The 144,179-nt window shown below is 45.9% G+C and overlaps 1 long non-coding RNA gene across 4 annotated transcripts; it reads left to right on the plus strand.

Annotated features, from left to right (window-relative positions):
* The first annotated feature begins 6,159 nt into the window (after positions 1-6,159).
* Positions 6,160-93,190, plus strand: LOC110347546 (uncharacterized). Of its 4 annotated transcripts, none has more exons than XR_015441631.1 (7): positions 6,160-6,980; positions 38,297-38,393; positions 40,501-40,692; positions 78,866-78,981; positions 80,914-88,165; positions 92,483-92,553; positions 92,700-93,190. It is a non-coding gene; the product is annotated as an uncharacterized LOC110347546 (long non-coding RNA). The 4 variants fall into 4 exon arrangements; XR_015441636.1 differs by having other exon boundaries at positions 6,160-6,931; XR_002392235.2 differs by lacking the exon at positions 6,160-6,980 and adding an exon at positions 21,650-21,890.
* Positions 93,191-144,179: the final 50,989 nt, after the last annotated feature.

Genomic DNA, 144,179 nt, shown 5'->3' on the forward strand with positions numbered 1-144,179 from the left:
GTATTTCAGGGTGAAATGCTAATTTTGTTGTTAGATTTGCTAAACTGGTGGTGGAAGTGTCCCACTGCCAATGAATTCACCTGTCAAGAGCTTGCCAGAGAGGTCCAGATTAGAGATACATGTTGAGAAAAATAGTCAGTGAGATCCAGGTGAGAATAGACAATGGAGTTCAAAGATTAACTCAAATGGACCTGCTGTTAGGCAGACAGCTGTTAGGCCACTGATGCCTTCTTTTGTAGGGTTGAATAAAACTGAGTGATACTGTTCACTTCAATCCTTTTGATTCTTTGGTGAGAGGGGTTTCTCTTATCTGTCTTTTCCTTTTAAATTGTGACTTTCTTAGTCTATCTTTTCATCTTTGATGCTCAGAGAACAAGCAAGATGATTTCCACAAAAGTGATGAACTTCTGAATGGCAGAGACTCTGCTTATTTACCTCTTTGTCTAGTGTCTAAAATGGTACCTGGACAATAGAAAGTGTTTGGTTAAAATATACTGAATTGAATTATTTAATTTGTATAATTATAGTTTAGAAAGTTCTCAAAGGTATATTATAATCCTTAATCTCACAATAATTCTGGGAACTGTTATCACACCCATTTACAAACAAGGAAACTGAACTGCATGTAACTTACTTGAAATCCTATAGTTAGTAAGAGGTGGTATCAGTCAGGAAAGGTTAGGTTATGCTCAGTAACAAATGAGCCTTAAAAAATCAGTAATTAACAACACAGAGTTTATTATGTAGGTCTTCTTGGAAACTCTCTAGAGAAAATGCCCTCCATCTAATGGCTCAGAGTTTTGGGATTTACCAGTCTTACATCAAGTGCTTTTGTTTTTGCTGCAGACAATCACAGAGAATCACATTTCTTCCATTCATGTTTCATTGGTCACAGATATATGGCCACAAGCACATGACTAAATTCAACTAAATTCAAGGGAGGAGGGAAGGGCCATCTCCCTTGGCCTCTGGAAGGAGAACCAGAATGATTGGTGAGTATTTCTGTTATCTATCATAAAAGCAGAGCCAAGTCTTGAACTTAGATTTCTGATTTCAAATGTAGGGTCTTTGCCTCATGTTTTATTTTTCTGTTAGCATATTAAAAGAGCTATCCACATTCATGCCAGTTTCCAGTGTTTAATTAATATCCTGAAAATAATCATGCTCTTCACCTTCTTATTTTACTTTTGCTACAGGATGAACCTCTGTATCATAACATTGGGTGTTAGAATAGGCTCAAAGGAACTCAAGATATCACTTTCTCAGGGATATCAAAGATAGGGTTTAAATATGCAGAGGACCCAGAAGTGCAAGATCTTTCTCTGCTAATTCAAATTCTCCTGTTCCTCTTGAGTTTTCAAGAACGAGAAGTATCCACACGGTGTGCCCTTGTCATCAGCTAGGATAGTACCTGCTATTTTCCAGTGGTTCTATCTAGCACAAGCTCTGTTAGAGTTACACACTAGGCTTCAGGCCTTGTGGGGTTTCCCACCTCTGTACCAGTCCAAATCTTGGATTGTATGTAATGTCCACTCTGACTGGGGGTAGGGACCATGACCAGTGTGCTATGATGAGAAAGACAATGTGACCAGGACTACTAGCCATGCAGACAGAGGAGACGTTGGGATTTACTGGGCTGGAGAGAGGCATGGACAATGGCATGCACACACAAGGGATCCCTCAACCACCAGATGTGATGCAATAGAAGTCTGAGCACATGGTCTACCAGCTCTTTCTCCTGGGGATGAGGATCTGTTCAGAGAGCTGCGAGTTGTATCTGTTATCCTCTTATATTTTACTTGCAAAAACATGGAGGGCCTTAGATATGTGGGGTTCATGACTAGTTAGAGTGTGAGCTGATTCCACTTTAGTGTAGATGAGTCTACCATTCGAATGACAGCACATCTAACATCTCTGCATTTTTTTACGTTTCAGGCCTAAATGCTGAGGTTATTTTGCTTAACCTTACAATGCTATGGATGGATGGTTTGGATATCTTCGTTTCACTGATAAAGAATGTGTGGTTCACAAGGGTAGATTTTTTGGTCTATTTTCCTCTGTTCCAGTTGCCTGGACCAGTGCTTGGTGTACTTTGGATCTTCAGTATACATTTGTTGAATAACAAAGCCCAAGGAGACTGTGCTAGTGAGCAGAGGAGCTAAGAGAGAAACCCAGGTGGTCTGACATCAAGGCTCTCCCTCTGAGCATTCATCATAGTGTGACCTCTTGCCTGTATTTGACACCTATTAACTATGGTGTATACGTTTGCTAATCACTGCACATTCATTTCTTGCCTCCCTCACTATGCTATGAACACCTTGGGAGACAGAAATAACGCCCGTTTCCTCCTGGCACTTCCTTTGCCCTTCAAAGCTGGGAAAGAGTAAGTTTGAATTACATGTTGATGGGTTGCTTGGCTGAAAAGTTGCTCTCACACCACAGACAAGGTGGGAGAAGGCAGCCACACGTTTTGGAAGCTGGTTTCATTTTCCCGGGGTGGGGGTGGGGCGGTGTTCCAACTCTCCACCTGCCTCCTCAGGAGACCAAGCCAGTGCAGTGTCACTGCTCCACTAGGGGGACCCAGATGCAAACAGAACACCTCTCCTGCCTCCTTCGTCCCTGGGATCCTTGCTGCAGTCCTCAGGAGGGCTGGGGAAGCTGCGCGAAGGACCACGTGTCCTAGTTCTGCTTTCTCCTCCCCAACTGCAGCTCTCACAATCAGGGCTTTTGGAGTGAATTCCCAAGACTGCTCAGTTCTTGGGATCCCTGCTGCTTCTGCCAGTGCCGACATATGGATTTGTCGTAGGAGCAGAAAAGAGAGATTTGGAAGAGCTGCCAGCATGGGCTGCTCCGGTTTCACGGGGAAGCCCTGCAATCAAGATCTAGTAAATAAAAGGCACTTTCTCTTCCCTTGCTCCCTCTTCCTTTCATAACTCACTGGGCCTTTCCAAACACTTGGTATTTCAGCGGGAGGCCATTTGAAGTTTGCTCTTTCCTTTCCACAGCAAAGGAACAGGATTCAGGAGTTGAGAGATGTGGTCCTTGTAAGGCCATCCCAACCTCACAGAGACAAGAACGATCTGTTTTGACAACTAACCTGACAGGGATGGATGTGTTTGTGCGATATCAAGCAGTTTCATTTCATTAGTTATGTTTTAGTGCAGCACTGCCGACCCCTTTTACTCTTTTTACACATCTTGCAAGCATGCTGCAGGCCTTTGGGAAAATTCTGATATATATTTTCTGTAATGCAATCTGATGTGGTTATTTCTTCTTTCTTATGATCTCTAATTAAATCATTTGATTTCATTTTTTATTGTAGAGTTTTATTTCTTCTAAGATCTCATCTTCCTTGAGGATGAAGGATAAGAGATATTCTCACTGAAACATATTTACTGCTTTGGAGTTTAGAGACGTTTTAAAAATACTACTAGTACAGACCCAAAATGCTCCTGCAGAGAGGTTCCACAGTCCCTTTGATTAGAGAGGCACAGGATTCTGACCAGCATCAAACCCAGTTGGCCCAAATCATGATCAGCTATGGGAATTTCTTTGGGATGAGCTCTGCCTACATGTTGGGGCCTGGTTTTCGATTTGAGGCTGTCATGGTAATTGTTGCTTAGAAGTGAATGAGCTTCTAGGGACAGTGTTTCCAAAACATATGATGTCAGGTCTCCATAGTGAAAAAAAGCCCACACTCCCTTGTTCAGCTCTAGGACGCACTGGTTGTGATGCCCTGAGTGACTCATTTGATGTTTGTGGAAAGCTCTGAGTCTTGGGGCAGGGAAGCATTTCACGCTCTAATAGTGATGTCTGCGAGTGTGGAGTGGAGGGTGTTGTGTACGCTGTGGGTCTGGCATCTTGGACGGAAATTTTCTATGCTTTTCTCCCAAACTACTATTCTTGCTTTGTCTCTCTTTTCTCCTCTGTGCTTTCTCTACCATTTGGTGCTATGTTTTTTTTGTTGTTGTTTGAGGAAATGAACTGAATTGCTTCTTCCAAGTGGAACTGCACACAGAAGCTAAATGTATGCAAGCTGCAAAAGCCGAGTTACTCAGATGATGTGATGGGAGGCCCTTTGGCGCTACCGTGGCCCCATGCTCTGCCTTGGAATCTGTGGGCCAATGCACCAGCCACGGCTGCTTCCAGCTCTTCCTGGGACAGGCTCCACCCTCTCCTGTGCACTGATTTGCTTCTTCCTGTCCCCTTCACCTGGATTGATGTCCTGTATATCCTCCAAGATCTCTGGGGTTCCTCCTCCCCGAACTCTCCCAACTGCCCTCCAGCTGATGCATTCTCACCGACAATCGTAGCATTCTTCTTTAGCTTTTCTCATGGCTCCTAGAGTTGCTCTTTTGAGTTCAGTTTGCCCAGATGTGCTAGAGATGCTTCTGGTCTGTTTGTGATGAGTAATCTGCGATCTACTCATTTAACTCTAGTGAAAATAGTAGCATTTTTCCACATGGATTTTTTTAGGTGTTGCAAACTCTTTGTAGTTGTCTACCTCTTACACGAACCTACTCATAACTTTTCTGGACATGTTTTTGTAAAATTGGGGCAGTAGTATTATTGCCCCTAGGGTTTCTGTAATGAGTGGATTCAATTTATGCAAAGTGCTTATTACGGTACTTGGCACAGAGTAATTTAGTTATTGGTATTATTGTAATTTTTATGGTCTTGGCACCATGAGGATAGCAACACTTCTCCATCTTGACTTCATGCCCAGGCTCCTGCCCAAGGGGAGGCCTGCATTTGCTTTTCACCAGGATGCACAAAGAACTGAACTTTTTGACTCTTGGCTTGGATGCTGGCTGTATGAAGTGAGAATTAGTCATGGTCTTGTTCACAATCTGAGAACAGTCACATTTCTTGCACCTGCATGGAGAAGCTTGAATTCAACCAGCATACTTCACACTTCCCAGCCCCAGCCTTACAAAGGCCACCTTTCCATAGCTCAGTGACTTCATTTTCGACCTGGTTGCCCCAGGGAGTAAGTGAGCTGAACTCTTCCAAAAGGCAGGAGAAAGCCGTGTCAGATGCAGCCTGGATTCTCCTGGGACACCCATCCTTGTGTGTTCCCAGTGTGTGACTTAAACCCAAGCAGCAAAGAGCATCCTTTGCTAGACAACAAGAATCATTTAGGAAATTGATCCTTGGAGGGGAAAGGTAGGGATGCCAGGGCCTTGGCTGGAATCGTTAAGTGAATTTACAACCTGCAAAAGAAGGGATAGATGGCTCTGGTGGTATCTCAGATGTGCAGGGTTTGGGGTGCGCTGTTTCTCCTCTGTCCTATCTCTTGACCTCTCCAGTTGTTGGACAACTTACATTCTGATACTTGCCATGTTCTCTTCTCTCTTTGGGCCTCTGCCTACAAAAGCTCGCCCCGTTCCTCCCAACTCCCACACTAGCTTTTTGGGCTTCTGGTTACACACCATGCCTTCCAGAAATCTCTCCTGACCTCAGACTCTCTTTTCTTTCAGTCTCCATCATGAGGCTTCTCAAATTGCATTATCATGTCCTGTTTCCTTGTATGTCTCTCACTGGGAAGTGGTCTTCCGGTCCCCAGAATCTGTGTTGTTTGTAGCCTGGGGCACCTGGTGGGGACCTGGCCAAAAGTTATGCAAATTAATGAATGAAAACAGCCAATGAATGAGTGAAAAGGGTAGTTATCTAGGTTTATAGAATTTTTAACAATCTTACCTAAGCATGAGAGGATGTGCGGTGACAGAGACTGGATTTTAAAGTGTTGTTTCAACATAGCACTTTCCAAAACAGTGGAATCATCTCCATGTTGGAACAGATGGGAGACATGTGACACGCAGGATGAGGCCCTACTGGCCACTGTCGCCTTCTGCCTGTGGGGTCCCTAGGTTCCTAAGAATTTGAAAGCTGCTGCCCCACAAAGATGGTACTGTTCTGAAAAAAGAAAACAACTGAGCAGAGACCACACAGTCCAGCCAGCCGCCGATTCCCTTGTCACCTGGAGCCAAGAGCACTATTACACATATACACTGGCCAGTTGCTCTAAGCGCTTTGTTTACATCATTTTCTTTTCATCCTCACAGTGATCTCATGGGGTGCGCCCCGTGCTTGCTCATTTCTCTTTTAGAGAGGACGAGACAGAAGCGTTGAGAGATTAAGTACCTTGCCTGGGCTCCCATGTCTCCTGAGCAGCTCAGCTGGGAGCTAAACCTCGGATCGTCCGCCTGTGGAAGCTGAGCCCTGAGCGGCCCGCTGCGGAACTGCCCGTCAGAACCGCTGGCCTCGTTGCGGGGGCCTGGGTGCCGAGTCCTCCCCAGGCCCCAGGAAGCTGGGATCTAATTGCCACGTTCTCACAGCAGCGCCAGCCCACGGGTTTGCACTCTTCCCACTGGGTTCTCCAACCCATCTGCTGCCAAGCAGGAAACAACTGGTGGACTCTGGATACCGTTTGTGGCAGGACAAGGCTTCTCCTCTCTTTCTCAAGAGAAGTACAGACTATTTAGGGGCAGCGACGCTAATTAGGCTTGGCTGCCTCAACAAGATAAAGTCACCCAGGCTACTTTGGGGAGCACAAGGTGAAGCGGCTTCTCCTGACCTGACTGCGCACCAAGGGGCAAGGCCTCCTTTCCTAAAAATGGTCTGTGAAATTCCCGGGACGAACCGGGAGGGAAATCTGGCACAAGGCCCAGACCGGGATAAAGACGTTTGAAATCCTTTCAGAAACCACAACTGAGAAGATTCTTCCATCTGCCCACGGCCGCTCTCGCGGTGCCCAGTGCGCAGGACAGACGCAGAAGGAGGCACAGGGCCGGAAGCGCCTCGGTCCGCGCGCAGGGTCGTCGGCGGCGGGCGGAAGCTGCTTCGGCGAAGGGGGCTGTTCTTTGTTCCATCTCCCTTCAGAGGCGACTCTGTGCACCGAGGAACCAGGCTGCTTCCGCCAGGCCAGGTGGTCAGTAGGGGAAGGGGCAACAGTCGTGGTGATTTTCTTCAGCGTTAAGGTAACGTTAGGTGAAGGCCTCAGGGCAGACGGCACAGTCGGGGCTGCTGTCCACAGAGATCACGTGACAGAGGGCGGGAAAGGGCTCCGCCTGGGCCCCGCCTCTTAAAGTCCCAGCGCCTCTTAACGTGTCACCTTGAGGACCAAGGTCCCAAGCCTGCACACTAACCGAACCTCAGCCCTGGGGTCTGTTCGGTCTCGCAGAGTGATAGGCGGGGTGAGGAGGCACTAGGACAGAGAGCCAGTGGCCTCGCCGTGGAAATGTGTTGTGAGCATGCAGTGGGGATCTGTTGTTGAAAGCCACTGATACTCTGGGGTCGTTTGTGGGTGTGCATGAGCTAGAGTACCCTCACTTCTGGGGACGCTATGTGTGATCTCTTCAATTCGTCTGTGTTTTCCACTTGAGCGTTTTCAGGAGTCAAAATGGAACTCAGCTGGATAATGACTGAGCCCGGTTTGCATGAGCTTAAAATCATTTCAAGGATTATCTCCTCAAAGTATGGGTTGGCAATATCAAAACCAAATCTATAAGTATTACCTGGGAGGAAGAAATTAATATTACCTCATGGCGTACTGTTGAACCAGGTATGGAGCCGGGTGATTGGCATATATCATTTCATTTAGTTTTAAGACTAGTTTATTACTATGTTTTTAGATGAGAACATGAAGACTACGAACACAGAGTTAGTGGATGTGAGAGGCAGAATTTAGAGTTCCAATTATGTATTTTAAAGTCTATGATGATTCTATCAGTTAGGATTTTTAACAACATGAAAGGAATGTATGGCAGTGGCATTGGGCAGAGGGGAATACCTGGAAAAGCAGGGTCATAAAAGGACAGAATTGGCGATGGTGCCAGATGTCTAGGGATAGGAATGTTACTGGCCTTTCTGGTCAGTTTCAAAGATCTGACTTCAGACATCTCAGGTTGCATCAGAGGCTCATTCCCAGAGGCTTGCATTTACAGTTCCACAAAACTACCCGCCACTGGGGATAGGGGTTCCTCAGACAGAAAGCAAAGGCTGCTGTCAAAAACCTGTGTGCATGTGTGTGTGTGATGGATGAACAATTATATGTCTTGGTTTGGCTGGAAAAAAATCCTAGGTTCTGCCTATTGTTTTGACATAATTATTATAAAAGCTACTTTCATTCTTAAAAATGTCGTGATTGGAGTATAAATCACACGGATCACTGTGTCACAGCCCATGCACAGAACCCTGTTTCTTATCTGGCTCCTTGAGTGAGGGAAATGGGGCATTTTATCACCTGGAAGGTGACAGCAGAGTTGTTTATCTGTAGGTTTGCTTTTGGTTCAGTTCCTGATAGTATGTTTCTAAATTTCTGAGTCATATTTTTATCTGATTAGCTGTTATCTAGTTTTACCAGGTAGAAGTTATATAGGTCCCTGTGATGGAGAAGATCACACTGTTTCTGTGGGACAGACGGATCCCTGATGAGGAGGATTGGGTATGATGGGCCTGGGATGTGTTCCAAGCTTTGTGTGAGGTTTTGATTGCTCAAGAATCTGTACCCCTTTGTGTATGTCAAGGTGCACATGACCTTGAGCTTCCTAAATATCTTTTCAGTCCCTCTAACTTTTCTGTCTTCGTTGCTAGTCCAAGCTGCAGCTGACACGGGGGCGGCTGCAGGTGCCCCGTTGGCACCTGGGTCTCCATGCTGTCCCTAGTCCAGCCTGCTCCACAGCGTAGCCAGGGTGCTCTCCCTGAGGTGAAGGCGTGGTTACGTCAGCCCGGCTCTGACGCTCCTTGTTGCCTCCACGTGCTCCGCACGATCTGGCCCAGCGTGGCTTTGCAGCTCCTCTCTCATACTGCCCACCTTGTGCCCTTCCCTCTGACTCTCTGGGAATCCTCTAGCTCCTATGAAGAAGATACTCCTACATGAGCGCGCTCTGCTTCCCGTTTTCCACCAGCTCCTGCTTATCCTTACCCCTTAGCATTTGTACGAATCAACTTGTTAACAGCTCATCTACATGGAGCACTTCTTTATAGGCCAGGTGCCTCGCCTGGGCTCCAGGTGGAACGCCTGAGGTGGTCCTTTCAGCAGTACTCCCTGAGGTAGGTGCTACTGTTATTAGCACTCCTGTTTTAAAGATGGAGCAGGGGTGGGCTACACAGATGACAAATGTCTTTCGAGGGTGCACAGCTAGTAAGAGGCAGAGCTATGGGAAAACGGGCACGGAGCCTTTTCCTTTAACCTCGACCTACATGGCTTTTCTAAGGAACATCTCCAGCAGCCTTTCATCTCCCTGGCCTCCCCAGTCTGTATTAGTGCCTCTTCTTGGAGCTTGCATAGCACAAAACTTTGTATAGCGTAACCCTCCCCACTCAGTGCTGTAATGGTCTGTTTACTTGCTTTCGTTTTCTTCTGGAGCACAAGACTCATGAGTTTTCAGTTTTTAACGCATGTAGGCACAGTTCTTATAATACAGTAGATGTTCGATGAATGCTGATTGAGTGGATGATTAGAACCAAAATGTTGGTATTTAGTTTTTGAGAAGGTATCAAGTGCTTTGCCCATCCTCTCTGAATACTTGGCTCCTCACCTGCCTCTAGGCTTTTGCTTGTGAAACTTCCTTCATGCACAGCCTGTCCTTTCGCCCCTCTGGTAATTCACATTGTTCTTGCTTCAGATGCCATTAGGGAACGAATCTTTGCTGACTTACCTTTTGGCTTGCCTTCTCCATGTCTCTTCAGCCGGAGACTCTGTACCCTGGATCCCATGGCATAAGTCGGTGCTGTCCCTCAAGATATATTTTCCTTCCATCTTTGAGAAGATGAAATAGTACCAATGAATAAAAACTCCTTTGCAATTGGGAAGGAGCCTTTTGATGAACTTCAGTTTTGGTCAAGGAGAGAAGGGTTGTAAGTAAATTCTGGAAGAGTGTTGAAAGGAAGAGGCATGCCTTTCTTCCTTTCCCACTGTGAAAGGTGTAGACTGGAGCTCTAGTGGAACTTCCTGTACCATGAGAACCGGAACCACACTTAAGAGATGGTGGTGAAGCAGGACTTAAAGAGAAACAAGTTTTTCCTAGCCTTGGGTGCTTCCCCCCCATCACCCCGCTCTGCAACTGTAACTCCTTTTCTGGTACAGATAAAAGTGGCAACTAGGTCCTGTAAACTAAGTTTATGTCATTTTGTTCTCACGGCTTCGCAAGGCTCTGTCTTCTTTCAAGGCTACGTTGAAAAACTATCTTCGTCCTGTTTCTGTAAACTTCTTGCTACGTCACTGGAAAGACCACTCCCTTTCCACTAAATGTATAAAAACGAAAACATTTCCTTGTCCAGCACTCAGCCTTTTGACCCGGAGTCCAACTGAGTCAAGGTGCACCTAACAAACCCTGATTCTCACTGGTCTCTCTTGTCTCTTTTATTCCACAGCAGAGGCACGGCACACTGCATGAAGCCTGAGTCTTAGACGACGTTGTGTTGCTTTTCAAAGCCATCTCTAGACTATCTTCTTTTATATCAGTGAGCAATGCTCACACTTACCTTTGGCTTCTCTGTTATATTTACCTAAATCCAATCCTGCCTGGTACTGGTCCAAGGGAGACTCCACACATGCCGAGCTGTCTTGAGAAACTGGCTGGTGACTCTAGACAGCAGGTGGCAGCTGCTATTTAAAAGATATTTAAAAGAGAATCTTCTATAGTAGGGGATTAAAAATATCAGAGTCTATACATGTGCCTTAAATTCTGGCTTAGAATTGTCTCACATCAAGGTATACCACCTTTCAGCACTGTTTTTCCCACTGGAGATGGCTGGTGGGTAGATGAGGTTGGACCATGAGTTTTAAGGGTCTGATATCAAAGGCCATGTCTCCAAGGCAAGAAGTGTTGAAGACAGAGAATGATACCAACCCCTCTCCCCTCAATTTTGGTGGGTAACCTCATATTTTTTCCAAGTTCCATGGGGCCTTTCCTCATCACTGCCAGAATATACTCTGGCCCTTGTTTTGACTTTGCATGCATGTGTGAGGGGACGCAGGACTCTGGGCTGTAGCATCAGTGCTGTTCGTGAGTGGCAGGTCTGAGCCTGCCGTTCCATCTTGAGGCGCCTCTTACATTGCAAAGTCTGACCTTGCCACCCTGGCCAACCTACTCTTCCAGCTCTGTCAAATCCAGTGACAATGTTTCAGTTCTAAAATTGCCTTCCTTCCTAAAGCTCCAGCTAGGCAGTGCTGCAGGACCATGGAGTCCTGCTCTCAGGACAAACCTCCTCTTGTCCATCACCACTTGCAAGTTGTTTGCTCTTTCAGATTTCCTTATTTGACCTGACTTCCTAGGAGGCTCCCACTGCCTTTTTGCGTACATCTGTAAGTCTGTGAGTGTTTGGAGGTGTGGAGAGAAGAGAGGAAGACAGTGATGTCATGGGTTAAATGTAATTGTCCCTGGACCAGATCCTTTCTTGAGATAGCCCTGTGTCTTGCACTCTGCTCTAGATTTCTCTGCCCTAGAAATTGTTTCATCCTTCCACCCCTGGGTTATTAGGCCTGCAGGGTACTAACCCCCATCGCCTCTGCATCCCCATCATTAGTGGCTCTGTAGAAGATGCTCCTTTCTTCTGAACTGAACAATGCCTTACAAGTTGCTTTTGGCATGGTCCTCTAGGCAACCTTTTCTGGTGAGTTGCAGTTGGCCTAAAGAGCACTCCTTGGCTCTGGTCCCCTGATGAAGTGTGGCTCTTCAGAGATAAGGCTTCGTGCCCAGTGCTGTGCTGAGCAGATGGTGCTCACCCAGGGAATGTGGGTGGAAACCAAAAGTGGAAGTGAATCGGTAGACTCCAGAGATGTTCCTAAATGGCATTCCTCGTCCATCCTAGGCTCCTGTGTTCTTTATAACTCAACTCCTTTTAGGATGCTGCTTCCCTCATGGAGAAATGAAACCCTGGCATGGGGGTGAGATGAATTGGTCTGCGGGTCATGTAAGTGAGAGTGATTTGAGAAGTGTAACATCCCTGTGGTGGAAGGAGCCCAGGAGCCAGAGTCACATTTTGGTTCAAAGCGCAGGTTCTGCCCTGTTCTTGGGCAGCTGCATGGAGCCATCTGCCTCCTTGTTTTTCTGGACAATAAAAACATGAAGATGAGTATGCCACTTAGCACCCACACCACAAGTGGCTGGACACATGGTAGAAGGAGCACAGCTCTAGGGCGGGGAACTGTAGCCTACAGCCCCGTTCTTCCTCTTTTACTCTAACTGAGATAGAAAAATGAGGCCCAACACACCTTTTTCCCCTTTGCCAGCCAGCGATCTTCCTGACACCATCACAACCCTCCCCTCGCTGCCCCGAAGTTGGTCTGGGAGGAGTAGCTCCAGTGTCTTCCTGCCTGTCTCATCTTGCAGTTCAGCAGCTGCTTCCTAGGTGGCTGATTGCTTCTGCAGGGGGCGGCTCAGTGTCAGGCACAATGAATGCCCTCCCCCTTCTTCGCACTGCTCAGGTGCTGCCGCCACTGGCTGTGAGGAGACACTGAAGGACCACACCTGACAGGGCAGAGACCAGGGATGAGCCCACCTGCCATTATTCCCAAAGTGCCCGAAGCCCGAAGGGCCACCATCAACATGGTTCTGCTTCTGGAATCTCGTTGAAAGTGGCAGCAGTCACAACTTCAGCTCCACCATCTCCTCTGTTGGCTGAGCTGTCATTGACACCTGAGGCTGTCCGCCTTGCCCCAAGCTGCTCCAGGAGGTATTGGCCTTGGCTGCAGCTGGCTTCAGATGCAGATCTAGGCCAGATGACCACGTCCTGCAGCTCCTCTGGATGACTCCACCCTGCAGATGACCCATCACCCTCTGTTGCTGCTCTGAAAGTCCCAACATAGATTCACAAGATGCAGGAGACTGCACATTTGCACCCTGGCCTCTCTCAGCAAACAGCATTCCCTCCCATGGCTTAGCACCCCTCTGTGCTGCAGCACAGACCCAAGTGAGCCCTTGCGTGGTGGCCCTCTGATCTACTCATGATTTTTTCCTGGACAGAGTGGGCTGAGCTGGTTGTACTGAGACAGACCTGGTAACACCAAGGCTTAACAGAGCTGAGCGTGCATGTCAGCCAGAGGGCTACCGAGGAGCTCCAGAGAGTGGTGGAGCAGTGAGGTGCCCAGGCCTGGCAGACTCGTGACCTATGAAAGAGGGCCGGAGTGGCTGGAAGCTCCCTGGAAAGCTCCGAAGCCACCAAGGTTATGAGCTGCAGGTGCTGAGGAGCTGACCAGGGCGGCTGAGAGCCTCCAGGACTTGCTAACACTTAAAGCTTAGAACCGTAGCACTGAGAGCTCTAACATGAAGGCCTGAAAGTCACTGCCACCTAAAGCCTGGAGCGACTAAGAGTGAGGCAGCTGTACTTTGCCAGTTTGTGACTTCCGTCTCAATTGAGCAAAAGAGCCCCTGGGCAGTTGGTGACAGCACATCTTAGGAAAGCATTTGAACGTCAAGCTTTCATTTCTTCATCTATTAAACTATTGACAATAACTTCTACTTCAGAGGGAATTATGTTAAGTGAGAGAAAACAAGTGAATGTGCTATAATAATTATGTACAATTACTCTTGTCACAAGAGTGCTAATAGCTCTCTTCCATACCCTGCCTTACAACTGTTCATGCCTGCACGAGGACCCCCACCCTCCTGATTTTCAATGATCAGTGTCCTCTTGTTAGACATCAATTATCTATCACTGCTCTCTTTTCCTCTTTGGGCACAGGCCAATGGGCCCTGCAATATTGCTAGTTGCCTTCTGATTCTTGTGTGCCAAGCCGTGAGTGTGTAGCTATGGAAGCAGCACATAGATGGGTACTAGCTTACGATGTGATGGACACAGTCTAGAGTGGTGCAGTTCATGGTGGCACAACTGTATGTGGTAGCCTTGGCCTCTGCCTGCCCTCCACAGGCCTCTAGATCTCTGTTCTCTAGAGTGTGTTATTTATGCAAAGGCCCAGCTTGGCTGCAGGGTTTATGGGGTTGCAAGCTATGTTGTGAGAGTTTTCTACACCTGAATGATCAGGGGACTCCAGTACCAAGGCCCTTGCAGAGAAAAGAACTAGGAATGAGGCTGAGTTCTAGAAGACTACAGTCCAGAAGCAAGCAGGTGAACTGAGGTAGATGTCTATGTGAAGGACTCCGAAGCAACTGTCAAAGTTGGGAGGGAGAATATGCAAGCCCAGGACAAGGGAAGAGAACAACAATAAGTGGATAGAATGCATAGGGAGAGTTAAGTGTCTGGACAAGGCATGTAGGCTTGAGAGTCAGTGTTCAGGCTGAGTGATAGTGGCCTTGAATCAGCCAAGTCCAAGGGCCAGGAATTTGGCTTGGCTCTGATACGGAGTAGATTTTGCCCTACCCAAATTCACATGTTTAACTCTTAGCTCCAGTGTGATTGTCTTTGGAGATAGGGATTTTAACCATCTTTGATTAAAATTAGCATTATGGTCACATCTAATTGAAAAAGGAGGTGAGAAAATTTGGAATTCCACCTGGGAGCATTTCTGCCCCAATAAAATTGGACTGTTGTTTCTAACAAGGAAGGAGAATATGTATGCTATAGACAAGTAGCAGCCTCTGCCACAGGGCTGTTTTGCATATCTTTCTGTTCAGCTGTTTTGTTGGAATTACCTTTCTTAAAAGCAACTGACAGATGCAGGTGATTTGCTGGGCATATGGTTACTGCTCAATAAATGCCAATGGGTTATTGAATTAGAATGCTTGTTAAACCATTGCACCAATTGCAGGGTAGGGGAAAATGTGGGCTTCTCTTTTTGAAGATGTGGTAGTCAGGGCCAGAACAAACATTCCCATTAACAACAGCCTGGCTTGCTGAGAGCCCAACTGCTCCCCAAACACAGCTGAATCAGAACTGCATCTCTCCTTTGCTGCCGCCTCCAGGTGATGGGAGTTCTCCATTAGCACATTGTATGAAGTGGTCACTGGTGCCACAGGAGGAAAAATTGTGACTCAGGAAATTTCTTCTTGGCCGGAAATATAGTAAGTCAAAGTAACAAGGCAATGATGTTCTGTTTTCAGCTTTATTCCACGGCATTACTTGCCAGTGATTGCTCAAGGAAATTTGGTCATGACATGCCATACCACTGCATATTGAATTTTGCAAAATTTTTAGGGTTACTTGATAAATTGAAAAGCCAGACCAGATGTGTTAGATCATTAGAAGTTCAGCTTTGATGATATATGGATTGAAGTGTCAATCACTGTAGTAGAAAAAACTACTCAACGTACACTGTGTGGTAAGTTCTTTTTGCTTTGGCACCTACAAAGAACAACTATTTGCTTTTGCTTGCCATTTAGTGAAGGAGATAGGATGTGGATGGGAGGATTACAGAGGGTAGAATGTGAGGAGATTAGCAGAGAAGCCTCTGGAAGCAAAGCAGAAAGGCTCAGGACGGCGCAGGGAGGTCTTTGAAGAAAGCTACATGGAGGGGTGGGGAGCTCTACCCAAAGGATGGGGAAGCTTTGGACCTTGGTGATTGGGCTGAGGGCGTGGAGGAACAGTCACTAGGCCGGGAACAGCATGAGGAAAGGCCTAGAGAGGAGGTGACCCAGGGCATCTTCAACAGGAGCCAAGGACAGCATTGTCTGCAGATTACAGACAGACTCTGGGAAGAGGCCCATAAGCAAAGAAGCCTGAGAAAATGCCAGCGATTCTAACCAAACATTAGCCCATCAGGGGCTCGGGAGACCCTTTCTCCAAAGGCAAACTGACATTTATTTAATTGTGTTAAACAAGCAAACACATTTATATGATCAGGAAAGACCTTTCTTTTACGTGGAACTGCTATTTCCTGAAAGCTTTCCTGTAATATTAGCTTGGAAAATATTTATATGTGTGGCATAAAGGTTTTAGGCTCTTTATAAATGTTACCTAACAATGATAATTATGCTAAACTTAATAAAATAATGAAATCTAATTTTGGCTGAAATATAAGGAACATAAATGCAGTTTTGTAAAATGATGTTGATATATATATAAAATTATAGATGAATAGACATATCTATCTATAGATCTGTACATATCTATATGTCTGTGTCTGAGTCCTGTCTAATTTCTATCTATATCTGTAATAACATAAGGAATTGGTTCACATGATCATGGAGGCTGAGAAGTCTCTTTATTTCTCTCTCTCTCTCTCTCTCTCTCTCTCTTCCTTCCTTTCTTTCTCTCTCTCTCATACTGGGGATTGAACTCAGGACCTTGTGCTTGCCAGGCAGGCAGTGGCACCACTGAGCTAAATCCCTAGTCCTGAGAAGTCTTTTCTTATGGCTTACATCAAGAATATCCCCAAAGGCCTCATGAGCACGCAGGTGGGCTTTGGAAGGGGACTGAGTCACCAGAGCGTTATGGCTGACTTGCTGTGAGGAGGCCCGGCCTGGTTGGAGGAGGCTGTCACTGGAGGGGTGACCTGGAGGGCTGTATCTCCCTCCACGGCTCCTTCCTTCTCGCTCTGTTTTTGGCCACTGTGAAGTTAGCAGCTTTTCCTCTGCTCTGCCCCTCCACTGTCCTAGTTCTGTGTTGGAGCTGGCCCATCGTAGGCTGCAGACTTGAGCTAAAACAAACTTCTCGTTCTTTAGGTTGTGGGTGCCAGGTATTGTTCTTTGGCAGTAAAAAAGTGAGCAAAACATCCCTTAATCTCCTGTTTGCAAACTGCAGATTCAAGGCTGTTGACGATATGGTTCAGTGGTATAGACTCCAAACTTGTGAAGGCCCAAGAACCAGGAGCAACAAAGGCCAGAGAAGACAGATGTCCCTGTTTATGCAGTGGGTCCAGAGTTCCCTTCCCTTTTCCTTCTGTTTGGGCTCTCAAAGGACTGGATGATGTCCGTATTGGGAAGGTCCATCTGCATCATTTCCTGTGATTGAAGATTCAATACTCTTGCCTTCATTTTGTTTGGAACTTTTAAGAGACAGACCTTAGGTTTTGGTTATGAATTCAAATGAATGTTTGCTTAAAGTGGACCATTCTGGTCAATACACAGGTTAACTCCATGAGCACAGCCTCAGTTTGATGAGCATGTGAAATTCAGACTGATCAAAATGGAGGTGTTGTTTTACATGGAACCACTTGCGTGGAGTAAGAGAAAGCCTTCCAATGTGCGAAGAAGATGCTCCTGGATCAGCTCCTACTCAGGGGTGTTCGAAGGTGTACAGTCCAGATAATGAGTGGTCCCACACACGCGCACATATATGTACACACCTGTGCAAGTGTGTGGGTACTGTATCTCTTGATTACATAGTTTACCGTGGTTCTTCTTGCTTAGGAGGCTTTTCTGGGCAGTTCCGCTAAGCAGGGACTCAGGAGTCCACCCACCTTGCAGGTCTGCCACATTGAACACAGAGCGTCAAGTGCTCTGTGTCATCAGCTGGCAGACAGAAGAGAGAGGGATGGGGAAGGTATATTGATTACGGTCATTTTGGCCTGGAAGGGCACATCAGCTTTCTCACCTTCCATTGGCCTCCAGATGCAGTCATGTGGCCTCCAGATGCAGTGTGGGAAAGCCTGTTCCAGTGTTGCCAGGAAGAAAAAATATATTTGCTGAGCGTGTGGCCTCCCTGCTTACTGCCGTGCTCCTCAGACTGCCCATGGCCCAGCGGCAGAAGGGTGCCAAGCCTCGCGTCTGCTCTTCGTCTGAAAGAAAGAAAACACAGTGGTCTGCGAAATTTGTGTTCCTTTATGCCCTAAAAATATTTTGAAAAATTATATACTCCTTACATATTTCTTAAATTGATATAAATTCTTCTTCATAAATTTAAATAGTTTTAAAGGATGGACGTTCTCACATATCATAAATATTGAACATTTTAATATAAAGTAATAGATTACGTTTTAAAATGAACCCAGGGGCTTATAGATGTCATAGGCATTTGACACCTACTATCATCTACTTAAAAAATTGCACGAATAGGAAATTCTATGCCACATCTTTTTCATATTAAATATCCTATACCCATTCTATTTCCATGATAGAGTTTTCTCTTATTGCAGTGTGCTTTTATGTTTGGCAGTCACTTATTGATCAACCTATGAAATATTTCTGCAAAAGAAAATAATGTTTAAAAATTGAATCCAACATTTTTTTCCTATGGCTCCAAGGCTCTGAGTTTTAAAACAAGTATCTTTTGATTGAGTTATCATTAAAATTGTTAGCTCACAGTTGATCAAAATAACATGTAGACAGTGTACATTTTAATAAATGATTGTTAGTCACGGAGGTAAAATGGTTTTAGAGAGGCTTCTCTGAGTGGTAAATACAGTGTGGGGCTCATCTCCTTACTCACGGAGCCTGTAGAGACAGCATTTTGAGTCACTCCTCTCTTTGTTGTGGAATATGTCTTTTTTCCCAGAATGGGTGAAGAATAGAGAAGGCAGTGAGGAAAGGGAATTGCCTTGCTGCTTGTAGGGTGTTTCCATACACAGATCAGTTTTGTAGGAGAGTGTGCCTTTCATAATTGTGCATCTGGAACCTGTCCCTGCTAAACTTCCTCTGGAGATCTTTATGCACATGTCCAGTTGGAAGACCACTAATGTATGGAGAAGAGAAACGACCCTTGTGTCAGGAGACTTCGTTGTGCTCAGCCTTCTAGGTCAGTTACTTCACATAAAGCACTCGGTGCCCTAACTCAAAGGGCTCTGGGGCCCTTCCGGCACCCACATTCAGATTCCCAGACATCCTCCTGGGGCATTTGTTACTGACTGCATCTGCCACATTATCTTTTCCAAGCCTCCAGGTCCTGAGCCATGTCATCTCAACATGTCAAGCAGATCTATGAAAGTAATCTTCAACCTTCAGGACAATTAGAAAGAAACACAGATAAAGGGAACAGAACTTTCGGCATTTCTTTTCTTCTTCCTTTTTGGTCTTGATTAGATATGTGGTTTCCATAGCTTGCGTGACTAATTTGTGCTTCAATGACTCCCTTATAACCTTCGCATGTAAAGATGGAAAAATTCCCCCAACATTTTCAGGAGACATTTATTACAGACCATTTTATATGTCTGGTCAGAAAGGGTAACTGACTTTTTTACAAGAACAGAATTTGGCAAAAAGCCTGGTCTACTTTAGTTCCCCTTTTGCCAAAAACCCCTCTGGAGCCAGCTTGACATCCCATATTACGTCAGCCTGAGCAATGGTGGGGGTGAGTGGCCCTTTCACACACAGGAAACAGAGCCTCACGGCAGACCCCCCTCTCTGCCTGAGTCGCAGAAATGCAAGGTTGGACTTAGTGGTTCTGTCTCCCTGGGAAGAGAAAGAGGGCACCACACAGAAGACTTGGTGGGCACTGAGAAGCCAGGCTGCACCACCTTAAGCAGCAGGATGGAGGCCTAGGACCACCGTAGGACCAAGGCTGCCACCTCTGTTTCACCCTGGCCAGCCAGCCTTGGCTGCTGCATCCTCTCCTCTCACCTCCAGGGTGGCCACTTGATCACTTTTGAAGACAGGCCCGCTCCACCTCCCGCAGCACACACTGACAGGAGACGGGCAGTCCATTAGCCACAGAGGGGCTTGAACAGGGCTGTGTCGGGTTCTCATTTCCGCTTTTGATTTACTGCTTTGGCTGCAGCTGTGAGGAGAATGCTTGGGTTATGCTGGGGTGATAAAGCTGTTATTCTGTGGGAGAATCCCAATGCATTCTCCATGTGTGTTGCCTGTGTTTGTGGTGAGCCTTGACAGCCAGTGCAGGGCTGCTGTTGCAGTCTTTGGTTGGAGGTGAGCAAACCAGGCTGTTACTGAAACATGGCCGCTAAGCCAGCTTGGTGGTGCAGAGTGTGCTCACCCATGCCTCTGCCATGGTGGGGCCTGGCCCAGCGCAGCCCTCGTCTGTAAGCCGAGGAGGATGCCTGCATCTGCCACACAGCACCCTAACCCTAACCCCACAAATATCATGGTCAGAGGGAGACACGACAAGCAGCTGGAGCTGCAGGACGCGACATTCCGGAGTTGGGTGGGCAGAGATCTGGGATCCTGACTAAGCACAGCCCCTGGTCCTCTCTGCCTTGATTCTAGCTCAGACATTCCAACTGATGGCCCCGAGGTGGGCTCAAAAACATTTTTGTTGAGTCTTCATGATTAGCTAAATCTGAGTAATGCCTGTTGATCTCTTGAGGTGTGGTGGTCAGGGTTCTCCAGAGAAACAGAGTGTAAGGGTCATGTGTGTGGAAAGAGAAAGAGAGGAGAGAGAGAGGTTTTAAGAAACTGGCTCATACAATTGTGAAAGCAGAAGTCACGGCCACCAGGCTTGAGATCCAGGGCAGCAGGGTGCAGTCGGAGTCTAAGGGCTGTCTGCTGCAGGCTGCCTTCTTGCTTGGTGATTAGACTTTGTTCAAATGTTGGATAAGGCCGCCCTTGCAATATGGGTGGAAATCGGCTTTATTCAAGGTCCACTGATTTAAATGTTCAGCTCATCCAGCAAACACACTCACAGCAACTTCAGAATAATGTTTGACCAGATATTGAGCACCACGACCCAGCCAACAGGACACAAGACTCTCATCACAGCAGCCGTGCAGGACCCTTGGCTGTGACCTGGGTCGTCTTGCACCCAGCCCGCACCACTTGTTTACTCATCTTCTGACTCCGGTACCCGTGTAAAGGTGTGGTCCTCACCCCAGCACCCTCCTCACCAGCATGCCTGAGATCTGTGTGGGAAAGCTTAGCTTGCTGGTCTGCATCCTGAGCTGGCTGGAGGCTCTGTGCCAGGTGCACTGGGTCTCTGGCTTGGGTGGCTATGCCGTCACTCAAATGAGCTGTGGGGGGAGCATGTTGAAATTGTAGCGACATGGCCTCAGGGAAGAGAGAAAGCCGGAGAGAACAGGTGGAGCTGGGAAACCTAACTGACAGGAGCACTGGGCCCTTGCAGCCGTCGGATCCAGCCGGCAGTGTCCCAAGGATAGGGCAAGTTCGTGTGTGTCCCAACGGGAAGGTCCACTGTGGAAGCGAGTTCCCTCGAAGTGGGAGGGCCCAGGAGAGTGGCAGCACCCATGGGCTGTGAGTGGCCGTCTTTAAAGCAGGCCTGAGCAGCAGGGAGGGCAGCCTGAGCTACTCGAGTCCATTCAGGAAGAAAGCTCAGGCTTAAAGAAGGGTCCAGCTCCAGCGGGAAATGGAGGCAGGACCTGGGCCATGGGGATGACTGCAGCATATGACCGGGCCGGGCTTACTGCTTGTGGTGAGTCCAAGGTCATCCGAGCACGAAGGGGCCAAGAGTGCCAGCGGCAAGGCCACTTCTGACTTGGTGTGGTGGCGCAGGCCTGGGATCCCAGCACTCCGCTGGCCTGCAAGTTCAAGCTACCGGGGCATCTAGCGAGACCTCGTTTCAAGTAGAAACGGCTGGGAGTGCAGCGCAGTGCACAGGCCGAGTTCAGTCCCCAGTTAGCCGACCCCGTGCATGCAGAGATCCACCTCAGACCTTGTCTGGGCCTGCCAGGCCTAGGCCGGCAGGGTGGGCTGAGGCCTGCTCCGACAGGCATCTGGACTGACGGCGCCTGCGCAGCAGTGCAAGCAGTGCAGCAGTGCCGCCGTTTCTCCGAGAGGTGGCGCTCGTGCTTTGTCTTTGGGTGGGCTCCTAGTTTACTTAGATGGAAAAAAAAAAGCATATGTAAATTCTGCTGTTTTAGTGCTCATAGAAACACGACTTGTCTTCCCTAGTTTAAAAAGCAGATTCCATGCACTCTCCTGTGCCCAGGATCACGTTTCTGAGAGCTCTCGCTGATGTTTCCTTCTGGAACGAGGCATAGAGGGAGGGCTGCGTGGGAATCTGCGGCCTGGACCCCAGGCCTGCCCAATGCCATCCACTCCCGCGCGAGGCGGGCTGAGGGGGCGTTAGTGGACGGAGGACAGAAGGGTTAACTGTCTGGAAGCTTACTGAGCAAAGGTTGGGAGATCAGTAAGTCATGAAGGAAGGTTAGTATTTGGGTAGAAAATACCTTTTCTGAATATTGTGAAGTCGGGGTATTGCAAACAACCCAGGTCTCCCAGAGTTGCTGAGGTCAGGCCTTTTCCGAAGAACTGTAGACTGGAAGACCTCACTGTGAGTCTGAAGTTAAAGAGAAAAGGACGAGGGGCAGGGACATACGTTTATAAAATCCGGGAAGCACCCCAACTTCTGGAGAGAGGAAGAATTAGGGAAATACTGAAGGCCTGTGATAATTAGGAATATGCACTTCTGAAGTTATTTCAGGCCACAGTTAATGTGAGGTAGTAGCACATTCTGAGAATCAGTTAATAATTAATCCACATTTATATCACATTTTATGGTTTAGAAGGCAGGATCACCATGTTGGAATTTGGGGTATTTCTCTGTAACAGCCAAGGAAGCAGGTTTAAAGGAGTTACATGAGATACACTGGATGATGTAAATAGTAAGTGACCAAATCCTATGGAAAAAGTGAGTCTGGAATAGTTGATCTTTTTAGCAACTTGTGGAACTTTAATCTTTGTCCAGTGAATGCTGATTGAGTGCCGGTCTCGTATGGGCTGATACTGGGTGTCTGGTGGCTTCTGATACAGTTCCTGACATTGGGCACTCACAGCCGGCTCAGTGAGTGGTTCCCAGTTGGGGCATTTGTTTCTCCCAGGGAACACTGACAGTGTGGGGAGGGTTTTCAGTTGCAGTGGCTGGGAGGTGAAGTCACTGGTAGCTCCTAGGTTGCTGCTGAATGTCCTACAGCTCACAGCACAGCCCCCACCACTGAGAACCAGCTGGCTGCCTCAGTGCATTTGGTCTGCTGTATGGAGGACAATAGACGGGCTGGCTTTCCAGAATATGTGGGTCACCAAGGCTGCTTCTTGGCTTGTGGAAGGCACGTTCTCCTCTGTCATCACATGGCAGAGACAGGGAGTGTTCTGGCCTCTCCATCTCCTTGTAAGGGAACTAATCTCGTCATGGGGTTCCACTTTCATGATCTTGTCTAAACTGAACTGCCCCTGAAATGCCCCGACTCCAAATACTATCCCAGTGGGGCAGGGCTGCCACATGTGAATCATGGAGAACATGAACATGAAGTTCATAGCACGAGCCCAACTGTCGGTAGTGTGGCGGTTGAGAAACTCTGGTCTAGCTCATCATTCATTCACTCATCGATTTATTTATACAGGTCTGGTAGAAGCTATGGGTTTCCTGGGGCCATGGGTTCAGTTGTGGTCCCCCAGACTTGTCAGTCCTGACCCTGACTACCTGAGAATGTGGCTCTCTTTGGAGACAGCACCTCACAAAAGATAATTCAGTTGAAATGAGGTCACTAGGGTAGGCCTTCATTAAGCAAGACTGGTGTCCTATGAGAAGAGAAAGTCTGGACACAGGAAAGAGGCACTAGGGATGAACACGCGCTGAGGGAAGAGAAGCCAAAGGCTGCGCCTGCAGAAGAAACCAAAACTGTGAGTACTTGGTCTCAGACTCAGCCCGGAACCGTGAAACACATATGTTTACTGCTCACGCCACTCAGTCTGCGCCTTGGCAGCCGAAGAAAACTAAAGCACGTGGCATTCAGCTTTCTCCTCTGTTGGAGAGGAGGTGGTAGTGGATTTCACGAACAGTCCTTTCCAGTGTGAGAAATAGACAAGCCCCTTGTGTACATGAGCTGCCTGTACCTCCTAAGGCACAGTTACTGGACACACCTCTTAATCAGAGAACAGGGACAGGACAGTCCTGAGGGGAAGTACAAGAGCCCCCAGAGGAGCCTGGAATTAGAAATGGACTTTCCATCACTTCCAAAGACCAGTCAGGCTGGGACAGTTTCCCATGTGCCCTTTTCCCATATAAAGACTTGAAACCCCAGAGGGGGCTGTGGAATCCCAGTAGTGTGCATGTCTCCACTGGGACAGGCAAACTCCTTGTCAGAGTTTCCAGAGAGGAAATGGAACTTCAGGAATTTTTCCTCTGGAAAGAGTTCAGTAGAGCCTGTGGCCCTATGGGGAGTTTCCAGCCCCTAGGTCTGGCTGGATCCCAGGCACAGGGGAATCCCGCTTTCTGGAAAGGAGGCTGGTTGGCCTGTCTTATCGGTCTCCAGGCACAGGATCTCAGGATGTGACAGCGCTAGGACTCAGCAGCAAGGGGCTGAAGCTTCTGTGATGTTCACAGGTGCACTACTTGCTGAAAATTGGCCTGGAAATTCTCCACTGCCCTATAAACAAGAGCATGTGAACAACAGTGGTCACTGTTTGAATTTTTCTTATGTTTCTTAACCTTTTTTTTCATAAATTGGGATATATCAGGACATATTGAAGGGCAGACTTGGTACTATGCTTCCCAGCTTTTCATAGTTAACCATCTGCCCAAATAGCAGAACTTCAACAAATGTCTACTCAGAAATTCACATTGCTTATAATTTTTTGAGAGGTGGACTGGATAGGAGATATAGATACTAAGCCACTGTTTGGGGTGTGTGTGTGTGTGTGTGTGTGTGTGTGTGTGTGTGTGTGTGTGTGTATGTGGTGAAAATTATAAAATGGCCTTCAGGGTGCTGCTCATTAAATGAGTGTTAACCAAAGAAGGAAGGGAGGGAGGGAGGGAGGGAGGGAGGAATGCATTCTAAGGGTCAGTGTAAAACCCTACTGGAATGTAACAAGGGCTTTTGTTTGTTCAGTGCTACATCCCCAACACCCAGAGTAGGGCTCAGAGTAGGCACTCAGCTAACATTTGCTGCATGAGTGACTGTTGGAAAATAAATAGATCTCTTTGAGTCCCCTTCATTCACTTGTGAAATGTGCACTGGGTCTTATGTTAGGCACTAGAAATGGCCAAGCTAATGCTCCCGCCCTCAAGGGCTAGTTTACTGAGTGGATCAGGCAAGGAAGCCTATGATTAAAATGCACCTGGAAGATTTCTGTGATGCATATGAGGGAAGGGAGTGATCAGAAGCCAGAGGCAGTGGCTGGAATTGGGCTGTTGCTCTTCCTTGGGAAGGAAAGAGGCTAGGAAATGGCAGAGATGAAGGCATATGGATATGGGGAGCCTAATTTGGTTTTGTGGGGTTGGATTGTGGACAGTTGTGTGTGTGTGGGCTGGGGAGTAGCAGGAAAAGAGTATAAAGAGGCAAATAGGAGCAAGAGTATGAAGAATCTTTAGCACGATGCTGAGGAGTGGGGACTCCAGTGTGAATGGGGGAACGAGCCACAGGCCATGGAGGTGTCAAGGTGAGATTCACATATTAGAAAGAGCTCTGTGTGCAGGTGGAGAATGGCTGGAAGGAGACTGAAACAAGAAGCGGTAATGACCATGGAGGATGCTGCCAGCAGTCCTCCAGTAAGAAATGACCAAGCTAAGACATGCAGATATTTAGGGAGCAGAAAAGGCAGCACATGGCAACCGATCATTTGTGAGGGTCAGAGAAGAAAGTCTGGGGAAACTCCCCGAATTCTGCACCTTAATGAATAGGGTATCAACAGCAAAGACAGGGAGGAAGTGGGGAAGAACCATGGCCAGCTGAATCTTCCTAAGGACTTGCGACCATTGTTAGTTAGCATCATTTCCTCCATCAGGGGACTCCCTGCCTCACCAGGTAAGCATCTTCCATGCTTTACAACCCAGATCAATGCTATCTTCCATGTGAAATCTTTGACTTCCTTGGAAAAGTTAGATTGTTTTTGTAACATTTCATTTGCTCTCCTGTTGTAACCTTGATCACACTGCCTTGTTCCTGATTGTAAATCTGCCTTACTTACTACCCAGTAGACATTGTTGGTGTCCTACGCCTTTTTGTATCTGTTTAGCATGTGCCTGGTACCTAGTAGGCACACAACGAAGTTTTACTGAATAGGCAATTTTAAAATGCATTCCTGTGAGACATCGGGAGGAGAGTAAGCGTGTGTTCCATGGCTCCTCCCCAATTTATAGGCCATTAACAGAGTTAGAGTGTCCTGGGTAGTGTGGTCTAGAAGCATCAGCCCTCCACTGACTGCAGAAAGGGGAAAATACTGAGAATCCACGACTATCTTTCATAATCTGAGCAAGGCATTCCAACAGGTCAGGAGGTTCTGGGCTCTGGCAGCAACTTTGTGCATCCAGAGTCTTAGAAATTACCAGCCCCCTGAGAACCGTTTTTGCAAAGACTGTGAGATTTTAAGTGATCTTACCTGATGTATCTCCCACTGCAAATGGGCTGAAGAAATGGATGGCAATGCTGGGTCAGATGAGGTCTGATTTGGCCTTACAGTCCGAATCAGGATTTCCTGAATCCTGCCATGTTCCAGGTTCTGTGCTAGGAATCTCAAATAAAAATCTCTCCTAGTATCAGAAACCCATTTTACAGATTAAAAAACTGAGCCTAAGAGATAAAACAAGTGGAATGATAAGCTCAAGGTTGTACAACTCATGTGGCACATTTGGGATTCAATCTCAGATTTTCTGACTCCAAGTCTGAAGTTTTTGGTTTTCTGGTCCACAAAATGGAGATAACATCTACCTTGATCATCTTCTAAGATTCGAAGATTACATGGGATTGTATAAATAAAGTTCTTATTAGATGGTATTAAAATCAGAGATGCCTGGCTAGAGTTTTCAGTGCCTTCAGCCAAAGGATTAAGAAGCATGGAGATTTCTGGCTTCCTCTGATGCTGGGAATGTGTTTACAGGGAGTGCAGTTACCAGCCAGTCTCCTGTTGGTCATCCAGATGGGGTCACGCCTGCCAAGATGTCAGCCATAGTCTGCCCAGTGTCGTCACTGCTGAAAATCTAATGGAGACAACAGCTACCACTTAGTGACTGTCCAGAGGCCTGCTGCCTTTCCTGTGTTATTTTCAATTCTGCCATACAATAGAATTTATTATTTTCTTCTTATGGGTGAGGTTCAGAGAGGTTAAGTGACTTGCCCTAGATGACACAGGCTCCAGGTCAGAGGCAGCTCTTGAGCCTAGCAGTATCTGATTCTAAACAGCAAGCTTACCTGTCTGTCACAGCTGACAGCAGTGGTTCTGGTGGTTTCTCTCTCTGACGTATTATCATGACGCGGGACCTCTAAAAACACGTTCTTCTCTAGGTTAAAGCCAGCTGTTCTGTACACATTGAAAAACAAGGTTTCAGCTTGCGTGGCTCAAGAGCTAAATTTCATCTGTGTGTGACTGCTGCACCTAAACTCTGAATGCTTGTTGAACAGGAGCATTTCATGATTTGGAAATTAAATTGATGGCAAGTCATCAATCAAACCAAGCTCAGGAAGCCAGACATTTAAAGCAGGAAAAACACAGCTGGGCCTCGGAGGGACAGCTGAGGACAAAGGCAGACTGACCGATGGCAGCCCGAAGGCCAAGCCGGCTGCTGCTGCATCTTGGATGGCCCTCAAGAGCTGGGAAAACTTTTCATGGTTTTAAAGGGCTAGGAAAAATTATTAAAAAATTAATGTGCAGTGTTTAGACCTGGTAACACCTTTGATTCCTTTCATAGTGTTTTCCAGCTCTGGGCTCAGGGCTGGAGCTCTCTCTCCAGTGAGGAAGGAAGGAAGCCACACTTCCCCTTCCCTTCCTGATCCAGAGCAGACTTCCTCTTCCCGTGGGGCCGGGCAGTCACTGGGCAGCGAGGCAGGGTGGGGCAGTGGGCTGGACACTCGGTGGGTCCTCGGATGCTGAGGGACATCCGTTTCAGAAGACGAGGGTTTGTTCTGAGAGGAAAGGGGGGTGTCTCAGAGGAAAGGGTCTTCAGTGAGCAGAGTGAGCCCCAGCTTCTGCTCTTGGGCCTGTACCCCATCTGTGTTCCTTTATCACACAGATACCAGGAGGAACATTTTGCTTTTGTTGGCGAAAGAAAGACTTTTTCTTTCTCATGGTCCAGAGAAATGAAGTGGGAAGTCTCAGAAAGCTCTGCTTTCTGCCTGGTGAAGGAAAGGGAGCCTATTGCTGGAGCAGGCTAGAAGCACGCAGGTGCTAACCGGGCCCCCTCCAGGCTGGGCTCCAGTGCGCTCTCCTGCAGCCTGGCTCCCAAGGCCCGGGGACCACAGTGGGGTCGGGGCAGAGCCGCCTTCCTCTCTCCAGTTAGCCCCTACCTCGTGATTGTGGACATGGTTGTGACTCCTGCCCCAGGCTGTCTGAGCACTGCGCCACCTGGCCTGTTAGCGGTGTCAGGTTGTATGCTGTAGAGGCACCTGGGAAAGTCGAGAGCATCTCAGTATTCACTGCTTGGTCGGCTGGCCCGACTCTCTCCCTGCAGGCCTTTTCTCCTGGCACCCTCCTTCCCTGGCCACTTCTGGCCTGCTGTCCCTTCTCTGGGGGCCTCCTGGGATTCACTCTCATTCTGGGGACCGAGGGAGGTGGGAGCCCTGTGGTGCTTTCCCTCTCTACTCCCCAGATGCAAGAGTTGTGTGAGCAGATTTGCTCTCTTTAAACACATCTGAGAGTAGGTGGACGCCATGTGGGTTCCAACCCGAGTCTGCATCATCCAAGTCACATGGCAGCAGGGCATGGGCTCTGGCTGTGCCTCCCATGGCAGCCCTGCCTGGGTTTAACAAGATTTGTGTGGAAATGGACCCTCGCTTCCTGTGGTGCTCCCCAAGTCTCAGGGCCCAGTTCTGGGGCCAAGATGGGAGCCCTGCACTCTGAAAAGGCCTGATGAGCCTGGGTCTCCTCTGAGCCAAGTGTGTACCCGGCCCCTGGCTCTCCCTTTCCTGGGGCCCCGGAACCTACACAGCAGCCATGGTCAACTCTCCCCCTCAGTTCTTCAGGCTCAGGCAGATGTGCAGCAGGGTGCAGCAGGGTGCAGCCTAGGCCCACCCGGGTCTGACACACACAGCAGGGGCTTGTGGCACACCATGCTCTGCGGGGCCCTCAGGATTTACTGGGTGGGGGCACTCACAAATGTCACATCGCTCAGCATTCCACAGAGTCGCTCAACTCAGTGCCATTTGACATCTACAGAAGAGATGAGGAAATGGAGGCCTGGGGAAATTACAGTTCCCTCAATATCATGTAGTGGAGTTGAGATTCTAATGCTGCTTTTTTTTTGTTTTTAGCTTGAAAATCTGTGCCTTTAGGTCATGCACACAGTCAGTGAGTTAGGAAAAGCAAACAGACTTAGGATTTGTTATAGCCCTTATTAGGTTGCACTGTAAGCAAGATTGTAATTTTTCTCGAGTCTGTTGCTCACTTGGTAGATGATAAGCAGAGGCTGGGTCTTATATACTTTGAGATCCTTGAGAACCAGATTGCCTAGTACACAGTAGGTGCTTAGTAGATACTTGTTGCTTAAAGTGTTGTTAAGGGTTTCTGTCACCAGGTGCATTCTGAACTTAATCATGGATGAGAAGTACTCCTGGAAGGAGGCAGAGGAATCTGAGCAGATGCAGTCAAAGGAAAGGCAGAAAACGGCTTTAGGAATGAAGTGAGGAATAGCAGGTTGGGGGTCTGGGATGTGCCCTGGTGTGCTTTGATATTCCGTAATCCAGGCTTTGATTCCCATGCAACGTGCTCAACTGCTGCCTTTTTGTAAAGATTGATGAGGGGGAGGGAAGTTTAAGTGAGTTTCTAATGAAATCCTAAGGAAGGGACAGACGTTAAGTCTACAGTTCCAGCTCCCTTTGTTGGACAAATTTCAGAAGACATTTCTGCAGCAGTCAGAGGTTGCTGAAGCGGAAACACGGCTGTGACCACAATGCCCCGCTGTGGAAGCCACGAGGCCTTGTGCTGGTGCACGGGATGGGGAGAGCAGGTTTGGGGCCTCCCTTTGGCTTCCTTCCAGAGCTGGTCAAGGTGGTCCCTGGGCACGGCATGCTCTGAGAGCAGCAGGAGTACCAGGTGTTGGCAGGGAGGGCATGCACTGACTCTGACCAGGAAGCATCTATGACTTGAGGGATGTGGTGGAGCTGTGAGGGACACAAACCTGGCTACCATGTTGGGAAAACCAAGCCCTGTGCTATTACAACATGACTAGTGGCTCGTCAGCCACAGAGAAAGTGAAGTGACAGGGGTAGGCATCATCGAATGGAGACAGGCACCTGGTGTTTGGCATCTGATGAAGATAGGAAGCCTGGGCCCGGCCTCTTCTCTCCCAGCCTCTCCACATAGAGCAGATGAACTAAGCCAATAACTGCCGGATTTAAGGTGAGAGTAGTGGTGTTTTATTGTTGAACAAGGTTCTATGCTAGGCCTTTCTGACTGCTGAGGTGCATTTTGTGGCTCCATAACATTGACATGAGTAGGCTTGTTCACCCTTAAAATTCCATCACTGTTAGGTTCATTTATCATTGTACATTACCAAGAAAATCTAATTGGGACACTTGTTTTATTCAGCATTACTTACTGCATTGCTGAGCTGCAGAGCATAATGGCAGGAAGACTTGGAGGAGAGTGCAATGACACCTGTGCTATTCATTAGCCACCTGACTTTGCACAGTAGTTACAGCCAGCACTCCATATCTATGTGTGCTATATCTGTAGATTTAACCCACATGGATTCAAAATAATTAGAAAAAAATTACATCTGTACTGAATATGTATAGGTTTTTTTTCTTATCATTATTACCTAAACAACACAGTAAAACAACTACCTACATACATTGTATTGGGAATTATGCGTAACCTAGAGGTGATTTAAAGTATAGATATGACACAATATATTCAACAAGTCTGCCAAGCATCTACTTTGTACTAGGCAATCTGTCTCTGAGGATTTAAAGCTGAGCAAGACCCAGCCTCATCCACAAGCTATATGTAAATTTTATGTCATTTTATAGAGGGACTTGAGGATATGAAGATTTTGCTGTCCTTGGGGGTCCTGGAAGCAATCCCCCTGCATCCTGAGGGACAGCTGTTGTGAGGGTTAATCCTGATTGTAAACTTGAATGGCTCGAGGACACCTGGGAGATGAGTGAAGCATACTATTGGGGGTGTCTTTGTGGGTCATGGTGGCATGGCTTTGGGAACTGTATCTTGTCCCTGGCCCCTTGTCTGGCTCTTCCCCTGCTCTCTGCTTCCTGTATGCCACAGGTGAGCAGGTTTCTCCTATTATGCCCCTTTCATCAAGATGTCCCTGACTTACAGTAGCATCTAAAAAAATGAACTATCTAGGAATCAGCCTAACAAAGGAAGCAAAAGACCTCTACGCTGAAAACTACAGCACTCTGAAGAAGGAGATCGAAAACGATATAAGAAAATGGAAAGCTATCCCTTGTTCCTGGGTAGGAAGAATCAATATAGTGAAAATGGCCATACTTCCAAAACTACTGTATAGATTTAATGCAATACCGATTGAAATTCCAAGAATATACTTCACAGAACTAGAGAAAACAATCCAAAAATTCATTTGGAAGCAGAAGAAACCTAGAATAGCAAAAACAATTCTGGGCAACAGAGACATGGCTGGGGGTATCACAATCCCCAACTTGAAACTATACTACAAAGCTACTGTGATAAAAACAGCATGGTACTGGCAAAGAAACAGACCCAAGGATCAGTGGAATAGATTAGAAGATGCAGAAACAACTCCAGACATACTCAGCCACCTCATCTTTGACATAGGAGCCAATCACCCTCATTGGCGAAAAGATAGCCTGTTCAATAAGTGGTGTTGGAAAAACTGGATTTCAACCTGCGAAAGATTAAAACTAGACCCATACCTATCACCATACACTAAACTAAGATCGAAGTGGATTAAAGAGCTAAATATTAAGACAGAAACACTAAACTTGCTGGAAGATAAGTTAGGTAAAACTCTCAATGACATTGGCATAGGAAAAGAGTTTATGAGCAGAACTTCAGTAGCGCGGGAACTAGCACAAAGAATCAACAACTGGGACTTCATCTTATTAAAAAGCTTCTGCACTGCAAGAGAAACTGCCAACAGAGCTAAGAGACAACCTACAATATGGGAAGAAATTTATAGCAGCTGTACCTCCGTCAAAGGTCTACTATCTAGAATATATAAAGAATTGAAAAAAATCAGACCCCCCAAATTCAAAGACCCAATTCAAAAATGGGCATTCAAAATGAACAGACATTTCTCAGACAAAGAAGTAAAAACAGCAAATAAATATATGGAAAAATGTTCAACATCACTGGTCATTCGAGAGATGCAGATGAAAACAACTCTGAGATTCCACCTCACCCCACAAAGAATGGCTGCTATCAAGAAATCAACCAATAACAGATGCTGGTGGGGGTGTGGGGAGAAAGGAACCCTTCTCCATTGTTGGTGGAAGTGCAGACTGGTGCAACCACTGTGGAAATCAGTATGGAGATACCTCAAAGAACTAGGGCTAGAGGTCCCATTTGACCCAGCTATTCCCCTGCTGGGGATCTTCCCAAAAGAACTAAAAGAATCATTCCACAGCAATGTCTGTGCACCTATGTTTATAGTGGCACAGTTTGTAATATCTAAGGATTGGAAACAGCCCAAGTGCCCATTAACTGGAAACTGGATAAAGAAGATGTGGTTTTTTAAATAAAATGCAGTACTACTCAGCCATAAAGAATGAGAAACTAGAGACATTTATAGCTAAATGGATGCATATGGAGGCCATCCTCTTAAGTGAAATAAATAGAACACACAAGTGTAAATACTGAATAGTTTCTCTAGTGTGAGAAACTGAAAGTGTAAATAAGGATGAAAATGATTAAAATGAATAATTGATAATTTGAAATAGGAAAAGGTCCAAAGGTGGAGGGGTGGTGGGAGGGGAAGGGGAAAGGGAAGAAGGGAAAGGAAAAATTATGAGAAAAGAAAAAAAAGGAAACAAAGTCTGTGTAAATAGGGAAGGATGGAAGGGGTGAATGGTGCATAGGGAATGGGGAAAAAAATAAGAACTAAGATACATCATGTTCAGGTACAAGCACCCAAAGATAAATGTAAATGTATTGTATACCTAAGATGTACCAATTAATGTGTATATATATATATATTATACATATTATATATTTTATATATATATATATATAAAGATGTCCGTGCCTTGGAACCAGCTAACCATGGACAGAAACCTCTGGCATCATAAGACAAAATATACTTTCCCCTTTAAATTGTGTGCACCCAGGATTTTGTCCTAGCAATGGAAAGGTGGCTAATACAACTGTATACAGTATTACATTGGACACTTCCTCTTTCATATTAAAAATGAGTGTTGGGGAATGTTGGGGAGTGTCTTGGTAGTTTGGTGTGCTATAACAGATTCCCAAATGGGCTGGTTTAAAACATTTATTTGTCACAGTTCTGGAGGCTGGGAAATCCAAGTGCAAGGTGCCAGTTCCCGGCACAGACAGTGTGTCCTCATGGCCAGAGAGAGCGAGCCCTCAGTGTCTCTTCTTAGAGGGACCTCATCCCATCATGGGCTCTGCTCTCATGATTTAACTAACCTAAGGGCCGCCACCGAATGCCACCACACTGGGGCTTAGGGCTTCTTTCCATGAGGGGAGGGACACAGGTCAATCTATAGCAGGGGAGCAATGGAGGAAAAGGTGAAAGGTTGTTGTATATTTGACTTTTTCTAAATTATGCTCACCTCTCGAATGGAGAGACTTTATTAACTTATATACTTAGAAACTGAGAGTATGAGTCTGCTCATGAGTTGGCTTTGTTAGAGAGAACACTAAGCCAGAGAGCACTTGTTTGCCATGGGAAATGAACATGACACATTTTACACTGTGGGCACATTGTTTCCCAGAGCGAGCATCTGAGGAACCTGTCTGCCTCCTGGCCTGGTTGTGATGAGACCATAGTCCCTCACCCGGCAGCAGCAGGCGCGAGAGTGCTTAGGCCTCAGACCACTCCCAGGCTGAGGCACAGAGGACAGTGTCGGGGAGTTGGCATCCTCGCACCCCTGGGGCCATGGAAATTAGTGTAGGCCTAGTGGAAAGGGGTCTGGCAGCAGGTACAGAGAGAGCCATCCAAGCACACAAAATGTCTGACTCAGTCCCATGCCTGGGAGTTCATCCCAAGCAAACAGTGCTGAAGAAGGAGAAAATTATTCATGAAGGTGTCTCCAGAGCATTTTTTTCCATCGTGAAAAATTGGAACTGTATAGAGCAGAGGCTGCCCAACCTTTCTGTAAAGGAGTAGATGATAAATATTTCAGGCTTTGAGAGTGTACAGTATCTGTATGATATTTAGCTTCATATCATGCAAGATGCCTTAGGTAGTATGTAAATGAATGGCCTTGGCTATTGGAAGAGCAAAAGTAAAGGAACTTTCCTCTGAGTTTCATTGGAAAGAACTGAAAATACACAGCTTAAATGGGAGAAAAAGCATACAAATTTATTAGCATAGAGAAGGGAAAAAAACCCCACAATACAGGAAAATTCACAGGAGTGTAAGTACCCACCAGCCCATCAAGATCTAGAAACTTCTATGCCCCTTTATCCAAAGGGAAACCAGAGAACAGCAAGCAACTTAGTGGGCTTGGAGAACATACAACAACCTGGAGCAGAGTCAACTTGGCCTGCAGAACACACAATAGGAAGTAAATGGTTCTCTGGGGAACAGAAATAGAGTACAGTGGTGTGTGACAAAAGTTTGTCCAGGTGTGCTGACAGAATTCAGTATTTTTTTCCTGCAATATTTGAATTAATGAAAATCAAGGAGGGGATCAGAGGAAATTTTGGGGGTGGGTGGGTCCAGACTTAGATAGATAAGGGAACTTTGCCGAAAGCCTCTCTGAGCTTATGGGGTGTAGAGGAGAAATAAGGCAAGGTTAAAGGACATTAATTCTGAGCTTGCTTTTAAAATCTTTTAATTTCCTCTAGCTCAAATTGCTCAGCATGCCAAAAAGTGCTATATTTTTGGTGTATTGTTCACTATGTTGCCAAATTAAGTTAGAATAAAACTTACTGTATGGAGGGCTGGGGATTTAGCTCAGTGGTTCTGGCACCTGCCTCACAAGTGCAAGGCCCCAAATTCAATCCCCAGTACCAAAAAAAAAAAAAAGAAACTTATCGTATGGAAACTTAAATATCATAATTTTTATATGTTATGGAAATATCTTTTTGGGCCTGGGATTTAGCTCAGTGGTTTTGCCGCCTGCTGAGCAAGCGCAAGGACCTGAGTTTGATCCCTGGCACCAAAAAAAAAAAAAGAAAAAAGAAAATATCTTTTTATTTTTTTCCTAACCACTAAAAATGTTAAAACTATTTTTAACTTTCAAGCCATATAAAAACAGGCAATGGGCCAGATTTGGTTTAGAAATTGTAATTTGCTGACCTTTGGTCTAAATACAGTGGCATCTCTGTTTATGAACTTAATTGGTTTTACCATTTGGGGGAAGATGGCTGTGGTTGTGTTTGTCACCTGATGCAGAGCTTGCAAACCAAAGCGAAATTTTGCCAAACGCTTTTGTTTGTGAACACAGCTATGTAATAGAATGTTAGCTAGCAAAATGATAATTAAAAGAACCAGGCATCGCTTCTTGGCCTTTTTGGCTAAGATCAAGTGTAAAAGAACCAGGTAATAATGTGAATTGTGCAGATAATATGTAAAAAACGCAAGGACTCAAACAGCAAATACTCCCTATAATGTGACACATAAAGGCAGCTGTGGTTAGGATGAAAAAAAATATGGGTTTTTAATCAACATTTCTTTAGGATTTGTATTGTTTATATTTCTTCTTTCTGGAAGTCCGATTGCACCCTTGTTGGGTGACCCCTTTGTATTCCCTACATCTCTTACTCCCTGGCCCACCTTCCCCAACTCTTTCTCTCCCTGTTCTGCATTCACAGCCTTTTCCTTACGTATGTATTTTCAGTTACCTACTGTACCCACTGCATTTTTTAAAGTGGAAGTGAAATTCACAAGATATAAAATTAGTCATTTTAAGGATAGCCATTCCGTGGTATTTAGATCATTCTTGATGTTGTGCAACCATTATCTAGTTCTGAAACATTTTCCTCACCCAAAGGAGACCAGTACCTTTCATGCAGTTGGTGCCCATTTCTCTTTCCCTCCAACCCCTTATCTCCATTCTGAGAATTTTGTGTAGATGAAATAATACACTGTGTGACTTTTGTGTTTAGCTTCTTTCACTCAGTGTATTCTCAAGGTTCGTTCATGCTGAAATGTGTTGGACATCATTCCTTTCTATGGAGATACATCACAATTTGTTTATTCAGCCAGCTATTGATGGCCTAACCAGAGAATCCTTTTTTCTTTGCTAAAAACGAATATTCATTATCTTTACACAGCCTCTGAGGCTCTAGCACCTATGAGCACCTTAGCTGGTGCTGGCTTAGGTAATCTGTGCTAGAGAATTGAGAGGATTATTGTTATTTCCATTTAAAGAAGAGAAAATGGAGGCTCAGAGAGACAAAGTAACACTCCCAAATTGTAGAGTTATATAACTGGTGGACCCATTGCTTGAACAAAATACCTGACACCCACAGTTTGAGGCAGGAGAGGTTTAATTTTGGTTTCAGAAGTGTCAGTTCATGGTCAGCTGGCTCTGAACAGAACATCATGGCAGAAGGGCAAAGCTGCTCAATGCATGGTGGCTGAGAAGCCGATCACAGAGGAAGAGTGTTAAAGGGGCAAGAGCCAGGCACCAGACTCAGCCCCCAATGCCATGCCTCCATGACATACTCAGACACACCCAGAAGCGTGCTTTACTAATCCACTAGGCGTCTCTGAGCCAGTTGTCTGTAATCATCATGGCAGCTGGTGGGGCCTGGCCACTGGGAAGCTGAATCTGTGCCTAATCCCAGGCCGTGGATACTTCTATGAAATCCCTATCATACTTGCTGGAATGGACCTTGAACTATGATGTTGTTTGCACAGCAGGACCAGAAAGAAGCCCTGTGGATAGGTGGGGGAAGAGTTTCCTCTCAGAGTCACAAGCTGTGTCCTTGGAGGCAGGCATGGCTGGGAGGGACAGGATTTCAGGCTGTTGGTTTGCCATCTGTTGGGAATCAATGCCCTTCTTACGACCCAAGTCCCAAAGTGTTGCAAGCAGGAGGGCTGATTAATTGTTTCCCTGGGGTCTCCCCAGCAGAGGGTAGAAGCTGACGCTCAGTGGGTGCAAAAGAGAGGCCAAAGCTTTCAACTAGCAGGGAATTTGTTTCCTGGTCTAACTGCAGCCACATGTGAAGGTATTGAAAACATATGTGCCTCTGATAAAAGATCACAGTTAGTAAGACTAGAAAGGAAGCAGCAGATCAGCACCCTGTTTCCCATCAAACCCCGTGCCCTTGGCTTTCAGATGCTTTATGTTACCAGAGAAGCTTAGCATCCCTCAGTCAGGGATAGGCTCAGGTTCCATTAGCACCGTTCACAATTTCTATCCCTTATCCCAGTGCCCACAGTAGTTCCCAAGCCTGGCAGCCCCTCAGTCACACTGAGTCAGAGCCTACAGGATTGGCCACCAGAAAGAGGCATTTTTAATACCCTCCTCTGGCTTATTCTTATTCAGCTGGCCTCGAATTCTCTGGGAACAGAGAGGAAAAGCTACAGTTTGGGGTGGCTGTACGTGGCTAAGTCTGTGCTGAATTGCTGTAGCAGAGGAGGAGCTTGCCATGAGTCGTGGATCTGTGTCAGGAAGGGGACCGGAAAGTGGACAGAGGTGGCAGGGCTGCATGGGAGAGAGGCGTTTGTAAGAGCAGAGGGTCATGATAGGGGCAATAAACACTGAGTGCAGTGAGCCTTTGGAATAATAAATTGCCAGTGGACGCCAGTCTCTGTGAATGGGAACATCATGCATGTAATCGCCCAAGCTAGAAACTTAGTGACACCTTCTTCGTTACACCTTCTTCATTTCTCGTTTCTCTTTGTATTCCAAGCCATGACCAAATCTTGTTCATGGACTGTGTCCCTCCAGCTGCATGCTTTACCAACAGCCAGGCCTTTGTCCCTCCTGGCTAACACGGCCTGGCCTGGGCTGGCCTGGCAATCAAAGTGGTGCCCAGCTGGATGCTCCTAGCTGCTTCTTCACTGGACTTTTGGGTGACAGATTCTGCTTTCTTTCGTCTCCTAGCATGCACTGGCAGTGTTATCCTTAAAGAAATTGTAATAATCTTACTTCTCTGTTTAAGGAAAGTCTATTTTTGTTTTTTATTGAAAACAAGATAAAACAGAAACTCAGGGTAGTTAACAAAGCTCTCCTCAGTGGGTTCTGAATTTCTTCTCTAAAATTCTCCATGGCAAATAAAAGACACACCAATTCTTTGTCACTGCTCCCAAGGGGGATGAAGACCTGTGTGAATTTCCTTTGTCCCTGGTGGGCTTTGTGACTGTTCATTTCTGATATAACACAGTGGAGGCGATACTTTGTCACTTTCTGGTACATCCTGTAATGTGCTTCCATTTCCTGTCCTTAGAATTTTTTTCAGAGAACTCAGATTATGTAAGAATTCCAGCTAGCCCAAGAAGATAGGCACAGCAGCTCTGTTGATATTTCCTTTCCATTTGTGTCTAGGCTTTTAAATCCAACGATGTCAAAATGTCAGTGACATGAGTGAAGCCGTTTTTAGTGTACAGAGAAGACCACCCACCTGCTGACTAAGAACCTCCAGGTGAGTCTGCTCAAATGCCTGAGCCATAAAATCATCAGATGTAGTAAATGATATTTGTTTCAAGCTTCTAAATTTTGGAGTAACTTGTTATGCAGCAATAGATAACTGGAACCACCTGCCATCAGTCTTTTCTAGCAGCCCACACCAGTTTCAGGGGATTGTCCTCAGTTCCCGGAACATAGGAACCCTTGTGCTTTCTCTGTCCTTTCTCACCCAGCAAACTCCTTCTCCTCCTTCAGGTATGCCTCAGGTGTTAGGCCTACCTTCCATCATCACTGAACAAATAAATGAGTGGAAGAAATGCTTCCTGATCCTTCCTATATTGCCATGGGTTTTGAGCAAGAACTTGCTTTAAAGCAGTGCAACACTGAGATTATTTAAGGATTCATCTTCTTTAGTAGTCTGATAATCCCCAGAGGGCGGCGCTGTCATGGCTGGCATATCCAGTGGGGAGCAGAATCTGGTTCATGGTGGGCATTATATTTTCCTTCACACCTTGTGTGTCCTAAAATAGAATCAAGCACCAAGGGTGTCTGGGAACTGAACTTGTCCTAGGTTGCCTGGCACAAGATGCTTGTGAGATTATTTAAATTTAGTCACTCCATAAGAAGAAAGCATCTGAAATCTTACAGCTCATATATAAAATACACTGGGTAGAGCTGTCCTTAAATTTCACCACAATCCTAAAATTTTCATAACCTTTTGAATATCGAATTGTGAAGTTAAAAGGAACTGTTGTAAACTATCAATAAAAACAAATATCTGCTTTTACATTTGATTTTTTTTTTGGTATTGAGGATCGAACTCATGACCTTGAGCTTTGAGGCAGGCATGGTGCCGCTGAGCTACATCCCTGGCCCTTTACATTTGCTTTTGTATAATAATTTGCACTGCCTTAAATGAGCGCCCCAATTTGTATGAACTTCAGGCCCACAAAGCCTGACTCGTGCTGAGGGAGAGCTGTTGCTTTTCGTGTGCAAGGTGTTGTAGGGGTCAGGAAGCGGCTGCGTAGGAGGTGCGTGGTGAATGGTGAGAAAGAAGGCTGTGGAGGTTCGGGCACGCACTGCAGGTCTCAGGAAGTGGACAGGAGATGGTGCTTCACCTGAGGGGAACTCACCTAACAGCCAGACATTCAAAGTACAGGGTTTCATGGCACCTAGAGCGCCGTTGTGCTCCCCCCACCGCTATCTAGTTCCCACATGTTTTTATCCCCCACAGGAGACTCCTGCCCAGTGAACACTCACTCTCTGTTCCTACTGCCCTCGCCCTTGGCAGCCATCCATCTGCATTGCAGATCTGCCTGTAATGGACATTTCGCAGGCCTGGAACCCTACAGTACATGAGCCCTTTCAGCGTGATGCTTTTGAGGTTCATACACATTGTGGCATGATTGGGACTTCAGTCCTTTTAAATGATACACTGGACGTACATGCGTGCACACACGTGTGTATGTGTGCGTGGGTGTGTGAATTTCAGTAGAGCTCAGGTGCGAACCGCTTTCCAGTTCAGCTTAGTTGGAAACATTAATCGAGTGTCTGTCACATGGCATGCACCACACCAGGCACTGTTCTGTTAATAACGATTGCGGTTACTGCACAGGAGGAAGGACTCTGAGACTCTCACATACACTGAGGATCCTGTGCCAGATTTCACAGACTGCAACCCTGTGAGCTCAGCCTCACAACCCACTCCAGATCTGAGTGTGATTTTGCCCTGGAAACTTTTGTCGTCCCTTCACAGTACCATGGGAGATGCAGAGATGGGTGTTGGTGAGGACCAGTGAGATTCACATCAGGATAGCTACTCAGGCTTACACTGACACGGCAGGAAGACAATGGAAAGGAGAATTGCACGGTAGCTCTGGGGTCCTCTTGGACATCTCGTTGGGCTGTCTCTCCATTGGAGAGCTGGAGAGCTCAGCTGGGTGACACACAACAGGACATCGGCCTGTTGTATGTTAGTCTTTATGATCTTGAAAGTGAGCTTAGGATTCATTAAAACAGTGAATGGATTCATTGATGTGCTGTGCGTTAAGCAATGACAGCTGTCTATTGATGGATTTGCTCTTGAACTTTCCTTTCATTTTCCTTTCCTTGAATATCACCAGGGGGAACCTTCAAAGGCTGGTGGGCCAAAGGCACTCAGTGTTCAGTGAGAACCATGACCTTCCAGTTCATCCTGCATCCCCCTCTGTCAACCGGGTCTGCCATCTCCATAGAAGTAACCAATCCGCTGAACTGTGGGCTCTGTTCTTGGAGCTCTTGCCGTCTGTGCCTCCCACCACCCCTGCCTTCTTCAGGTAAGCCTCACAGCTACTCCAAGGGGAAGGCAATATTAGCATTTCTATTCAAGAGAGGGAAGCAGACTCAGGAGACAGAGTGTTTCTGAGAGCTCACAATCAGTGGGTGTCAGACTGGAATTCAAGCCCAAGGTGGTTTCCCTGAAAGATATCTGAGCTAGAAAGCAGAGTCTGCCCCTGCTGCCTGGAACTGCCAAGGGTTAAAAGAAATATTCTTTCGATTTTAGAACTTCTCAGACCCAAAGTTGTGCTTGCATTCTATATGTGAAGGGAGTTTTAGTTCTTCCTTTTAAATTTTGGAGGTGTTTCTCCATCCAAGAAGCAATAAAGTTTGGGTTTAAATGTCGATTAATTCGTTGAGACAAGGAACTGTAACCTACAGCTGGAGAGTGGGGACGCTTGCCAGGAGAGGCATTCATCTTGGAAGTAATTGCATATTTGACTTGGCTTTGGCTTTCTGGAGTGAGATCTTTGGAAGACGACTTTTTAATTTTACATCACTTTCAGGCTAGTGCTGTAGACTAGGCCTTTGCATGTGCCATAGCGGGGGCATTTATCTCAATAGCAAATGGAGAGCTGATGAACCATAAATTCTCCCTCTCAGCACCCTGTGCTGGCTTTTCCTTTCTTGGAGCACCAGACGGGGCTTCCCCTCCCATGACCAGCCACTCAGAATGCATGCTCAGCCGTCAAGGGCCAGGAGGGGCTCTGGAAGCTCTGTGAGCCAGAATCTGGTCGCATGAGTGTGGCCCAGTGGGAAATGACAGTCTTTGGTGTCCCTGCATGCCCTTTTGTCATGAAGTGGAGGAATTCTGTGAAGGGAATTCTGCTGAGTCCCTCACTCTCCCAGGGCAGTGCCGTGTGCTGGACCTATGAAGCCCGAGGGGCATTCGGGTCCTTCTCAGGTGTGCACACTCTGGACCTGTCTCTTCCCAACAGCATGGGCCATGCTGTGCATACTTGATGACTGTCAAACCCACCTCCTCACGAGCTCCTGCAGTGCATATTCCCAGTCTGCTTTTGGATGTTCTGCATCCTAACACATACTCTCCCATTTGCTCTTCCATTATACCAGAATACACTCTGCCCGAACATTCTTCATTCAAATGAAAATCAATCAAGTTAAAACCAAGTATGCCAAAAAAGTCTCTAATTTGGATCCCGCTTAGGCCTTTGATTTTGATTTAGTGCAGCTCACACCTCATACTTGGGACAGTTTGAGTTGAAGACCATGCAAGTAATTTTCTCAAGTGTCTTACCTCAGGACCTTTGGACACACTGTTCCCCTGCCTAGAACTATTTCTCTATGCTCCTTTGCTTTGGCCAGTTACCACTGCTTAGGCTCGGGGTTTCCTCCATTGGCAGAACTGGTTTTGTACCCCAAGACTAGACTGGGGGTAGCACCATGAATCATTCTTGCCCACCAACACTTTCTGTTTTCTTGTTAGGCCTCTTTCACTAGATCGTGAGCTTTTGAAGAGTTCAGAATGCATGCCTTGCACCTAGAAGAGCTGCTCACTAGATATTTTCGAATGAACAAACAATGATGTAAAGTGATCACTATGTTTGTTTCTGTCACAGAGCTGCACTTCAATAAGATGGACTCTGAGATGATTCTGGGGTAGTAAAGGGCATTCCATTTTCTCCAGTGTGCATTCAGCTCCTTTCTCTGTGTCTAACTTCTCTGGAGAGACGATGCCTTCAGAGATGATGAAAAGACCAGTGCAGGACCCAGCGGTTCCAGAATGCACTGAGCTTCAAAAGGTCTGGCTTGATGAAACCGACCTCCCCAAGAACATTACTGTGGAGTCTGTGGTGGAGGCTGATCGCACAGTGAACAGCTTTTTGCGGCTGTGTACAATGCACACAGATGTTTCTGTTGTTTTTGCTTCCAGCCAGTGCTGCACTGGACACCAGGACTCTTGAGATGGAGCCTATGGGAGAACCAAATGTCTCTGCTGTTTTAGGTGTCAGCGCTGCTGTGAGACTCAGTTTCTTGGTGGTCTTTTCTGCTTTTCAAGTCTCATAACAGTATGTTTACTCGGAAAACCTGGACCAAGAGAAAACTCAAATTGCAAATGGGTTGGGGATTGAATACTTTATCTCCCCAGCCCAAGGCACGGGGAGGTTTGCATGATTGAGTGAGCCACTCTGTAGCACCTGTTGTCATAAAAGATGACAAGTCCAACCAGGGATGACAGGTTCAGTATGAATGTAGGGCTAGCATCACATTCCCAAAACAGTCAACATTATTCGATGTGGTTCTCTTCAGTTAGAGAGAAAACAAAAGACTCTATGTGTATTCACACCTGCCCGTATTAGGCACCAGAGCTACAGAGCGAGGCTAGATCATAAGGTTGGACTGGGTTTGGGATTAACAAAAACAAAGCAAAACCAGAGCACCAGACTTGGCTGGGTTTCTCTTACATCATGGTGCACCAGGCAGCAGACTGGTGGCTCAGAAGACGTCCTGAGGTCCGGAGTGTGTGGTGGTGTGAGAGGCTATGGCTGGCAGAGTGGGAGACCCAGTCGGGCCCCAGGATGCTGGACCTACTGCACTGCCTTCATCCTTTAAAGATGAGGAGGAGCCTGGGAAAATCCAGCCAGTGTCTCTGGACCCACTGCTCCAGATTTATAATCTGCTGTTCCTTCACAGTTGCATGGCTAGCAGGGTCTGCCTCTGTTTCTTGCTCTTGCTCTGCAGTCAGGCTTCTTTGAGTGTTCAGTACAGCAGGTCTGGCCTCAGATTCACTGCAAACACAGTCCTCAAATGTATGGGGGTGAGGGCAGGAGGGAGGGCCCATCACACAATGCACCAGACTACTCAGCATAAGGATCACGCCATTATAAAGCTGCCACGTTTAGCTTTCCCTTTTTAAGTAACTGGTGACAGAACATTTCCACACAATAAAGGCTTAAAAAGCCATAGAAAGTGTACTGGGCCAGATGGGTGAAGCTCAGGTAGCAGAGGTCACTGGGTGTGCAAAGTGTTATATTCCCCACATGACGAAGAAAGTGACCGAAGACCAGCCTGGGAAAGAGAGGATGCTGGGGAAGCTCATTTTGACTGCTGGTCTTTTAGGGCTCTGTGGTGCAGTGGCTAAGTGCAGGCTTCTAGGGGCTAGATGGAATCTGGCTTCATCACTCATTGGCTTTACATCCTTGGAAAATTTACTTAGCTCTGTGGGCCTCAGTCTCCTCATCTTTGAGGTAGTGTAGTAATAGCAGTACTTGCTTTTAAAGGGTCACGATGAGGTGATGTCAGAGCACTAGTCTTAAAGCCTGGTGTGGAGCAAATGGTCCCTGAGTACTGGACATAACTGCTGCTGTGTTATGGCACTACATACGGGGAGAGTCTTGCGGCCAGGGCAGGAGCACAGCACAGAGGTCTGACCTTCGGCACCCGTGCCTCTTCAAAGAGAGATCAGATGCCGGAAGGGAGAAAGGGTGCCTAAAACTTAGAAGAGTAAACTGAAGCAGCTCGCCGAAGAATCCACAGTTACTGTGATGGCTGAAGGACAGGCCTGATGACCATGGTCTTTTCAGAGGGACTTCATCATTCACTCAAAAAATCATCTTTTCCAAGACTTGAGGCATCTTAAAATAAAGGGCATTTGTACTAATAGGCTTATAAAATTGGAATCTGACATTAAGATAAAAGAAAATAGGAAGGACATAAGCTACAGGGCGAAATAGCTGTGATTGAGCACCAAGGTTATATCAGCAGAGTCTGAAGACAATGGAAGGCCTTACTTACTTTCAGTTGAGCTTAATGGATTGCAGGTGTGGCTGAGACGCAAAGAAGGTGGTTAGCAGAGAAGACTATGGTTTCTGTTTGGAAAGTGGTCGCAGGAGAGGTACAGGCCGTATTAGCAGACGGCGTGATGCTAGTGTGAGAGTGGCTTTAAATGTAATGCTCTTAGATAAGCTTTTGTAATTTTTAACAGCAGCAGTGAGGCCCCTTGCTCTGTCCTCTCCCCAGCCGTCCACATACTTCTCACTAAGGCCTAGGGGGAACTGGTTAGTTTGTCTGTCTGTCCATCTGTCTGTCTCTGGGTCCATCTAATCTGGTCTAATCTGATCTGATCTAATCTACAAGTTTTGGGTAAAACAAAGAAATACGTGGAAAGAATAGGCAGCCTACATGGCAAAACCAGCGTATGGCTCCTCTTTAGGCTTTCGGGAGGCAGGTGTTGTGGAGTCAGGATGAGCTCAGCTTAGAGTGAGCTGCTTTGCATTGAGGGGCAACTCTCCCGGTCTTTTCTTAGCTCTCTCTCATAATAAAGATGATTGACGCAAGTGTGATGACTGATGAGGTAAGTTTGTGCAGCAGTGAACACTTGCATGATGAGCCAATCCCCTTCAAGTTCTTCCCTGCAAACCCTGGCCAAGCACCCTGCCTAAGCACTGCTTGGGAACATCTGAAACTTACCTGCAGAGCCACCTTCCATCCTGGGTTGGATCTGATGGTTTCCTGGGCATCAGTGACTTTGTTTTCAGTCTGTTTCACTGTGAGGATGAACTAAAATCATGAGGTGACAATTTAGGTGAGACTGTGGCATGACATGAACATCCATCTTTACTTCCTAGGAGTTATAAGTGGACAAATGACATGGTCCAGTTTTATGCTGTTCAAAATTGGTGAGGAGAACGAAGTTATTGATGGACTACATCAATCAGCCGGTAGCAGACATGTTCTTGAGAGAAGTTTCCTGGAATGTCTCCCGTCCTCTGGATTTCTCCCTTTATCCTGCGATCCTTAGTCATGAGGTCATTCAGTGGACATTTTGGGGTGGCACTGAAGGAGCTGCATCATCCAGCCCATATCCTGTGGCCATGCTGGTTATTTTGTTTTTGTTCATTAAGTTTATTGGTACATTTTAGGTATGCTGTACAATGACATTCATCATTGGGATCTTGTACCTGTACATGATGTATCTTGATTCTTATTTTTCCCCTATTCCCCTGCCCTCCCTTCACCCCCTCCACCCTTCCCTGTTTGCAAAGACTTTGTTTCCATTTTTTCCATTTCTTATCATTTTTCCTTTCCCTTCTTTCCTTTCCCCTCCCCCTCCCATTTCCCCTGCTCATTTAGACCTTTACTTCCTATTACACAATATCAATTATACATTTTTAAAATTACAATATCAAGATCTAGAAGACATGGGCCGGGGATTTAGCTCAGTGGTTTCGCCGCCTGTTGCGCAAGCGCAAGGACCCAAGTTCAATCCCTGGTACCAAAAAAAAAAAAAAAAAAAAGATCTAGAAGACATTACCACAGATTTTACAGAATTTATAATGATATAGAAAGCATATTACAAAAATCTTTTTTGAAATAAATTTGACAACTTCTAAGAAGTACCTTGGAAGACAAATTAATGAAACTACTGTGGAGGAAATATAAAATTTGAACAGCACCTATTAAAGAGAGTATATTCCTAACTTGAAAACCTACCTATATGAAAATAGCAGGCTCATATACATTTTAACTGATAAATTATATCAAACATTTAAAGCAGAAAAAAGAAGGAACACTTCTCCTCTCATTTTAGGAACTCAACATTGTGCTAATACTAAAACTGGATAAAGATAATAGAAGGAAAAGTATGAACATAGAAATTTGTTTAACAAACCAACTCTTAGAAGTCAGATCTCGCAGTATGTAGGAAGTGGTTTTATTGTAGGGATGGCAGTGTCGGTTCAGCATTGGAAGATCCACCCCCAAAAGTCATCATTTTAACAGAGGAAAGGAAAAAGCCATATGATCCTGTCAGTAGTTGGAGAAAAAATATCGGACTAAATTCTACAGCTGTTCATGGTAAAAGCTATCAGGAGACTAGAAGTAGAATAGAACCTTCTCAACAGATTAAAGACATGTACTCCATACTTCCAGTGAGAATGCCTTATATGAATGGAGAAGATACAATGCTTTCTCCTTAAGGTGGGGAACAAGGGCAGATATGCCTACTCTTCGTCTGTCCATTAAACTTTTTTTTTTTTTTGGTACCAGAGATTGAACTCGGGTCCTTGCGCTTGTGCAGCAGGTGGTGAAACCACTTAGCTAAATCCCTGGCCCTGTCCATTAAACTTTGAAACCTAGGCCCAAACCAAAATAGTCTGGCAATAAAATGACACAATTAGGATAGGATTGGCAAGGTAGAAGTAAAATCTTTATATGTAGATGAAATGATCATCTACAGAGAAAATACTAAGAAATCTCCAGGAGCCCCTAGAACTTGTATTTGAATTTAGCAGGATCAGAAAACACAAAGTATATATAAAAATTCAGGTTTATGTATACTTACTATAAATGAAGAATTGGATATTGAAATTTAAAAAGTTATGTAGGAGTACAAAGGACCTAAAAAGTAAAAAAGAAAAAAAAAACAGTGTTGAAAGTCATTTAGTACATAATTTTAAGACTTCTTCTAAAGCTACGGTAATCAAGGCACTGTTGGTGTAAGGAAAGATATATAGATCAATGGAATAAAACAGAGAATCTACAAATAGAACTACACATATATGGTCCACTGAGTTTTGAAAGATTATTTAACAGTAACACATTATAGAACATAAACTCAATTCAAGAGCAGAGGAAAAGATAGTGTTTTCAGCAAATAGCACTAGAACACCTGGTATCTATATATAAAAAATTAACCTCAACTCTTTATTTCCATACATAAAAATAACTTGAAAGGATCTATGAACCTAAATATGAAAGACTAAAACTGTAAACTTTAAGAAGAAATTATAAGGGAAAATGTTTATGAATTTAGGGTAGGCAAGAATTTCCTAGGATATAAAAAACATGATGTATAAAAGAAAAAAATTGATAAATGAGATTCCATCAAAATTTAGAACTTTAAATGACATCGTTAAGAAAATGAAAAGTAGTCCTTAAACAGACCATATTTATAATGCATACAACCTATGACCAGTATAAAGAGCTCTTACAGCTCATTAATAGACAACCCAATTAAAAAGTAGACACAAGAAGATGATAAATAGCCAGTACAGCACAAGGAAAGGTGTGCAACACTAGAATCAGAAAAATACTAATCAGTACAATAACAAGATTGAATTATACACTCATTAGGGAGATGAAGTTAAAAAAGTTTTTTTTTTTTGGTACCAGGGATTGAACTCGGGTCCTTGCACTTGCGCAGCAGGCAGTGAAACCACTGAACTAAATCCCCAGTCCAAAGTTAAAAGTATTAAAAGAGCAAATGTCAGCTTAGGTGTGAACCAGTTAGAACTTTCTAATACTGCTAAGGTGAATGTAAAATGACAAAACCATTTTGGAAAACAATATAGAAATTTCTTGTATTACTGTTAAGAACCAACAGTCCTGTTCTTAAGTTTTGACTTGAGAGTAATGAAAACACATGTTCATAATAGATTTGTACATACAGGTTGACTATCCCTTATCTGAAATTCTTGGGACCAGAGTGTTTTAGATTTTCATTTGAAATCCACTTGACCTGCAAAGAGGATAGCTACTCCTGCTTTTTTTCAGGTTCTTGTCCCATGGAGTATTGTTTTCCACCCTTTAACTTTCAGTCTATGAGTTTCTTTTTGAATTAAATATGTTTCTGGTATGCAGCATATTGTTGGAACTTGCTCCTTGACCCATTCTGCCAGTCTATTTCTTTTGATTGGTGAATTGAGATCATTAACATTGATGGTTATAATTGATACATATTGACTTATCATTGTTATGACTTTTACTGTTTGTTGGATTCTCCTCCTTTGCGTTTAATTTCTTGGCGCACCCGACGATTCATTCTGCTGGGCTTCCTGGGGCTGTGATCCTCATTGTCTTTTCCCAGGATTTTGTCTAAAATTTTTTGGAGTGCTGAAGTTCCTAAGGTGCTCTTTGTCATGAAAGTACCTTATTTCTCCATCAATTTTGAAAGATAACTTTGCAGGGTACATCAATCTGGGTTGGAGGCTGTTTTCCTTCAGGGCTTGAAATACGCGTCACTCCAAGCTCTTCTTGCCTTGAGGGTTTGCACTGAGAAGTCTGCTGTGATTCTGATGGGCTTTCCTTTGTATGTGATTTGTTTCTTTTCTCTCATTGCTTGTAGAACTTTATTCTTCTGTTGGGTTTCTGGAATCCTAACTATTATATGTCTATGTGTAGAGTTTTTTTGATCAAGGCTAGCTGGAGTCCTATATGCCTCACTTGTCTGTATCTCAAGTTCTTTTTCCCTGCTTGGAAAGTTTTCTGCCATCACTTCTGTGAACAGTTTTTTTATGTTGTCTGCACTCTCTCCTTTTTCTTCATTGACTCCAATCAGTCTTATGTTATTCTTCTTTGCATCATCTAGCAACTGCTGCATTGATTTCATGTGGTTCCTTACAATTTTAAAGCAATTTTTCTTTTCCTCCTCACTAATTGCCATCTTATCTTCTATATCTGAAATTCTACCCTCACATTGGTTCATTCTGCTGCATAGACTGTCAGTGGAGTTTTTAATCTCCTGGAAATCTGTTTGCATCTGTTTTATGAATTCCATTTGTTTCCTATGTTGAGATTCCATCATGTTCCTCAGCTCCTCTATTTTTTTTTAATCTGTGTCCTCTCTAGATTTATTAATCGTGTCTTGCACTATGGGCACAATCTCTGTTGTTATCTGAGAAATTATTTCTGATTGTATTTTTTCCAGATCCTCTTTTGTTGCCAGTTCAGGGAGTCCAGGTGGTTGAGTATCACAATGTTCCATCTCATTTCCCTTTGGGGTTGTTTTAGGTGATCTGGAAGTCTGTTTTTGAAACTTGTTTATGTGTCTTCTCATTTCAGTGGGTTGGGGGGGTGGAGTGGGGAGGTGGGGGGTGGGGTGCTGCTGGCGCCCACGTGGCTCACCTCCTCTATGCTTGCGGGGGGGGGGGTGTTGGGGGGGTGCATGGTGGCCCAGAAGCCTCCTCTTTTGCACTGAGAGCAGCTCACCTCCTCTGTGCTCTCCAGTCCTAGTTCTTTGAGGTATCTCCGTATTGATTTCCACAGTGGTTGCACCAGTCTACACTCCCACCAGCAGTGGAGCAGGGTTCCTCTTTCCCCACAGCCCCGCCAGCATTTGGTATTGGTTGATTTCATGATAGCAGTCATTCTTTCTGGAGTGGGGTGGAATCTCAGCACTGTTTTCATTTGCATCTCTTGAATAACCAGTGATGTTGAACATGTCTTCATATGTTTATTTGCTGCTCTTACTTCAGATTGCTATATATGAACATTTTCCTAGAATTCAACTGGGTGCTTGTCTTTGTTCCTCTTTTCTCTGATGGAACTCTACCACAAGAAGTCCAGATACCTTTTAGGACTAGGTTTTTCCTGGAAGGTTTAGTTGAATTTGATTAAAACCCTGTTTTGATGGCTGCTAGCTTCTCTGAAGCCTTCTCTATAATTTCTGTGACTTTCTAGGTCTTTTTAAGAAATGGATCTTAGTTTCTTCCCCCTGACTTTAGAGTTCTACTTCTCTCCACACTGAACTTCTTCCTTTCATGTTGCTCTAAACTGGATGGAAGCTCTGGGCACCATCATTCTCCAGGAAAAGTACACTCATATGAAGAAGTCTCCACTTGGTTTTGAGAGGGATGATAAATTCTGTCCTGTTTGGATCAAGCTGTGTGTGGATTGTGTGTGTGTGTTAGAGGAGATGGCCACTACCTGCAGCATAGCCTTGACCACACGGATCATTTGGCTCCTTTCTGCCTGTCCATAGCGTTCCTCTCCTTCACCCCTCATTTCCTTTTCTACTCTGTAGCCTTCTGGGGGATACAAGTTAGGTAATATTAATCCAGCAGCAACAATCTTCAAATTAATAATGGCTCAAGCAGGATAGAAAGTATTTTGTTTTTTTGCCAATTTAAAGTCCAAGATGATGTTCCTATAAGCAGTTGTGTGCTCCTCCTGTTCAGTTGTGATTCATCCTTTCAAGCTTCTTTGCCTTCTAGGTTAGGCATTCTGAACATATGCCTTCCAAAGTCACCTCTTTATCTGTTGCTGGTGGAGGGGAAGTGACTCTGAAGATGTCATACATCAGTCTGCTCACTTCTGTTGGATGGAACCCAGAGACATAGCCACCCATGGGAGCTGGGAAATGCAGTCTGGTTGGCTTCCCTGGAATGAGAGTGCATAGGCAGAATCCCAGATGGCCCAGTGATCCTTGTTTGGGAGTGAGTATTTGTGCCCTTGTGTAGTCCTTCCCCTTGAGTGTTGGTGGCCCTGCTGATTTACTTCTAAGAAGAGAATATAAACAAGGTTATGGATGTCACTTCCATGATTAGCTCATAAAGGACCGGGACTCCTGCTTTGCTAGCAGATTCCCACTCTCGCTTGTTGCTGAAGTAGGGTGCCATATTGGAGAGGTGTGCATGACAAAGAAACTGGGAGTAGCCTCTGCAAACAGGCAGCAAGGAAATGATACCCTCAGTCCAAGAGCCTAGGAGGAACTGAGTCCTGCTAATTACTGAATGAGCACGGGAGTGGACTCTTCCCACCTGCCTTTCAAGATGACTGCATCCAATGACAGCCTCACTGCAGCCTCATTAGGAGCCTGAGTCATTTTACCTGCATAAGAGTTCCTGGATTCCTGGTCCACAGGGACTGTGGGCTGGTGAGTGTGTACTGTTTTAAGCTGCCATGTTTTGGGGTAAATTGGCATGCAGCAACAGAAAACCAATATAGAGAGAGACCAGAATGTGAAGACCTTTCCAGTCCTTTCTTCTAGGAAGCAGAACTTTGGGCTGCTGGTAAATGCATGCACACTCTGGCCTGGGTGCTTGGGATGTGACATGACAACCTGACAACTGTATGTGCTTCTTATTATTGCTGTGACACCTTTCCACAAATGTAAGAATTCAAAACAACACTTATTCTCTTACAACTCTGGAGACCAGAACCCAAAATAAGTCTACGGAGCCAAAGTCAAGGTGTTGATGGCTGGGTTCCTTGTAGAGACTCTGAGGCAGAATCCACTTTCTTGCTCTTTGGAACTTCTAGAGGTCAGCCACATATTCAAAGTCAACAGTGTTCAAATCTCTGACTCTCCTTCTTCTATGATTACAGTGGGCCCACCCGGATAATGCAGGGTCATCTGCCTATCGCAGGTCCTTACCTTAGCAACATCTGCAAATTCCTCTTGCAAGGTACTCAGGTTCTGGGGATTAGGATCGCTCTTCCCCGCCCCCCCCATCTCCTATGACAAAGTAGAATTAGCTGCTCCTTCCTGATTTCCTCTTACTTAATAAGAAAAGACACTGATGGCCTAAGAGGCATCACCTTTGGGAGACACCATGTAAAAGTGAGGAAACTTGGCTTTTGTATCTGGGTCCATTAGGTCTACACTCTTTGCTGCCCTTGGCTACAACTTTGTTCTGCCCTGTTCCCAGGTTAATGTATGTCTCCTTTTGGGGAGCTCCATTTTTAGGGGTGTTAAGAAGATGAAATTTTCTGGTACTTGCAGCAAGATAGATGCAGCAGCTAGGTTTCAGAGGATCCAACAACTTGCCCGAGGTTGGGGGTGCACAAGCTGAACCTGCATCATTCTCATTGGGTCTACAACTCTTTTTCTTCTATTGACTTGAGAATTAAACGAAAGATGTAAGAAATGGTACTGAATCAGGGATACCAGATATTAAAAAACAGGAAGGAAGAAACAGGAAGACATTTAAACTGGCGAGGTAAAAACTGTAGACAATTTCAGACAATAATTTCCCACTTATAAAGCAAACATTTTTTGTGAAACTAAGAGGCAGGAAAGAAACTAATCACCATTAAGCATATTTACAATTTCTGAAGAAAGACATAAAGCCTTATACAAGTGTGTTTTTTTTCAGGTTTCAATTTCTCTTTACTTCTATTTTTATTTTATTTTTCTACATAAAAAATATCTTACTTGGAAAGTTAGAAGGAGAGTAGCAAAGGACTCCAGCTCGATAGCCAGAGGGGCACAGTCCGATCCAGGGGTTTGGACCAGCCCCCGAGTTCCTCTTTTGATGAACATAAACGTGTTATACTCCACAACAATTTGGATATATTCCCTACAGCTACTTGAGGATCACACAACTTTTGTACCTTTCTAAAAGTTAAGAAGATAGTCACATTTCATGGCCTGTACTCTGTATAGAAATATACTGTATGTAAATATACTTCTCCTAACCATAAAACTCCATTATAATGTTTGGGTTTTTTTCAAGTCGCTCATCAGAGAATCCCTGCTCTCCCAGGGCTAGGGAGTGTGTTGCTGCCTAACTGGACCATGCAGTGTGGAGATTCTGGGCTCAGCTCAAGGGTAAGCATTTGCTGTTAGGAGAATGCAGTTCAGTGCTTCCGGAGTGAAAACAATGATAGATGACACAGCACACAGAGCTGTCATGGCTGCGCCTGTGTAGCAGTGTCTCAGTGAATTACATGCGGATGAACGGGAAACATCTGGAGGAGTGTCCCTTGCAGCCACTCTGGTCTCGGGGGTGGGGGACGTGCTCAGCCCCTGCACCATGTCTCCTGAACAGCAGGTGAGAACGTATTTGGATCCAGCCCTCGGAGCCCCTGGGAGATGGGCCTCCGGTGGCCCTGAAGCACATACTGGCAAGGCCCTGGTGGCAGCTCTCCTGGGGCTGTCTTTATCGGGGAGGGAGAAAGTGAAATGAGATCAGAATTGGGCAGCAGTGGGTTTCTCAAGGCATGAGAGTCCTGAGTGCTGAGCTAAAGTCAGATTTTATTTCTTCCTTTGGTACGGAACTGTACGTACTCATGTGACTCTTCTGGGAGGCAGCTTTCTAATGAACCAGTGGGATGGAAGGAACTTCTCAGAATCAAGGGACTTTAAAGGACAATCTGTGAGTGTGGCTTCTTAGCCACAGGATGGTTAACCAGTTGATCCTGCCATAGGTCGGTAACCTGCAGGCCAGGCCCTCGAGGACATCTTATTGCCTTTAGTGACAGAGAAAGGGGCCGAGACTCTTCTTTAAGAGAGTAAATATTAAAGTGATGGTTCTCTCTCTTGGTCACCTCGCAACCAGCTACTCAAGGCAGGTGCTGTGACCTGGAGCCAGCAGTTAGAGAAACTGCAGCCCAGAGGGTAGAAATGACCGATTTATGATGTCCAGCTGATCAATGCAGAGCTAAGCCCCAGAACAATTTTTTGAGCCCCTATTCCCAAACAGTCACCAGGTGGCCTGGCTTCGTGCTCCTGATGCTGTAAGCAAGCAGGAAGTGTTCCTCTTTTCATCCCTTTCTCACTGGAGCCCAGGGAGTAGGGCTTCCTCCTCCTTAGCCACACCGGTCATCTTGTCTTCCCTCTCTTTCCTGCTTGGTGAGTCACAGAATACAGCGGTCTTCATGAATAGGCTAGTGTTTGCAACTTGCTTTATTCCTGCAGGATGGATTTTGGGGAGGAAATTCCCCCCAAGCAGGTGAGCCATAGTGCCAGGTATTTAGATCCCTTTCAGAGTCAGTAGCATCGTCTGCTGTTTCTGCTCAGTTCCTGCCCGTTTTCTCTCCAGCTGGCCACATCCACCTTTGTAGACCTAGAGAGGGTGCTTTCCATGGGGGTGAGGATGGGATTCTTCAGTCTCAGGTGGAAACAACAGTGTGAAACCTCAGAGTTGGTCTCTTGCTTCTCTGAGCCTTGGGCTCAGAGCCTGTGCTGCTGCCTCAGGGCACCTGGCTGACCCTAGGCTCTGTGGTCCATGCTTCCACTTGAAATCTTTATTCTGATTTGTTTCCTATGACTGTGCTTCTCTAGGACCTGCTGATGAACCCGTCCTCTCTTTTTGCAGGTAGTACTCATGCCCTTGGCTTTTACTTCGATCTAGTCACCTCTGCAAGTAGGTGGGCTTGAGTTTCTCAGTTTCCTTATCTATAAATGGGCACAGCATCTAATATGGTTGAGAGGGAAATGAGCCAACATTGAAAGTATTTATCTTTAGGTAATCATTTGAATGATAAATAGATTTCCCTCTCATTTTACTATTAAAATGAAGTTAAGAAGTTGAGTGGCTGGTATAAGGTAAGGCAGAGAAGGGTTCTCAACTTGGGAGGAACCCCTTCCCTCAGTGACATTTGGCAATGTCAGGAGACAGTTTTGGTTGTCACAACTGGTGGGAAGGTGCTGTTGGCTTCTAGCGGGTAGAGACCAGGGTTGCTGTTAAGCACCCTACAATGCACAGAACAGCCCCCCACAAAAAAGGGCCATCTGTCTCCAAAGGTCAGTAGTGGTGAGGTTGAGAATCCCCACCATAGAGAGCAAACTGTACCCTCAAAGACATAAATAGGAGTAAAGCTTTGACCTTTGTAATATTAATATAGCAGTAATAAACCAATAATATCAATATTGATATTTCTGTACTAGCAAAACTTTTAAGGATTTCTTAGGAAAGTTCACTTAATGGTTGAATCATCACAACAAGCCTTTTACATAGCTACTTTTATCATCTGTATTTTACATACAGTGAGAATAAGGTTCAGGGAGGTCAGTGCCTGTCCCAATCCACAGACACTAGTGAATGTCCTGCTGTCCAAGGAGACCCTGGTATTCCTCTCAGCCAGCTGTCCTTCTGTTTTACTGCCTCTCCGTCCTTGCCATGGGTGGAGAAGTCTGTACAAGCCGCTCAGCGGGAGCCTGTCCGGACTTCCGGAGCCCACTGGACGTCGCAGCTGCCCAGTGACTTGGGGACCTGGGGTAACCAAACCCTCCCTTGCCTCTCTGTGGCAGATCTGGCGTCCGCATTGGATTCCCCCGCCAACGGCTGCGGGGGGGCTCTCCGGGTGGAGCCCAGGCCGAGGCGCCCAGGTTGGTACTGAGCCCTTTCAAGGCAGGGCCGGGTGGAGAGCGCAAAAGCGGCAGCAAAAGCAGGCCGGGGTCTCATTGTCCGGTGGGGACGCGTGGGGCGAGGAGAGGACCAGGCCACTGGGCCTCATCAGTCGCTGCGAGAAGGGAGCCTGGTGTTTTCCTTCTCAGTTGTTGACTCCTCAAGCCTGGAATGGGGGTCTCCCGCCCGGTCTGTGAGCGGATGGACCACCGGGCCGGGCTTCCCCGCAGGGCTGGGCACGGGCCTTTGGTTACCAGGCGCGGAGTGCGTTTCCGGGCGTGCGGTTCGGAGCAGGTCCCCTGGGCGGCCAGACTGCGCCGCCACCGTGAGCGTCTCCCCCAGTGCGCACTCCTCGGTCGGGACCTGTGCGACGAAACCCGGGATCCAGCCCGGTCAGGCGGCCTCAGAGCGGGCGGCCCCTCGGGACCCGGAGCCCGGCTTCCGGGTGTCAGGCGCAGAGGCCCGCCCGGAAGTGGGGCGCGGAAGTCGTGCCTCCTCTCATTCATGCTCAGCTCCCTCCCAACACTTCCGCTCGGCGGGGTGAAGGAGCCCCCGCCTGCTTCTGTATGGACGCCGGCACGGCACGGAGGCGCTGAGGCAGCAGAGGGCAGCAGGGCGCGGTCCACGGCGCTCGCTCGGGCCGGCTTGGCCCGGTCCTTCGCTTGAGCCTCTGGGTGCCTTCCTTCTGACACAGTGCGGGAGGTGGAGGCTTGGCCCCCGCCTGCCTCAGTTTCCCGATCCGTAAAAAGGAGACGGCGGAGGCCGCCTCTGCCGAGCGGATGGCAGCCCTTGCGGAGGTCTGCGCCCGGCGCACTGCAGCTGTGAGGGCCAAGCGGGGGCGCCGCTGCTGAGGGAAGCGCACGCCGGGCACTGGGAGCTGCCGCCTCCCACCGCGGCATCCGCTGCAGACGGTGGTGGGCAGGCTGAACTTCCCCCCTTTGATTTCATTTTCCCTGTTGCCCTGTTGCCATCCAAAGGCGAGGTCGGAATCCTGCGATCGGAGGCCCTGGGGTGGCAGACACGGTGCAGGGCCTCGGGCCCGACCCTGGGCCCCGAAGGCCGGGTCACCCCCAAGACCGTGGCTCTGTCTGCGGCCTCTGGGCGCCGCCTCCACCTTCACGTCAGGCCTGGAGGGCGAGGACTCAGCCTTTCTCGTGGCCTGGTCCACCTTCCCGGCAGGAAGAGGGCCTGTTGAAGAAGCACTTGGGGGCCATGACTGATGGCGTCCGCCCTGCAGGCTCCGCTCCGGGCAGGTGGGGTGGGAGAAGCCAGAGGAGGCTCTGGAAGAAGGAAGTGGTGGCGGCTGGTTTCTGCCCATTGTTCATGAAAATGGGGGGAGAAACGGATGCCAGAAATCATCAGTGCCGGAAATCATCAGTCCCACACAGTGTGCTTAAAGCATGATCTAACATCACTGCAGGAAGCAATTACATTTCCGTGATTCCCCTCTCTGGTTCAAACCCTTACTACTGGTAGTGGTAGTAGTAGTGGTAGACTATCGGTTGTCATGCTGCCTCATGTAAATTTTATAAACTGCAAGCCGAAGGCCTGCTGAATTTTGTCAATGGTGAAATTTTACATTTTGACACATGACATGCAGTGTGAGTGAGGTCCCAACTCTGAATCAGGCCATCAGGGTCTGGCTGTGTGCCTTAGAAATCTACAGACCTTGGCAGGCGACGTAAGTTCTCCAGGCCTGTTTCCAAGGCTGTGAAATAGAGCTACCAAATAGAAACCACTTGACAGAGTTGGTGTGAAAATTGCATAACCTAACATATATAGACCCGGGGCTCTCAGCCTCTCGGCATTTACCAATGACAGGAGACTGGGAGGAAGTTTCTCTGGGCCCAGGGATGGAGACCAGGGATGCTGCTAAGACTCCTACTGTGCCCAGGACTGGCGCTCATGACAAAGCCACTGGCTACGAGGGCAGGCGAGTCCAGGGTGAGAAACCACCGTGGGCTGGGAGAGCAGTGCGTGGCAGCTGCAGAGCGGAGCTGCTGCCATTCCCTCCACTGCCAAGGCTGTGCTGCCCACATAAGGCCAGGCTGGGTGATAGCCGAGCCCTCTACCTCGCTCTCCTGCATCTCCCTTCTGCAGCTCTAGCCCAATGGGTCCACTCTCTGTCCCCAGACCGTGTCGTGTCCTCTTCTTAATCGGGGCTCAGTCCTGCCAGCGCCTCCCGTCTCCTCAGGCACAGCGGTTGGTTGGACGCGGCCTTCCAGACCCACCTGTGAAAGCCCTGCTCTGTCTCACGCCCCTGCGGCCATCGTCTTGCTGCTGCTCTGATAGGAAACCAGTGGTGCTCGCCTTACAGAGAGCAAATGTTTCTCGGCTCATGCTCCTTGGCGTGGTGGCTTGGAGCCTGTGGTGACACAGGCTGTGATGGCAGGAGTTCATGGAGGGAGAAACCGTCTCCTGTGTGGGTGGGAAGCACAAGGACAGAAGCGGGCCAGGTCCCAGTAGCTCACCCTGGGAGCCCTGCCTCCCCCCGGTCCCTCTCAGTGTTCCAAAGGCTGCTAGGCCTTGGGGAGGCGCTCAGACCCACACCCAAATGCAGTGACACCCTGTGACAGCCCGCACTTCTGCCCATGGCTCTGCTCCTCCTGGGGTCCAGCAATCCCGAAGGAGAGGCTCAGGCTGGAGCCTGTGCCAGCCCCAGCACAGCCTGTCCTGAGGTCAATCCCTCTCCCACCCAAGGCTGGTGGTGTACAGTGGGGCTCGGGCTCACAAATGCCCGACTGGGTGCTGGGCATGCACTTTGCAGCCAGCACACTGGGAAGCAAGGACTCCAACCTCTGGACCAGGCCCCTTCCCAATGGGTGTGATAAGCTGTTTCAGGGTGTGATGGAACCCTTGCTCCCTGTGGAGCTGTGAGGTCTCTCTGCCCTCCTTACTGACTGTATTACAGCTGTCCAGCGGGTTCTGACCCAGCACGGCTCTCTGGTGCACTGTCCGCACCCGCCCAGGTGCGGCCCAGCCCGGTGCAGTCACTCGAGCACTGGAGCCTGGGTGTGGGCCAGAGAGGCCATGGGTGGGAACCCAGTGGGCCTGTGGTCCCTGCGCCTCCTGCTGCCCGGCACAGGCTCACTCTGCCCGGAGATTCCTCTGGGCTGTTTCCACATGGCTGGGGGTTGGAAGAGCATCCGGGCCCAGAGCACAGCATGGCCCACACGTGTTTGGACTTATGGCCTGCACCCTCTGCTTTGCTGAGTCGAAAGCAGTTAAGTGCTTCACTTTGGGTTAAGCTGCTCACTGGACCTCAGGTTTTCAAGGCTCAGAGCTCATTCGGGCATCAAAAGGCTCATTGTGGCAATGAGCCATGGCTGGCAGAGCCTTTTATTTCTGACTGTGGCGTGGATGGCTGCATGGAGGCTCCAGGCGAGTCACTGACCCCCTGCAGGTCCAAGGGCCATAGTCAGTTAGTCCTGCTATGACCTTGTGATGCAGGTAAAATTACTTCCATCTTATAGATGAGGGAATGGAGGCCTCGTACCACGAAGCTATGAGCAGTAGACCTGAAATTCAAGTCTAGCTCACTGTAAATCCCAAACCTGGATTCACTCATCGTACTGTGCACCTTCTGCGTGTCCTGTCAGGTGTTGCTCAGAACCACGGAGCCATGTGACTTGACCACAGAGGGCCTGGCCTACATGCTGCCTGCTGACAGGAAGGGCTGAACCGTGGATGTCCAGTGCTCTTCAGGCAGGATGCAGACTATTCCATGTGCGTTTCTTTTGCAACATATATGCTCTTTCACTGATGATGACTCTTTTAGCTCCTTTGTGGTTTTCTACTCTATGAAGACTTCACACAATCCAGCCATTTTCCCAAGAGTCCTGAGAATTGAGTGCTTCCTGTAGTATACATGGTTCTTCATCTGTTGTTAATGCCATTATGAAAATGCTCTCGACAGGCTTGGGATTCACAGGCATCTTGTTCCTTTGGTGGCTATCTGGGAAAGATCAGGATGTGCAGTGCTGGCATTGTTGGAGTCCTTTGTTCCACATCAATAGTCTACTTTGATGACATTCTCCAAGGAGTTGTAGGCATGTTATTCCAAATATGACCAAGGTCACTTGATTTATAACATTTTAAAATTCATTTTTATTCATGTGTAGACAGTTTTTCTGAAGAGTACCCAGCCCTTTGGATATTAAGTTATAAGTGTTCCCACATGCATCTCTGGAGTTGAGCACACGGAGTGTGCCCAGAGCTTCTCACCTGAGCTCCAGAAGGGACCAGGTAGCGAGGCATTAATTCCCTCAACCTCCAGGGCCATGGTGTGGAGCAGCCAGCTCTGAACAGCTGCTGACTCTGTAGTTCACGGTGAGCTAAGTACCTTCTTATCTGCCTGTGTGAGTTCATTACTCGTGCAGCGAATGCTTGCTGAGTTTGTGTGTGAACGACACCATGCAAGGTGTTGAGCAAGGAGAGAAGTTCCTGGCCTTATGGAACTTAGAGTACAGTGTGAGAGACAGATGTCAAATAATTACTTTGACAAATGGGTATTTGTAAACTGAGATGATTTCTCTAAAAGAAAGGAACATGGTACTGGAAAGCAGCATGTCCCTGGGTGGTCAGGGAGGTCATCACAAGGAGATGCTTGGTGCTGATGGAGGAATTAAGAGACCAAGCTAGGTTGTTCCAGAGAGAGGGGCAAGCACAGGCAGCAACTGCACGCAACACACTGGAAGGAGGCTGTGAGTGTGCCTGCCTTCTCCCAGTGGAGTCTCCCATCTCTCAGCAGCCTCAAGGCCGGGCCTTCGGAGAGGACCCTGGATGCCCAGCTGAGGATGTGCTGACCCTGTACGTCCACTCAGGTCGCTGATGCCCCCAGACTGGGTGACAGTGTAGCCAGAAAGGTTTGGGAAGCACTCTTCTACCTGGAGGAGCCCCAGAGGAGGTTTCCTAGCAGCATGGCCGCTGCCCCAGGCCATTTCCAGAATCAGACTTCAGTTTGAAGGGCTAGGAAACAATCAAGCAGTAGTCACAAGAAAGGACATAGTTCTAAGGTGAAGGATGGGGAGCCAGGACTGGCAACACCCCAAAAGCCAGAGAGGGTGGATGCATGTGTGAGAGGATGCATTTCCCCCGGCAGGCAGGGGAGGAGATGCTAAAATCTAGGGTGAAGGTTAGCTTTGAATCGTAATCAGCTTTTCTGGCAAGAAAACAGCTGTAGCAATCCATCTCTTCTTTGTTCTTCTTGGCTTGCGTCCCCCAAGTTTATCGATAGCTGTTTCTGCTGAGTGCTCGAGCGCCTCGTGGAGCCCGCCAGCCCCGCCAACAGCCCCTTCCTGGTGAGGTGAAGCTGATTGTCTTGCCAGATGATGCCTCGATGTGCTCCTCCCTTCTCACTTACATCCCCAGGTGTCAGTGACGTTCGAATCCACATCTCTCATCCTCTCTCTCCCATCTGAAAGGCTGGCTTTGGAATATTAGTTAAGCTGCATGCCCCGTTCTTGCCTTCAGGGAGATTTTTACCCTCTCCCCAAACAGCACCGTGCCCAGCATCTGGAAAGCGGTTGGGGCACAGTTGTGCCAGGCGGCTCTGGTCCCCCTGTGCTCTCTTCCATCTCGTGCACGGCTCCTGGTGGTCTCCCTCACACGCACCCTGCTCACCCGCGTCTGCACTGAGTGTGAAGGCTGCGCACCAGCCCGCAGAGGCGTCTCACAGACGGAAGAGCCTCACAGACAGCGCTGCCCTGCCTTGTTTAATGGTAGCACTGCTGAGGCCTAGAGAAGTGAGGGGACTGGACCAGGTTTGCACAGCTGGGGTGGCAGAGCCCGCTGAGCATTTTCCTCCCTGGAAGCTTCCCTTTCATACCTGCCTGTGTCTTCCTGCTATCTTGATTGCTTTTACTGGAGCAGATCCAGGTGGGTTTGCTCTCCTTCCTGCTGTGCCCTTCCACATGTGAGCTCGTTTCGAGGCCCATCCGGATCTTTCTGTTTCTTTCCCCTTCTCTTTCCTTTCCTCCGTTTTTTCCTTCTTTTCTTCTTCCTCTCCACTTTTTGGGTACAAGTTTTTATCAGGTGTGGATTTGTAAGACACTGTTCTTGTCACTGTGAGGGTGGACAGAGAACAGACTACAATCCCTGCGCTCAAGGAGCTTGAGGATGACCAAGGAAAAGCAGCCACAGTCACAGAATAACAGGAGGGCCACAGCGGCTAATGTTTATGGAATTTTGTGGGTCACGACCTGGACTAAGGGCTCCAGCTACACAAACTCATTTAGACACCACCACGATCTTATGAGGTAGAGAGTCGCATTTCCCCATTGTACAGATGAGGGACTTGAGAAAATGAGAGAGAAAGGAAGTTTCTTGAGGTCCAGGTCACCCTGTCCTGGGGTGAATGGGTGTACAGGAGAAGGGGAGGCAAAGAACAGTGGAGTCTGCATTTGTGTTATGTCCCAGTGTCACCCAGGCACACTCTCAGCTGGAGTCTCCAGTCCTAGTCTCCAAGCAGTGGGAGTCTTAGATTTTAAAAAAAAGAAAGGTATGGTGGCACAAGTCTATAATCTCAGCACTCTGGGAGGCTGAGGCAGGAGGACTGCAAGATCCAGGCCAGCCTGGGTCACTAACTGACTTAGTGAGACCCTGCCTCAATAAAAAATGAAAAATAAGGGTTAGGGATGTAGCTCAGTGTGAAAGCGCAGGATTCAATCCAGAGTAGAAAGTCTCCAGAGGGACCTTCAGGTGATTCTTTGCAGGACATGACCTGGAGATTGTGTAGAATTTCTGTTGGTTGATTTGGGAGAATCAGCCTAAGGAATCTGCCTGATTGTTGGTGAGAGGTCCCTGGGGGCCCTCCCAATGAAAGCTGCCATTCATGGGCCTCACATGGAACTCCTCCTGGGGCCTGGACTGACCTGAGCAGGTCCTGTGTCAGCTGACAGCTCACGGCCCGCTGTCGCCATCCTGATTCCACCTGTCCCCGACTCTCCCTGGCCACGTCCTGTGTGTTTGGGCCATCTGGTACAGATCCCTGAACCCTCTCTGCGAGTTTCTTCTGGCCCTGCCCAGCCAGGCCATTCTGAGAAGCTTGCTTTAGAAATGGAAGACATATGGCATCTTTTTCCAATAGAGTAAGGCTGTCTGCATATGAGCCAAAAAATGTACATCTTGAGGCTTTGTAGGATTAAATATGTTTGGCAAATACTGTAAATACAAAGGGAGGTTGGAGTAGAGGCAGCTGAGCAGACTTTTAGGCTTCTATCATGTTCCCTTCCTGCGGACTGAGTGATCATTTCAAGATGTGTCATTGTGTTCAGCTCATCTTTTTTTTTTTTTTTTTTTTTGGTACCAGGGATCGAACTTGGGTCCTTGTGCTTGCGCAGCAGGCGGTGAAACCACTGAGCTAAATCCCTGGCTGTTCAGCTCATCTTTAAGGGAACAGAGATCAACAGGCAGAATGAGAAGCAGCCATGGCAATCAAACCTCACAAATGCACTGGAAGAGTCCTTTCCCTCTCCTTCCCTTGTCTTTGCCCTGCATGTTCAGAGGCCACAGTGCCGGATCTTCCAATCTGCATGCATGTCATGTAAACAGGGTTAGCACATTTGGCATCAGCAGCCTGTTTACAGCACAGTCTTGGTCTGGCTTCTCATGCTGCTGTTCGACTGCTGCAAGGTTTCCTTCAAATGACGAAAACACGAGACGTTGTGGGGGTGGCATGGGACATGTGGGTGAGGAGATGGGTTGTGTGGTTTCCTTCGGTGGTGCTGCTTCTGGGGCAATCTCTCAGAAAGGCATGCTCTTCCAGGTCACACTGCAAGGCGTCATGTGGTGCACAGACTGTGCGTCATGTCACGCAGAATAAGGAGGATGTGGTCCATGAGCCCAGGAAGTGCATGGCCAGGGCCGACTGTCCTTGAGTGTGCAGCCTCAGTGTGCGGTCACCCGGCCTCAAAAGGCCTGGCAGCAAGGTCGGGTGAAGGGTCTGAGACTGGTGGGGTGCTGTGCAGAGGAGCCTGCAGCTGAGACAGCTGTCCTTACAGCAGCAGCGACAACAAAACAACAGCAATAACAACATGCTGTCATTCTCTGTGTCATATACTTTGCTTTGGCTCTTTCTCATAATGTTTAAACATATCCAAGTCTTTAAAAATCAGTTATCCTTTAATCTTCTGCTCCCCTCTTCTGGCTCTGCATCTTTCTTTCCCCCACGTTGTGGTTTATACACAGGTGTCCCCAGAGTCTCGTGCGCTGAGGCAGGGCTTTCGGAAGGTAACTGGAATAGGGGCACTATAGCTGACTCCCTGTGAGGAGTTGGGTCTGGTCGGAAGAGGCCGTCGCTGTGGGTGTGGCCTGGAGGGGAGCATCTCCCTCCTGGCTCCTCCCTTGATTCTCTCTGCTTCCTGTGCCCAAAGAGGTGAGCAGCTTCCACCATGCTGCCTGTCATCTAAGGTCCGAGACTTCTAAAATTTGAGCCAAAGTAAACTTTTCTCCTTTAAGTTTCAGGTGCTGGGCATTTTGTTCCAGCAACAAGGAAAGTGATCAAGACCCCATTCTAGCCAGATTTGCTGAAACAGGCTTTTTATATTTTCCCAGCTCTCCCTCCTGCAGTCACTGCAGTTTGCCTGTGCCCTTAAATAACATCCCAGGTGCTCTCCCCAGGTCTGTAGCCAGTGGTCTTCCTTTGGGTCCTAACTTGAGGGAGCTGCTCAGCCCTGTTGTCTGCTGTTGCTCACACTCTTCTGTGGAAGTGTGCCTTCCTTTGCCATCCATGTTTCTGGCCTTCTCTAAATTTCCACCACTTTCTGGCATGAGCATGGGTTGTGTGGTTGGCTCATCTTCCTCAGCATCTCCCTCACAGACTGGTGTTCTTCAGGCTTTGTATTTGATCCTTTCTGTTTGTATGCACCCATCTCCTCTGATGCTGTTGCCAGCTCTATGTTGAAGATTCATGTAGCCCCTCACTCAGTATTTCTCTGCTAAGATTCATCCCATTTTCCAAAATACGTGGTTGTGCATGGGAAATTCCAATGCAAAATATCCAAAGTGATACTCATTCCCCATCCAAATTATTCTGTTTCCAATGCTGCCTGGAACGATAAAGGTGGCTCCCATCACTCAGTTCCCCAAGTGGAGGTGAGGCCCCATCGTTTGATCTCCCCTTTCCACACACACTCTCTCATCAAGCCCTATTAACTTTACTTTTATTTTATCTATACTCTGAACACTTCTTCCTATTTTTACTGCGACTGTACCATGTGGTCATTATTATCTTTCTTTTGAATTAGGATACCTTCTCATAGGTTTCCATATGCCTTCACACTGAGACAATGGGGCTCTTCCTAGAATATAAATATGAAGTTGGAATACATGTGGGATAACACTCAAGATTGTTAATGTGACTTACAAGGCCCTTTAGCATGTGCCCCCCTTTTATCTTCTAGTTTTATTTTTAACCACTTCTACCTGTCACTCTGTAACTGAATAGTACTACACATGTTTAATTTCTTTACAGAGGTTCTGACTTTACTTCCCAACTTCCCAGCTTATCTCAGGGATATTTTTCCTTTGTCTCCTGTTCATAGGAGAGAGGAATGATTCCCACCCATTAAGAACACTTTTCCTAGGGACCAGTTCCTATTATTTTCCAGGCTATACTCAGATGATTGTAGCTCTGGAAAGGCTGATCGATGCTCCCCAGCAGGACTAAGCACCTCCCTTCAGCCTGGCATGGCACTTTGCTGCAGCAATGGCCCCTAATTTCTTTGCCTCTCCTGGTACACCTGTACCCTTAGGTACTGTTCTCATTTTGATTCTGTGCTTGGCCATGTGACTCCCTTGGCCAATAAGACAATATCAAATGTCACTTATGTAGGAACTCAAATATGCTTGCACTTTGGAGTTTGTCCTTTCTTGCACCTACCACACCCAGTACATGAATAAGCCCAGCCCAGCTCTTTATATGACAAGAAAAATGCAGTTCATCCACACCATCACCCTGGATGACAGCTGGCTAACCATTAGACATGTGGGAGGCCATCTGGAGATGTTTTCTTTCTGCCTGGGGCACTCTTACTCCATCCAGATTTCTTGTAAAGTGATACTCATCTCTCAAGAGTCAGCCTAAATGTCATTTTCTTGAAAAAATTTGCCCGATGCTCCTTCTAAACAGATCCCTCATGGGTACAAGCTCTCATCAAGCCTTTTACTTTCTTTCCACAGTGCTCACTTCAACTTGCATTTAGTACACTCGATTATGTCATTGTCGCTTTAGCCAAGAGTGAACATTACAAGGGAAAGAAACACAGTGATACCCCAAAGCTCACTGTGGGATCTCAGATATATGTTGAATGCACAAGTGAATGAATGAATGAATCAGTAGAGAAGTTAATGTCTAGGGCAAGAGGTTTTTCAGTAGAAAGTGAGGTCAGTAATCAGTTTTTATAGTTACCAGTTGTATATCTTGTCACTTGCCTGTTTCTTAATGTTTATAACCAGAGGTGACACCTAACATAAGTGTATGGTCACTAATTCTAGTTGTCATGATCTTTGGGACCATTTTCAGCCAGTTTTTCTGATTCTTGAGTGCAGCTGAAATCATGGTGCTCACCCTTTTCCTTCTGTGTTGTAGGAAGCCAGCCTGGTGTGGCAGCAGGGAGGGAGGACAGAGAACGAAAGGGTAGGGCTATGGGTCCCACTTTTGCATTGACATACCATGGGACCTCGGGCAAGTTCTCAACATTGATGAGCCCCAGTTTCCTTGTTTGTGCAATCCTTTTTGTGAGAATTAAGTTAATAAAGTAAATAAAATGTGCAAGACAGGCCAGTAAGTCCTGAGTCATGTCCAGGATCCCTTCTCTCACTTTTGCTATTTTCAGCCGATTTCCGCTTCCTTGTTTTTTCTTGGCTACACTGGCACATGACAGATATCACTGCAGGGATTGAACGGAAGATCTGTGGGACCAGTAACTTGCTTGGCATCTTCTTCTCCTTGTGAATGGCAAATTCAGTCCATGGCACATAACCTGGGGAGCATATCTGGGTCCTTCTTGCTCTTCAGTCTGTTTCTCAGCAGGAGTTCAGTCATTCTCTTCTGACACAGATTTTTGGTAAGTGATGCATTTGCTATGTGTGAGACTTGTGGTGCAGACCTGCATGGCCCTGTTCTTGCTGGAGCTCCCAAAGCCCAGGACATTACATTCTCAGTTGGCAGCAAATGCTTCATTTGTAAAAGAGAATCAGAGGATGATGCTTAAAATGAAAATTCTTGTTGGCTACATGTAAGAGTTTGAGAAAAAAGTAAAATTCAAGACAATTTTCTGGCTCTTACCCCCAGGCTAATATGGTGGAACATAAAATGGTCCATTTTCCTGAATAATCACATACTTGTCCAACAACCACTTCAGGGGCCCTTGGATCCCATGGCTGAAGCTATGAAACAATTTCAGGGGGGGGATAGGACTTTGAGGCTCTGAGAGTTCACTCCTTTTTTGGCTTTGGAAGACAAAAAAAATCTCATGTCTTAGTTGCTTTCCTTATCACGGGGACAAAATCCCTGACATCCACAACTTAAAAGGAGAGAGGTGTACAAGGGTCAACAAGCTGGAATGTGATTGACAAGGCAGCATCTGGGAGTGAAACTTACCAGCCACTTAGGCTCCTGTGCTCAGGTTGGTCTTTTTGCGACTCCACCTATTTGGGTAAAAAGGAGAGGGGATGTATTCAAGGCCAGCTCCCAGGAGATGGAGGGCACATTTGCCTCAAATCAGCATCCCCCTGAGTACAGGAGGACAAGGGCCTTTTACAGTAAGGAACAGAGTAGGGAGCACACAGGGATAATGCAGATCTCCATGCTGCTCTATCTTTTCCAGCCATCTCCAGCTCATTGTCTGTCCTCTTTCCCTTGGCAAGGAAACGGGGCTCCAGGCTCCTGGTGTCAGCATCTGCATGTCTTGTCTCTCCTTTGGGCCTGAGGAAAGGAGATGTTGTTTATGTGCTCAGCAGCAGGAAGTTTGGAAGTTGCTTATCTCTAAAAGAAAACCCACCTAACTTTTAAAGCTCCATGTTGTGCTATTACAGAATGAGAGAAATTTTAGTTCTTTCAACTGCTGCTGTGTTACTGATAACCTCTTTGGGCCTCCATTTCCTCACATGTAATGGGCGGTCACATTGTTTCACTCAAGTTTTGAGAATTAAAATGTACAGGAGCTTGGTACTAGGAGAGTCAATAAATGTTAAGATGTTCTCTTTTTGTCCTTTGGGGTTTCTTTGATCCCAAATCTTTTAAATACCACTCATTCTGATATAGAGGGAGTAGATGCAACTCTCAAACCTGCTAGATATCCAAAATGCAAGTTCGTGTACTCTAAAATTGAAGAATGAATTCTAGAAACAATGGGGGTTAAGAGTAGGAAATATTTATTGAGAGAAAGATAGCTTCTGTCTAAGAGAGACAGAAGGGGGACCAGAAAGTGGGTTGTCCACCCACCCTGCTTTTCAAAGGTGTTTTATTGAGCAAAGGCACGAAATGAGGGGGAGTCCAGGTGAGGCAAACTGTAAGACCCAATGGAAAATTACAAGGTGGGCATGAGTTGGGACAAAACCTTGACCAGCCAATAAGATTACAAGTACAGTCACCGTGGTAATATTGATTAAATGGGGATCAAATGAGAAAACAACTCATGTGCAAGGAATTTCCAGAAAGGAAATGGGATAGGGAGATTGATGCCCATTTAGAATATCAATCACTGCTATTCATCTCTAGGGGAAGTAGTACCTCTTTTCTTTCTTTTTTTTTTTCTTCTTAAATTCTTTTATTGGTGTATTTTAGGTATACAATACATTTACATTTATCTTTGGGTGCTTGACCTGTACATGATGTATCTTGGTTTTTATTTTTTCCCCATTACCTGTGCGCCCTTCACCCCTAAACGCTTCCCTATTTACATACTTCGTTTCCATTTTTTTTTCTTTTCCCATATTTCTTCTTTTCCCTTCTTTCGTTCCCCCTTCCCCTCCCACCACCCCACCCCTTTGTGCCTTTTCCAGTTTCAAAGTATCATTTATTAGTTATTAATCCTATTAGTCCTTATTTACACTCTCAGTTTCTCACACTAGAGAAACTATTTGGTATTTACACGTGTGTCTTATTTATTTCACTTAAGAGTATGGCCTCATATGCATCCATTTAGCTATAAATGACTCTATAGTTTCTCGTTCTTTATGGCTGAGTAGTACTCCATTTTATAAAAAAACCACATCTTCTTTATCCAGTCTCCAGTTGATGGGCACTTGGGCTGTTTCCAAGCTTTAGCTATTACAAATTGTGCCGCAATAAACATGGGTACACATATATCACTGTGGTATGATTCTTTTAATTCTTTTGGGGAAGATACCCAGCAGGGGAATAGCTGGGTCAAATGGGACCTGTAGCCCTAGTTGTTTGAGGTATGTCCATACTGATTTCCACAGTGGTTGCACCAGTCTGCACTCCCACCAACAATGCAGAAGGTTCCTTTCTCCCCGCATCCCCACCAGCATTTGTTATTGGATGATTTCTTGATAGTAGCCATTCTTTCTGGGGTGAGGTAGAATCTCAGTGTTGTTTTCATCTGCATTTCTCGAATGACCAGTGATGTTGACATTTTTTCATATATTTATGTGCTGCTTTTACTCCTTTGAGAAATGTCTGTTCATTTCAGATGCCCATTTTTGAATTGAGTCTTTGAATTTGGGGGGTCTGATTTTTTTCAGTTCTTTATATATTTGTCTGAGGTACAGCTGCTAAAAATTTTTTCCCACATTGTAGGTTGTCTCTTAGCTCTGTTGGTGGTTTCTCTTGAAGTGCAGAAGCTTTTGAATAAGATGGAATCCCAGTTGTTGATTCTTTGTGCTAGTTTCTGTGCTACTGAGGTTTTGTTCATAGTCTTTTCCTATGCCAATAACTTCAAGAGTTCTACCTAACTTATCTTCCACCAAGTTTAGTGTTTCTGTCTTAATATTTAGATCTTTAATCCACTTAGATCTCAGTTTAGTGCATAGTGATAGATATGGGTCTAGTTTTAATCTCTGACAGGTTGAAATCCAGTTTTTCCAATACCATTTATTAAATAGGTTATCTTTCCTCCAATGAGGGTGGTTGGCTTCTTTGTCAAAGATGAGGTGGCTGAGTATGTCTGAAGTTGTTTTTGCATCTTCTAATCTATTCCACTGATCCTCGGGTCTGTTTCTTTGCCAGTACCATGCTGTTTTTATCACAGTAGCTTTGTAGTATAGCTTCAAGTTGGGTATTGTGATACCCTCAGCCATGTCTCTGTTGCTCAAAATTGCTTTTGCTATTCTAGGTCTCTTCTGGTTCCAAATGAATTTTTTGATTGTTTTCTCTAGTTCTGTGAAGTATATTGTTGGAATTTCAATTGGTATTGCATTAAATCTATAGAGTTGTTTTGGAAGTATGGCCATTTTCACTATATTGAGTCTTCTTACCCAGGAACAAGGGAAGTCTTTCCACTTTCTTATATCCTCCTCAATCTCCTTTTTCAGGGTGCTGTAGTTTTCAGCATAGAGGTCTTTTGCTTCCTTTGTTAGATTGATTCCTAGATATTTCAGTTTTTTGGATGCTATTGTAAAAGGAATTGTTTCCCTAATTTCTTTCTCAGTGAGTCTGCTATTTGGGTATAAGAAGGTTATTGTTTTTTGAGTGTTGACTTTATACCCAGCTACTCTACTGAGTCTGTCCATTAAGTCCAGAAGTCTTTTGGTAGAATTTTTTGGGTCTTCTATGTAAAGTATCATATCATCAGCAAATAATGACAGTTCCACTTCTTTCTTTCCTATCTTTATTCCTTTTATTTCTTTCTCTTTTCTAATTGCTGTGGCTAATGTTTCCAGAACTATATTGAACAGGAGTGGTGATAGTGGGCATCCTTGTCTTGTTCCTGATTTTAGTGGGAAAGTTTTCAATTTTTGACCATTTAGTATGATATTGGGTGTTGGTTTTTCATAGATAGCCTTAATCAGGTTGAGATAAAGACCTTCTATTCCAATTTTCTGCAGGATTTTTATCATGAATAGGTGTTGGATTTTGCCGAATGCCTTTTCTGCATCTATTGAGATGATCATATGGTTTTTGTCCTTGACTCTGCTAATATAGTGTATTACATTTATTGATTTATGGATGTTGAACCATCCTTGCATCCCTGGGATAAATCCGACTTGGTCAGGGTATATGATCTTCTTGATGACCCTCTGTATTCTGTTTGCCAGTATCTTGTTGAGGATTTTTACATCTATGTTCATTAGGGAGATTGGCCTGTAGTTCTGTTTTTGGGTTGGGTCTTTCCCTGGTTTTGGACTCAAAGCCACACTTGCTTCCAGGAATGAGTTTGGAAGCCTTGCTTCCCTTTCAATTTCCTTGATGAGTTTAAAGAGTAATGGCATTAGTTCTTCTTTAAATGTCTTGTGGAATTCCACAGTGAAGCCATCAGGACCTGGGCTTTTCTTTGTTGGTAAATTTTTTATTACATTTTCAATTTCACTCATTGTAATTGGAGTGTTTAGAATTTCTATATCTTCTTCATTTAACTTTGGCAATTTGTATGTATCCAGGAATCTGTTCATTTCTTCTGTGTTTTTCATTTTATTAAAGTACAGGTTCTCGAAGTAGGTATTGATGATCCTCTGGATTTCTGCTGGTTCTGTTGTGACTTCCCCTTTTTCATTCTTAATTGCGTGGATTTGAGCCTTTTCTTTCCTTTTTGTGATAAGGTTGGCTAAAGGTTTATCGATTTTATTTATTCTTTGATTCATTAATTTTTTGTATTGTTCTCTTAGTCTCCATTGCTTTGATTTCTGCTCTGATCTTTATAATTTCCTCTCTTGTGCAGTCTTTGGGTTTGTTATTCTCTTCTTTTTCTAGGAGTTTGAGGTTCTGCATTAGATTATTTATCTGAGTTCTCTCTGTTTTCCTAATATGGGCATTCACTGCTATGAATTTCCCATGTAGAACTGCTTTCATTGTGTCCCATAGATTCCTAAATGTTGTACTGGCATCATCATTTACTTGTATAAACTGTCTAATTTCTTCTTTAATTTCCTCTGTGACCCATTGGTTGTTCAGGAGGGTGTTATTCAATTTCCAGGTGTTTGTGGGAGTTTTGCAGTTTCTCATGTTATTGATCTCCAGTTTTATTGCACTGTGTGGTCTGATAATATACAGGAGGTAATTTCAGTTCTTTTACATTGATTTAGACATGTCCTGTGAGCTAGCATGTGGTCTATTTTGGAGAATGCCCCGTGTGCAGCTGAAAAGAATGTGTATTCTGATTTTGTGGGGTGGAACACTCTGTAAAAATCTATTAAGTCCATTTGTTCAATAGCTCATTTCAGTTCTAGAATTTCATTGTTAATTTTTTGTCTAGATGATCTGTCTATTTGTGATAGTGGGGTATTGAGGTCCCCCACTACAACTGTATTAGTGCTTATTTGGTTTTTCATGTCCATTAATATTTGTTTTGTATAGTTGGAGGCATTCGTATTTGGTGCATATATATTTAGGATTGTCATCTCTACCTCTTGGATTGTTCCCTTCACAAGGATGTAATGATCTTCTTTGTCTCTCAATTAGTTTTGGTTTGAAATCTACTTTGTTTGCAAATAAGATTGCTACCCCTGCTTTTTCCTGGGTTCCTGTCGTGTGGAGAGCCATTTTCCATCCTTTTACTTTCAGTCTATGAATTTCTTTCTGAGTTAGGTGTGTTTCTTGTATACAGCATATTGTTGGATTTTGCTTCTTAATCCATTCTGTCAGTTTACTTCTTTTGATTGGTGAATTGAGGCCATTAACATTGACAGTTATAATTGAGAGATGGTGACTCATCCTTGTCATGATATTTTACTGTTGTTGGCTCTTATTTCTTTTTCCCTCTTTCCCTTTAGTTTCTTACCTTGTCTGGTGGCTTCCCTCTGTTGAGCCTCATGGAGTTGTGACCTTTGTTGCCTTTTTCTAGGATATTGCTTAGAATTGTTTGGAGTGCTGGTTTGGTGTTCATGAAATTTCTCAGGTATTCTTCATCATGGAAGTATCTAATTTCCCCATCAATTTTGAAAGATAATTTTGCAGGATACAACACTCTAGGTTGGAAGTTATTTTCTTGTAGGGCTTGAAATACTTCATTCCAGGCTCTCTTTGATTTGAGGGTTTGTGTTGAGAAGTCTGCCCTGATTCTGATGTTCTTTCTTTTATAGGTGATTTGTTTCTTTTCTCTAACTGCCTGTAGGATTTTGTTCTTCTGTTGGGTTTCTGGGATCTTGACTATTATATGTCTAGGTGTAAATTTTTTTGATCATGGCTGGGTGGAGTTCTATATGTCTCACTTATCTGTATGTCCAATTCTCCACCTCTGTCTGGGAAGTTTTCTACTATTACTTCTGTGAAGAGTTTTTTTTATGTCAATTGTACTTTCTCTTGTTTTTTCATGGACTCCTATCAGTCTTATGTTATTCTTCCTTGCATCATCTAACAGCTGTTGAAATGATTTCTCATGGCCCCTTACTATTTTTAAGAAATCTCTGTTTTCATGGTCCTTCACTGCAATCCTGTCTTCTATATCTGATATTCTATCTTCAGATTGTCTTAATCTGGTCTGCATGCTTTCAATGGAGTTTTTAATCTCCTGAATATCAGTTTGAATCTGTTTGATGGATTCCATTTCTTTCTTATGTTGGGCGATCATGGTTTCCATTTCTTTCTATGCTGGGCATTCCTGGCTTCCAGCATGTTTCAGAGCTCATCTATTTTTTTTTTTTATCAGTTTCTGTTCTAGAGCCTCTAATCATGTCTTTCACTCTGCTCACCATCTCTGTAGTTATCTGGGAAATTTTTTCTGCTTCAAATTTTTCTAGAGCCTCATCCATCTGTTTTGTTACTTCCTGTGCTATCAGGTCAGGGTGTCCAGGTGGTTGATTATCAGACATTTGCACCTCATTTCCCCCAGAAATTGCGTTTTGTGGGTGGAAGTCTGGGTTTGTGACTTGCTTAAATGCCTTCTCATTTTTGTTTTTGGTACTGTCCCTGGCTTAGTTCCTGGGTTGATATTATGAAGTTGTTTATTGTAAGTATTGTCAGGTAAAAGGGCCGAAGACCAAGACCAGAACAGGCCACAACAAGCCTTTATTAGGGGAATAGATCTGCCGGGCTGTCTCTGAACAAAGGAGAGACAAAAGCAATATGGCTGGGGCAGGGAGAGTCTTTTATAGAGACTGGGGTGGGGCTTGTAGGGGCTGAGGCGGGGTTGAGTGAGCTAGTGACTAGGGAATGGAGGAGCCGGTGATGTCACTAGGTGGTAGGAGGTGAGCGAGTATTAGGTTACTCTCTAGGTGGGAACAGGGGCATGCTGGGAAGAAGGGTTTGTTCTTTGGTGGGAGCAACCATCTTGGCATGATGTCACACAGAGGAGGGGGCAAGGCACCATAGGAAGAGGGCAGCTACTATACATAATAGCTGCGGAGGTGGGAGACCTATCAAGTATCTTTGTTGATCTATTTAAAACCCTTATGGAATGATTGCTTCTCAGAGGTGTCTACCAGATATAGCTGGTCTTTAGGTTTTGAGTCTCTAATGACTCTGAGGCTATCTCATTTTCATTACACCAGGAAGGAAAATTGTTTAGATCAATCATGACACCTTAGCCAAAGTCATACAATCAGCAACACCATAGCATCAAATACCTCTTAAAGAATGACTATTTGTGGTAGTTATTAATCTATCACCTTTAAAAAATAAAGGGCCTCCTTCAAGGTGTGTCTCTGCTGTCACAATAGACCATGTGGGCAGCAGTGTGCAGTTATAAGTCAATGAGTCTCGGTAAGCTAGTCCCAGACCCATAAGATTCAGGCAGATTTCTGGTTGCAAGTCCCAAGTTGAGCTCCCTGTCCTCCTGCAGGGTTGCACTCTGAAAGCTTCTACTGCAGGTTTCAGCTGCTTTTCCCCTGAAGAAAGTCCAGTTTCCGATGGGAGCTGATTATCCCTCCAACTTACCAATCACGGTGGTCTGGTGTGCCTTTATTGCAGAGATTCCCTTCACTTTTCCAGTGGGCTTGTTTTCCTCAGGGAGCCTGAGACAGTCACTCTCTCTGTTGTTCACCTCTGGAGCTCTTGACAATGGCTTTTGTCTCCCTCTGGCTCTTCAGTGTGTAACCAAGTAGCTGCACAGCCAAAAGGCCAGAGGCGGGGGTGGGGGGAGTATTGTTGGAGGCGCCTGCACGGCCCAGCTGTCAGTTTGTGGGCCTGCGGGGTGGGGGTGGGGGGTCCTCCTCATCCTGTCCTGGTGGCTGGTGGAACCCTCTTTTCTTTTTATAATGCTAACCAGTGAATGTGCCTCAATTGTTTTTCTATGCTGAGGGCCCAGCTTTGACTGCCTTATAATTTCTAACTAACTTAGCTATCTGCAATAATTCTACCCTAGTCAAATCTATCAAAATTTATTTGATTTAAACTGGGTGTGGTGGCATGTGACCATAATCCCAGCACTTGAGAGGCTGAGGCAGGAGGATCGCCATGAGTTCAAGGCCAGCGTGAACTACATAGGGAGACCCTGTCTCAAAAAAACATTAAAAAAATTTATTTGATTTATTTCTTAAAACTCAAGGTCCAAAAAGAAGACAAGCCACACACTAATGTGAAAAAGAAAATTTCAATATAAGCGTTGTTCATAGGATATTGGGAAAATGGGAAGATTGGCTGGTAAGAGGTACAGACAACTCTGAAAAGCAGAGGGATAGCAGACATCTTATAGTTCCCTGTGGTGGGCATACAGCATCACAGAGGAGGCCCTCCCTCCTCAGTGGTGAGGTCTGGACCCAAGGGAGACGGTGCCGTGAGCGACCCCAGGATGCAGCATCTGCGGGGGCTGTGCTGATCAGCTTGTGGAAGCCCGCCTGTGCATTGGGCCAGGGTCCCAGGGCCGTTCTGTACCTCCGTGTGCCCACGGACCCTTGGTGGGGTTGGAGGCAGGCCACAGGAATGTGCCCGCCCTGTGACTGACTGCAAGGCAAGCTGTAAGCGCTGCAGCAGCCTCCGGGCCAGAGTCCAGGCTGGAAGGGAACCGGTCCTGCTGCGGTGCCCCTCAGTGGTCTGCGCTGAGTGCCTGTCGCTGCACTTCCTGAAGGGGCAAATGATTGAGGGGTCACCGTCGTTGTTTCAGAGCAGGCAGTGAAGGACAGAGTTGGAGCGAGAGGTGTTTGAACTGGCACAAGTATAGTAGGGTAATGTATGATTGTTCCTAAGAAAACTAATTGTAATTTAGTCAGAGCTTTCTTAAATGAGTATTTAGGACCAGCACTGGTGTCCCAAATAAAGTCTACACAGCTCGCAGGTTGAATTTTTAGAACATAAATCTGATGGTGTGTCTTGCCCATGTTAAAAGCAGTTTAAAAGCTCCTGTGTCCTAAGCTTAGGGAACTCAGCCTGTCTGATGGGACCCTGTGCAGGCCAACCCCACCTCCAGGGCCAGCCTGCTTTGCATTTCTCTTCAGTGCTCAGGCCTGCAGTCTTCTACACCCCCTTTTCCCCGGGACTCTCCCGCATACCTCTTCCTAGGGATTCCTTTTTATCCCCTAAACTGTAGCATCTTCACCTTATTGTGTCCTGATCATCACTTTTTCTAGAAAAATTCCTCTTTTATGCCTAGAATTTCACTCTCATGCATTTACAATTTTATTTGTGCTAATTTTATTTCTTTCTGTGTGTGTGGTTTTTTTTTTGGTACCCGGGATTGAACTCGGGTCCTTGTGCTTGCAGGGCAGGTTGCAGAACCACTGAGCTAAATCCCTGGCCCAATTTTATTTCTTTCTGTCTCTCACTAGAATGAGCAGAGATGACGTTGGTTTTTGTTCATCTTGTATCCTTGGCATCTAATTCAATACCTGGTATATTGTAGGCACTCAGCAAAATACTTGTTAACTGAAAGGACCAATGAATGGGAAAATACAAATTCTTTTAAGTTTGGCTGCAAGAAGGATCTCGACTACTGGACAGATAAGAAAACCATAAGATACATACTGTATTCCTTAGGAAAGGAGTATACCTAAGAAATCCTTTTCCGATAAATGTCAGCACAGTGAGAAGTTTCATCATGAGTGAGACCAAGATATCTTGAGTTTTGTTTGTTGCTTTTTGTAGCAGCAAGCTGCCTGTGGATCTTTGTTGTTTGAAGTAGGAGTACACCAACTGCATTGACAACGCTGGGGAGTAGCTTGGATGTTAAAATTCTCAGGCTCCATCCAGGACCTTCTGAATCAGAACCTGCATTGTAACAAGATCCCTTGGTGATTTGCATGTGGAGTAAAGTCTGAGGTGTGCTGCTGTCAAACAAGTTCTTCACCTCATCAGGCAGAGTGCACCTGTGGGGTACAGGTGGAGAGCACCCCCGGAAGCTGATGGGGCCAGGAAGGGATGTGTGTCCAGTGAGCGGTCCAGGCTACTTCCTTCTGTGTGTCTTGTCTCAGCTAGTCTAGTCGCCGAGTCTCAGAGTCGATGGCTCTCCTCCTTAACTGAAGCCATCCTGCAGCTCTGTGTTGTGCGGAGGCCTTACCTGTCTGCATTCCTGTAGCAGTGAAAACTTCCTAAGGGCAGGCGCTTAAGCTGACCACATTTCCCAAAACACGTGTGACACATAACTGAGAGAGGGGTGCTTTGAAAATGCCATCGTTGACTACTGTGGCAAGTGTAAGAATTAATTTCACTTAATTATCAAGTGATAATAATTAATGTTCTACTTTGTAAAGAACAGAAGCGCTCGAGAGCCTGCATGCTCTTACACACTTGTGGTCTTCCTGTTTCGCTCCCAGGCTCTAGGACAGTCCTGCACTGGTGTGGCTGTGTCTGGGTGCCTCCAGCCTCACAGAGTCACAGCTGGGCCTTTTCCAGGCAGCTGGATGCAGAATGTGGTGCGGGATTGAATCATGGCGCAGTGCTGGGGTCTCGGGCACTAGGATTAAGGGTGTGAGTGCCACCCGCCCTGAGGGCTCCGAAACATGCTGCTAAGGCCCTGGGTGCTTTGCTACTTTTGTCTGCATGGACTATTGCCCTCTGCCGGTGCCACTCTGCCTTGGAGCCAGTCGACTATGGACTGAAACCTCTGTGAGCAAACTTTGGATGTCAGGTATTTGTGTCAGCTACAAGAGAAAAGTAATGAGGACACACACCCACAGTGGATCCTTGGCAAAGGCTCAGAATTGTGGCAGCTGGAGCGGAAGGGTAGTGTCAAGGAGAGAGCCAGCCTGGGTCCAAGTCTTCTCCAGGACTTGTGACTCTGGGCCTGCATTTGCCCATCTTTCATTGCTCTAAGGAAATGCTGAAGGCAGACTACTTTCCCTTGGCTCAAACAGCACAGGGCAGGCTGGGTGAGGGCTCAGGGCTTGGGGTCGGAGTGTGTTCAGCAGTGGTGACCATGTCGCACAGTAGTCAGGGTAGGGAGTGGCTGCATGGCCAGGCTTGCTCTGTGAGACCTCAGGGGTCCCAGAAGAGTTCCTGTAACCCCTTCTGAGGTGGCTCCCCCACCTCACCTGTGCCGCTCTGAGGGTCCTGCTTCCAACACATGAACCCGAGGCCTCTGGGCCTAACGCGACCTGCGACACAGTGGATGGTATGTGCTGCCCAGGTCACTGTGAGTGTGCCCAGCTACTCTGTGCTGCCAGCACATGGTGGGTGCTCAAGAACTGTCAGCCTCATTTGATAATCCAAACAGAATGGCGACAGTCAGGCTGCTTTTGACCGTGGGTCCTAAGAGTCTGGGCAGGACTTTGAGAGAGGCAATGGTGGGCATCCCGTGCTCTGTCCAGCCCGGGGCCTGTTCATCCTCTGGTTCTGCACTGTGCAGCCCCGAGCCTCACAGCTTACGGTGCTCCTGAGGTGACTGGGGCCATGTAAGTGTATGGGGCACACACCGTGGCATGCTTGCTCTCGAACTCACCGATGATTTGGTTTATCTCCAAATCTGGTTTTCCAGCAGCTTCCCAGGGTTTATACTGAGAGAAGCTGTTATCTGTCTGAGATGGTCTGGTAGGGGAGGGCATGTGTTTGACTGGAAAATGTATCTGAAGTGGACTTGACCCAGACTTGTGCTGCTGGGCCAAGCATGTGGCCCGAAGCCACATTAATGGGTTGAAATAAACAAAATGAAACAATGACAGGCTTCCTTCTCTCCAAGATGCACTCACAAATCATTTTGTTTACACATTATTTCATTTCATACACGCAACAATGATGTTCTGTCTGCCCGTCACCTAATTTGTGGTTGATTACACAGGTAGGGCTCAGGCACTGCAGGAAACACAGGCAAAATTCTTCAGAGCTTTCTAGAAGAGGCTGACTGACATCAGAATAGAGTTTTCTTTCCCTTAGAAGCACACTGGCCCCCAAGGAGAGGAGGTGGAAGTCACCGAGTCCCACAGCTGTTCCCGTGCACGTGCACTTATGTATACTGTGTGTAACATGGACAGAGTTCTCCACTGTGAACAGTAAGTATACACACACGTTCCAGGCGCCATTCTAATGCTTTACTTGTACTCAGTCCTTTCAATCCAACTACTACTATCTGCCTATTACAGATTAGGAAACTGAGGCACAGGGGAGTTGAGTGATTATGTGGGAGGACTCGATTGATGGGTGGAGGGAGCTGGGATTATGAAACTATTCAGTTTCAATACAGAAACCTTGCTATTAACTGAAAGGGTTCCCGACGAAGGGGGCACACACGGCCTTTCAAGCAAGCTTTATTGGGGCGGCAGTCTGCAGCCTGCCGGGCTGACTCACAGAATGGAGACCAGCAACTGCATGGGCTGAGCTGGGGGTTGATATGGGATTTTGCAGGTGGGAGAGCACTAGGCCATTGGTGGGGGTGCGTGATTGGGGCTGGGGTATGTAGCAACAGGTTTCGGTCCAGGGGATGGAGTCACTGCTTTCGTGAAGCCCCTTTCTTACTGGAACATCTGACCATGAAACTGGTGGGGCAGAAAGTCCTTAACTAGGCAGAGAGTCACTGACAAAGAGAGGTCATGCCTTAGTTATGCGGAAGTTCCCTGTTCCCTGTGGCCGGAGTGGGACAAGGGGAAAGGAGAGGAGGGGGCTTACTCTGTGCTCTGAAGTACCTAACAGTAACTACGGAGTCAAATCCAGCCTGCAGTGTACTTTCTGTATGGTCTCAGAGGAAAGAATGGTTTCTACACTTTTAAAAAGTTAGAAATAATAAAAAGAATATGTGACAGCCACTATGTGTGGCCCCCAGAACCTAAACTATTTATTATGTGGCTCGCTGTGGGGACAGCTTGTTGACCTCCGGCACTATTCAGAGGTCGTTGCCGTGGCAGACCACAGTTCAGCCTAAGAGCTGCAGAAGTGAAGCCCAGGGCAGCGCCCTCCCCAGGAAATCACCACTGGAAGACAGGCGAGGCTAGACAGCTGTGCGGCTCCCTCACCGCGGCTCACGCCCCGTCCCGTCCGTCCGGCCGCACTGGCAGGTGGCGATGCTTACTTTGTGCTTGCACTTGCCCGGAGCTGAGAACTCAAAGCCCCAGACGTCCATCTATCCTGGCTAGAGAATACTTTCCCCTCTGGCTTTGCCGAGTCATGCTGCTGTAACAAACTCCTGGACTGGAGGGGTTAAAACATAGACGTTAAGTTTTTACAGTTCTAGGAGCTGACAAATCCGAGATGGTGCCCCAGGTTAGTGTCGGGAGGACCTGCTTCCCAACTGGATTTGAAGGTGGCTGCCTTCGCGCTCTGTCCTTACCTGGTGGAGAGAGAAACGGAGGGCGGGAGGATGGGAGGGGCGGGAGGGAGGAGCCCGCTCTCAGGCTCTCCTGTCTCCTGTCCTTTGGCCCCGTGTAACCCTAGTCACCTCCTGTGCCTGCCGTCTCCCTGGGGCTGGAGTCTGGCGGGGACACAGGGCATCCATCACCCCTCAGGCAGAGTGGGCTGCCTGCTTAGCCACAGGACAGTTGAATGTTGTGTCCTGTGCTGCTCTCACTTGTTTCACTCTCTCCCTGAGTCTCCTTATTTCTCCCCTCTTCTCTGGCTGTTTGCTCAGGGCTAAGGTCAGTGTCACAGTGAGGCCAGGTGTGAGTTAGAGTGGTTTACAGGAGTGTGGACGACAGAGTTCCTCACGGCAGCCTGTGTGGTCCAAGGTGTCCACTTCCCAGCCCCAGGCCCAGCCCCATGCAGCAGGGGCAGCAGCTCTGACACAGGCTGGGCTGGACTCAGGGCCTTGACTGATGATCTGCGTCAAAGCCACACTTGTTTACTTAAGGGAGTGGCAGCACCTAAGGGATTGTTAGAAGTCAGAATTTACGTCCCCACTCCTGGACCAGGGTGTGGGAAGACTTCCAGTTTGAGACCCACAGTTGTATCTCACTTGCTGTTCAGAGTCACCTTACAAGGAATTCATTTTCCAGATGAAACACCTGAGGCCAAAGAGAGGCACCTGAGTGGAAGAAGCCCAGCAAATCGGACCTCGGAGAGGCTGTTTTGGACACCCCACCTTGCCTAGGAGTTTGAGCCTGTGTCCCTCCCAGCTCTGCCGCATCTCAGCTGCGTGGCTTGGGATCTTACTTTCTTCATCTGTACAGCATTGTTGAGCCACATGATCTCCGAGTCCCTTCCAAGTTCCCAAATCTGTAATTTCAGTGCAAGCCTGTTTTACATATGTTCATTTTCCGAAGAGTGAGAGTCCTCTGAACTTGAGCAATGAAAGGCTTTAAAGTCCTGGGATTAGTGGAAGGGGGAAGGTTTTTCTGCAAGGACAGCTCCTTTCTTTGCATACCAATCTGGAATTCATTGCTGACTAAGAGCCAGCATCTGCCTGATAAGTGGAATTATGATTTCCTTCCTCTTTCTTCCTAAACCACAGTGGGAAATAAAGTCACCCCATGGGGAGGAAAGGAGAAAAATCACTCAAACCACGAGACAATTTCAGCTAATAGTAAGAAGTTGTTGCCAAAACATAAAGGAAGATGAAATAAGATGAATCTTCGTTTGGTCTTTATAATTTTGATAGCAATTCTGTGGGAGAAAAATGTATGTACAACATAAATAGGAGCCATTCTATAGTTGAGTCAAATTCTTTTTTCCCATGAAGGTTACGAGTGATTTCACACATTTAGATTGTGGTTGGCCACTGTAGTGGAGGGGAGAAAGTGGGCCAGCAAGCTCAGAGAGCAGGTTATATTCAGTGAGAGTGAGACAGCACCTTGGAGTATAAATTCTTCCTACAGCCGAGAAAACTGAGACCTAGGGAGTTGTCCAAGATTATACAATGTGTGACGCAGCCTACGCAGAGTTCAGGGTTCTGCCCTAGTGCCTGGCTTGGCAAAAAGGCTTACATGGCTTCCCTGCAGAGAGTCAAAAGAAGTCACAGGAGGTTAAGAAATTGGTACTTATTTTTCTAGTGCTAAGATAAATGGTGGTGTTTTCATTGATTGTAGTACTACAAGTACTACAAGTTTCCTTTGGGATTGATATACTTTTTGATATACTTTTCTCTGCAGAAAAGAAATGACACAGGTCTCCTGAGCATAAAGGAGAGAGACCGAATTCTTCACGTTATTGACTGAATTACCCGTCATTCTTAGCTTTGGCTTCCTAAAAAATGAAAAATATTAGTTGTTACTTTTAAAATTTGTACATCTTTATGGGGTCCATTATGGTGATTCATCAAATGTACACAATGTATATATCTTAGTTACTTTCTCCAGGATGGGATAAAATACCCAACCTCCACAAGTTAAAGGTGGAAAGGTTTATTTTATCTTACAATGTGTGGAGGTTTCAGTTCATAGTCAGCTGCTGCAAGGCAGGGTGGATGGCAGAGGGGCATCGCAGAAGAGAAACAGTCCATGGCAGGGTAGACAGGAAGCAGCAAAGCAGCAACAGCAGCAGCAGCCCTTTCCCTTTTATCCCATCCACGATAGAAGCCTATTGGGTGGTGTCACCCACACCAGTGTGGGGCTTCCATTATCCACACCCAGAACCAGGCTAAGCCAACCAGAGGACTAATTTAGGGATCACATTCTTTTTTTTTTTTGAAATTGACACCTTTTATTGTGGCATTATTTCTGTGGCCCTTAACATATTGGGCCCCATCACTGTGAGAGAAGTTGAAGAGATAGATATCTTCAGCATTGTAACTGGCCAGGAGCTCTGTCCCATTGTGGGTGTACACAAGACAGGTGATGTTTGCTTTGAACTCACTGTTCACCAAGTGATGAGGCCAGACTTTCCTGAGTACTCCATTGTTCTCATTCTCATCAATTTTCCTCTGGTCAAAAATTCTTACAAACTGATCTTGTCCACCCACTGCATACTGATGGGCATTAGCAAGATTTACAAAGATTGTATACAGTCCTGGGCCGGGGATTTAGCTCAGTGGTTTTGCTGCCTGCTATGCAAGCGTAAGGACCCGAGTTTGATCCCTGGTACCAAAAAAAACACAAAAAAACCTGTACACAGTCCCACTTTCTTCTCTTTTTCTTTTGTCACCACCAGTTTCAAAGCTGGCCGATCTTGGTGAAGACAACTGCATCTTCATCTGCAGACAGGGAGAGTCTGGTTCCAGGGACAACTTGTGGGATGCTCCTTTGTGTGCCACATGCTTCATGTTCTTGCAGCACTGTGTGGCAGACAGTAGTGATCACATTCTTGAGCCATATTCACAGCCCCCAGATCCAGTCAGCTCCAAAGGCTCCACCTATGCATGCTCAAGGTTGGGGAGGCATCCGGATCCAAGCCATGCACGTATATTAATCAAATCAGGGTAAAAGCATTTCTACCTTTTCAATCACTAGACATTTTTATATGTTGGGAGTTTCATGATTTCTTTCCCCCTCCACATTTTGAAAGGTATTAGGTTGTTCTGTCCAATATAGCCACCTTATTGTGCTGAAGAAAACCAGAAGTGACTCATTTTATCTGTGAGTCTGGCGAATTCTGCTGCTCTTCAGCTTGGTGCTTTTGGGAAAGTTCCTTATCTTCTGCAAGGAAAGGAGACAGCAATGGTACCTACACACGCACAGCCCGCACGGGGGGTACCAGGTACACTCTGGCCCCTGAGAACTCTTTCTGGATTTCGGTAGCAGGTCATCTGGCCTCGCCCTGTGAGTTGGAGGAGCATTCTTTCCTCCTGTATTTTCAGGAAGCATTTGAGTCAGATTGGTATCTTTTCTTTCCTTTCCTAAATATTTGATAAAATTTAGCAATAAATCCTGAAGTTTTCTTTGTGGGAAGGCTTTTGATACCAACTTTATCACCATGAAGAACTGAGTGGGGGATATGAGTGTGTGAAGCCCAGCAGCACCTGGTGCTGGCAGATGGCTGCTGTGTCTGCTGGGTAAGGCTGCTCACCCGCGTACTCTGTGTACACACATCCAGTCTTAACGACATGAGGGTTAACAGGTCATTATCAGAAAAGGATTCTAAATAGCCAAAATTATACCTAGGGATGCCACAAGGGTAAGTGGCAGGATCCTTTAGGCCCCAAAGAGCCAGTGCTACACCTGGATGAGTTGTGCCTTGGTTCTGGCACATGATAAAATAGGAGAATAACAACACTAAGAAAACACTAGAAATAGCATCTGTGGAATAATGAGGATTTTCCTTGCTCCCTGCACTGCCAGGCCTTTATGGGCATTCATGAGTTTGTCCATTCATGGCTGCACTCTGGTCCAAGTCATGAATGGCTTGCCCTTTCTTCTGGACTGTTCTAATATTTTTTTTTCCCGGTACTGGGGATCAAATGCAGGACCTTATGCTTGGAAGGCAGGCGCGGTGCTACTGAGCTACATCCCCGGCCCCTGTTCTAATATTTTTAAAGCAGAAACCCTTTCTCTACCCTTATGCCCTACAATTTCACAGCTTCCAAAAGGATGCTTTTAAAGGTAAAGCGAGCTCATCCATGGCTCCCAATCCTGTAGCTCTGTCTTTACAGTAAAACCCAGAATCTCTCCAGCGGTCTAGGGCCCCCACCTTCCCTTCAGCGGCCTTTGGTGATTAATGCTTACCTTCCAGGCATGCGGCCTCCTTTACCGTCCCGGTCCTGTTCCCTGCCTTTGAGCCTTTGTGTCTGCAGTTCCCCTCGGTGGACTTCCCTGCTCTGTCGCCAGCACTTAGAGCAGCCCTCAGAATCATTTACTGAGTGAGAAAGATGAGTAAATTATGTTTTCCTACCTTTATTTATTTCCATTTGATTGAGGATTTTCTCTAGAGAGTATGCCACGTTTTAAAATATAAAAAGCTAACAAGATAAAAAGGGGAAGAGAAGGAACTTTGTGTGGTGACCTCATTGATGCACGTGACTGCAGTCAGCTCCCATCTGAGCTGGGCTGGGAGGAGCGGCCTCTCGCTCAGGCCCGAAGTGAGTAGACAGTGAATTAGGAGAGAAGACGTGTGTGCAGTCACATCAGTTATTACCTTCACTCCCTAAGATTTCACTAACAGCTGGGTGTGGCGGCCACGCCTGTGATCCCAGCACTCTGGGAGGCTGAGGCAGGAGGATGGCAAGTTTGAGCCCAGCCTGGGCAACTTAGCAACTCAGTGAGATCCTGTCTCGAGGAAGCCAAACCGAATACCAACATATGGGGACGTAGCTCAGTGTGAAGGCCCTGGGTTCAGTTCTCAGTACCAGGAAGATATATACATAACCAAACAAACAGAAAATGATTTCACTAACACCTTGAGTGGCTTACTAGTCACACCTGGAGCTGCTGTTGCATCGTACTTGTGTATGTGTTATGACCACCCTTGAAGATGTGAGTTTAGTCAACTTGTAGAATGCTTTTGGTTCTTATCTAATTCTTTTGTAAAGAATTATTTCAGGAGGCCGGGGATTTAGCTCAGTGGTTCTGCTGCCTGCTGCTCAAGTGCAAGGACCTAAGTTCAATCCCTGGTACCAAAACAAAAACCAAACAAACAAGAATTCTTTCTGGGATCATTCATCCATTTATACTTCTACTCTTGTACCTAACACGTACCCTCTGTGTGCCAAGGCCCACACAGGAGCCTGCCCCTGAGCCGGAATGGAGGACGGAGGACGGCCCTGTTCTCAGGCAGTTGCCCAAAGCACATTAGGACTAAGGGACGCCTGTTCTCTCTTTAAAATCCTGGGCACAGAAGGCAGAGAGACAAGAAGCTTATTCCATGGTGTTCTTGGAGTCTGCTGTATCTGTCTGGAGCCCGCACAGCAGTGAGGTAGAGGACGACAGGCATCTGCTTTGCGGAAAGGGAGCCAGAACACAAATCACAGATGGTTGCCCGTTCGCAAGTTTTGGGAACCAACTGAGCCTTCCTTTAACCCACAATGCACTTGCTAGACTTCCCAAGAAAGCTGAAAGATGAATGAGAAATGATAAAACTTTGAAATTGGTACAATAAAAGGAAGCTGGCCAGCAAGTAGAGTCAATTATAAACAATGCTTCCAAAAGGAATATAAATGATATCACATTGTTGACAGTTTTATAGCTGGGTGGGTAGAAGTCCAATCCAGATATTTACAGATTCTCTGGGTGTGCAGTAAGTATCTTAATCTTCCACCCATGGAAAAAATGTCTCAGTTGCCCCGTCTGTGATCCTCTCCCTGTTCTCTTCACACCAGCAAAGCTATGTCTACTTCCTTTGAGAGAAAGGATTGAAGATGGCTTGACACAGGTTCATAGAGAGCCTTGTGTGTTCAGCAATTCTGTTTTGTTTTTGGTACCAGGGATCGAACTCCGGTCCTTGTGCCTGTGAGGCAGGCGACGGAACCACTGAGCTAAATCCCTGGCCCTGTGTTCAGCAGTTCTTTAAAGCCAGTGCCATCATTTCCTAAGTAGGTAGAACAGGCTCTGTGGACAGCTCTTGATTTTCACACACAGGATTGCCTCTCTCTTGGGGGACAGCACCCCACTGTTCCTGTAGGGAGTGTCCATAGTCTCCCATCCTGGTGTCTTCTCCTGACCCCACGGCTGCAGGACTGAGCATGCCACTAAGCTGGGCAGAGTTCGGGTTAAGTCCCCTGTCCTCGGATGGGTACAAAGTCCTGTGACCCAGCTGAGTCAAGCAGATCTATGTTTTGGGGTCAGGGAAGCATTTACATTGCTCACTGGAGATAAAATATGTGTAAATTGTAAATCTTAAGCTCAGAAACGTTCTAGTGGGAGATATGGGCGATATGAAAACAATTACAAGGAAATACAGTGACAGCCACACCGAGGTGCCTCAACATTGAGTGAGCACAGCAGAGACAGGTATCAAATTCCTCCTAGGTAGCCAGGCCGGAACCCGGGCTTCAGAATGAGGAAGGACTGGCCAGGCAGCCAGGAGGCAGGGGAGGGAGATCTTGGCAGAGAGAAAAGTGAAGGCACAGAAAGGCACGAAAACTGTCTAAAACACTGTAGATGTGTTATTACCACCAGATTTGAATCTTGATCTCTTTATAAATTGAGAGGATTGGATGGAATCCAGTCTCAAAGTGCAGTGCAAATATCACTGAGGTGATAAAATGCAAATTTCTGGGATGCACTTTCTCTCTGCAGGCCAGGCCCAACAATCTGCAATTGTAAATAGCTCCTCCATCATCTTTATGCATGTTCAATTTTGGATCAAATAATCCCCGAGGCCACTCCCTCTTCTAATGTTCTGTGTTAGGATGATGAGGCTCTGCCTGGAAAACAGTTGGCTGATGAATAAGTAGAGACCAAGAGAAGAAACGAATGTGCTGGGCATTTAAAGACCATGGGCCCAGTCGGGCAAGGGGCACATTCCCATAATCCTAGCTCTCTGGAAGGCTGAGGCAAGAGGAGCATTCAGTTTCGGCCAGCCTGGGCAATTCAGAGGCTTAGTGAGATCCTATCTCAAACTATATTTAAAAAATTAAAAAGACTGAGGGCCCTGCAGGAGCACTGTCCTGGCCCTGCCTGCCTTCCCTTGCCATTGTAATGACTGACTTCTCAACGTGCAGCCGACTAGGAGAGCTTTGAGGAGGCCGAAGCCCACTTGCCCACATGCAGGTGGCCCTCACCAATGGCTGGCACACATTGGTACGGAAGTAACTGTTTCCTTTCCCCTTGTTGGGCTCATTCTGAGTGGGGGTCTATGCTGACTTCAGGATGCCCCACAGGATTCGGCTCCCTGGTGAGAACTACCCTGCTGTCTGCCTTCCTTCCTTGTCCCACTTCCCACACCCTGCTGGTGTTTCCAGGCGACAACACTTGTACTCAGTGCTCATCTGGAGGAACTGAAACCAGGACATCTCTGAGTGACACTGTAATTAGACCCTTCCCTGCCCCCTCCCTTAGAATACTGCCACTCCTCACCCCCTTCTGTTCTCTAATAAATTCCACCCCTCCTCTGCATACTCCGTGTGAGATAAAACTACTGTTGAATTGAATTCCTGTCCATTTCCCTCCAGGGGAACTTTGTTTTGTTTTTCCAGATAAGAACATCTTCATGTGGCTGAGTGGTGGTGTCCGCCCCTGAGCAGGGCTGCTCTGCACTCCTGGTGTCCAAGGGGCACTCAGAAGAACTCATGTGGTCCCCTTCTTCACAGGCCCTAAGGCAATTGCTCTTCATCTTTTGGTCAAGTCTCCATGGGAGGATTTGATAAAAGCTGTGGGCTTTGGCCTCAGAAAAACAGCCCAGATGAACAGTTTCCCATATGATGCCAAGCAGACATGTGAGGTCAGTGCTTCTCGAATCCTCTATAATAAATCTACAGTGTATTGTTTCCAACTTCAGTTTGTCTCAGATCAGTGCTGTCTCCCAGCTCCGACCACACGAGAGTCCCCCGTGGGGTGAGCACATCTGGACGCCCTCCGACCTGACGCCCATTGCCCACCTGCGTGGTGTCACGCAGAGGCCAAGTTTGCTAAAGTCATTCTCTGTCCTGGCCTTCACCGCATGGACTGCATCTGTCCACGGTCCTCGGGACTCACTCTGGGTGGCTCTGTGCCTGAAGATGACAGTGCTGACGTTCAGGGCTTTCTGGTTCCCACAGCCTGGAGCTCATCCTCATAGTGCCTTCATTTCCTGCTTTCTTTGCCCTCTCTCTGACTTCAGTTCTCTCTTACTTCCCCCACTCTCCTAACCTCCCCTCCGGTCACTCTAGAGAGGATTTAGCACTTCCTCACCTATGTTCCCCTAGCGTTTAAAAGATATGGCTGAACATGGTGTATTGTGCTATATGTTATGCTTCTTTATCCCTCTCCGAAGAACAAGCCTTTCATTGCAGAGAGGGTAACTTCACTGTGCTTTTTGTATATGAGAGTCTGTTCGCAGAGCCTGGCACATAACAGGTTCTCAGAAATGTATATCAGAGAAGCAAATATAAGGCCTGGCACAACTGAGGGAGAGCCCTGAGGCCCTTTGCTGGTTCCCATCCTTGTGGAGAGCGGAGGGTTGGCTACAGGTAGGCTGATGAGGAAAGCAGATGAACTCATGTAACTCTTTGGTGGGGATTTGGCTTCGGCTGAAGGAAGGCTGATTTAGATTATCCTAGGCCTCTGGGGGCAGAGCTCAACAGGAGGGCTGGGGTGCACCTGCTCTTTGGCGGGGAGACCATTTTGCGTCTCCCAGTGAATGGATGACTGATGTCACTTTCAGGTGGAAATGCTTTCTTTGCTTGGCCACAGCTTGTGGAAGAAAATCCCTACTCAGACGTGGAAGGGAACTTGGGGTCTGCACCTTGGCTGGAGCCAGGGCCTGAACTTGAATTAGAGTGTACAGGAAGTGGCTGCTCCATGGGACTGGGAGGCAGGTGTGTGTACTGGAGGTGGATGGGGAGAGCAGAAATTCTGGGTTGCTAAGCACTGTGACTACGGATGTCATAAAGAGATGGGGTGTTTAGATATTCTGCAAGGGGCAGGACTAACTGCTGGAAACACATTTGCAGCAGAGAACGCCAATGGAAGAGTGAAAAGATCCCTGTAACAGGAGGGTTGGCAGAGGTGGCTCAGCTTACACATCTCTCCCGAGAGCTAGATCCAGGCACTTGGCCGCGTGTGGAAACATTGCTGGCAGAAACCCAGACAGATCATAGATCCATTGCTTTAGTAAGGTATCAGCCCATCCTTTTCTAGTTTCTTCTATCCGTGAATGGATCCACCACACTTGCTGAAGCCTCTCTCGGCGTGACTGCTGGTTTTTCTATCTGTGTGCCCAGTCACCAAGTCCTATTAAGCACGGACCTGAACGTTTTCTACAATTCTCCCGACCTCTTCCCACGTTCACTGAAACCCTTAAGGCCACTTTGTGCCTGGGAGTCCCCTCTCCCTTCAGTCTACTCTCCACTTTCCAGCCACCTCAGATACCCCCAAGTCTTATCTAACTGTGGCACTTCTCAGCTTCGCACCCTGCCATGGTTCCGCATTGCTCTTTGGGTAAAGCCCAACTCCTTCTGAGGGCCTGCAGCTCCTGTGACCTGCCCCTGCTCCCAGCCTCGCCTCTGCTCTCTGCAGCACAGCCCTTGCTCCATTCCTGCTGACCCTGCTCAGTGTCTGCGCCCCTCCCTCCCTCCCACACGTTTTCTCTGGTTCTGTTCAGGCTCATTCATTACTGTCTTCAGCCTTGCGCTTCTCTATCCTCAGCTCTCACACGGCGTCAGTCCTTTGGCTCTCCAAGATTAAACCAGCTGCTCCTTGAAAGGGTTGCCAAAAGGAAGGGACATACATGTATTCAAGCCAGCTTTATTGGGGTGGCAGTCTGCAGCTTGCTGGGCTGACTCACAAAGTGGAGACCAGCCGTAGCATGAGCTGAGCTGAAGGCTTATATGGGGTCTTTGCATGTGGGAGAGCATGTAGTCCTTTGATGAGGGTGGGGGACTGCGGTTAGGGCATACAGCAACAAATTCTGGTTGGGGGATGGAAAAAACAGGCTCCAGGAAGTCACTATCTTACGGGGACATTTGGTGGGAGAAGTGACAAGCTCCAGGAGGTCCCTATCTTAAGGGAACATTTGGTCCGGAAACCGGTGGGGCAGAAAAGCCCCTAACTCGGTAGGAGGTCATTAACTAGGAGGGGTCAAGCCTTAGTTATGTAGAAAGTCCCTGTTCTCCTTTAGGGAGGAGGACAGGGAGAAGGGGGAGGGAGCTTGTTCTGTGGGGGCTTTGGAATACCTAACACTCCTCATAGCTAAAGAAATGTCCTTCCTTGCTCCTCTCCCTTGTGAGTATCTTTCTAGTTTACTCATATTTTTCTTTACTGCAAAGCATACTTAAAAGCAGAGGCAGTGTCTTAAGGATAAGTGTATTTATGGTGGCTTTTATCTGTCAATCCCCAGTAAATATATTACCTGGGAAAATGAATGGTTTTACAGAAACTCACGAAGAAGCTCACTGTCAAGAACCAGGAAAAGCGGATGGAGCCTCAAGGGCGCAGCTTGGCAGCTGTAAATCTGTGAGCTGCTTAAAAGTGAGGCAAGTGAGGCTGGATTTGTGTCCCTTAGAAAGAAAAAGCGATCCCCTTATGGAGGAACTGAACACACTCGGTGTGTTGTATTAATTAGTGGGGCTGCGAATGTCTTTGTCCCCTTCAAAATTCAGGTGTTGGAAACCTGGTCCCTGATGCATCCATGCTGAGAGGCAGATTGAAGGGAGCTGCTCGGGGCCCTGAGGGAGGGGCCTGATGAATGGGCTTGCAGGGGTGGCTCTGCTCTCCCCAGCTCTGCGCCCACCACATTGCAATTGTGCTTTCTGCCTGTCTGCCTTCTGCCATGTGACGACCCAGCAGCAAGAGGGCCCTGGAAAGGCACCAGATGCTGCTGTCTTCTCATTGCACTTCCCAGCCTCCCAAGTTGTAAGAAATAAGTTTCTGTTATCATTCTCGGGTAGCTTTGTATATATATATATATATATATATATATATATATATATATATATATATAATAGAACAAAGACGGCCGAGTCCTGGAAGGAGGCAGGGTTCCATTCAGATTTCCATGTGAAGGGATTTTGACACAGGGACAGCTCACAGCAGTGTGGACACGGTTAAGGGAATCAGCAGAAGATGCTGCAGCAGGGACTAGCGAAGAGGGAAGCTGTTAGCACCTGTGGCCCAGGGAATGAAGGTGGGATATTGTTAAAGCTGATGCAAATGTGCGGGGAATGCACAGCCAGCACTGTAGTTGAGGCATTACTGGGATGGGGAAGAACATACCAATCTCTGTCTTGCTGCTGCCTGTGAGTCAGATCCAAGGGAGGCCAGAAGATGGAGAGGCTGGGTGGTTGTCTTAGGGCTCAGTAGGACAGAGAAGGCTCAAGAATGGCTATGGAGGCAGCCTGTCTGGCTGTGAAAGAAGAGAAAATTGTAGGAAAAGAGAATCCCCCAACTGCCAGAGTTATGAGACAGGTTTTAGTTACTAGAGGACTTGTGGATGATAGTGTGATGTGGGGGAGACTCTGAAATCTTCTGCCCTGCACTAGGTAAGGTGGATGATGTCCAGCTGAGCAGTCTTCTTGCTGGGTTAGGTGAATGTCCAGAGATGGTGTCTGTGAGTCTGGGGTGCTCCTGAGCAATTGGGCTGATGACCTGGGGCAGGGCAGTTGTGGGACAGGAGCAGTGTAACCCAGGGTGTGGGAGGAAGTAAAGGTTTAGGGACTTGGGTTTGGATCAGAGAGCTTCCACTTTGGGGATTCCTGCATGTGATGCTAAAAATGTGCTGTGAGAAACAGCAAGCACCCACCTGACAGCCTGGTAGTCACTGTTTGTATGTGCCTGCCTCTGCGTGTGTGTGTGTGTGTGTGTGTGTGTGTGTGTGTGTGTGTGTGTGATGAATCTGCAGGTATAGATTAGAGTGGGCTGCTCTGTTCTTTTGTCATATGTGATCTGGCAGAATTTCTACTGGAAATGCAGTTCCTTAGAAAATATTTTGCAAGCAACCCACTGATTTATTTCCTTCTGTTGGGACAGAATGAGAAGAGATTGTCCTAAATGACAGTAAGAAGAATTTGGTTTAGACTTAAAGGATGGCTCTTACTAACCTATGTATCAAATTCCCTTCCAGTTCCCCAGGAGAGATCGTTTTTCTCTTCCATTCTGAATTACATCACATATCCAAACAGCAAGACTTCCACGGTAAGGTCCACCAAAGTAACATTTAAAAAAATCGATGTATCAGTTCTCTTCAAAATTACGACTGCTGTGACTGAATGTCCAAATTTTCTGTGTTCTGATTATTGATGCTTGCTTGCCTGGTTCCCACTTCTGTCTCCTCCCTGTAGGATGCAGAGAGCAGTGTGAAATCCATACACTCTGGAGAGAGCTCGGGAACGACTGAGCACCGTTTATTCTGCCCGGGAACCCCACAGCCATTTCTCTGGCTTCTTTCTTCTTTTCTCCCCCTCACTGGCTGAGCTTCAGACTGACTGATGCATAAGTTCCTCCAGAATCTGCCTGGAGACCTCTGAACTGGCTCCTCATCTGGCTGGGGAGGGTTCCCCTTCCAGGTGTGCTCCTGGCTGGACACAGGTATCTTCTCAGCAGCACCTTCTCTGGCCAAGCTCCCAGGAGGCAGCTTTACCCTGTCCCGCAGGGCGCTGGCGCATTGTCTGCATAGGCAGCTCAGTCTCCCACTGTTTGTCATCCGTCTCCTAGGGTGAGCACAGGTTTGACAAGGACAAATACATGGCCCATTCTGTTGGCTGTTGAATCCAAAACACCTGGACCAGGGGCAGCCAAGCATCGGGTGCTCAGTAAAGAACTGTGGAATCAATGGATCCGTAAAAAGATGATTTGGCTACTTCAGCCTTCCTGATTTTCACTGTTTTAGATACAGAGATGTGTTTCTCTTTCTTGTCACTATTGGGCACAGGTATTTCAGACCCGCTGAGCTGATGCCAAGGCGGGTACGCAGAGCACAGGCCCTGTCTTCCTGTCTCCTGGGCGGGCCTGTCCTCAGGGAGCCAGCTGCGTCACTCTCCGGTAGCAGTCTCGGTCAACAGCTACTTCTGGGTCAGTCTTTCTAACTCTAGATTTGGTGATTTGAACACATTCATCAAGGCAAGTTGGTCATTGTGTGTATGCCATAGAGTACACTTGCACAAACCTAATAGCATGGGCCATTCACTTGATGTGGCCTTGGAATGTAACCAAGAGACCAGATAAACACAGATGCATGAGGCTGCTGCAGGTGTGACGCCCACACTGAGATAAGGATAAAAGTGCACTGTACTGTAGTAAATACATAAACCAGCAAGTCATTTATTGTTATTACTGGGTGTTAAGTGCTGAAGATAATTCTATGTTCTATGCTTTAAGACAAGCAGTGCATGGTAGGCTTCTTATGCCAGCATCGCCCTGAACGTGTGAGGAATGTTTTGTGCTAGGATGGCTCCACATCACTATGTGATAGGAATCCTACAACGCCGGTATAATCCTGTGGGGCCACCATTGTACATGCGCTCCATGTTTGACTAAAATATTGTTATGGTCATGTTGTGTTCTGTTGTAACTTAGCTCATGACTATCTTCCATGGTTGGGCATCATAATTTAGATCTCCATTTGTAGCTTGGTCATTCTGTTTCTTATTTTAATGAGAATTTGTGAGACCAAAGCTACTCCATTTTGCTAAAAGTCACTATTCCCCTAGCCTCTATTATTAATGGTTGAAATGTGCTTGCTCTGGGACAAAAGACACACTCTAGTTCTTGGGGTGGGGGGGCCCATCTGCAAAACAATCTGTCAATGTGCCGACCATCAGTACATAATGGTCGTGACCATTAGCCATTGTGTCTACTGACTGCCAGTACTTGACAGTCAGCCACTAACCTTTGTTCCTCTTTTCCCTCGTAAAACCTATATGTAACCACCCCCCAACCCCCAATGAGCCGAGCCAATCAGAAGTATATACTTCATGCTTGCTAAATGCCAACCAATCATGTAACCGCTAAATGGAAAATCCCCAAACCTTGCTGTAACTTCAACAAAAACCCCGCTAATGTGAAATTCGGGACTCTCAATTCTGATCCGCTGCGTCGGTGAAGGTTGGGAGCCCCTGCTCAAGCTTGAATAAATGACCCTCGTGTGCTTGCATCAGAAACGGCTTCCTGGTGGTCTTTTGGGACTTCGCAATCTGGGCACAACAAATTCAACTCCACAAATTGTAAGATTCCATGTTAATATGATTCTGAGGACCTAGGTTCGTCTGTGTCTGTCTCAGACCCTGACCTTTGGCTCCATCATCGCATAGCTCTTGTCTTGAAAATTCTGGAATTGAGGTAAATGTGGAATGTTGTGTTTCCTTTGCAGTCCATGGGGCAGCACCTGGGTTGGGGGAATGGTGAGTCTGCATGAAGGCCTGGGGCCGAGCTGGCCTGACACTGGGAACAGACATGGTGAGGAACACAGGCTGTGGCTTTGCACCCCCTCCAATGTTCACCCCAGTGGGTGAGGGTGGAGAGAAAGAAGCTAGCTGTGCGCTTGCAAAGCTAATCTACCTACCCACGGACCGAAGATTCTGGGTCTGACTTTCGTGTCCTGTACTATTCTATAAAGTGAGAATTTTACTAGACTGACATTCTGTTGTGTCTTATGAGTTTGATTGCCAACTTCAACCCATTGTAACTTCAGTAATAGAATAGCAGGAAGCCTCATCAAACAGTTCAACAATGACTAGTTTTGGGCAAGATGCAGGAATGGAAGTGTAAGCAAAGGTAAGTTCTTGTGGAAATCAGCCAGAGTCAATAATTAGAGCTGTGTATTCCTACCTCAGTTTTGCCATGTTGAAAATGGGGACAGTTGTTGCAGCACTATTCACAGGTGCAGATGAGATAATGTTGAAGATTATTTTTCCTTTGCATAATTTCATATTTGTTTTGTTTTGTTTTGTTTTGGTACTGGGAATCAAACTCGGGACCTTGCACTTGCGAGGCAGGCACCAGAACCACTGAGCTAAATCCCCGGCCCACATAATTTCATATTTGTAGTGATTTTATCACCAAGCAGAGCCTTTTCCTCCATGCGTGGCCTAACCAGTCCTATTTAGCCCTCAGATTTGCTTCTTGCTTCCTCACATGCCCAGGACCCTCTGTAGATGACTCATGTAACTTGGGTCGGCAAAGGACAGCTGATGCTGTCTCTCAAACTCTGGCACCACCCCTGTTATTATCTTGGAGATACAAGCTCTCTTCTGGGTTTCCCTAGTGGTTCCAACTATCAGCTCTTGAGTCTTGACCTTCCCATCCTCACGTGATGTCCAGAGCCTGGGAAAACTTGGTGTGAGACAAGGGAGCTGCAGTCCTCATGTGTGCTCCTAGGGAACCCATGCAAGCAAAACTAAGTGTAGCTGCGGGTATGTTTGGCCGTCACCCTGTGGGCTCCGCAGTACAGGAAATGCCATGGCCTCTGCCCACTTGATTTTTCAGTGAATCTTACTGTGTGTGTTGGTGCCACAGCCAAGCACAGAGGTGAATGTCTTGAACACAGATAATGGCAACAGTAGAATTAGCTCTCGTCTCTTCCTGGTTTCCATGGGGGCAACAAAACTTCTCCAGAAGCATGTTACACGGAAGCTCTCTGGATGCCTGATGGTGTTGATCGTTGGTTTTATTGAGGCTACATTTCTCATACGTCACAAAATCCAAGCATGCAATACTTTCAATAGAAAGTTGGGGGTCTTTGGTCAGACAGACTTGGGTCTAACTCTTAATTCATCTGTTCCCTTCCTTTCTGATCTTGGATAGATTTCAACTTCTGGACACCTTTCACATTTGTAAAGTAGCGGTAATAATAATGGGTCAGCTACCGTGGGGCTGGATGGGCTGGACAAGATAGCATCTATACACTGTGGTCATAGTGTGGAGAAGGTGACAAGGTAAAATATCACCATTGTTATGCTGATACTTTGTGGTTATTCTGATCATGCCCTGTGCTGCATTGTTTGGATTATGCTGACCCCAGACATTTGAACATAATCTTCTTTCCCCTTAAAATGACCTCTGCCTGGTGAACTCCTATTCATTTTTCAAATATGTGGCTGGGGAGGATTCAGACTAAGCCACTTCAGTGACTGCAAAGCCCCCAGTGAGAAGGGGTAGTAAAGATTTGTTTTTGTTTACTGAATGATAACCGACTTTTAGAAAGTTTCGGGATTCCCTGAGAGATAAATGTGTGGAGCGGCCAAGAAAAATTTCCCATTCACCTTCAGAAGTTCTCTGGAGTGAACTATTAACAGATTAAAAGGAGAAAAGACATACAAATTTATTAGCATGAAAAAGGACAAAATCACAGGGACATGAATTACCCACTGGCCCATTATCATTCAGAAACCCCATAACCGCTTTTCTGTAGGGAAGAGAGTGGTTTTCGGGGAAGCACAACAGACTTGGAGAACATACACCGTACACCGAGCAGGGCAAAGCCCAGGGCCAGTGGACTGATAATGAATTGCAAGTGATCTGGGAGGGAGTGGGCTAGACGAGTGGGGAGCGGCGGCAAGTCTGCTTGGGAGTGTTGACACATCTCAGCTTCTCTTCCTCCAGTGTGAGCTCAGTCTTCACCGGCTACAGAAATTCCAGCACGCAGACTGAGGGACACTGCTCCTCTTAGCAGATTGGGCCAGGTAGATCTTTAAGACAGTGTGAGATTGCACAGTGGGCCTGCAGCAATTTTCTGAGCTGGAGTGTCCCCTCTACAAAAATTTCTGGCAGAAACCAAGGTCTTTTCAACAGAAGGAGACATAAATTACAATCAGTTCTATATTCTTTGAAACTCTTTGAAGCTGACTGTCCCCAAAGGCTTCTTATATTTTTCTCTTTTGCCATCTCCTCTCACTGATATTACACTTAGGAATCTTTAGTTGTTAGCTCTCTGAGTTATTTCACCTTGAGGAGTTATCTTCATGCTTGTTCCATTTATTTTCTCAAATAACTGGAACTGCGCTGGTCTTAGCAGAGAGGCTGTGAGGTATAGGAAAGGGAAGCAAGCTTTGGAGTTAGAGGCTTTGAATTGTCACATCACCCATCATGGTTTCCTCTTGGGAAGGTCTCTTATTCCCTCTGAGCCTCGGGTCTCAGCTATAGAATGGCATGAATGGAATGCATCCCACTGCTGTGTTGCCATTAAAGTGTGACAAAAGAGAGGTGAAATATGTGAAGAGTCTTCAATGAAGTTCTTTTGAAATGATTATTGCTACCCCCTTCTTCTCTAAGTAGGAGTGTTGAAATTATATGAAAAAAGGAACAAATACAACCAAGCACACTGTTCAGCTCCCCGACTGGTTACTGAAAGCCAGACTTTATGGACAGAAGAGGGAGGGGGAGACAGGGAGGGAAATGGAGATCACATTCAAACATTTTCTTCTCTTGGCCTGCTGAGGTTTGGGCCTCTCTCCTGATTTTACTGATCTCTCTGAGCTCCAGCAGCCAGGTTCCTGGGCATCCCCATGCCACCCTGATTGCAGTATTACAGACAGCCGAGTTATGTAGAAATATCACAGGCAGTCGGACAAGGCTAGGTCCTCGAGAGTCAGGACAAAGGTGAATAGCACCTGTGGCCAGAGACACATCTGTTAGAGACCCAGCCTCAAGATAAAGACAAGATGACCAGACCTGCATGCTTCCTCAAAGGACAAACGCTGGGCCTGATGAAGTCTAGATAGATGTCAGCCACCCCTGTGGACAACCAAGGACCTCTGGACCCACCACTTCCTAGATGCCTTTGTTTCTTGTGACTTGTTTTCCAACTGGACCACCATCACCTAAGAGACTATGCTTGTGACCTTCTTGATTGACCATGGCTGTGGCCCACATTGTTCTCATGTGGGCTTTACTCCATAAAACTCCACTGTAAAGTGGGAACCCCAGGCTACTAATTCGGGACCCCTCCTGCCTCTCAGGAGCTTTCCTGTCAATAAATATCTTCCTACTCTTAGCCTCCATTGTTCCTGGAATTCATTCTTCGATTTTTAGAGAACACAAGCTTGGCCTATCAGACTCTTAACAGGTTGGGAGGTACAATATTTCCTATTTCATCACTGATATCATTGCCTGTATCACCAGGATCCAAGCTGAGGACAACATAGGCTGGGTAGATGCTTGCCGAGTGCTAATCTTGAGCTGCTCAGATCCTGGTGTGATTGGGTGGTGTTATTGGGGCTTCAATTTTGCTGCACACCATTCCTTGTGCCCTGTGTGTCTTGGGCTATAAGCTGAAGTAACGCCTGAAATTCTAGGCCTCTGGGAAAACTACAGTGACCACTCCCGAACCTCCTCAGTGAAGGTGTTCTTCTCTGTTAAACTTCCTGACTGCCAAGGCCTCTCCCATTCTGTGGGTTCTTAACTGAGCCTGGGGCTGCTTTCCTGGAGACAGCAGGGCCTCCTAGCCTGCTCATGGAAGAAAGAGGAGATGTGCATGTAGGGAAAATGACAATTTTTAGAAAACTGTAAACTTTTTCATGTTGGATGCATTTTAGACTGTGTCCAAGGCGGAGTCTCAGCCTCTCTCCCTAGAGGCCTGTCAGTGGGCTTGTGTCCTTGTATCTCGTGGTGTGTGGCCTTCCTTGGGCTCCCGTAGTACTTCAGCTTTATATCCATGCATGACAGCAAGGGGTAATGTGCTTGTCTCACCTGTAGGGACTTTTGACTCCATGTTATGGTGACTTTTGTGCTAAAGAGCCTTGTTTTCTCTACCAGACAAACATTTTCATGAGGACAGGGTTATAGCTTGCTCATCTTCATACTTCCCACAGTGCATAATAAATGGACCATGGGACTTGCAAGAAGAGAATAAATACATACCTTTAATGATACTGTATTCCATATTTTTGTTGATGGCAATGTTTTGCTCCAAAAATGGATGTTTTCTGAGGGTAAAGAGATCTCAAGGGTCTGTGCAAACATAAGCCTTAGATTCAAGGCTATGGATAACAAAATCTCATTTTGCTCAAGTGGTTCTGTTTAGTGGATTTTTCTTTGTTTATAAGTCCTCTGAAGTTCTGGAGTCTTTTAGGATGTGAGAAAAAAAGTCTTAGAAACATAAAAATTTCCAAGAAAGTAAGAGGGAACTAAATGAAGGCGAAGACGTAAGCCTGAGGTGGAGCTGACTCATCCGCAGGGTTGAAAGTGAGAAGGAGGAAGAACTAGGGGCCAGTAGTGAGTGCAAGCACAGGTACACACTCTGAGGAGACCCAGGCCCTCCAAGTGGAGCTGGGCTGTCGACTTTCTTGTTTCTCTCTCAAAGGAGCCATGTAGTCAAAAGCCAATGGCAGGCTGTGGGATTTTTGTAGATCTGGGCCTTCGTGATACTGGGCCTGGTGATTTGGCAACCGGGTCCCATCTAATGGGCCGGGCCCCTCTATTGCCCTGTCTCTCTGTTTTGCTTTGTGCACTTCTTAATATTCTGCTTTCGGGGCCTTGAGAACCATCTGTGTGCTGGACCTGTGAGCCCATCCATTCAGCCCTCTGTGTGGGGCAAGGGGCAGGTGTGAGGAGGTGTGGCTTTCTTCCTTGATGCTACTCCAGAGTCCCACTCTTCGATAATTTACGTCAATATGAATGCGCATCAACTCTTCCCGAAACTACTGAGTATTTCACCCTGAACTATTGGCTTGGTAAGACTGATCACATTCACTGCCTGCTACATAAAAACTCTCCTGCATTTGTTCAAAATAAAGCAACTGTAATTTAGAGGATGGAACCAGAGGCTCATATTCAGAAGCCTTTGATTTTAATCTTGGTGGTGTTTAGTGTGTGTTGCTCTGATAAATTCTTCTTGAGAATACATAGGTGCCCATGGACAGGCTGGAGTAAAGTGGATTAGGGATTTTGGAATCAGTTGGCCTGATCAGTGTGAATATTGGAATCAGTTGGTTTGGCTTATACAACTCCCTCATTTATACACTAAGCATGGAATTTTGAGACATTCACATTTTTTGAAGTCTAAGTTTTCTCAATTTCTAAGGCATACAATAACAATTCAAAATTCAAAAAGTTGTTGCAATAATTAAAAGGGGAAAATAAGGCATGGCGATGTTTACTTATGGTAGCCAATGTATGGTTGAAAACCTACACGTTAGGTATTATTATTTGTATTTCTATGTACTAGCTGTGCAATCTTGACAAGTCACTTAATTCTTACTTTCAGGTTTGTTTTTGTAAACACAAAATCCAATCTCAAAGGTTTATTACTTTGTCTATAAAAAGTCACTATGCAGTTTACTATACGAATTTCTTCCTTATGAATTCAAGGTTGGTATTGTCCAGGGCTGGAATCTGAGGCTTGCCAAAGGAGCATAGACTTGTTTTGTTCACATCTGTAATGGTTTAATAGATTTCAACCATATCCCCTTTCAGCCTTTATTGTTATTGTTGATATTTTTCTCTCTTGTCTTTGTTTTTGGAGTCTGTATTCATCTGGCAGCTTGCCAAATCCTTGGGTCATTAATTTAATTGTTTCTGGGCTTTCTCCATCTATGCTGTGTCATTCTTATGGAGCAATCAGCAGAGCTATCGTGGAATACACACAGATGTTAAAAGTAGAGATGGCAAAGAACTAAGGTATATGTTGATGGTATTCATCTTTACATGACCATGTCCTACCCTAACTGGGAACCAAACAAAAGATGAGTATAATTTAGAAAGCTTCCCAAGTAGTATTCAAGCATAAAGAAACTTTTTGTAGCTCTGAGGCAATGAACTTAAACTGGGTAATCATTCTTTATTAATGGGCCACTATCAAGTTTATTGGCTAATTGCTATTTGCAAGACTGATATACTTAATTGTAGTTGTAAGACACAGAGAGAAGGACTTTTAAAGATAGGAAATACCTTGTTATTAGTGAACCTCCCTCCATTAATACCCAAATTATATGACTGAAAGTAAAAAAACAACAGAAAGAACCCCACTGTTTCTCTGAATTGGCCCATTTTGCCGGAGTCATTGATCCCTGGAACTGTTGACAAATCACAGCTGGAAAAAAAAGTATTCTCAACAATGAGAATTGGAATAAGAGTGCCCATTTCCTGGCACATGGGAGGAGCTATCTTGATTGCTTTCCAGGGAGCCTACCCTCCAAAATTTTTGAAAGAAAACAAGGTCAATAGAATAACTTTAATAACATTTAGTGAAATTTGTGACCAAACCAAAAGTTTCTGGGTCTTTCTTATTGAACAACACTTTTACCAACCCAGCTTTAGGTCTGTTTCTCCCCAAACAACAACATGCCATTCATATCAATTCATATCAGGAATAAATCAAATTACTGAATTTGAAAGTTTAACTGCTTGATCAGGGCAGAAACCCTCAGCTGGAATATTTTAAGAAGTCATCACACAAGAGCCGATGTGGGATTGTTTGGTATCCCTTGCTGCGACAGACCCCAGACTGTCTACTCTGACCTGGAGCCACAGTCTTCCATGTGTCAGGAGAGCAGCTATTACAGACGACACCGCTTTGCTGCACGTCATGTCTGACTAGGCAGTGAAGTCTGCTGCTGTACACACGATCTAAAGTAGCAGGAAACAGCACAAATCTGATGCCTGATTCCCAACCAATTGAATCGGAGTCTCTGGATTGTGGCCTGAGCTGAAAGGGTTTAAGACATCCCGTTATTCTGAGGCAGTCTGAGAACTTTGCTTTACACACCGTGGTATTCCTCACTTGGTCGCTGATTATCCTGCTCAGTCACACATTCCTAAACTTCATTTCTTCTGCATGTAATTGGACAGTTACTGAATACATTTTCTCATAAAAGCTTTTGAAAACTCTTTTCAGTCCAGTAAGATTCATGAGGCTCCTGCCAAGTACACTGCCTGAGTACTATCCTGAGTGTTTTTCATACAGACAACTGACACCTTTAATTCAAGGTGCACTAGGGATTTTTGTCTGTTTTGTTCTCTAACAGTAAGGCTGGTGCTGGAAAAATGAATGGGGTGAAAGAGCCTCTGGCCCAGCAATGACACTGATTTGGATTTTTAAGTCCAGTGAATGACTCCTTCATTACTCACGTGTTAATGAAAAAACCCTTGTCTGTAATGAGATATTTTACTTTTTTTCGAAAAGCTTTACTTAGGGAAAAATAAGAATCTAGATAAGAGGATTAGGTGACATTTTCACTTTGATGAGACTCTCAGGTTGGAGGAAACCTTAGCTGCCTACTGGGTGCTGTGTCTGCCTGGTGATCACTGGACAGTGTCAGCGGGTGCTGTAGCCACAGCTGCTGGAGCACGTTACCCACAGTCTCTGGAGCCTCCCTGGAAGCTGTGAAGTGGCGTCCCTGGATGTCCATCTTACTGAAAAGTAGACTGGGGCTTTATTAGTTTAGTAACTCTTCTAAGATCATAAAGCAAGACGATATTAGGGCCACGATTCAAATCAGTCCTGGTTTCCCTGGCCCAGAGATTCTGAACCGGAAGGGAGCCTCTCCCTACCCCGCCTCCACTTAACTGCCTCCTCAGGCGGCAGTCACAGGTGGGAGTGGGCGAGTGCTGCTGCGGGGTGTTGCTACGCATCCAGCAACGCACAGCTCCTCCCAGCAAAACAGCGGAGACGTGGACGGCTCCGAGCTGGAGAGCCCTGTGCCAACGCCTCTTCTGGAGCATTACGTTAGATCTCCTATGCTCAGATTTTCAGGTAAAGTTTGTATATTTCCAGGGATGGGGAACTCATTTCCATCCCCCCTCCCCCCCTTTCCTTTGGACAGTTCTGACCATTGGGAAAACTTTTTATTTTGATCCAGAATCTTCTCCTGGAGTTTCCACTTTTTGGCACTTAGAAACCAAGAAAACTCCTCTAAGTGATTGCTCACTGTCTGCATCACTGCTCACCATGAGGCCTTTCAGCTCAGTGCTGAGCACCGCTCGGCAGTGGGCGGTGACTGCTGACTTGCCCCTTCCTGCCAGAACCGAGCACAGGGACTGTGTTGAACACATAGCTCAGCCCCCAGGTTTAGCAGAGTTTGGCATAAGCTAAATGGTAACTATACTAGGAATCTATGGCCACTTTGGGTGGTCCCTATTCTCTGAACCTTAGTATCATGGCACTGCCTGGTTGATTTTTCTTTTTTTTTTCTGGGTACCGGAGATCGAACTCGGGTCCTTGCACTTGCAAGGCAGGCGGTAGAATCACTGAGCTAAATTCCCGGCCCTGGTTGAGTTTCTTAATGCTTTTCCTTTGTCTCCTGAAGAAATGCTCAGAGCTTTTGGAATCTGGTAAGGGGCCTTGAATTGTCTTCCTGGTCTCCATGGCTGGGTTACTGTCCGACAATACACAGTGACTTAGCTTGTCTGGACCAACACTCTTTTTTTTTATCAATCCATCTTTGCAGCACACACTGATTACCTTCCTGGTGGATAATTGGTACATGTACATAACACGTCTTCATTCTCTTTTCATCCCTCTGCCCCTCTCTCCCTTCTTCCTCTATCTGTTGACCCCTTTCCAATTGAAGAGATATATCTCCTTTCTATTATCTGTCTTTTTTTGTTTGTGTGTTTTCTTTTTTGGAACCAGGGATCGAACTTGGGTCCTTCCGCTTGCAAGGCAGGCGGTAGAACCACTGAGCTAAATCCCCGGCCCTATCTTTTATTTTGCTCTTTATTTATATTTTGTTTTCTCATGTAAGAGAAACCATGTGATATTTAAGCTTCTTTGTCTAATCCATTTTACTTATTTTGGCCTCAAGGTACATTCGTTTTCCTACAAATGACTCAAAGTTTGTCCTCTTTTTTTGGGGGGGGTGTCTATTTTTTTGAGTCTTATAGATAATTCTCAATATTAGTTCTCTGAGGAATAGCTGGTAAACATTTTTCTATTCCGTAAGTTGTCTCTTTACTCTGTTGGTTGTTTTCTTTACTGTTCCAAGGCTTTCTAGTTTTATATGATTCCATGTGTTGATTCTTGGTACTATTTCGTGTGCCACTGGGATTCTGTTCAGAAAGTCCTTACCTATGTCTATGACTTCAAGAGTTGTACCTATTTTATTTTCCAGCAGATTGTTTCTGTTTTAACATTTTGATTTTAGTTTACTACATGATAAGAGATATGGGTCTAGAGTCAATCTTCTGCATATGGATAGCCAATTTTCCCAACACCATTTTCCCAACACCTCCCATCTAGCACAATGGACTTAGAATCAGATTCTTCCCAGTCAAAATACCAAAGCACTCCTCACAAAACTAGAGAAAACTATACTAAAATGGAAGGTTGAAGCTAGATCTGTATTTCTCACTATGTATTAAATAAAAAAATACAGTAAATATCTAAATATTAAAACAGAAAAATACCTGCTGGAAGACAATGCAATGGTACCTCAGTTCATGAACTTAGTTCTTTCCATGATTCTGGTCTCAGAATTTATTCCACAATTCTGCTTGCAACCAAATTGCAAGCACACTGAATCAAGTTCATGATCTGAGGTACCACTGTTTAAATAAAACTCTTAAAATCATATGTGTAGGTAAATACTTTCTGAACAAAACTTCAAATGCACAGAAATAACATCAAGAGTAAACAGATGGAATTATATCAAATTTAAAAGCTTTTGTACAGCAAAGGAAACAACCAACAGAGTGAAGAGACAACCTACAGAATACGAAAAAATTTTCCCAGCTATACTTCAGACAGAGGACTAATCTAGAATATATAAGGAACTCAAAAACATTAGACCCCCCCCAAATAAAAGACCTAATCAAAAAATAGGCAAATGAAAATAATAGACCCTTCTTCAAAGAAGAAATACAAAAAAGGCCCATAAATACATGAAAAAAATGTTCAACATCACTGGCCATTAGAGAAATGCAAATTAAAACAACACTGAGATTCCATCTTACTCCAGAAAGAATGACAATCACCAAGAAATCAAATAATAACAAATGCTGGCGAGGCTGTGCTGAAAAAGGAACCCTTCTACCTTGCTGGTGGGAATGTAAACTAATAAATCATTATGTAAATCAGCATGGAGATTTCTCAAAAAACTAAAACTAGAAATTCCATTTGACTCAGCTGTTCCCCTACTAGGCATTTTCCTGAAATAACTAAGAACATCATATTACAATGATATATGTATATCCATGTTTATAGCAGCACAATTCATAATAGCTAAATCTTAGAAGCAGCCTATATGTATGTTCATCTACAGATGAATGGGTAAAGAAAATGTAGTATCTGTATAATGGAGTAGTATTCTGCTATAAAGAAGGATAAATTTGAGTCTTTTGTGGGAAAATGGATGCACCTTCAAAACATAATGTTAAGTGAAATAACTCAGATACACAAGCTTGAATACTACGTGGTTTCTCTCATATGAGAAATAACAATATGCATGAAGTAAAGAGTAAAACAAAAGACAGATAAAGGAGAGAAGGAAATAGATTTTTGTACATATAACAAGAGTTAAGATGTGTCATGCATATGTACCAAGTTTCCACAATGTAAGGAGTCATTATATATTGCAAGCATATACTAAGAACAATAGCTTGGCTTTATGGAGTGCTTTGTGTTTCCCAAAGTGCTGTCACATGCACCATCTCATTTGACCTTCACAATAACAAGAATTTAGCTTCAAAGAGAGCAAAGAATTTGTCCCAAAATGTGCAGTTAATTGCAGATGAAGAACACATTTCTCCTGAGCCTAGCCAGCTCAGCTTCCCTTTCACAACACCAAGCCCCGCCTGAGAAGATTAGAGGGTGTCTTCTGAGGATGGAGGGAAAGTGGGTGAAAGTGCACTTGTGTGCGTGGGGAGCCCTGTGGGGTCTTAAATCTTGAAAGAGCTGTTGCAAGTGGGGCGGGGAAGTTTCCCAGGGAGAGGCTTGGGCTGGTAGTTGGCAGTGGCATAGAAAAGCAAGAGGGAGGCAGAGCCCAGCATGAGGATGAGTAAATGAACAGCAGGTCTCACAATGGCATATGTCTCGGGGAAACATCTGAGGTATCCTGTGGACATGCCCATGTAATGATTTATGCAAAACTGGAGAGGACAGGTATGTGATGAGAAAAAGGTGGGGAATTTGAGTGCTCATTGGACTACTCACTAGGATCCCCTTGTCTGACTTCCAGTCTCCTTTTCTATGAGGTGAGAATGGCGATTGGAACTTCTTACTAAGGTTGTCATGAGAATTAAATAGCATGTAAATGAATGTTTACAATGATCAATAGGCATGGCTAATAGAAAGCATTCAACTTGTTATTGCCATTCTTTTTTCTGAAACTTACTAAAAGAGATCAATGATTGTGGGTTTCAATTTTCTGGAAATATACTAAAATATACTAAAATATAATTTTATTATTCACAAATGCTACACAGGCATTTGTGAATAAGAAACAAATGAAGAAACAAATAAGATGTAGCATATGGCTAATTTTTATATTAAAAATAACTCTAAATCCAGAAGTCTAAGTAAAGAATAGGATCACTTTTTAGAAGTTTATTATTCTTACCTCACAAAAGCAGTATTTTACTTCTCAAATAGCTCCAGAATTTTCAGAACTAATTTGTATTATTTTATAATGTGCACATTCCCATATCCCATGATCCAGTGACCTCAATCCTAGGTTTATAGCTTCAGAAAAGTCCATGTGTATGCACTAATGTCTTTGTTATTTTATCATTGCTGAGACAAAATACCCAACACCCAAAGTTAAAGGAGGAAAGGTTTATTTGGCTCACAGTTTGTAGAGGTTTCAGTCCACAGTAGGCTGGCTGTGAGGCAGAGTGTCATGGCAGAAAGGCATCACAGGAGAAACAGTTCATGGTGTGGCAGCCAGAAGACAGCAAGCAGTGAGCAGCCGTGAAGTAGCAAAGAAGCAGGCTGCCTCTCCCTTTTACCTCTTTCAGGCTACCCACCTTGTGGTTCTGTCCACACCCAGAGTGGGCCTTCCTATTATCCAAACCAGAACTATGCCAAACCAATCAGTGGACTCATTTAGTAATCACACACTCTTAATCCCAGCACCACACACTCTAATCCAGCTGCCTCTGAAACTCTACCTATGACCACTTGAGGCTTTGAGGGGACATCTAGACACAGCAATGACACCAAGAACTGCAGATGAAAATTCCATGTCTGAATTTTTGATGTTAGCAAAGCTCTGGAAAAATCATAAAGATCTTGTGATAGTTAATTGATTGTGTCGATTTGAGTAAGAAATGCCCAACTAAATTACTACGAAATAATATGCCCAGCATAGTTCTGGGTGTGGAAAACCCACCCAAGAGTAGATTGTCTCCAGAATGGTATAAGAGGGAAATGAAGAAGGGAGACTCATTCTGCTTCTGTGGAGGAGCTCCAGTCTTCACCTTCACCTTGGCTGTCGTCTCCTGGTTTCCAGTGCAGACCCTTCAGCCTCCTGACAAAGACTCACATAGGACACTTATAGTGAGCTCCAGGCCCTCAACCGGATCCTTTGGTTCTCTAGTGTGTAGACAGACTTTGTGCACCCTTCCACTTCTGACTCTGCTGGTGGCCATTGTAAGCTAATCTTGTAAATTCTTACATATTTGGATATTTCAAATTAAATCTGCTTCTCTAGTAAGCACTGACTGATACAGATCCCAAAGAAAAGAGTTGGCCTAATATTGTGAGTGTGCACAATAGGAGGAAATTGATGTTACACTATTTTTTTAATCTCAGAAGACCAAGTAGGGCATGCTACCCCTGTAGAAATGTCAAATTAAGTAAAATTGGGCAGCAGAAAACCAGAAAAAAAAAAAGAAAAAGAAATAGAAAAACGACTGGAAAGATTTTTGGTAAAGAACTAGGAAAAAAAATGCAGTGCTAAATGCTGTAAATATAATTTCAGAAGGGGTGAGGCAGGGAAGAACATACAGGAAGATATAAATTAGAGATGACAGTCTAGGTTTTAGGTCAGGCAGTAGATTCAACGTGTTTATTACATTACTTCAAAATAAATGAGAATGGAAAAGGATTACACATTGACCAGTAATGACAGTGGTCTGGGACTGAAGCAAGGATTATAACTAACATTCTGTGCTTTGGAGGATCAGAAAAAAAGGCACACATGGAAAAACAAAGAAAGGCTTAGGCCAAATGGAAGCACTAGCTCTGGTGATTGGTAAAAAGCAGATGAACAAAGATAGCAGGCCTTTGAAGGAAGAAGTGTGTTTGGGCAGCAAGAGGAAGATGGAGATCACTTACAAAATGAGTAGTTGGTCCCCTGAGATTAGTGATGTAAAGAAATTAAAAATATATGTATAATAGTCCCCTCATCTGAGAGGGATACATCCTGAATGTTCCATAGATGCCTGAAACTATGGGATAGCATTGAATCCCATCATTACTATTTTTCTATTCAAACATGATAAAATCTGCTCCCAGAGCCTGCACTTATGCTGGCTGCAGCCAGAACTGGTTCAGGAAGCAGCATCAGAGAGATCAATGCCTGGTTGGCCTCTGGGATGGACTAGTGCCCAGAAGAGCTCTCTCTTCCCACTTGAGTCAATTTCTTTTTGTTCCCCAAATTTTAATTTTTTTATCAGTGCATTTTGCAGTACATGATGATCACACCCCTGTGGGGAGCTGGTCCTTGTACATAACACATCTTAGTTCTTTTTTGTCACCTCCCCCTTGTGTCCCTCCATCTCTTGCAAAAGATCTATCTTCCTGTTTCCTATTATCTGTCTTTTACTTTGTTCTTTATGTATATTTTGGGTTCGCGTATAAGGGAAACCATATGATATTTAAGCTGTGCGTCTGATTTATTGCACTTAACATTATGGGCTCAAGGTGCGTCGTTTTTTTTAACCTCTCTAAAGCCCGCTATCCTCATCTTTAGAAGTGGATGAAAGTGCTTTCTTAATACAGTAAAAAAGATAAGTAGTTGCCAGGATTTGGGGGAGGGAAAAATAAAGAAGTGCGGAGTTTTGGGGCAATGAAACTGTTCTGCAAGATACTATAATCGTGGATGTGTATTATTATAATGTACCATACATTTCTCAAAATTCGCAGAAGGAACTCTAATGTAATCTAGAGACATCAGTTGACAATAATGAATCTGCTTTGACCCCGATTGTAGCAGATAATACAACTCTCTCTAATGCATAATAATCACAGTGGAAATGAGGTGGAGGACATAATACAAACTCTAGTCCTTCGCTCAATTTTTCTGTAAACCTAAAACTGCCAAAAATAAAAAGACTATCAACTTAAAACATGGTTCCCACCTAGAACATATAAATCACGCTGTAATAAGAGTTTCCTTCTTATGAGGAAGAGTTTTGTTGCATCCAGGTGATATCCAATTACTCAGTTTTTGTGGTTAATCTTCCTAGTGTCACAGTTCTCTAAACTCACATGTCTAAACAATTGGAGGTCCTGTTAAAGTATCTTTTCTAGCATATACATAGGAACAATGGAAAACAAAAATGATGTTTTAGATTTATTTCAAAATTAGCTGTGGAACATCTGACATGGATTGGAGCTGCCATTGCAGGTGCTAGTGGATGCATTAGTTGTGAGCGAGCTTGCAGGGTCCATGTGCCAAGGGACACTTCCAGGATGGGAGTGACAGCCCAGCTCTGCGTTTGTCTGTAACTCAGACCACACGGGACTGGCCCTGACTTGGAGATGGGAATCTAGCCAGGAACAGGAGTCAGGTCGGAGGGTCCCGGGACTGACCACCATGGTTCCAGACCGGGTCCCTCTGAGAGGCTCTGTAGTTGTCTCCCCACTTCTTGGCTGGGAGGGATCTGGACCTGTGCTTACTTAGACTTTCTCGGTCCACGTTACTCCAGCACAACTCTTTCTCCTCCTGTTTTTCCAGTACTCCACAGTCTTCCTTCTGGGATTGGCTTCAATTTTTTTTTTTTAATTTAAACTTCAGGGAAGATTGACCACAAAGAAAGAAAACCAAAAATAAAGCAAAGAATAGAGACTAAATTCAGTCTAGAGAGTTGTTTTGAGTTCCCCTGTGGTCCTGAACTTTGATTGCTAGGCTTCCCCAGGCTGGGTTTGGGTTAATACCCTAGACTGAGGTGGACAATCACGCTGCCCAATTCTTTCTCTTTCCATAGAAGGGTCTCAAAGCCCACAGAGTGGGCACAAACCGTCAGGCGCAGCTCAGCTGGGACAAAGGCGGAGTCCTTGCCTTTCATCCTTAGAAGTGCCTGGTTGTGAGCGACCTCCTCTTGTGATAGATACACTGCTGCTCTCCAGAGCCTCTAGCCAGGATGAGAAAATGTTATTTGCAGACTATTGACCCCAGATGTATTTCTTTAGACTTAATCTCCCCATTGATTTCCTTCTGATTTATGGTAACAGTGGCTTTTTGTTGTAGCAAAGGAACCTCCTTTTGGTACATTCTGAGGGCAGTTTTGCTGGGGCTGTTGAAGAATTTCATGAGTGTATGTAACATGGGGAGTGAAGAGTGGGCGGAGGGCATCAGTGGTCTTCTTTTAGTGACGAGGAGGAGTCCTAGAGCGCTTGAGGTACAGGCTCAGGGAGTGCTACGACTGTCAAGGCCACACCAAGGAGTCACACGGAGACTCCCAGATGAAAAGTGCAGAGCAGGGCTGGCGGCTCCAGGCTGGTTGTTTGGGGACAGGTTATGCAGTGACCCCTGAGCCTGGGTCCACTGGATGAGGTGGAAGATTGGGCCGGGACTGACTCCAGGACTCCTTGCCTGGTCTTCTGCTGTCTCCAGTTCTGGCCCGGCTTTCTCAGAACCACTGCTCTCACGTCCATTTTCCATGCTGACCTCCTCTTGTAGCACAAGCCCGAGCCACACTCACAGGTGCTGCTGGACTGAGGAATCTGTTGGCTCAGCTGGACTGATGCTGGCCCCACTTGCTCCTGGTGTCTGTGTCCCTTTGTCCTCCGTGCGGCCCACCGAGCAGGGAGCGTGAAGTAAGCAGGGCATCTTATTTCTCCTGGCCAGCAGCACTGTGGTGCCCTCAAACCAATCTCTCTGTACCCTGCCTCTGCCCCAGCCTCTGATAACCGCCAGTGAACTGTCCATTCTATGAAATCCTCCTCTTTAGCTTCTGCATATGAGTGAGATTATGCAGTATCTGTCTTCTGTGCCTGGTTTACTTTACTCAACGCTGCCCTGTGGTTCCATTCGTGTTGCTGCAAATAGCAGGATTTTGTTTATTTATACATTGTGACCCTAGTGACTCTGCCCTGTTTATGAGCCAAGCTCCTTCATATGACACACAAGACCATCCTGGATAAAGTGTGTGCCTTCTTCTTTAACATCGTCTCCCTTCTTCTAGGCCTTGAAATTAATGCTTTAGCCTTGAGCTTCCTGACTCTTAAGGAGTCTCACCATTTGCCTTTGCACTGTGTCTCCCCTTCTCTGGTGTCCCCCTTTCTCTGGATGATACACACTTATCTGTCTGGACATAGGCCAGATGTTAACTGTTCCATTAAAAGAAGATTCTTTGGGACGACTTTGGCCAATGTAACACCCATGGCTGCCCCTGCCCTTTTCTGGATTAGTGGTCAGTGTAAGTAAGGCCCTTCTGTACCCACTGACTATGCAGCTACTTAGCCATGGTTGGTGAGTTTATTGGGGTTGAAATTTCCTCTCATTTTGGCTAATAGTCCCTGGTTCATTCTACACCAGTTGTGTTTCAAATTATTTGTCAAAACTTGTGTGCCAAAAATTGATTTTTGTCTCTTGCCACCTCCATTCCGTAACTGGGAAAATGGAGACATTTGACTTGAGTTGGCTTTGCCTTTGTGTTTTTCTCAGAGGTGAGTGGTGTTCCTAAACTGCTTTCTTTTTTCCATGCTAGAGGCCTTGAGCGATAGAGATAGGATAAGATGTGTAAACATATTACCGGCTATATCTAAATTTTAGCAAAATTAAAAATGTCTTTAAGCCTGGGGCAAGGGCCTTAAATTGACTAAGACCTATAATAAGGGATAAAAAAAAGCTTCAAGAAATTCGAACTCAGATTAAGTAAGCAAGTAATCTCCTTTGAGTTGTATATTTCTTACCTTGCTTCAACCAGGAATCCTACTTTCAGGTATGCAAATTTAGGATGAAGTACTGCTTAGGACTGTAAAAAGGAAAATTATGATAATGGTATAATTTTTTAGTAAATGATAAATTGAAGTCTTGAGTAAAAAACTTAGATTTAAGTTTTGAGTGTCTGGCATTAAGGTATATATATTATGTGTTATGTCTGTGTGTTGTTTAGATGGTACTACATTAATTTAAAAATAAGAGCATCTCATTAATTAAGAAAGCATAAACTCAAATGTATTTTAGTCCTTGAGACTTAAGCAAATGTTTAAAAGATGTAATAAAAGTGTCTTCAGAACAGTTAACATACATCTCGACTGTGTTAGCCAATTAAAGGTATTTTCAGGTAAATCCCCAGGTTTGCCTATTTCCCATCCCCAAGGTGGTCTCTGTGATGACTGCACCAGTTTCTGGATTGGTTTGTTCCAAAATGTTCTCAGGAGAAAGCATTCCAAAATGCTTTCTTAATCAGGAGTGCTTTACAGAGACTGGCAATTCCTAGTGGTTTTCCTACTCAGCAGAAATTGGGTTGGATAACAGAAATCCTGCATGGTTTATTATAGCAGCGAAGTAGGAGCAACTGGAAAGTTTCTGTTTCATAGACATGTAATAGAAGTCCATTTTACAGCTTTCTTACTAAGTCTATGAGAAAGAACAGACCCTTTGTCTTATGTGTTTGTGTCTGAGTAAACATTGCCCACTTTCCTTGCTGTGCTTCTTTATAATTTCCTAAAAGAGCTGGGTCCATCTTTGCATGGAACTTTAGAATGATAAAGCCTGAAGGTGCAGAAGTTGGAGAGCCAGTCTTTTTCCCTGTAGCCTGAGGCTCTTCCTGGGTCTTCTGAGCTTTGCCATTTTAAATGCCCATGAGTAGTACATTTCCTTTTATGGTTTTCCAAGTGGATTCACTTATGGGCATCCTTATTATCCAAGATGATTTGCCTTTGGTGACATGAGAATTTGGTTAAAATATAAATCATTGAGGTCAATGTAAATATTCAAGTTTAAAAGCCCCAGAAAACCCTTCAAGGATTTAAAAATAACATTCTGCTGTGGTGCATGTATGTGCAGTTTCCAGGTATTGATTACAACTTTTGAAAGTTTTTTTCCTTAACACAGAAAATTTTGGGGGGACATTAACTTGCGTTTGCCAGGTGTTTTACATTTTCTGGGAAATGTAGAAGCAATCGCAAAATATTAAATTAGATAAATATGTAAGTAAAATGCCTGAGCTATTTATAATTAAGTTAAAATAGTAAAGACATTTATTTCCTAAGTATAAATTCAGGTATTTCTTGCTTCTTAAAACTTACAATTGATGTATTTGGATGTATTAAATATATTTTGTAGGTTGCTGTATGTGTAACACTGATATAAGATCAAATGATATCTAATCTTCTGAGTAACTATTCTAAGGGACAATAAGTATCTGGAAATGGAGACATTTGTCAAACTGCAAGTCAACTAATTAGAAATGCTCTTTAAACAATGAGCCTTGAAGTGACTGAGGTTATATCTGCTCACATTTTAAGATACGCTAAAATTGGTATTTTTATAAGCACAACTCATTTAACATTTTAAATTTACAATGGTGATTTAAAATGTTTTGTTGCTTGAAGAGTTGATAGCTATGACTTACCCAGTCTGCTACTGAGTTTGTTTATGCCACTTAATGCAAATGATTTTAAGAGATGCTAAAAGGCTTGCTTGTTTTTCAGTAATGGATAACTAAGGGCTTATGACACCATCTGTCTGTCCTGTCCCCTCCAGTGGGACATATTCTGAGGGCTGTCACCTGGTGAAGTTCCCGCCATACCACCGGGCAGCACTGCAGATGCTTAACTGGCAGTGCTCTCAGAACAGAAGAAAATGCATTCGGAGACAGGGAAGTTGCACACATCAAAGAATTGCCTGTCAACCCTCCGAAGTGAGTAGAGCTGCAGAGGTTGTGAAAGAGGGTTCTTATGGATGATTATTTTGAAGCAGTAAAGCCTTTCTAGCAGGTGTAATGGTGAGATGTCTCTTGACCTTGGCTTTCTTTTGTATTTGACTTCATAGTTTTCGGTGATAATTTTTCAGGCTCAAGCACCTGGCTTTCTTTTGCATGAGCCAGAGCCACCTTTGAGTGGCCAACCCAGTGAAGGGGAAGGGGACCCTGTAGGGAGGGAAAGGTAGGGTAAAGGCCTCACTGAGCTGTATTCAGATCAATAAGGAAACTTATTCAAAGCAGTCTCTGCCTTCACAGGTAGACTCTGCAGTTAGGGTAGTCAGAAAGACAAAGGACAGAAGAGCTCCGTGGACTGGAGAGAGGCCCAGGCCCCACAATTACCAGGAAAGCCAGCTCCTCTCCACTTGACAAAATGTAAGGGTGGTAAGGGACACCCACCCAAGGACTCTTATTTAGTATGTAAGGCGTGCACGCACACACCTGCACAAGTACATATGTATGTATGTTTTCGTTTTAACATCAGTGTGGTTTTGCACCAGATACACACAGGTACATGTGTCCCCTTTACTTAATCATTAAGTCCGATGCTTCCCTATAAGCCCTCTCCTTACATTTATTCATTACAAAGAAACAGGAAGAAACCAAAGGGCCAGAAGGGTTAGGTTAGGATCAAAGTCAGTCCAGGCAGCAGATCAGATATGGACAAGAGCGCACCTGGGAGAGGGAAGATGCTGGTCCTCAGTAAAAGGAGCCAGGGACCAGAGCTCCTGGGCTCTCAGCTCTGAATCCCCTGCTGCCCTACAGTAGCTGTATAGCCTCTTTCTTTTCCATCTTTTCCCTGAATAAACAGTCTTTTTTTACTCTAAACTTGGCCGTTTTCCCAGTTCTTTACTGGTGCCGGGTTTAGGATTGCTGGGAGCTTTGTTTTCAGCAGAGCAGTGGTGAGTCCTGACGTAATGTGGTGATCTGCCCACCCCTGGATCAACACCAACCTGAGCAATGCACCAGTGATGTGGTACCTCAAGGCCCTCAAGATTGACGACTAGATAAGCAAAGGGGGAATTGTACCCTGCACTGTGAAATGGAACTTGAAAGGCTGGCTGTTTGTCTTTTAGAGATAAACAACTTCTCCAAACTTCCTGCTGCTGAGCACATAATCAACACCCCTACCTTTCCTCAGGCCCAAAGGAGAGACAGGACAGGCAGATGCTGACACCAGGGGCCTGGAGCCCCATTTCCTTGCCAAGGGATAGGGGACAGACAATGAGCTGGAGATGGCTGGAAAAGACAGAGCAGCATGGATATCTGCATTATCCCTGTTTGCTCTCCACTCTGTTACTTATTGTAAAAGGCCCTTGTCCTCCTGTACTCAGGGGGATGCTGATTTGAGGCAAATGTGCCCTCTGTCTCCTTGGAGATAGGTTTGTATAATTTTTTTTAATCCAAATATATGGCCTCCTTTGATTTGGTGATAGGTGAGCAAAGGAAGCTACACCTGTGAACCTAAGGAGCCGGTAACACTGTGATACCCCGACCTCATCTTTACTTCCATACTTGGTGATGGAGCACTAAGGGTTAGGGTTGCAGAGTCCTGGCTCAAGGAGTCCCAGCTGGGAAGGAGGCCGGAGGCCGCCCACAGGGCAAGCTGGGCTGGGATTGGTGTGGGGAAGGGGCAGAAGTGCATAGAGTGAGATAAGACAGAGACACAGAGAGATAGAGAGCAATCGGGGCAGTTAAAATGAGACACAAGAGACTTGGAGACAGAGAAAGTAGGAAAGAAACAAGCCTACGAGGTGGTAGGGTGCCCTAGGGAGATACTGTGGAAAGAAATATGCCTCGTGGGGGTTTTCCTGAAGTGAAATACTGTGTGTTGAACTCTGCTCCATCTCTCCAATGAAACCTTTGATGAAATATCCATTTTTCACCAATGCCTCATGGAATGGCTTTTCCTTCAGGGACTGAACAGAGTGCTGAGCCTCTGAAATGGATGAGAAAAGAAGCTGTCATTGAGCAGCTCCCTCTGGGCTATGCTTGCCGATGCAGAGGGACGTCTTTGTCATTGTTCCTGGAGACTCAGCAGCAAAGCATCAGATAGGAACAGGGGGAAGTGGGCCCTTCTGGGGACACAGCCTGATCAGAGCAACCATGTGCAGCTCAGCTGAAGCCTTCAGCTGTGGCCCAGCCTGGTGTGCTCACCTGAGACAGGGGAGCCTGTGTCCAAGAGGGGCTGTGTCACCACCGAGGCCTGGTGCAAAGCAGTTTCCAAGAGAACGCTTACAGCATCCACGACCGCTGTTCCCACAAGAAAGAGGAATGGGTGTTCTTCGAGGTGCGTGTGGAAACTGTTCTGCAAACCCAGCTTTATGTGGTTGTTGTTGAGCTTTGTAACTTCTTTTTCAATTCGGATGTTCTATTGAGTAGTAAGGAGGGCAACACACAAAAATGAGTGAACAGCTGCTGATCCGGAAATAAGGGAACTCTGAACTTGGTCACTTTGTCACTAGGGGGGTGTGGATCCCTCAGAGCCTCTTGTGGGAGCTCCCAGGAGACCCCACTGCTCCTAAACATTTCCTATTTGTCTTCTGAGTTTGTACCTGTCTAGGAGATTCATAGTTTTGATTATCATATTATAAGTTCTGAGATTTTCTTCTGAAGGGCAGTATTTTAAAATTTTCTTAGTGTTTCTATTTTTGAGGGGTCACTCTTTAACTTTCATTTATTTATTTATTTATTGTTTATTTTTAGAACATGTCTGTGATACATAATGAATACATTCACCATGGGAAGCTGGTACATTTACGTGTTGTGGAGGAAGAGGGGAGGAAGGGAGAAGCAGAGGAAATAAGACTGAATAGTCTTTCTTTACTTTTCATTGATTTGAACACAGAGTACATTGTTTTTTCTTGATATTTATTAACATATCAAGACCAGTATTCTGAGACAGTTTAAAGGATAGAAGCTGCCCTGTCCAGTGTGACACTCACAAGACACCTGTGGCACCTAGGGCGCGGTGACTCTGAGCTGAGCTGAGCTGAGCGATGCAAGGTCGAGGCACACATGGGATTCTGAAGATGTAGCAGGAAAAGGTGAAAGTTCCCATTAGTAACTTCACACTGATCACATGTGAAATGGCAATCTTTTTGATATATTGGCATAAATAATATATATTATTAAAATGTTTGCACCAGTTTCTGTCTAGGTCTTAAGACCTGGCTGCCAGACAGCTCCAGCGACACAGGTGGCTGCTGTCCCCACCTGAGAGCCCTGTGGCAAAGCTGAGGGGCCCGCTTTCAGCAGGGCGCCCTTATAAGCAGACCCGGCAGCTTAGAAGACCCTTGCTCCAGCTTTCTGCCTGCTCTTGAGGACCCAAGAAGCTGACTGTGACCACAGGAGAGCTTTCCCCAAAGCTGCCTATGCTCATGCCCTGCCCTTGACTTCCAGCCTTCAAATCTGTGAACAAGAAGGCTTCTTGTTTAGCCACCAGGGTGTGGCAGTCTTTCACAGCAGCCTGAGCAGGCCGAGAACCAGGGCTGCCTGTAGTGGTCCCTCTGGGGTGTTTCTCCCTGCTGCACCCATGCACTCGACTTCCTTTTCTCAGTCATGAGTCTACTCATGCATTATGCTCTTCTGTCCCAGTCCATTCCACCTTTGTGACAAAATACTTTAGACTGGGTGACTTATAAACCACAGAATTTTATTTCTTGTAGCTCTGGAGGCTGGGAAATCCAAGACCGAGGGGCTGGCAGATGTGGTGTCCAATGAAGACCTGCCTGTGTGTTCTTGTCATGTCCCTATTTGGTGGAAGGGCAAGGGGGCTCTCTGAAGCCTCTTTTGTAAGGCCACCGATCCCATTCACACAGGGTTACAGTTGGGTTTCCGTATCTTCACATGGCAGAAGGAGAGCTGAAGGCTCTCTGGAGTCTCTTTTATATGTGCGCTGATCTCATTCATTAGGGCACAACTTCATCACCCAATCATCTCTCTGACTGGTAAGCATAGTTGTCAACTTGACTGGATTAGGAGGGTCCTAGAGAGGACTGAATCACAGGGGTACTGTACCCATCAGTGGATTAATCCACTGCTGTTCATGGATGAATGAGCTGATAGGAGTTGGGCCCAGTTGGAGGTGTGCTGCTGCTAGCCTGACTTTGGAGGGTGTACTTCTCCCTGGGCTGTTTCCCTGCTCTGCTTCCTTGCCACCATGAACTGAACAGCTTTGCTATGTCAAACTCTTCCCCCATGATATTCCTGCCTTCGAGGCAGCTGACCATGGACTGAACCCCCTGAAACTGTAAGCCAAATTAAAGCTCTCTTCCTTTAAATTGTGGGTGTCAGATATTCGGTCCCAGCAACAGGAAAGCTGACTAATACAACTTCCCAAGGGTCCTGCTTCCTAATTATCACATTAAGGCTTTTAGAGTTCAACATAAGAATTTTGAGGAGACATAAACTTTCAGACCATAGCAGCTCCATCATTATCCATTTATTAGTTTTATTTTTTAGCACTAGTTTCTATCTATACATTACATGCTTATTGATAGATTATCTCTTCTACCAGTGTATAACTTCCTTAAGAAAGGTTGTAGTGCTGGGATGTGTTTTAGAGCTTTAACTCAACAAATACTTTTTTTAGACAAAGGAGGAATGAATTAATGGGTGACTCAGTTGAAGACCATTTTCCTACTAGACCCAGGAGTTACTTCGGAACCCTTTCACTGTGAGCTCCCAGTGGCTGTGGTTACATCCTGGAGGAGCTCACTCACCACACTGCTGGGGAGACATCATCTCCTCGAGGGTCTCCTGAAGGAAGTGGGCCATGTCCACGGTGGCAGGTCCTCTGCGAAGAGTGCTGAGGACAAGTCTTTCCCTCCCTCTATACTCACTGCTCTGCTCTCTTAGAAGTGGGGCGCCCCCACCTGCATTCTGGCTGGCCTGTGATTGGGTTCAGGCAACGGGAAGTGCCAGAGCTGCACTCATGCCAGCTTTAGGAGGGGCCTTGAAGAAGGTTGACAGTTTCCAGTTTCACTGACCCAGAACTGGCCACGAAGGCGTGAGGAAGGGGAAGCTCATAGAGAGGACCTGTGGCCAGACCCCGAGACAGATGTGCCAGTGTGAATAAAGACCACGTGAAAAGATCTGAAGCCCCTAGCCAACAGCCAGCACTGAGTCACCAGGCCCCGAGAGGGGGCTCCTGGCACTTGGCCATGTCCCAGCCTCCTGCCAGAGCACAGGTCACAAGAATAATAAACTGGGGTTATTTATTTCCCTGAATTTTGGAGTGGGTTGCCAGACAATGGAAGATAATTGGCAGGCTCATCTCATCCCATCCCTGCATCATCTGCTGATCATCACCTTCCTCACCTGACCAGACAGCCGGCCTGCATTGCCACAATGAGTCCACAGTGATAGAATTTTATTCCTTTCCAGGGCAGCACTGTGGTCTGCAGTGTGGCCACTTCTACCCCCAGACGTCATGGGCTCTCACTGAGGGCTGTTCGCCCGGTTCTAGGGAAGGTGGTGACAGAGGTGAGGGCCAGATGGGGGGCTTTGAAGTCAGGAGACCTGAGAACCAGCCTGGCTCTGCAGCTTTCCACAGAGTGATTTACATCTCTTTTGCAAAACAATGATCTCCCTGGCTGGTCCACAGACTGAAAATGATTGACCAAAACCAAACTCACTTTCCCCATTTTCCTAGATGAAGCTTCATTGCACTTTCAAAAGAACATGGCATTGTGGGCCAGCCACAGGGAGGAGGACTGGACCTGTTCTGGGGATGGGGACTCGGAGAGCCAGCCCCATAGGAAGTCCTTTCAAAGGCTTTGTTGTAGCAACAAGCAAATAAGTCCCTCTCTCTGGGCCTGAAGTGGGACTCCGAACAACAGGGGTCTGTCTGCTGAATGCCACAGCAGTCAGAGCCCACCTCTTTGCCTTGCAGAGCCCCTCCTGATGCACCCGAAGGAAGGACTCCAAATTTACTGGGCACTTTATCTGGGAGCGGGGAAGAAAGGAAAGTTCTCCACTCAGTTGTTCATCCCAGGCCACTTTGCTGCCTCTAAACATTACATTTACCTTAAAACCAGAGCTGTGGGGGAAGAGGCTGTGGGATGTGGACAACCTAGTGGTGAGTGCTGCTGGAATCCAGGGCTAAGCCATGGGGACTGTCGAGTTGACCGTCCTGTGCAGAAGCTGATCCAGCCCCGAATCGAAGGGTAGGCTGGTGTAGACAGGCTTTATTTCACAAACAGACGTGGGTTAGTGGAGCGGGAACGAGGCCACGCTGCTCCCCTGGAGCTCTCTAGGGAAGGAAGCTGTCCAGCAGGAAAGCTGCAGCCTGCCACCAGCCCCGGTGGCATCAGGGTTCCATTCCCCTGGTCCGCTTTACGAAGGGCTCATTGAGTGGCATTAGGCTGAAAGAAGCTGCCTCTGTTTGGCGGTGGGGATGAAACTTTATGTTGCATTCAGTTGCATCCATGTAGGATGGTTTCCTCGAAAGCTTTGCTGGCGGGAAGTAGCAAATGTTGGTAGAGGAATAAAAACTTGGAGTCAATCATGAGTATTTTCACTTGGTAGATTCGTGATGTCCAAGTTCAGATAAGGAAAAAAGCCTTTACTAAGGGTGAAAGAGACTGGTTTTATCCTTTTTACTCCTGATAATAGAACCTTAAATTTTATATCGATTCATGGCCGCTTCAGGATAAAGACTCCCTTGCTGCTAAATGCTGAGCCAGGTGTCAGCAAGAACTGTACAAGACACTCTCGTGTGTTGTCAGGGTTGATAAAGTGACTGTCTACCAAGACACGTACAGGATTTCTAGAGACTCGGAGGAGCACGTTCAGAGACCTGCTACTGCCCCAGGCCTGAGGGCAGAAAGAAGAAAGCACTTGTGTGTACAGGAGCAACCTTGCTGCCCCCTTTTCCAGATACTACAGCGCATGCGCCCTCTCATTCAACAACCGTGAAGAGTGTGCTACGGAGGCCGCACGGGGGCTCCAGGTCACACAGCTCACAGCTACGGAGTCGGAGTCTGAAACACGCTCTATGATTCAAATCCACACTAGCTGTATTTTCCTCGGCATGGTTGGAAGTAAGACAAGCAAAGGTCTGACGCCCATCTCAAGTGTATATGAGCTGTGAGATCTACAGGAAGTTATTATTTCTAAGTCTCCGAATTTTCATCTAAAAACAAGAGAAACAGCACGGAGGAAGCAGGACTGGCACGAAGGTCAGCCTGGTCTTCCCAGGGCCGGCGGGCAGGGGCCGTGCCAGAGTCCGCACGGCTGCACGGTGATCTGCTCGCGCCAGGGCGGGGCCGGAATTCTGGTGCTGGGGGAGAAGAAACCGACTCAACCGACGTAGGAGAGCGGCGCTTTTCTCTCCAACTTTTTGTTGGGTGTGAGCCTGCTCTGACGCACTCGACTTCGCCTGCGCACCGTGTGCCTACTCTGGGAGGCTGTAACGTCACTTGAGAGCATCAGGTGATGAGAAAGCTAGTGTGCGTAAATTACCGTAGATTAGGTAATTTGTTGTATAATCATCATTCATTACTTTTGGCCTCGAAGAAACAAAATCATTACCAGAAGAACACATTTATGGCCAGGGAGGTAAATTTCCCTTTTCCACCCAGTGGTCCCATTGCTATTGAGTTACTCAGAGGTGTTTTACCTTGATAATGAAAACGTGACCACTTTGTCACTGAAAAATTTTAAGATTGGATCCAATGAAGAGGTAGCTATCATAGCGTGTTTAAATTATATGATTTATGAAAATGACTTCCACAATTTTACCTGAAACAAACTCATCAAAGGTGCTGAGAAACACATGGTAAATTATTTTAATCTAGTCCATGTAGAGGCAGACAGATCTGCAGTTGAATAATTCTCCTTCTCCGATCTCAGGTACCAGCATGGTGCTTTCGTCCTTTATAATACAACACTGGCTGGGTGTGGTGGCGAATGCTTGTGATCCCAGCAGTCGGGTAAGCTGAGGCAGGATGACTGCCCTGAGCTCAAGGCCAGCCTGGGTTACATAGTAAGTTCAAGGCCAGACTAAACTACATAGGGAGACATTGTCTCAAAAACCCAACCAAACAAATAAAAAAAATTCAGTATAATACAACTCTGTGTCAGCTCACTGCTGTGGCTGATAGTGCGTGCTGCAGGTGGGTAGGAGGCCACAGGGGTGATGTCACAGGATCCTAGGCTCCTGGCAGGACTGAACCGTGGAAACCCACAATAAAGGACAGTCACTTCCTTACTTCCCCTGAGCATCATTACACTCCATTTCATAGCCAAGGAAAATCACCTGAGCGCTCTAATGTTGTTTATAATCTGAGTTCTGCGTGTTGCTTGGAACCAGAAGCTCTGAGACACTGACCCTGTATTTCCCCCTACTTACCAGACTCCTGCACCTTCTAGGGATTTCAGGTGTACATGCCCCACATCAGTAGAGCTTTAAAATGACAAATTATTAAGGGAGAAATTATAGGTCTTTGAGATGATTTTTTAAACTACAGTTTTCATGGTTTGTTGCAAACATACCTTTTGGTGTTGCTCAGATGGAATATAGACCTGAGAGTGGGCAGCCATTTTTCTTGTGTTTCAAAAATATAATAATGTGCTTTGAAAAGCCACTATTAGAAAATAAAAAGCCATTTTTGTCAATTTGGGAACTGTGCAGTATTAAAAGTATCTTTTACTTTTGTGCTTGAAATCCATTAAGCTTGTTTAATGAGATGGATCAGAATAAAAACTGTTAGACCAACTCAGCAGATTTGGGAGGTATTTACAAAATATCCTTGAAGATATTTTGTGTCTATAATAGGTCCATATCTTAAGGGAAAAGTAGGCAATGCATCTGATTAAGCTTTACTCTCATGCATGGTTTTGATGATTAAACTAAGGAGAAACAGGGTAAACCTAATTAGAGGCCTTTGAAGTTTGCTGACCCAGACTGAAAAATACCCAAACCTCTTTCAGTTCTTAAATTTAAATAGCATGTTCTCCTTGTGTTACAAAGTTTAATATAAAATATTCGAGGGCAGGAGGAGCCCGAGTGAAGTTCATGTAACCCTCAAGCCGTGCAGCCTCACCTGGCAGATCCCATGTAAACAGGAATTAGGGAGACACATCCTGTCCCCATCCCCATTCCCACCTTCTGAAAAAGTAAGAAGCAGTGGTTGGTTGGTGATAGCTGCTTTTCCTTCTTCGCTTTAGAACTATTTGTATACAGGTTGGCCTTAGCTAAGTCTAAGCTATGGTTTCTTCTCTGGAAAGTTTTATCACAATTCCAGTGCACACAGAGTTTTGACATAGTGGGATCCTGTAAGAAATTGGAAGTTTTAGGGCAAATTATATCACTCTAGTCTCAATATTATCATCCAGTAAACAGAAATGACCATAACACCTCCTTGATTTGCTTTGAAAACTACATTGGATTTTAACAATTATTGTTATTGTTATTATTACCATTATTATTACCATGTTGATGGCAGAGGGTACAAATCTGACTGTGGAGCTAAGCAGTGAGTGGGCTGGTGTGTTAAAGTGTGTGGCTGATATAAAATGTCTCTGTGTAGATTGCTGGGGTGATGGAGGGTAGACTGGACTTATCTTTCACGAAAATCAGAGTTCTTCCTATTTAGTCCTAAGAATGAAGTTTGGGTTGGACCTAGCAGATTTTAATAGGTGTTTAAGTTGTTTTATTTTCTGCTATTATAAACAGTGCTGTAATGAATATCCTGTTTGTACATCTTTGTGTCCAAGTGCAAGTGTCTTGGTATGAGAAATTATATATTCATGGACATTGGAGCAGATAAAACTTGTAAATTCTGATGGATAACATCAAATACCCACTCAGAATATTGAGCCCCATTTATTTTTTCCCCAACAAAGAAAGTATTTCTTTACATTTACTATATAATGTTTTAATTTTTTGTGTCTACTGGGTAAAAGAAATTTTTGGTACTGAGGATCGTTCAGGACCTTGCTCTTGTGAGGCAGGCGTGGTGCCACTGAGCTACATCCCGGCCTGGTAAAATTATTTTCCAGTTGTTTTAATTTAGACTGCTATGACAACAAAGAGGGCTGATTGTGTTTTAAATTCAGAAACTAGTACTTCGTATATCTGTGAATACATTTTGCCCACATTTGCGTGGAAAATACTGTGTATGACAGCAGTCTTTTATCTGTATGAATATATAGCAAACACTTTATTTATAATAAATTATTTTATAAGTATATTTTAGTCTTTTCCCTAAGCTTCAGTTTTAAATAGGTGCCTAGGCTTGGAGCCTCAGGGATAGCTTACCTGATGCATGTGGATACTTGGTGTGTGTCTCGCTGAGCACGCTGTGCCCACAGAATGGCAAGAATCACCCCAGGGCTCCAGGGGCCTCCCTCTGTAGAATGCGCGTGAAATTCATGGTGTGTTGTAGTTTGTCACAGGCATTAACCTATCAGACTGAGCTCCCACAAATACATGACCGAGTCCTGTTATTGTGAAGGAGAGTAGTGTGAAGTGTAAGAGCAGAAGAACCATTTCTCATTAAGACCCAGCACGTCATGAGCAGCCCTCTGGGGGTGTGCAGACAGAGGGGCCCTGCTGCACACAGCTCTGAGATGTGTGGTCTCCTGAGCAGCCCTGGAGGGACTGGGTGAGCCTGGCCCAGCCTCTGGTTCCTCCTGGAAACTGAAGCGGAGTCGGAAGGTTGGCGTGGGGCTCCTATCAGTATGGGTTGGAGCGGGCAGATAAGTCGCAGCAGAGGAGCTTGGTTGATATGCATCTGTCTACCTCCCTACCCTCCACCTGTGTATCTGTCTGTCATGTTCCAGAGTACATGTGTGATGTCAGCCTATCCTTGCTTACCTGCCTTACAGAGTAACTACCGCGAAAGAGAACGGTGATGGCAGGGCAGGCATGGACAGGCTGATTGGGGCTGGCACTTCTGATCTCTAGTTTCCAAGGCTGATTATTCTCCAGCTAGGTCTTATTTTCAGGAAAACATGGTAGGAAAATCCCACAGTTCTTGTTGGGACTACACAGAGGAGCTGGTGGAGTAAGAGAAGCCTTAGTCTTTTATTCCCATGTTTGTTGTCAGTGGCTGGCATGAGAACCACAGAGGGGCTGTTGAATAACTAACGAGGAGCCCATGGGGCTGCCGTGGCTCTCACACCTCCCGTGCCTACTGAGCGCACTGGACCAGCTCACCAGTGGCGACATGGGACTGAACTTAGCCACTGGAAACAATGAGGGACCTCTGAGCGGTGGCCTTTCACCTTAACCGGTCAATGCTATCCATGCCTTGATTCTGCAAAACCTGATAAACATTTTCCTCCTGTGCCCTCCTGGTAGAATCCAAACAGCTTGTGGCCTGGTGCAGCCTTATTCATGAGTCATTCTTTTCTCAAATAGACCCTTTAAAATTTAAAGTTTATCTTTTAATACTCTTTTAATCTAATAATAATCTTTTAATAGAGCCTAATGTAAGAAAGTGGTAAAACTAAGAAATAGATGACTAAATTGTACAGAGAGACAGAGGGGGAGGACAAGAATAAATTGACAGTAAAAAAGAACAAAAAGGAAAATAAATTCATTAAGAGAAGATACTTTTAAGGAACAAGGTGGGGGGCGCCTGATTGTGTTTTTGTACATCTTAAACATCCTGTGTTTCAGTTTCCCTCCTTACAGAGAACACTGTGCTTTATGGAGGTCTCGTGCAAATTTGGTAAGACATACTTAATACCTAGCTCCATGTCCTATATGAATTATGGATTTGTTATTCCATAGTCAATCAACTCTAGAAGGAGAAATAGGTATCCAGTGAAAACTATGATATATATATATATATATATATATATATAAAATTGAACATTGGTTGAACACTGAGTTATATATCTAGCCCTTTAAAAAATTTATTATTTTTTAAAATTTTGAGACAAGGTCTTGCTAAATGGCTTAGTCTGGGCTTGCATTTGCGATCCTTCAGCTTTCCAGGGTATTGGGATTATAAGCATGCACACCTATGCCTGACTGAAAACATAATTTCTTAGTTGTTGTCTTAGTTACTTTTCTTGTTGCTAAGACAAAATATTCAGCACCCAAAGTTAAAGGAGGAAAGGTTTATTTGGCTCACAGTTTGTAGAGGTTTCAGTTCATAGCTGGCTTCAAGGCAGGGTGGAGTGGCAGAGGTGCAACACAGAGGAGAAACAGTCCATAGTATAGAAGGCGGGAGGCAGCAAAAGCAGCAAGCAGCAGGAAGCAGGAAGCAGGAGTAGCGAAGTATCGAAGCAGCTTCTTTCTATCCTTTATCTTCCATCCAGGTTCCCCACCTTTTAGCACCCTTAATCCAAGCATCACATTTTAATCCCAGCACCCTTGAAACTCCCCACCTGTGACCACATGAGGCTTTGGGGGACATCTAGACAAGCCATAACAGTTGTCATCTTTGAAAGATTGCACATTTGAGATTAATGGCAGGCACCAGGCTACATTACTCATAGTGATAGTCTCATATAATTTTCAACAAGCACTAAAACAGCAGGTCTGCTATTATCTCCATTTGTTGAGTGTGGGCAGAGCCCTGCAGTTCTCCTTATGACAGCTCATGCTGACCACTCACGGTGGGAGCTGCCTGAGGCCTCCACAAGCGGAGAACATGGGGGTCCTGGTAGGCTCAGCCCTAGGCCCTGGCCCAAGGGCAACAGCCGGTTGATTCTAGCTTGGTCTGGGTGACAACAGCAGATCAAGCTGTCCTCCTGAGTACTGGCTTCACCCTGGACCAGCAAGGTGCTGGGGAAGAACAGAGCAGCCTGCAGACCAACACTGTGTAGCACAAGGCTGGGTGTGTGGGGAGGGGAGGAGAGGCAGGGGAAAGCAGGGGAGAAGGACACCGGGGAAGGGGGAAGAGCAGGAGGGAAGGACAGGGCCAAGGCCGGACCTCACCGCCATCCCTCCTGCTGGGTGCCATGAGAGCTCAGAGTCCCTGCATGAGGGCAGCTGCACGGCTGAGTCTGCTCTTCCTGGGGCCCCAGGCCAGGGTGTCTGGGGGCAAGACAGGGACTGGGTGGGGAGTCAGGCAACAGAAGAGTGAGTGGCACTGTGAAGACCAGGGCCTGGCTCGCCCAGGGTACAAAGGAGCGTGAACTGGCTGTGACCCCACATGGTCAAGGCCCACCGTGACCTGTGAGGGGAGGCTGTGAGTGTGTAGGAGCCTCCCCAGTTCTGCCTTCTGTCCCCGTGCTGCGGGAGACAGGTCCAGCAGCTGTCCTGGAGCCCTCCTTACTTCCAAGTGACAAACTTGTCTTCCTCTTCTCTGCTGGGTGTTATTGGCTCTGCACTCTGAGAGGCAAACCTACTCTGCTTCTTTACAAAATTTCTTAACAAAGCCAGAAAAACAAAAGATTAGAGGCTAGGTGGTTTATAGAGGGCTTACCGAGATTGTCCAGTGCAATTCTAGAAACAAGCCTGCTGCAATCTAGTGTCCAGGGGTGAGGAAGGAGAGGTACTGGGAGCACCCAGAGTGGCCTGGAGTCCCACAGGTCCAGACAGAGGTGGCTCAGCTCACAGGCACTCACCTGTCAGTCACAGGTGTGCTGGGACCCTGTCCTCTTCCGGGTCAGTACCCTCCGGGGAGGTGTGGGGTGGGGGAGGCACCTCCCCCCTTGCCTGTGCTAGGGCACAGGGGGCTGAGGTGACCTCAGTTGTGAGTGGGCTGCAGTATAAGCCCCACTGGGGTACACCGGGCACAGGGCAACTCCTTCCTGGACAGCAAGGACTCAATGGGGAAGCATGGGTCTCCATCCTGCACTGTGAGCCAACCAGGGCTACAGGAGGTGTGAATCCCACTCCCCCTCAGGGTACTTTGCACCATGTTCAACCCTGCACAGGTCACAAGCACCAGCTTTGCTGCTGCTCCCTCTTCACACCCGTCCTCCCATGAGCCAGGGAGCCATAGCAAGGGGTGAGGCTGGGCCAGGCTCCCAGGGCAGCACAGGTCACAGGGTGCCCATGGGGCAGCTAGGGACACGTACAACACCCGATCAAACAGGCTCCACTTATAGGGCCAGCTCAGTGCGCTGGTCCCCAGGGGTGGGCTGGGCGCCTGGAGAATCAAGGATAGGTTCGTCTGAGTCCTGTACTCTGAGAAGGAATTCCTCGGGCAGCGAAGAGCAGGGTAAGAGTCCAGCTGAGCAAGTGTGTGTGCACATGGCTTGGCAGTGAAGGACGGTGTGGCTTTTGACCTGACTTGTGAAGTGCAGGGACCACAGCCCAGAAGCTGGGACACAGCTGTGTTTGTTAAGGGCCTGCCTGCACACAAGTTGGTCACTGCCTGTGCGGCCTGTTCAGGTTGCCATAACCACAGCTGCCAGGAGAAAATGGGACTGCAGGGGGGAGCTTTGTAAGCTCAGGATGGAGTGCAGGGGCTGGGGACCAAGCGGAGGATGCCCACTCTAGGCTCTGAAGAAGCCGCATGTAGGGGCTGGGGCTGGGGCTGAGGCTGAGGCTGAGGCCCATGGATCCGGGGCACCGCAGTGGGGATAAACCCAAGCTGGGAGGGTCAGGACTGAGCTCAGGGCCCAGGAGGACCCAGCAGGCACTGGGTGGTGTCCTGAAGACACTGCAGGCCTCTGGTCCTCCTCACACATGGCTGGTGGCTTTGGTACCCGTGCTTACTCGGCAAGTGGGTCCTGCCCCACTCTCAGGCAGCCCGGGAAGGTCAGGGGCCCAGGGAGCACAGAGGAGGAAGGAGAGGAGAGGGCTTGTCTCCATGTGTCTGCTCAGCTGCCCTGAGGCTTGGGGACTCACCTTGCCCACCTGAGAAATGTGTCATGAGGCCCCTCAGGGACCCATGAATTTCAGCTTCTGAGGCTGTAGAATTCACAGGTTTTATATCTCTATATTTTACAAGTTGTTTTAGGAAGTAATCCTAGCTGGACACTGGCTGCATCATGAAATGCATTTCAGGTGTGTGTAGCTGTGTGAGGTAAAATGGCCATGATACTGGGAGCCAGTTTACATACGTGACCAGTGATGGACTTTACTTCTCCCCAGAATCAGAAGGGACAGATCAGTGGGGCAGAATAGCGACCTGGAGGGCCACACACAGGGACAGCTGGTGTGGAAGCAGGAAGCAAAGGCAGTTGAGTGGAGAAAGGAGAGTGTTCCTGACAGGTGGGCATGGACATGGGTGGTAGGTGGGTGCCTAGACAGCCACACAAACACAAGGGCGTTGGTCCCTACCTCTTACCACGTAAGGGTTAACTCAAAATAGATGAAAGACCAAAATGGAAATATAAATGATGACCTTTCTGTGAGACAAAATCTTTGTGCTCATGGGTTAGGTAGAGATTTCCTGCAGACGGCATCATAAACAAGATCTGTGAAGGAACAGAAAAAGGAGAAACTAAGTTTCATCGAAATTAGGGGCTGGTTCTTAAAGACATTGTCAGGAGACTGAAAGGACAGGGCACTGACTGGAACAGTACATTTGTAGATCATCAGCATGGAAGAACTTCTTTAAGACCACATAAAGAGCTATGAAACCCAATAATTAGAAAGTTTGTAAAAATTGAAAATGAAGGCAAAATGATTTGAAAAGAGATTTTTACCAAGGAAGATGTCTAGGTATCAAGTAAGCCCTTGGAAAGTTATCAAGCATCAGGTAAATGAAAATTTAAACCACAAGGGGACCCCACTCTGTACCTGTTGAAGAGCTAAAATGACCAATTCTAAGCAGATGCAATGCTGCTGGGGAAGCAAAAGAACCAGAACTCCCTGCCCTGCTAGTGGTGCAGTCACCACAGAAAACAGTGGGGCGGTTTAATCACACACCTGCCTGGAGACCCAGCCCTCCAGAGCCCGTCTGCGCATACAGAGATTTCTATAAAAACTTTCACACCAGCTCTGTCTTCAATAACTGAGAACCACCATGTAAACATCAACCATCAGCTGCATGAACGAACAAATGGTAGTAACCCAGGCAATGGATTTTTATTCAGCAACCTAGGAATGGACTATGGGTTGATCTCAATTCTGCTTGATGAAAAAAGCCACTCAGGCTACATTATGCACACTCACTCACATATATTTCTAGAAAATGACAACACATCTACGTGACAGGAAGGTCAGCCCTTGCCTAGGGCCATGGGACAAGATAGGGAAAATTGGAAGGGAGGGCATATGAAGCAGGAAGAGGTTAAACTTTTGAGAGTGAAGATATGTTGGTTTGCTTCGTTATGTTCATGGCTTTATTGAAATATGCATGGGTCAAAACTTCCCAAATTCTATACCATACTTATGGGCAGGTCTTTTTATTTTAATACTAAAAGGCGAGGCACAAAAGTGTGTTCTAAGTAGTCTACCAGGCAAGAACAGAAAGTCTTGTCCAGCATGGGACATAGTCTGTAATGAAGGTGACTGCTTTCAAAGCCCTTCCCTGGACAGAGTACATCTGCATGAAGTCTGGCTTAACACATCACCACCCACACCCGGCAATTCTTCCCCAGTAGTTGAGTTAAAGAGCAAAGATGACACGTGAACACACATAGATTAACAATAACCAGGTTTTTATGTACATAATATGGAAAATATAAGGGGCATAAGGGCTATGAGGCAAACAAGTGAGGGAAAGAGGAAACAGTGGTAGGTGTAAGGCAAGGTCCAAGCTAGAAAAACTGGCCAGAGGTTTGGAACAACCAGGTCCATAGTCAGGCTAGGGAGAGGTGGCTGATGATTCTCTAGTGCTCTTCCCTCAGCGGTGTCAGCTACTTGAAACAGGAGGAGACTGAAAGAGGGGATATCTATGGAGTGGTGTCCATAGCTTCCAAATCAGGGGGTGCTTGGGCTGCCACAGAACGTGGGCTGATCGGTGGTGAAGGAACCACTGGGTTCCTCAGAGAGGAGCTGACATATTTGGAAGCTGGAGGAGACTGGAAGAGGATGGAGTGGGAAGGTGGGGTGATGTCCATAGCTTCCAAGTCATATGGTACCTGAGCTGTTTGAGAGGGTAGGCTGATCGGTGCTGATGGAACTACAGGGTTCCTCAGAGAGGAGGAGCCAGCATTTTGATGCCCATCTGGGCTCCCCAAAGTGGATCTAGTTGTGGCTGTTGGGTTTGATGGTTGGTATGAGGTTGCCCCAGATCCTTGCACTGCACGGGCATGGGAAGTGGCAGTGGCTTGACTCCAGCCACTACTGTCACTCGGCAGTGGGTTCCTGGGACCAGGAGGTATCCTGTCAGATAGGCTGCAGTTGGCATTGGAAGCTGTAGGAGGCTGTAAGATGATACACTGGGAAGGCGGGGTGGTGTCCATAGCGTCCAAGTCAGAGGCAGGCTCGGACTGTGACAATTCACTGGCTTTGCCCATTAACATGGCATGTGTGGGGTCTGTGACAGGCAGGACAAGCAGAGACTCCTTGGGGAGATAGGCTAATTGTTCCTCATCCAGGGTCCCAGGAGAGTTGAGAGGTACAGGGGTAGGAGGGTTGGGGAGGAGAGAACTGGGAGGTGCAGTAGAACTGGGGACTGTAGGTGTTACTTGCCCATCTCCTTTGGGTGTGGGGGAAGGCAAAAGGACAGGTAGGGTGGGGGACCCAGCAAGTTTCTGTGCTGGGGCAGAGCTGGTAGGAACACTGGGGACCAATGAGGTGTCACTGGGATGGTGCAGGGTATCTGCTGTCCCTGCGGCAGGTTGGGGGAAAGAAGGTGCAGGTTTGGGTGCAGTGCCATCTGTCACTGCCTCTGATTTCTCTCCCATGCCCTCTGTTTTCTCCACTGTCTTACTGTCCTCTAGGCTCCACCACCTTCTCCTCCTCCTCCTGCTCCCCTGCCGGCTGCCCGGGTGTTCCGTGGGAGTCGAAAGAGGGTGCTTAGGAGGTGGGAGCAGCTCGCCCTTATCCCACAGCTGTGGCCCCAGCAGCGGTAGGGCTGTGGGCACGCATGCTTTCCTCTTGCCAGGCCTGTGACTCCCAGTCCTGGGCGGGAGAGAGCAGCCTGCTGGCATGACTGGAGCCTCTTCACCCTTTGCCTCCTTCCCTGCCCCTTGGGAGCCTGGGGAGCAGGCCTGATGGTGTCCACTCAGCGCTTGCTCCTGGCACTTCTGCAGCGGGGAGTGGCCTGGGGCTGGGACAGCGGCCATTGGTGTGTGTGACTGAGGCTGCCCTGGGTGGGAGCTGGGTGCGGCCTGGCTGTCAGACACCAGAGGAGATGTGTGGGCCACCTCACCGCTATTCTCCCAGCCCTTAGGATGGAGTTTTCCCTCCCGAGGCCCAGGGCTGTGGCCCAAGGTGGTTAGGTCTCCCTTGGTCTCCATGGGCCTAGGTGGCATCCCCATCCTGATGGTCCTGCCCTTTGGTTTCCTCCCGGCACGACTTCTCCTCCTTGTCATTGCTGTAGTTGTCGTCCCCCTCCTCCCCCTCCTCCCCTTCCTCCTCCTCCTCCCCTTCCTCCTCCTCCTCCTCTCTGTCCTCAGGTTGCACCTGGGCCCTCTCTGTGATCTCGGGGTCAGGACCGAGATGAGCGGATGCCGTGGGCCCCGCAGCCTGCTCAGGTTGGCCAGGCCGACGCCTGGGTCTGCGCGATGGAAGAGGGGTCCTCACAGTTCCGGAGAGGCCCAGCACGGAAAAGTGCCCCCCCCCCCCGTTTTGAGGGCGGGTCCCCCCAGGAGTCCAGCGGCAGGACGGCCTGGGCCGAGTCCGGGGCTAGCCGGGGACGAGCGAGGCCTGGAGTCCCCCGAGCAGGACCAGGGCCTCTCCCTCCTGCGCGCTCACCTGAGTGCAAGGCCTCCCCAGCCCTCAGCCAAAACCTCATTAAAATGCGGCTGGGCGCGTCAGTGCCCTGCAGAATCGGCTGCAGCTCTCTGCCTAGCGGACTGCTTGCTTGCTGTGAGAGCAGCCTGGACCTGTCTTCCCAGCAAACTCTGGGATCCGTAGGTCACAAATGGTTTTGCTCAGATTCAAAGTATTTTTGAGGAGAAGATAAGAACTCTAAGTCTTTTTTCTTTTAACTTCTCTGGGAGCAGCAAGGATGTACAGTTAGGGCATTTCACCATACTTCCTTAATAGTATTTGAAGAGAGTTCAATAAGACATGAGATTTTGTTTCTTTGAACAGTAATAAGCCAGTACAAATTTAGGACAAATTTCCTATGGGAACTCTGTCAGATTTATTTGAAAATGATTAATTATGTTCATGTTATTTTCATTATTTTTACCAAAGAGAATAATCTGTTAATGGTTTGGTGAATGTTTGGGCTTCACTACAATAGAAATGAGTTGGGACAAAATGTCCCAGAAACAGCCACCTGTTGAGTGTTTTGTCCAGTGGGAATAAATAGATGGGTAAAATGCCTTTTTAGGAAATAGAAAGTTCTCTTCTTGTCTTTTAGGGCTAAACAATGTTAGATGGCCAGTGATTCTTTGAAGATAATTTGAGTTTGCAGAAGCAAACATGTTGAGGTAAAATTTGTCAAGGCAAAGTATTTTAAAAAACATTAATTTAGTCATAAAGAAAAATATTTTATGGTCGGCAATTTATACTCATCAGATGAGACCATTTGATAAACTTTAAAGGCCCAGTCTCCCATCATTTCAGAGAATCCTGGGGGTGGCTAGCGTCAGATGGAACCACAGGGTAAACCACATTTGACTCCCTCCATTTGCATCCTTTTGATCCCTGCTTTCTGGTCTTGATCACCAACTACCCAGTGAAAGTCATATGGTCAGTGTGGGGACACACTGAGAATTCCATGTGGCTCACTAAATAAACAGCCCCCCAGTGAAGATTCTGTCATTATTTTGTGCCTCTTTTCCCTTCACTGTAGGCAGCGCCCACCAAAAGCAAACTGACCTTCCACTCTACTTTTGTTTCACAAGAACCTGCCAAAGTGTTTTCATGGTTGGTGACTTCCACAGTCTATTGTGTTTATTGTTCTGCTAGTTTGGGTTTTACTACACATTTAAATAGAGCTTCAATCTGCTCATGGTCCACCATCCTGAAATCAAAGTCTCTGTTGGTTCTAGAATCCAGTGTTTCTGTAGAAAAATCGTATGAACAGATGTAAACATTCAACTTTTCTTGAGCAACCACTAAGCATGTAAGATTGGTAATTTCAAATGGGAAAATTATCCTTATCCCATGGAGTTGATTTGAAAATTACATAGTTCTGTGGACATGAAATGTAAAGTTTAAAGCTCTATAAAAATGCTTTGTGTTTTCAGTTTATTTCTTGATATGTCAGCTTTACCTGATATTTATCTATGATATAATTTATGTAGTAAAGTGCCTATTTATTGTTTTGAAAACCAATCATGCTTTTCAGTAGCTCAGTGGCAATGTTTGTGAAGGTTCTGGATGAAGCTGTAGACACATATCTCCTGACACCTACTGATTCGCAGTTATCTTCATAGCTACTGTAGTTACTCATGTATTCCTCCTCCCAGTGTTGTTGAGGATCTGCTATCAGCTAAATACTTTATTCTAAGTACTGGGAAAATATTTTATTGTAAATACCTAAATTTTTAAGGATTTGCACGCCATGTACAGTTTCTGTAGCTCCTCTCTTTCTTCAAAAACTCCTTCAAACCATTCTTTGCTCACAAGTTGTAGGGACAGGGGCCTGTAGACAAGAAAATAAAATAGGGGCCCCTTAGGTCTTATAGCTAATCCCGACTAGAAGGAGTTAAAAGCAAACCTCATTAGAGAGATTCCTGTGCGAAGTAAGTCCCTGACACAGAGAGAAAGCCATGTGCACAAAGATAAGCTGCCCCACCTGCAATAGAGTAGAGGAAGGGGGGCTGACTAACTTTAAGGCAGTGTGTACTCACACCTGTGCACTAACATACATGTACACGTGCATGTATTCACGGTACAGTCACCGTATCATTCACTCTGGGGTCATTGTAGACTACAATAGACATCCACATGCCCTCTTCTAAGCTAGCCATGAATAAGGCACCCTCTGCCACCTGCCTCCCACCCCAAAGATAAGGCCTTAAAGGTAGGACAAGGACAGGTAAACAGACACACAGAAAGCAGCCGCACTAGGCCACTGGAAGAAATGACGAAGTCAATCCAGTTTTGGCAAGTTCTGGTTGCGGGGTAGCTCATCCCCCTATAAAGGCAGCTGGGAATGCAGGGCCCCGGGTCCGCCATCCTCCTGGGAGCCCCTACCCTGATTCCTTCTTATGGGGTAGCTACCTGTCTTCTTTCTTCTCCCTTCCTTTTCCTCTTTACAAATAGTGTCTCCTGTCATTAAACTCTGCCATCTACTTTATTACTGGGCTGAGGTTGCCATCCCGGTGGGCGGCTTGCAGGGCAGGTCAGTGGTGCTCGGCCTTGGATGCAACAAAGTCGTAGCAAACACGCCAAGGGCCCCTTTCTGCGTTCCTTTTGCCATTTTCTGTTCTGTATCCTTACAGAATAGAAGTTAGGTACTTCAGTAAATCACCTGTTTGAACCAATCATTGGCCTCCCCAAATCATGCCCTTCCTTCCCCACAGTCTCTAACCAGCACCTAGAGAGTGCTGGGTAAATAAGCTCATATCATTCACAGCTCTTCCAGGACTTATTCAAGGCAAAAGCCCAAATTTTCAAAATGCCTGCGAAGTCCAGCAGTCTGGGATTTCCCTTTCCTCTCTGACTCCATTTTCTGCCGTTCTCCACTTTGCCCACCCTGCTTCCCCCAACTGATATCCTCTTTGTCCCCTGAAGATCCCAGCACACTCTTGCTTCATGGCCTTCCACCTGATTAGTCCCTCTTTCTCCGACACTCACTCTCCAGATACCACCCTTGCTCTCTCCTGCAATCGTGTCTCCTTCATTCTTGTATTTTTTCTTCCCCAGGAGGCCTTCCTTGACTCCCAGCTGACTAGCACATTCCACCTCCCTTTCTTGCTTTTCATTTCTCTCTACTAAGTAACCTGTTGTACTTTTATTTTGCTCATTCATTTAGTTATTTCTGTGTTTGCTTATGTTTGTCCATTTGTGTGTTTATGTTTACCTCCAATCCCTTTCTGCTAACCAGAAGGTGTGGGAAATTATTTGTTCACTGCTGTATTCCTTGAACATGCAACACTGAAGCTTGTGCATCTGATTTATTTCATTTGAATTATGGTCTCTAGTTGCATCCATTTTCCTACAAATGAATTAAGTTCATGGCAGAGTAGTGCTCCATGGTGTGTAAATACCACATTTTCTTTATCCATTCATCTGTTGATGAATATATATAGACTGCTTCCAAGATTAAGCTATTATGAATTGTGCTCCTATAAACATGGGTATGTATGGATCACTGTAATATGATTTCTTAACTCTTTCGAGAAGATATCCAGAAGGGGAATAGATGGATCAAAAGGAATTTCTAGTATTAGGTTTTTGAGGAATCTTCATACTGAGTTCCATAGTTAGTTGTGCTAGTTTACATTCCCACCAACAGTGTAGAAGGTTCCTTTTCCCTGCAGCCTGGTCAGCATTTGTTATTATTTGATTTCTTGATGATGGCCATTCTTTTTGCGGTAAGATGGAATCTCAGTGTTGTTTTAATTTGCATTTCTCTAATGTTGAACATTTCATGTACTTATTGGCTGTTAGTACGTCTTCTTCGGAGAAACCTCTGTTCATTTCAGTTGCCCATTTTTGATTGGGTCTTTTATTTTGGGGGTCTAATTTTCCTGAGTTCTTTATGTATTCTAGATATGAGTCCCCAGTCTGGGGAATAGCTGGCAAATTTTTTTCTCATTCTGCAGGTTTTCTTTTCATTTTGTTGGTTTTCTTTTGCTGTATCAAAGCTTTTTAAATTTAATGTGATCCCATTTGTTGATTCTCCATAATATTTCCTGTGCAACCAGGATTCTGTTCAGAAAGTCCTTGCCTATGCCTCTAAAGACCTTTTGCTCCAGTTTCTGTTAATATCCTCCTTCTGAGTGGTAACCAGATAACTGCATCCTGACCTAAAATTATAGGTTGGTTTCTTTACTTTATATAAACAACATCTGTGCATGTACTTTTCTGTTTTGACTTCTTGCATGTAGCAACATATTTGTGAGTGAAATAACTTTGTTCAATATAACTGTTGATTTATCACTATTTAACTTTCTGTGTGAATATTTCTTCCAATACTTAACACACTTTAAAGTTTGGATAGCACTGAAAACTCAGTTAAATTTTTGTAAGTTGTTAAAGTTATTGTACTTTAGCATATAAAATCAAACAAAAGTTGTTAATAGCTACCAATATTTGTATTTGTGGCTTGCAGCAATTTAACATCTATTTGTTGTACGAGTGAAAACTTTACCATACTTAGGAAAATTGGTGAGCCTGCTAAAGCAGTAATGATTTTACAGAACTGAATATTTGGGGGAAGAACTCTGATTTTATGCTAAACTTTGAATTTTACGGTATGTTGTTTTCCTCTTCTGAGAAGCATCAACCTATTGTTACACCGGGGGTCCTGGGTACCAGATTTCCCTTCTGTTTCACTTTTGTGAGCCAGAGAGGCCTGATAGGAGGCTGGGGTGGTACAGATGCTGCTGGCAGATGAGCCTACTCCTTCTGGCTCTGCTCTTTGCTTTCCAAAAGATCAGGACAAGTCCTGTGGATGCGGTGCCCTCTCAGAGTTGCTAGTGCAGATCGGGACCCTTCTCGTGGTGAGCACTGCCACACGGGGATGTTGTGAAGATGCTCTGGACTCGTGTGATCTTTGGAAAGGCATCTGCACACTTACATGAAGTCCTGAACCACTGACTTCAACACAGTGTGTTGAGGAGACTTTAGAACGGTTCCCCTTTTAAGTATAGAGACACTCATTTTCATGAGCTGTGTAGCTCAATTTCAGTACTTAAAATACAAGCACATTCTTAGTGCACACTCCCTTAATTGGGCAAAGAGAAACAAGTCCTCTGTTCTGCTGAGTTCCAGCGTGCAGGCCCTGCTTGGCCTGGACTCAGGCCTGTGGGTCTCTGTCCTACTTGCAGTGTAAATTCTGGGCAGCACAGCCTGGTTTTCCAGGCAGGGGCCCAAGGGGCTCTCAGATACCCAAGGGGATGAGCAATAGCTGTCCATGATTTTCAGAATCCCTTGCTTTTCAGTGAATTTACAGGATTTCATGAAATGCAAAGGAATTTAGTAAATTTTGGCCAGAGACAGAAGAAAGCTATTCTCAGAAAACACACATGTGCAGTATCCCAGAGAGTTGAATCAATTGAAATATCTTCTTCTTTGTAAAACTCAGTCATTGCCCCGCCCACTCAGAGCCCTTGTGTGCGAAGATGACAAGTGGCTGGTCCTTGTGCTGAGAAGCCACGCAGGGGTCTGCACAGCAGAGGCGGCCAGTGTGCTGCAGATGGTGCCGAGTGGGCACAGCGCGCAGGGCACCTGAAGCAGCTGCCACCTCCCCATTGGCTGCTCCCTGCACCTGTGGGACTGGAAGGAGACAGCATGGAGTCTGCTGCAAAGACTTCTCTCTCCATCTTCTAAACCTACCAGCCCAACTGTAATTTTGAGAACTTTTCCACTTGAATTCTGATACAAAATCAGTTTTTAAAGAAGTTTCAATGCTAGTTACTACCTTTGTTTTTGTTTTAATGATGTTAATATTTTTATTTTTGTTTAATGGGAAGGTTTTTCTGTATTTTTGAAAAATTGAGTTGAACTTTTAGTGCCGATTTACTGAACTTTCTTCCATTTAGTCTTTCATTACACAGATGCATTTCTAGTTTATGTTCCTTATTCTGCATCATTCTCTAAAATGGGTTGTACTAGACAGTGATAAAGGAGGAAAAGATTATTGGGAAGTTTAGGCATATTATTCCCAATTAAGGCTTCCTCACTGTCTAAGTAGGAAACCAGGCAGCATCCTTGCTATTTCCTTTCCTTCCTGCCCTGTCCCCAAGGAGTCCCAGACTCTGCACAGTCTGCTTCCGCTCTAATCAGGACCCTAGCTGCCCACACTTGTGGTGGATGTGGACTGGTGGACTGATGGATGGATGGATGGATGGATGGACCCTAGCAGTTTTCCTTTCATTATAGGCCAGACTGTGGTCGTGTGTCAGGTGTGACTCTTACATGCTCAGTGTACTTTAAAGGTGACATAGAGCTCTCCTTCAACTGCCTGTGTATCTGTGCAGTGTCATCACCTCAGCAGTGGAAACCTTGACCAGTTCTCCCTCAGCACCAGGCAAGGCCCAACTCGGGGAGTGGCACACGGTCATTCACTGAGTGGCCTCTGCACCTCCTGGCCTCCTTCCTCCCCTTGTGCCCTGCTTCTCTGCTTCAGAATTCAGTTAGTAGGGAACCACAAGGGGTTAGTGTTTCAGATTTGTCCTTTCTGTAGGTGAAAATCAGGACCAAGCATTGTCCTGTGATTAGACTTGAGGAGCCAGCTATGTGGAATTAAGTTGCCTGTCCCTCCTAGTGTGCAGCCATGACCCTAATGAATGTGGCAGAATGCACTCCCCACTGGTGGGAATTTGATCTGAGATTGTAAACTGGATGCTTGTGAACCAAATGTTTTTCCTTGACACATGTTTCTATGGGCTTATTAAAATCTTTTCAAGCATCTGTGCAGGTGGAAGGATGCATACAAGCGTGAGGAAAATAGGGCTAGAAAATAAGCAGCCTCTCTTTGTTCTTTTAACCACCCCCCACCAGCCGTCTCTTGAAAAACAGGCTCCTAAAAGGAGGCCCAGTCTTGGAGTGCTTTGCTTGTGTAATTGTGGAAATTTGTGTTTACTTTGGTAGTGGTGAGGGTGTGGAGAGACATAGAGTGGAGCACCTGGAGAGAGCTGGTCTCCCCATATGTTATGGCTGTGTCTAGATGTCCCCACAAAGCCACATGTGGTCATAGGTGGGGTGTTTCAAAGGTGGCTGGATTAAGGTTATGAATGTGGACTAAGGCTGTGATACTGGGATTAGGATGTGCATAATGGAAGCCCCACCCTGGGTGTGGGTGGCATCAATCAATAGGCTTGTAGCCTGGATGGAATATAAAGGAAGAGGGGGAAGGCAGGCTGCTGCTGCTGCCTTCTGCTTGCCCTACCACACCATGGACTGTGTCTCCTCTGCAATGCCCTCTGCCATTTCACCCTGCCTTGGAGCTGGCCAAGAATGGACTGAAACCTCTACAAACTGTGAGCTAAATAAACCTTTTCTCCTTTAACTTTAGGTGTTGGGTATTTTGTCTCAGCAATGAGAAAAGCAACTAAGAGAGATTTTTGGTACCTGGAGTGGGGCTGTGGTGTTGTCAGGTTTTGGGGGCACTGGAACCTCCTTCTGTAGCTGGTTTCCAGGTTCTTTCCATCTTAAAGAAAGAACTAAATGAAATAAGAAAAAGCAGTGACAAAGTTTATTAGAAAAATTAAAAGTGAAGGGTAAGGGAGAAACAGGCTCTGTAGCATGAACTTGCACTGAGTAAAAGAGAGGAAAAATAAAAACCAAAAGAAAACTACACCCTAGGGGATACAGGGCCGGCTACCTCAAGGAAAGCCATGGTAGCATGATTCCAATGGTGTTGTCCCTTTTATTCCCTTCACACATTGCAGGAACCCATGAGAAGTTAATATACAGGGCCTTGAGAATTATTTGGCACATGTCCTGTGACCTGATCATGCCTCCCCATCCAGCCTAAGTCATGCCTTATCTCATTTCCCCCTGAGAGAACACAAATCCCTATGATTATTTATGGGCTGCTGAGGGAGAGGAGGCCTCTGTTTTCTATATCTTCTTCAAGCTGGAAGGGGCTGTAGACCCTACCTACTGGGGATTATATGGTCTCTAACTACCTTAAAGTCCTGTGGCTCACTATCTGTGGCTCATTGGAAAAAAACCCATCAGAAGACAATGAGAAAAGAATTAGTGACTCTGGAGCTGGCTTTTCAATGGGAGAAAGACACTTTATCATTAGCTCAGATGTGAGGAGCAGGTCAGACTTCCATGCTTCTTGCAGAGAAGAATGTGTGTCAGAGAGGTATGTCAGATAGATTATCATGAGTCTGGGAACGGTGGTCTTAGCAAGATCTTGTTTACTTATCTTAGCAGCACTGAAGTTTTGCATTTTGAAGAGAAATCTCAAGTCTTCCAGGGGCTCACTTCCTTTTGAGTGATCTTCAGACAATTCAGGTGGGACTGGCTTTGTTCTAGAAAGATGAATCCAATTATCTATCTCTTCCACTGATCTATCTCTTCCACTGTTACTGCAGTGGGTGTTGCAAGGGTCGCTGAAAAGGGGCCTTTCCACTTTGGCTTTAAGTGGTCTATGGGTATCTCCTCTCTCCGAGTTTTTATGAGCACCTGGTCTCCAGGATGGACCCTAGGTTGTTCCCTGAGCCAGGAGCTGGCAGGACTCTGTTCCCATACAGTTGGAAGTCTGTTCTACTTGGCCCACATTGATGAGCTACTGTAAAAATCTCATAGTCTTGGGGTCTACTGTCACATCAGAAGGTAGCAATGGCCTCCCATATAGCATCTCAAATAGCTCCAATTTAACCTAGTTTTGAGCATGTTATGAACACTCATGAGTGCTCTTGGCAGTAATCAGAGCCAGGACTCAGACATCTTTTGGCAAAGTTTTGCCAGAGCTTGCTGTAGGGTCTTGTTGGCTCTACCTTTCCAGAAGATTGAGGCTATCAGGTGGAGTGGAAGTGGAACCTTATTTCTAAAGCCTTTGGCACTTGCTAAATTATTTGGGAGGTAAAAAACAGTCCATTGTCACTCTGGAGAGACTGGGGTAGTCCATATCTAGGGATGGTTTCTTTAAAGAGCACCCAGACTACCTCTGTAGCCTTTTCTGAACTGGTAGGGAAGGCTTCAATCCAGCCTATAAAGGTGTCAATTAGGACCAACATCTGTTTAAATTCTCACATGGTGGCATATGGGTAAGGTCTAATTGCCAGTCCTTCCAGGGTGTCTCCCTCTGCCCTGTACTGATTCTAATAAAGGAGGTGGTTTGGGCTTGCCTGGGTTATTCTAGGCACAAAGTGGGCAAGCTTTGCACACCTGTGGAGTGGTTGCCACTAGTTCCAGTCCTGTGAAAACTCGAGTGACCATTTCCAGGGTAGCACCTCTTCCCATATGGAAGGAATCATGAAGTATTTTTATGGCCTTCTGCCGTGTCCCTTGAGGAAGGACCAGTTTGTTTTCTAAATACCACCAGAGTCCCTTTTTAATTCCTCCTTGATCCAAGGCCCATTTTTCTTCTTGGCGAGTATAGACTGGTTTTAATGGTTCTTTGGAAAGAATAACAAAAAAAGCCTTATTTAGAGCCAGGTACTATTCAAAATGCTTTACATATATTAACTCTACTAAATTATAAAAGCCCTATAATGTAATTACTATTATTCCCACTTACAGATGAAGGACAGGCATGGAGAGGTAAAGTAACAATATTCCTTTTAGCAATTAGCCACCTTTAAAAATAGCATTTTCATTTCCTAATTTGTTCATAAGTAACTGGGGCAGACAACTGTTCTTTCTTTCTTTAGCATTGACTCTCATATGGATCAGATTGACTTATTCATAGATGTACCATTAGCACCGCTGTCCACGGGGTGATGGGGCTGCTGCTTGTGAGGCATCTAAAATCCTTGACTCTCAGCCCGATGTGTCAATACCACAGGCTCTTCCTCACTGTGACAACCAGGCCTCCCCACACACCCAGAGTCCCCCAGAGGGACGACTCCTGCTTTGCCTGAGAACTACTGAGGAACCTTCCATATATTTCCTTTCTACATGTTTTCTTTAGTTGTGTTTACACTTTGCAACTTTTTGGCCATGTAGTGAGAGTTCCTACCTAACAGAATGATATTTTCAATCTCATTTTTGGGCAGCTAAAGGTAATAGTTCACCTTGTGTCCTACCTGCATAATCCCTTCCCTTCAGTCTAGGTCTTAGAGTCCGTTGTCAGCATTAGCCTCAAGGATTGGGCTGCAAAAAGAAATGAAAATGTGTTTGCAATCAGGGCCAAGTTACTACTGTTATACACAGAATGCCCAGGGCCCAGGATCATGTTTTAACTCCTTTTAAACTAAGAAGAAAAAATGAGTATAATCTAATTTGTATTATATTTATCTTTATAAAAATTCAGTCATAAAATACAATTACATGTATTCAAATTATATAATATATTAATTATATATGTAATTATGTGAGATTTTCCTATAGCTTTAAAAATATTGTAACTATTTAAAAATAGTTATGCATATTAGGGAAGATACCTTTATGGTCACACTTGGAGGGTCTTAAACCCATCCATCCTTTCAAAAAAACATTTCTCAGCAAGTCATTTACACTAGCAAGAAAAGCCAGATATCTGAGATCATCCCTCAAGTTAAAATCCTATCTCCTTTTTACCCACTTTCTCTTTCCATCACTTATATTTGGAATACCAAGACACTTCCTTTGTTCAAAACTTTTTATCCAACTTCCATTTCCACTCTGGTTGTTTGTGGATTTTTCATTGTTCCTGGTGGTATTTAAAAATTAAATTTTGGGGGCTGGGGATTTAGCTCAGTGGTTCTGCCGCCTGCCTCGCAAATGGAGGGACCCGAGTTTGATCCTCCATACCAAAAAAAAAACCCAAAAAACTTTGGAGCCCATGTTTGATATCTGGCTTTGCTCATCTCTCTTTCCTTAAAACTACTGTGTCACACATGAGCACTCTCTGCTGTAAGGCTCTGGTTCTTCACTTTGTGGGACTTTGGGATCCTCTCTGCTTGGACTGAAGCCTCCTACAAGAGCTCTCCAGATGCCCAAGGCTGTGTTTAGGAAAGGCAGTGCAGAGTCACGGGGGCTCCTGTGCATCCTGACCAGCTGTCTTGTTAAGGTGGAGAAGTCCTGGTGGCTTGTA

This window comes from Heterocephalus glaber, unplaced genomic scaffold, assembly GCF_053883595.1.
Source record: "Heterocephalus glaber isolate CG9 unplaced genomic scaffold, H.glaber_assembly_v1.0 deba00000281, whole genome shotgun sequence".
Classification (NCBI taxonomy): Eukaryota; Metazoa; Chordata; class Mammalia; order Rodentia; family Bathyergidae; genus Heterocephalus; species Heterocephalus glaber.